Source organism: Nuphar pumila, chromosome 3 (genome assembly GCF_984573655.1).
Source record: "Nuphar pumila chromosome 3, dmNupPumi1.hap1.1, whole genome shotgun sequence".
NCBI classification, from domain to species: domain Eukaryota; kingdom Viridiplantae; phylum Streptophyta; class Magnoliopsida; order Nymphaeales; family Nymphaeaceae; genus Nuphar; species Nuphar pumila.
This window is the reverse complement of record NC_143251.1, coordinates 29,398,938-29,516,925: the sequence shown is the minus strand read 5'-3', so window position 1 is coordinate 29,516,925 and position 117,988 is coordinate 29,398,938. Positions and strand designations below refer to the sequence as shown.

At 36.2% G+C, this 117,988-nt stretch overlaps 1 protein-coding gene across 2 annotated transcripts; it reads left to right on the top strand.

The window, feature by feature from the left end:
* Nucleotides 1–46,978: 46,978 nt before the first annotated feature.
* On the top strand, nt 46,979–109,264 carry LOC149842451 (protein CHROMATIN REMODELING 19-like). 2 transcript variants are annotated; one of them, XM_089999179.1, is made up of 13 exons: nt 46,979–47,120; nt 48,346–49,096; nt 49,759–49,876; nt 50,801–50,841; nt 50,930–51,180; nt 51,272–51,452; nt 72,934–73,119; nt 73,246–73,419; nt 73,537–73,695; nt 107,674–107,751; nt 108,130–108,266; nt 108,398–108,616; nt 108,755–109,264. In XM_089999179.1, the coding sequence occupies exons 2-13, from the start codon at nt 48,470–48,472 to the stop codon at nt 108,915–108,917; spliced, it is 2,334 nt and encodes a 777-aa protein (XP_089855305.1). In that variant the 5' UTR covers nt 46,979–47,120; nt 48,346–48,469; the 3' UTR covers nt 108,918–109,264. The 2 variants fall into 2 exon arrangements, with proteins under 2 accessions (XP_089855305.1, XP_089855306.1); XM_089999180.1 differs by lacking the exon at nt 46,979–47,120 and adding an exon at nt 47,287–47,393.
* Nucleotides 109,265–117,988: the final 8,724 nt, after the last annotated feature.

Here is a 117,988-nt window from a genome sequence, read left to right as displayed (position 1 = left end):
TTAGTGGTAAATGGTAAGTAGAGTTTCACAGATATATTTTGTAATTTTTGAATGTATATGCAAAAACATAGAATATTTGCAAAATTAGTGGTAAATGGTAAGTGGAGTTTTGTAGATAAATTTATGTGATTTCGGGAAGTATATGTGAAATAGTAGGATATTTGTGAATTTAGTGTAAGTGGAGTTTCACACATAAATTTATGTGATTTCATGAAAGATATGCGAAAGCATATAATATTTGTGATTTTGGTGGTTTCAGTTTCACCAAAAATTCATAAATAAAATTATGCGATTTTGTGAGTTTCACAAAAAAAAAACCTGTGATTCTAGATCTAAATGTGAGTTGGACCTAGCTGACATGCGGTACAATTTTATCACAATAAGGCCTCAATTTGCAATTGTGAAGGGTAAAAGAATCCTAACGATGTCTAACATTTGTGATTTTGGTCATCAAGAGAATATCAGAAATTGCAGGGTTTTTAGGGAATCGAGTTAAGTTATCTATACAGTATGATCATTTTTTGTATATTTAATATGGTCTTGTAGTATTTGTGTTTGGTTGTTGTTGTATAAGATATGTGTATGTTTATGTGTGTTTTATTAAATATTTGGCACTGAATTTTCTACTTAGGGTTTACTATTTTTATGAGTTTTTTCATATATATATATATTTGTTGGTGTTATAGATGATTCATGTTTGTTTTCTTGCCTATTATTTAATATTTGATGGTTTTGTCTTGGTATAATGAAGTTAGAGTTGATTGTGAACAAGCATTCAATTAGTGCCATGGGGTTGGGGTTGATTGTGCACAAGCATTCAATATAGGTTAGGGTTTTCGTAGATAGTTGGTTTTTATAGTGGTTGTTGTAAGTAGTTTTGTTAATTGAATGGATGAAGGATGTACATATAACTTTTTTGTCACATACAATTTTCATTAGATGAATTATATGTTGTATGGTTGGTATAGGTAGTTATCTTTGAAAGGTTTAAAATACGCTACTGTAGCACTAATCACACTAATTAGAAATTTATAGAGGTCTTAAAAAGTATTAGCTTTAAGAAATCTATGACTTTAATGTCTCATAAAATCGGATATGTAGAAGAGTTATTGAGTCTCCATTATAGTTATTCTCCAAACGTATATAGCCAATAAATATGGATAGATGTTTTGGATAATGATGATATAGAATCAATGTTATTTAGCAGTGATGTTTACTTGAAGGCTTGCAAAGTTAAACAAGGAGCAACTACTTTTGTATCTAAACAAGAAGTACTTGGAAGTGATATACAATAAGTAGTTGTTGGGAATAATTGAAATCTTGTGAAGAATGCACATTTATCTTAGACACCATCTATTGAGCTTAGTCCTTCGGCGAGCATCCAATTGTCTCAAACATTTAATGATATTGATGTTCTTAATATGCACACGGAGGGCATGCGATTTCCTAAACCAATTAGGGATATAGATATTCAACGTTCAAACTCAAATACTTCTTCACATGTGGTGTGAGTTTTATGAAAATGATTTTTTGAAACAATATTTTTAATGAAAACAAGTATGAAAGTCAGACACCAAATAATAAAAATCGACTCGCACGAGTGGTGGAGTTTAGGTCAAACTCAGGGAATGGAAAATACTTTGTATTCAAACATACAATCTAAACTATGATTTATTGTCTTGCAAAATAAAAGATTAATTAACTAATAAAACAAGTGAGTGTTGCCCCTGCAGAGGGCTTAAACAAATAAATAAATGGTTTTATTACAGACCCAAATAAATTAAATTGAATAAAATAAAGTCTATTCTAAAAATAAAATAAAAGAGGTCTTCAGTGCTTGAGGCTTTTGTAGTCTTAAGACTTGATTTGCTTCCCTTTATCCTTCCATGTTTGCACACTTTTGTATGGTTTGATAAATCAGAGGGAGAGTGTTGCCTTGAGGAGCTCCCTAAGGGCACTTCTGAAGGCTTGAGGGGCTCATCGCACGTTCAAATGCTTTCCTGCAAAAAAAAAAAGCATGAAACACAACAGTATGAATAGAACTAAACAAGAATTGATTAGCTAATGACTAAAAAATTCAGCAAGAACAAGAATTAAACTAACTAAAATAAACTAATAACAAGAACTAAACTATGAACAAACTATTGACAACCTAACACTAAAAGACAAAATAGCAAAACAACCTAACTAAACAAAAACTAATTTGCTAACAAACTAATAACAACAAATCAAGAAATCAAGAAACTAACTAAAACAAAAAATTACAAACACAATCAGCTGAACATAACAAACTAATTAATTAATTACTCTAATATCAACAAGGTAATAAAATAGAACAAGAACTAAAGCACGATAATTAACTACTAAAACTATGTTGATCAGCTAACCCGAATCAACTAAAACTATTTATTTAACTATATGCAAGATAAAAAAAATAACTAACAGATGACAAAATAAATAACAAACTGCTGAAACTCAATAAAATGCATTACCTAGCTATGCTCTCTAATGAACTAAGTAAATGACTTAAGCAAAAGCAAGAATCGGCTAATGATTAAACAATTAATTAAAACACTATTGACAATGCAACACTGTTTTCTAATTAACTACCAGAGTACATGTTGGAATAAAATAATAAAAAAACAAAGCGTCAATGACTGATAACAAAAACAACAAATACACGCTATATGAAATCGGCTAAAGAAATTTCTAAAAAAAATGACAATTAATAAATAACAATCTAATATCTAACTAAGCATTAAAAGTAACGATTTCGGAATTGGAATTTACACTAACTGATCAATAAGAAAAACAACTAATGTTAGTCTATTGTCTGAATTAAAAGAATTTAAAAACTTATTAAATATTCTATATAATGATTTCTAATTGAATCTAAAAATTAACTAAAACTATGAAAGCAATAAAAAAACTTCAAGACCATGGATTGAACACTAAATAAACTATCCTAATGCTATCCTTAAACAAAAAAAAAATGGATCTACTTAACAACAAAGTAAAATTTTAGAAAATGATGCAAGAACTAATCGGCTAATAAAAAAATCCTATTTATATGATCTAAAAGTAAAAACTGAATAAAAGAAAACTTGATACGGACTATTCTAGATTGAATCTAATCCTAAACTAATCTAAAACTAATCAAGAAAACAAAATATAAAACCTATATTAAAACTACGATCTACCCAAATCAAGATTTTTCAATGCATAAATCAAGAAAATGGCTAAACTACTTAAAATGAAATATATTTTTATCTTTTTATTTTTATTTTTGTTTTTCAGATGCAAGATATGAACTAAACTAGGTTAGATCATATGAATATGCAGATGATGTCATGATCAAATAAAACTACATGTGATGCTATGCTTTATGCGATGCAAAACTAAAACTACGGTAAAACGGGGGAGAAAGAAGCAAACCTGACGATCCACTTTCGACGGATTGGATGAGAATAGAAGATGATTAATCCCAGCTGAATGCACGCCTCCTCGATGAAAAGAAAGGTCGCCAACGATGGATTGGATGAGAGAAGAAAAAGAAGAGAGGGGGAGAAATCGGCAAGGATCAAAAACAAGGGAGAGAAGAGAGAGGGAGCAAGGGGGGGGATTTTCTTTAGAGGGAAAAATGTTCTCTCTTGTTGGAAAATTCTATTTATAATGAATTAATTAGGTTAAAATGAGCTTTTCAAAAAGAGTTCAAAGATTTCTAATAATTTCTAAAAAAGGTCTCTTATGAAAAACGTGTTTCTTTAAAAATCAAAACTTTCTAAACTAATTGAAATTAGATAATTGCAACCTAATCTAACTAAACTATAATTAAGAACATTCTAAAACTAATAAAAATACTAAAAATGCAGGGCAAGCTTTAAAATACATGATTTTATGATAATTTTAATTCTAATGTGGTTTCTCGAAAGAAATGATAAAAATGGGTTTTTATAGTGATTTTATCATAGATCATGCATAACTAAAGATAAATAAAATGCAAAATATATGCATGATCAACATGTCATAATGCCCCCCCCCTCCCCGAGGAGTGCATTGCCGAAGTGTTTGCACGTCTAGAGGGCGGCAGCCTTCGTTGGTACAAGTGACTTGATATCATACATGAGAAGCCCTCGTGGACTGACTTTATGGTTCAGATTATAGAAAGGTTTGGGCCCACGATGTTGGTCAATCACTACATGGAGCTCAAATACCTTAAATAATGGGGCAACTTGGAAATGTACCAAGTTGAATTTGAGAACCTATACACGCTTTTACCCCTTGTCGACGAGAAGACCTTGCTTGGGTCTTATGTTGGTGGGTTGAAAGAAGACCTGTGTATTGAGGTCATAGTTGTAGCCGTGAGGAGTTTGGAGGAAGCTATAGGGTGGTCAACCTCTATGATGAAAAGTAAAGATGACTCCAAGCATTGCGGAGGCCAAATGTAGCGGTCCGACATATTTTAACCCAAAATAGAGATTTTTTCTAATATATAATAATGCAACGATTTTACTAACAGATATGGTTCAACCATACAAAGCACTAGACGACCTGCTTGAGTTCAAGTGTGAGCGTATCTTAGCCTCCTAGTACTAGATCCTATGCAGAACCACTATTAACACTCTGATTGAACATATTACATAAAAAAAACATTAATTTAAATAATTCATCATTGGCATTCACTTAACCAAATTAAACTCTAAAGAGTTAGCCTGCATATGCACTAGCGTTTAATAGCTCTTTAGAACAAAGTTCGAGAAAAAAATATCTAAATGACAAAAACCAATTTTTTCTTTATTTATGTTGAAAAAACACAAAAAAAAATATTGATTTGAAATTAGTCAAACATTCAGGACTTTTGGTTAAACCTGTCGAACGCATTATATTCTAAAGCACACACATTCTACCATTCATAAAAGAAATTAATTGAAATATTGAATAATATATTTAATTAGCAAACCATTTGTGCATCTATCTAAATATCAATAATTAAAATAATTAAATAATATTTAATTAAAGTTTAATAGATAGCCCTCAAGATCTCAAAATTATCAGTCTCACACTACACCCCTGCAGCATCCTACATTCGCTCCATCAGATCACATGTTTTCTGTAAAGCATTTTATTTTGAAAACATGAGACTTTGAAGAGTCTCGAAAAGATTCATACAGATAACGCAAATATATAATACACTGAGCTTGCATAACATGTATCAATCACATTATACAAAATTCAATGTTAAATATGCAAATAAATTACTAAATGGTAAAGTTCAAGAATTCATATTTCCAAGATATGCGCAATCATAAAATTACATTTCAGGCATGCATAACAACAATATATTTCAAATTTCATGATATTTAATCACATGCATGCATTCACATAATCATATGAATATATAATAAAATTGCAGAAAAATAAAATGAGTAGTTATTTTAAGTTTCCACATGGTTAGCAAAAAGCCTATTGGGTATGCATAGGCCCACTACAAAACAAACTAGACTACTATGGTGTTTATTATTCTATGTATTTTAATTTCTTGAGTAACTAGTCCTTCCCCCAAGAGCGGTGTTACACTGAGAGACATTGTATGGGGCATGGCTTCCAGTCATAACGATGATAGATCACTCACTTCTACAGAAAGCCTAGAGACATGCCCACCTAAGATAAAAATTTGCAGTCTTGCCCCCCTAAATTGTCTGGATCGGGGGCCACTGAGGCATTGCCCCTTGAAGCATAAAAAGAAAAAGACACACAAAGTTTCGTACTGCCTACCCTCTCTAAAGTAGACAAAGGACCATTCTGAATAAGTATACTTCGGTAAAGACATACCCAAAATCTTGCTCAGGGTTGTCTTATTAATTAGACCACGGGTAAATGCAACTACCATTTAGGTTAGTATATTGTCATCACATGGTTCCCATTTCGGAACCTTAATTCATCATTTTATTGAGCACTCATATGCTCATACAACCCTGCGAGATTTTTGTCATTATGCATGCATTTCACAAATACTGCATCGCATAGCACCACATGCATTTTCATAAATAGTGAATCATGTAAATGTGCTATTTAATAGTTATTTATACAGTATCATATAATTTCAATGAATAAAAAATCACATGCATTATCATCATCACAAATATATATCATTCTATGAATCACAGTTTAAATCATTGTTAAGTTGTTTAGGTCCTGCAACTAGAGTAGCTTGAAATGGAAACAATTGAAACATGTCTTGCCATCACATTGCAATCAAACATGCCCAAATTCATATTCACATTCATTGCAGTTAAGATCATAATCATGCTCAATTTATTATGAAAATAAATATAGTCGAGTTGTCATGAGTAGATTTAATCATTTAGATCAATCACAATTTGTGTAGAAGCCTATTTCTTCAAAACATAGGATCCATACTTCAAAATCATAAGTTATCAATCATGATCTAACTCATCTTCATTTCAATCATAAATATTTATATTAGATCTTATATAATTCAAGACAAAATTCATGAAAATTTGAAAGAAAACACCAAAACATAATTAAAGTCACGAAACTCGACTTTCTCAATAAGAGCTCCCATAATACCTTATCGAGCAAATATACATGACTCTAATTAATGCATTGATTTGCAGTACCTCAAATTATATCAGACCTAATTAAAGCATCAATGATAATAGATTGGATCAATGAGTTTATTACAACTAACCCATAACCAAAAACACACAAGTCAATTTTCTGGTCTAGTCCCCCATAAGCCCAAATCAGAGGACTCATATGTTTTTAATTATATTAAGTTATAGCCAAGCTTACCCAAGGTAATTCCACATAAATTAATTCAGTTTATACTACAAATGACTTAAAAAGATCAAATCCCAACAATATATGCATTTATAGAAACCAAAATCCAAGAAAGAGCCCTTAACCCTTAAATCAATTTCTAAAAAAGCAGGGTTTTGATTTACTCAATATAAACCATTTGACTTTCATCCAATTGAGCATGATTTCAGTTATTTAACAAGATATACATGATCAGTACAATCATACATATGAAAATACAATTCTTTGAAATCAACCAAAATTGTTAAGTCACATAACAGTCAAACTTTTGCAGTATTTTCTAAACACACCCTGCACAAATTTGGATTCGGATCTTCTCCAGTGTTTAGGTCTATGTTCATGATTCAGGAAGATGTCTTAATGTTGATAATATACAGAACATGAAAGAAAATAGTGAAACAAGAAAATTCATACATGTTAATACTGAATCACATGTACAAGTCATTAGGAAAATTCAAATCTCTAATAACCCATTTTTACAAAATCCACCAAAAATTATAGATCACATATGTAACTGTCACATAGACAGCCTTTACTTGTTAGGAACACAACCCAACAAACCGATATTTAATATCATAAGTATAAAAATAATAAAAAAATCCTCTACTAAACCTTGTTAATGAGAGAGTTATAAACTAGATTCTGTAAACTACAAAAACTTTCTTAGATTAAAGAATTTTCTGAGATTTATATAAAACATTTTTCGCAAAACCCTTTTTACGCAGTTTTGTATTATGTAGTGGACTTCACTCAAATTTTTCATAATTTATTCAAAGTGGTTTTGCTTAGGTATCTATACTTTTCAAAAAGACAGATTGATTGTAACCAAAGCCTAAAACCGGAGCTCTGTTAGGATGGATGTTTCTTCCTTAAAACTGATCCAAAACAGATAAAACAATATGCTAAAATTAAGCCCTAGATATGTAGATTACCTCAGTATTTTTATTGAAATTTTTTAGACTGATATTCTTAGAGATACAAAATCATTTCTAAAATTGGTCAAAAAAATGTAACAGTCATCTCAAACAAGAGTTTCTCAGAAAATATTTTTGCTAAAAACTATTTTGAGCCCATAAAACCTTTAAAACTTTAGTATTTTGGATTCAACCAGATTTCAAAAGGACTAACTTATGAATATCACCAAAAAGAAAAATGTTATGGCTAAATCTAATCTGATTCAATAATAAAACCATATTTAGATATGCCTTTCAAAAATATTTTTATGAAAAACCCCTTATTCATGTTTTGCAAATCCAAATAAGAAATATCTTCACAAAAGAAAATGTTTATGATTGATCTAATAATGCAAATACACATGAGATGATATATTATACACATATGCATGCTTTGTGTATTTACAAAGTATATACTACAGAAATCTTACCTGAAAGAATTGATAGATCACTAAATCAAAAGGAAATTAGGTGATCCCATAATCTCACTAACACCAACACTTTAAAAAATGCAGGTTTAATGGTTGCTCAAGGCACACACTCCAGACCTCTTAGGCGTGAATAGGAGAGGAGGAAGAAGAGAAAGCAAGAAGAAGAAAGGAGGAAAGAGAAAGAGAGAGAGAGAGAGAAATATATATTTTTTTCAATTGTGAGGGGCATGTGGGAGGGGGTTTATATAACCCTTTCTCACCTGGCACAAAGTTCTAACTTGGTTAGAACTCTCCCCTCCAAAAACGTGTGGAAGGGGAAGAGTCCTAGCCTATATGAAGTTCCAACTTTCTAGAATATCCTTTCCTTATTAGTTTATCAACTTCTTTAAAACTCTAGTTAGTTTGGTCTCTACATATTTGACTTTTTCACATGCTAACTACTAACAAATATTTAGATTATTCAATTGAGCTAAGAGGTATGGGACGCCCAACCCTCTTTGATCTCTTAATTAATAATTTAAATAAATTTTGAAAAAATCTAATTTTCCAAATAAAGTTCTAATTAATTTTTCCAATTTAAACCAAATGAGAATCAAACTACATGGAGTCTTGGGTCCACATAAGTCATCTTATATGAGGGTCCAATCCATTGGTATTGGATCCAATTAACATTTTAAATTAGATCAAATCCAAATTATTACCTCAAATCCATATTAGATCCAAATGCTAGGATTTAGATCCATATTCAATATCCATAATCTAAAATCATTTACTTTCTTGTTTAGTCAACATATTTTCAATTTTATAATTTTTCTTATAATGTTCTTTATAATTAGTCAAAATCAAGAAAATCAAGAATTTTTGAAAAATCAAGATTTTGCACTCAATTCATAGATACACACAAATTTATCATTTATTCAAATTAATTGCCAAAGAAAAATATTAGATTTTACGCTAAATCAATCAATTGATTCCTATGAATGCTTTTGGGATGGGTCATCCAAGCTGGATTCGCCTAAGAGGGTCACATCAACCCCTAAGGTGGAGTTGACATGTGTGCATAATGTAAGGAGCATATAAAGAAAAGTATTTGCTTTAACTTCAATAAAAAGTGGTTCAAGGACCATATGTGCAAGCGCTACCACATCTTTCAAGTGGTAGAGACTGATTCAGAGGAAGGTGAGCAGCCAGATGATGAACCATCGAATGAGAAAGCAAACGAGGAGCCTTGCCACAACAACCCCTATCATGCACTCTTAGGCATTCCTATGCCCAACTCCATGTAGATGTGTGACTTCCTATAAACCCAAGAGGTGGGGAGCAGCCACAACCTCATTCGCGAGGGTGTAGTTTGAAAATTTTAGTGCAAATACAAAGAGCATCCCATTTTTAGGTGATGGTTGAAAACGAGTCACACCTCAAGTGTGTGGAGGTCTGCCCAAAGGTATGTTTGAAGCTCTAAGAAACTAAATTTTTTGTGGATCTATACGTCTTACCTATCTATGATATGGATGTAGCCCTTGGTGTGCCTTTGCTATGGATGTTGAGAGAAATAGCATAGGATTTCTCTACGATAGACATGTCATTCATAAAGGATGAAAGGAATGTTGTTCTTGCTGCCATAAGACCCCCTACAATAGAGAAAGTATGGTCAAGAGAAGCTTTGAAGTCGTTGCATGGCACCCAAAGTGGCCACTTGCTTATTGCTCAAGCGATGAAGCCGAAAACCGTCTCAATTCTCATGGATGTCCCTACCGACTGAGTTGTCTTGGACTGAATTTTTTGATATATTTGGTGAGCCACATGAGCTTCCTCCTATATGGTCCCAAGTCCATAAGATACCCTTGAAGGTGGGCATGGGTCCTGGTACATTTTTTGGACAAGAATTTTGAGTCAATTCAGACAAGATTGGTATGATGCGAGGTGGCCCAAGTTGCAAATCATGTGGGCCGACCACCTGAGCCTCAAGTACTTGTTGGGGCAGAGGATCACCATCGTCAGCCAGCAAAGGTGAGCCACAAAGTTCATAGAATATCCAATACAAGAAGGGCATGGAGAACAAAGCCGCCAATGCACTTTCCCGGCAAATTGAAGATGTATTGAATTTGCACACACTGTAAACACCCCAAATTTTGCTCATCCATTCTCAAATAACCCTCCTCGTATAGTGCCAACCCTGTTAGGTCAGTGTAGGAGTCAAACCCTGAGACAGTTTCAGAAAATCACCATTTTACCCATTTTCATTAGGAAAATTACCATTTTACCCCTAGGTCATCCCGGACCCCAGTCAGTCGGAGTCAACCAAGCTCATTGGTCAGTTCAAGACAGTTAGAATATCAGTCATCTCAAGCTCATCTGAGCTCACAATGAACAGACCATTTTCATTTCTGACCATTCCTGCCAAAATGGGATCATTTCTTCAAAAATGAGCTCATTTCTCACTCGAATCCAAGCCAATTGTCTCCAAGTCAGTCATTCCCAGTCAGTCATGTTCCCCAGAGTCTAACTTGAGCTCACCAGGAGTTCAAGTGCTCCAGTTTCAGTTCAAAACCATTTTCAAATGTCTAGGAGCCCATTTTAGTCCATTTTAGCTCTTTCAGCTGAAATTGAGCTGAGTTCAGTCAATTGAGCTAGTGTTCAAGCTTTGATTTTAGTTCATATCAGTATTACTGACCTTTGTTCTAGCTCAAACCCAGTTCAGGTTCGTAATTCACTTCACTCTAGTGATCATTCCGTACCATTTCTCTAAAAATGGCAGCTTTTCTTGAAAAAATTCAGTCGGAAAGGTCAGTTGAGTCAGTGCCTGGTCTGTTCATTTGAGTTCTAAAACTCTAAAACCCAACTCAATCCAGTTCATTTCAGTTTATTCCAGCTCAAACCCTAATTTTCAGTGTTACTCTAGCTTGGCAGAGCTCGAAAATCATTTCTTCAACCATTTTTGCAAATTTTGTCAATTTTAACACTTTTTGAACTGGTACAAGTGTCAATCGGGGTCTAACATCCAAAATTCTTCATTCAGGGTTAGCATTTCGCACAGCATTTCATGTCATTTCTCATCATTTCATATCATTTCTCATCATTTCATAACATTTCATCACATTTCATTTCATTTTCGAAGTCCAGAACTTCAGCTTTATAAATTTCAATCCAGATTGAGTTTTAAAAGTTTTCAGAAATCAATTTCAAACCTCGGGTTTCCAAAATTGACATTTTCACCCCGGGAGTCTAAATTTGGAAATATTTTCTCAAGAAAAATAATCTGGATTTCTTTCAAAATCAAATTTTCAAGTTTTACACTGGATTTGCTTCGCAATGAGCTATTGAACTTCAAAATCTGAGCTCGTTTCAAAAACTTTCAAAAATAGCTCATTTCGTTTGGAAATATTTTCTCGAGAAAAACAATCTGGATTTCTTTCAAAATTAAATTTTTAAATTCTACATTGGATTTGCTTCGCAACGAGGTATTGAACTTCAAAATCCGAGCTTGTTTCAAAAACTGTCAAAAATAGCTCGTTTCATCTGGAAATTTTCTGAAAAGACTATTTTACCCCTTTAATCGTCAAAATGAATTTCAAAAGTGGAATTTGAACCCGCTCTGAGATGGCCCATCCATTTGCATTTTCTGTTTTAATTTATAAAAAAAGAAAAAAAATTACCTTTTTCTTTATTTTTTTGTTTGTTTTATTTTATTTTATTTTTTTATTATTTTATTTTCCTAAGGTGGGACCCACAAGGGGGTCGACTACCCTAGCCCTCAATCCAGCCCATTTCCTTTCTTTCTTCCTCCATTCTCTTTTTTATTTTTATTTTTATTTTTATTTTTATTTTTTTTACTTTCCTTTTTTCTTTCTTTTCTTTCTTTTCTTTCTTTCTTCTTTCTTTTTCTTTCTTTCTTTCTTTCCTCCTTTCTTTCCTCTCCCAGCCACTCACGTATACCCTATCCAGCCCCTTCTCTTCCTCTTTCCCTCTCCTTTTCCTCCCTTTCTTTCCTTTTCTTTCTCCCCTCTTCTTTCCTTTTCCTTTTCCTTCTTCCCCTCCTTACTCCTTTCTTCCTCCAAAGCCATACGGCTGTAGCCTTGGGCATTACACAGCCTTCTTCATTAATCAATGGTAACTTAGGGAAATATATCATCTTTCCTAAGTTACCAATCAAAAACAAAAGGAAAAAAAGAACGGCTGGCCTCCCAAGCTCAATTCACGTCTCTCTCTTTCTCTCTCTCTCTCTCTCTCCCTTGAGCTCTCTCCTTCTCTCTTGGCTGTTGCATCCACAACAGCCATCCTCCTTGTAGCAGCTCCTCACCATTGCTGCAACATCCACAGCAGCTTCTCCACCTCTCCTTCCTTGACAGCACCACCTACACTTGATGCAGCCCATCTTTCACCACAGCACAGCAGCTTCATCTTCAAGTTCCAGCAAGCTCCTCCCTAATCAAGGCAACAGCAACATACTATCATCATTAGCTCCAACTTTCATCGTTGCAGCACCTTCAAACTTCAAGCTCTCCACAGCAGCAACCTTCTCCAGCCACCTGTGTCAACCACACTTTGACAGCAACACAACCACCTTCACCAGCCGGACCTCCTTCCTCTAGCCATTCCTCCTAGCTGGTTCAGCCACCTTAAAGCCCAACTCCCCCTTTGCTTCAGCCACATCAAGAGGCTCCTTGCTCACCCTTTGCTACCATCCTCTCCTCCATAGCAGCATCAACTACTCTAGCCGGCAGCCACCAAGTGGCAGCTCCACCTCCTTTGCAGCAAGGCGCCACCACCAGCCGGACCTCCATCCAGCTACAATCCTCATTCACCACAGCCCAGCAACAGCCCCTGGGAGATCAGAATCTTCTCCCACTCCAGGTCTCCATTGCTCTAGCTTGCTACCTTCAGCCCCTCGTTTCAAGCCCCAACGCTCTTCCAAACTCCCATGCAGCCTCTTCAAGTCCAACTACCAATCCAAGCGAGCACAAGGTAAGGCTATGTTCCCCATTTGTGTTGAACGATCTCCTCTAAAATATTTACCCCTTTAAGATGTTGAATCTCATATGAAAACACAGATTTTAGGACAGGTTTTGCGTGGTTGAAAGTTCTTATTTTCTATGATAAGGCTACATAGGTGAGATGATCCATCCCTTTGATGGACCGGATCTCTCACTAATAGCCAATATCAAGTCAACTTCGTACATCCCCGTTTTTTTTTTTTTTCTTCATTTTAAACATTATATTCATGTTAAATATGCATTTTAGGCATCTCATTAATTTAGTTTTATTATTTTATTAGTAGTTTATTTAATGTCCTTAAGATTCGTATTAAAACTTGTAGATGTTAATTTCAGCATAAGTTGCAGTCATTATTTTACATAGATTTTCGTTTCAATAAATCCAAAAAAAAATATTTGTAGTTAGGTTTATTTGTCCAAGATCTTATGTTAGAAATTTAGATTCGTTTGAGTTATGGAACCTTATCAAAAAAATCGAATCCCAAGCTGGGATTTTGGACTTCTCTGAATTTTCAATTTCTGCTTTAGCAGACAAAAACCTCCGGCACCACCCTTGTGGAAGATCCGGATTGTCCTTCAAAAATCACATTGGATTCATAATTAAATATACTTATGATCTGGAAATTTTTAGGATTTTCTTGGCAGTTTTGATCTCTGTCAAAAAATCAAATTTCCCAGACCCCTGGGAAAATCTTCATTTTCTTTCATCAGGGTATAGACAGACCCTAATGCATCAGGTCCGACCAATCCGTAGCTCGTCTGCAAAAACTTTCAACATGAAAGTTGTTCCTCACATAGTGTTCTGTCATTTATCAAAATTTGGGAATTTTTTTGAACTGTTTCAGTATTTTTCCAGAAATTTGCATTTCTGTCTGACATATTTCAATATCCCGAAATTCCAGAGATTCGGGTCTCTGATAACAGCATGCCCTTGTCCAAACCGTAACCCGAATCCAAATTCTGTAAAAATAGGAAATCTTTCTATGTTTGTCAGGGACATTTTCCCACAATTTCAGCCTTTTTTTCATCTGTCTACCATTTTTCCCATGTTTTCTACCGAAACCTGTCTGTTTCCCCTAAATCCTATAGTCGCCGGATTCCGATCCGACTTGTCGGAGTGGTACAGCTCCGACCGTAGGTCAAAACCAAAAAGTGTTAAAGGCAAAAATCTTTTCCTTACTGTCCTCTGTCACCCCATGAAATTTGGGAAATTTTTATGGAAATTTGATATCCTAAATCCCATTTAGAAATCAACATTTTAGGCAAAAATCACAAAATTTAGGGTTTTTATTTGAATTTTCATATTTAAAAATACAAAAAAAATAGATTTTAGAGATCCATTATGTTTTTAGGGTTATTTTAGGTGTCCATGCCAAATTTGGTTTAATTCCAAGTTCATTTGCTCCATGTGTTAGTTTATCTTTAAATTTAGAAGCGAAAATTAGGTTAAATTCGATGTTTTATGATACTTTTGCCATTTTAGGGTTTTTATCATGTACATAAGCATGTAGAATCATATTAGGGTTAATTTCAATGTCATTTTCATTTCATATTTTTCAATTTTACAAAATTTATTTCAGAAAACCCTGGTTTCAAGGCCATAGTCTTATTATTGGGGGTATTTTGGTCATTTGGACCTAAATTTCGAAATTTCAATTTCTAATTCTCCAAAATTTCATGCATATCATCATATCTTATCATATTATGTTTGATTTATTTCATTTGATTTTCAAAATTCCAAAATTTACAAAAAAAAATCTTTCGTAAAACCCTGATTTCAAGGTCATCAGGGGCATTTTGGTCATTTTGACCCCAATTTCGAATTTCCAAGTTTATTTTCAAAATTTATTCATTATTTCTCATGTTTATATCAAAGGGGGTATGATTATGGGTTTATATCTGAATAATATCCGATAATTTCCCATATTTTCGGATAAATTCAGAAAAACCTACATTTTTGTGCTAACATTGTTTTCTAGTTTTGCAGGAATATTCAAGAAGAAGATTTTATTTTCTTATTTTATTTCAATTCAATGTAACATCAAATGTAATAATTTGGAATAAGAGTTATATTTCTGCTTAGAATAGGGCTGCATTGCATATAGTTTAATTTATGCAAATTTCGATATTTGATGTATGATTCATGTGCATTTATTTCAAATCCACTATGGTTTACACGAATGGCACGTGCACAAGCTCTTATGGAGTTTATAAACTCGGTGGGATTCGTATTTATGGCCATAGTCAGAATACGAAGAAAACCAAGATTTATGATCTTCATATTAGCCACATTCAGCCTACACTCTTAGGCTAACTTCAAAAATGCACTACATTTCTCAAAGTTTCAAAAAGATTTCCCAATTCCTCAATGAAATTATTTTTTCAAATTCATATTCATTCATTCATACCATTCAAATTGCATTATTTTCAAACTCATTTTCCAATTTCAATTTCAGAAAATTCAGTTTTCTCAAGAATTTCCAAGTCTTTCTCAGGATCTGGTTTTCTCAAAATTCAAAGTTTTCAAATGACATTTAAAAGCATTTACCAAGTTCAAATCAAGATTTTTTTATGTTTTAACATTCTCAAATTTCAAAATCCCAAGTTTTCAGGAATCCATTTTCTCAAATTTCCTATTTTCTTGAGAATCCAGTTTCCTGAGGATCCATTTTCCATTTCAAAATCCTTTTCCAATGAATTTCTTAGATTTTCTTAGAATTCTCAAATCCATTTTCTCAGAAAAGCAATTCCAAATTTCAAAATTGATTTTCCAAAGTTCAAATTTTCCTGAGAAATCACTTTCCAATACAAATTTCTGATTTCCAATAAAATTCAATGATTTTCCCAGGAATTCCATTTTCAAGCATTTTCCAGTCCTTTTCTAAATGCATTTCAATTTTCCAAAGCAAACATCATATTTTCTCAAACTTGCATTTTTCAAAATTCCATAGCACAAGCCTGATTCTTTGTGCATTCTAGGAAAAATATAGCATAATTTAGATATTTGAGTCAAGTTAAAGCACATAATTGGTCCTTGGTTCAATTACCCCTGGTAAAGGCGCCAGGAACGGTTGAACCTTGTACCGACAGGCAGATCCCATTCTACGGAATTTTCCCGCAAATTTTCAAAACGGAGGCGAGTAAATTTTCAAAAATCATTTTCAAAACTTTGGTCGAGTTTGACTCGCGAAATTCATTTCTCTCTCGCAAGGGAGGGGAAAAATTTTGCGATGATAACACACACTCACCACTATGTAATGTAATGAATGGAGCAAGGCATGTAATGCCCAAACAGGTCCTAGTAGAATCCACAAAGGTGTGAGTGAGTTGGGTAAGAACCCAAAAAGTTGCCCTAACCACACGACTAGACGTGGGGTCCTATTCTACAATGGACACATCTGCTAAACACCGAAGGGCAAAATGAAAAATCCGGATAAAAAAAAAAATCAGATCCGAGTTGGATCCGGATTCAACCCAAATCCATACCCACCCACATGCTTTTTCTATTTAAGCACAAGGGGGTGCTCTCCTTTTATGAAAAGGAGCCCCCCGTTTATTTCTCTCTCCCTGATCCCCCGTTACTCTCCCTCTCTCCCCAGTTGTTCCCCCTCTCACTGCACCTCCCCTCTCTTCCCGATGACGGCCTCCTCGCCGCAGGTGTGTACCCTCTTCTTCTTGCTCTTTCTTTGTTCTTTGCCCCCTCTTTGTTCTCTCTATGAAGGCACCTGCAGGAGGTTGTTGACCTCCTACCTCGCCCTCCATCTTCTCTCGGTTTGTTCTCTCTGTGGGGGCACTATCAAGAGGTTGCCGACCTCCTGCCTCACCCTCCCTCTTCTCTCGGTTATTAGGGAAGGGGCACCCCCCCCCCTCTGCTCACTCACTCTCTGTTTCATTTATTTAGCTAGGGTACAATTTTGTACCTCCTACACTGCTTACGCATTTATTTAGTTAGGGTACGGTTTTGTACCTCATGCACTGTTAATGTATTTATTTAGTCGGGATATGGTTTTATACCTTGTACACTACTTATGCATTTATTTAGCTTGAATTACTTTGTCGTTGCGTTGAAATGTGCACAAGCATGATACATGGTAGGATAGAATACATGCTTGCGTGTTTTACGCGGTTGCATCTCTCTCTCTCTCTCTCTCTCTCTCTCTCTCTCTCTCTCTCTCTCTCTCTCTCTATATATATATATATATATATATATATATATATATATATATATATATATATATATATATATATATATATATATAAGACACGGATTTGCTCATGGGTGCTAGAATTTTAAAAAAGGGATTCCTTGCGAGAATCTAGCATTCCAAAAATGCATAGTTTTGAAAAGCAAGATTTGAACACTTGAGGGTTGCCTATTTCCAACCAAGTTTTTCCCAAATCGGCACGATAGGAGGAAAGGTTTTTAACTTTGGTTTAATATCTGATGTGTACTGGATATCTCCAGATGGGAGCATGAGAATGTGTTCAGTTGGGGTTTCTTCTAAGAAACTCATACCCCTTTTATCGAAAGTGGTATCGTAAAACATGCACTGCATGTTTGATACTACGATAATTGAATAAGAGATTCATGAAAATTTTGCATCGTGCAAGGAGCACAATGATATAAAAGTGTTTAGAAAAACTAAATTCCTGTCAAACTAAACTAAAATTGTTTCATTGTTTCTTTCGTGAAACAATTGAGTTGTGGTTTCTTTTGAGAAACTGATACCCCTCTCATCATAACAGTACTATCAAACATGCACGATATGTTAGTACTATGATGATTGGATGAGAGGTTTATAGAAACCTTGTCACATGCAAATTGCATATTGTTGAAATCACATAAATGGTGATAATCGCCTTCACAAGTAAGATGCTCAAACAAGTTTGAAAGACCAAAGTATGAAGAATGGGTTGTCAGTTAAAATAGAACTTGATGCACCCATTCGTCTCTTTGTTTCCATCAAGAGAGAGAATGGGATGATACAAAAACTCTGATGGACAGGTTGTTAACAATCACCCCTTGGGCAAATGACTCGGTATCTCCAGTCATTGAAGTTAGGGGACTGGACTACCAAAAATTATCCTAGGTGGTAGATCTCATGGACTTCTGCAGAAGTTGGATGCATCTGTTGCCACGAATGCCTTTGGAGAATCTTCTTTCGGTCAACGATCGTCCCCTTAGGAATGAACTCAGCTAGTTGTTCAGGGTATCAAAAATACATAGCATAATAAACCCTCAGACAGTCTCAGTTATTTCTACGTTTTGATCTTTTACATACCCTAAGAACAGCTAATATCGAAACAAAGTTAGCATGTACATTTTACTTGCACACCGCGAAAGGAACAACATATATGTTAGTTTGGCTCTGAATATTGTTAGCATGCTCATTTTACTTATGTTGAATTGAATGTCATGTATGAAATAAATGCATATGTTAGATTTGTTCTAAATTGTTATAATTGTGTACCTGCCAATTTTTCATGAAACTGACCCATCTTATGGGTACAGGTGACGATTAGGTCTAAGCGTCAGGCGATGGCGCGATTGCAAGATGGCATTAAGATCTCACTATTTCTTCTAGTATTCTGCATTTTGGATATATCTTTTTGGTTTCAGATTTTGTATAAGGGTTTTCTCAAGAAATCTCATTTTGTATAAACTTGAAATTATCGTTTAATGCATATGGTTTTAAATATTGTTACGAAAATGTAAATCTATTGTGAAATGGAAGTTTCAGGGTAATGAACCCAAGGTTGTCAACTTGTTATTTTGAAAATCATTTTCGTTGATTTGCTAAAACAAAAACTCTGAAAAATAAAGGATTTTCTAGTCTCTTTTAAGATCTTCTAAAAGTTTGCAAGTTTGAAATTTTGGGGCGTTACATAAAATGATCTAGGATCTTGTGCATGAGAGGCATGACATCCTTAGAAATGTACATGCAGATGCACAAATGAAAATGTTTGATCTAAGTAGAGTGGCTAATCAGTTGGGTTGTGGTCTTTTCTAGTCTGGAAACAAAGTGGTGCAAAGCATGGTGGTTTGTTACTGTCCAGAATCTGTCTCAATTTACTTTGGTGCTCTTTTTATTCTAGTTGGATTTGATGCTTTGGTTTCTTGCTCTAGTGGAGTGAGTGTAGCGGGTCTTTAGGATTGAATGCTAGTATTTGGTCCATTTAAAGAAGTGGGTCGGGTCTATACGTATCATGATTCAGTAGTCATTCTTTATTCAAGTCCAGTTAGAGATCCACACCCAAGAAGAGATCTAGAGTGAGCCAACGATTCAGATATAGATGTGTGATCATCGCAAAATTTTTCCTCTTGTATCCTTCTCTCTTTTCTTCCTCTTTTTTTTCTCTAACCTCTGTTTTCCCTTTTAAAAGAAGAAATAAAAGGCAGAAAAGAAGAGAGAAAAGAAAAGAAAAGGAAGAAGAGAAAGGAACTCTTTTGCAAAGGTCTCATTTGACCAAAATTTTGAAAAGATTTTGAAAATTACTCGCCTCAGTTTTAAAATATTTGCGAAAAAAAATAAAGAGACGGGATTCGCTCGTCGGTACAAGGTTCGACCATTTCTGGCGCTTTTACCAGGGGTAATCGAACCAAGGATCAAATTCATGCCTTTGCTTTGCTAAAATATTGTCTAAGAAATTAGTCTAAGTCTAAATGCACAAAGAATCATGCTTGTATTAAATGCGGAGATGTTTGCTCTTTTAAGAAAGTAGTTTGGAAATTTTGGTATTTTTTCAAGTGATTCTGAAATGATTTTGAAAAGATTTAAAGAAATATTTCAAAAGGTTTAAACTTGATTTGAAAAACCTTGAAATCTGAATGCAAACTTGGAAATTTACACTGAATTTGAGATTTTTGAAAAGATAACTTAAAGTTCTGAATTTGAACTCATTTCTGAGATCGGAGATTTGAAATGACCTTGAATTTGATTTGAAGAAGGAAGATTCAATAAAATATAAAGATTGAAATAGAATTTGAAAAATAAGAATGAAACTTGAAATTGAGATCAGATCAAAAATTTGAAGATGAATTTAGCCTTTTGAAATAGAATTTAAAATGAAATTTGAGATTGAGATTGAACTTGGTATTGAAACTTGAAATCTAGAATTCAAAATAGAATTGGATTTGAGAAATCCAGATTGAATCTTAAAATCGATTTGAATTTCAAGACTTGAAAGTCAATTTTGAAAATAAAGATGAAAAATAAGGAATTTGAATGAAAAGAATGAGAATTTAAGATAGAATTTGAAAAATATGAATTTGAATTGAGAAATAGAGAGCAAAAAATGATTTGAAAAGATATTTTGAAAATTTATCTCAAAATCACTTGGATTTTGGAAATAATTTGAAAATATGATATAATTATATCCTAGATGATCAATGAATTAAGGAATTTCGAAAATTGAATATTGAAAAGTATATTTCATTCTTTAAATGAATTGAAATAAGATTGAAGATATAATACATTCCTGACTATGGTCATAAAATGTATTATATAATAATCATATTTAAATTCAAGTGAAGAATAAAGCATATTTTGGTGTCTTTATAGGGTTTAAGATGAAATTAACTCTCAATATATATTCTGACTATGGCCATTGATATATATATATATATATTGAGTTAATTTTAAATTAAACCCTAATAAAGGAAAAAAATATTTAGACAAACATGATGATTTTTGAAAAGGATCGAGTGTGGATCGAATGTTATTCCATAAAAGATGAAAATCCTAAGTTTTGTTCACATCCTGACTATGGCCATTGATGCAAATCATCAACTTAGGATTTAATCACCTCCTATTAGAATGGTGCACGTGTCATTCGTGTTCCCATTCGTGAATTTTTGAAATAAAAGATAAAATGATATGAAACAAGCAATTCTAGAAGATATGTATACTCATACATTCTAATCTAAGACTGAAAATGAAAATTTCTCATTGTAATCTAGCTATTACAATTCTGAAATTGAAGTTACAATTTCTAAGCTAAGAAAGAATTCCATGATTTCTACATATTCCCTGAAAACGAGACTAATACAAGACAGGTTTGCAAACATGAAGCAGAATCTAGATGTCAGACTCATAAAAGAAATGCATTCATGAAGGGATTGATCTAAATGTATATGGGAATGTATTTATCTAAATATATGTAGGAATGAATGTATCTTATGAGGATGCATTTATCTAGATGCACATGAGAGTATATTTACTTAAATGCACATAGAAATTGGAGCCTAATATTCGTATGGTGATGCAGTAGGGGAGATGTTAATGCAACAGTGTAAATGAAGATGTACAAATGACAAGTGTTACGTACAGACTCAATGCAATGATGTTGTATGCTTGTAGTGAAAGACACTGAAAGAAAAGACAATGATTACGAAGGAAGGAGATTTTTCCTTATGAAAGCTACAAGTGCCAGCAATACTGCTCTTAATGGGTTAACAAGATCGGTCTCAGGATGAAGAGATCGATTTTCAATTATACTAGTGCTACTATGATCATCATTCAATTTCAGCATAAGCTCTCCTTTTCAAAATTCTGTACATTTCTTCATGTATAATCCCCCTCTGGGAGAGAGAAAAAAAAGGTAGGATCTGTTGATCCATAATGACCCCTCGGGTCTGGGGACTTCATATCACTTCCAGATGTTACATGCCATGAGGCCGACCCAAGTGAATGTTCTAAATGTTCTTTTAGAAGTCCAAATCTTCAATAACATTCCCCCAAACGACCCCAGATTTCCCAAAGAAGAGTCAGCCGACCCTCTTGTCTGTAAAGACTGGCAATGCTATCAACAAGAATCTTAGTCTTACTAAAATTTCTTAGAGCAGGATGTTCTCTAGCCATTAGATGGCTGGAGGTATAGTGCATGTAGAAGATATACAAAGTGTGAGGGTCTACTGTAGCAAGGGCAATTATTGAAGGAGATGGAAGGGTGGTATTGAGTAGGTAGTGACAGCAGGTAAGCATAGTTGGGGATTGTGCAAAGGTTGAGGGGATGTCGGCCACATAGGGTGGGCATAGTGTTGCTAAAATGGGCAACACCTGGGTTACTGAAAATGTGAAATACGGCAGCTGTATTACTGTGAAGATTCATAACAGGATGAGGACTGAAGTGTGAGAGGTGTTAGCTGAAGATGGGGTGTATAGTGAAGTGGTGCAGGTGAAGTGAAGGAGGTTGGAAATGCAGAAGAGACAGGAAAAAATTAACAGCAAGCACACTGTGCAATAGTGGTGTGCAGAGTGTAATGAAAGTGGTGAACAGTGTCGTTTGTAGAAAAATGCAAGGGGATGACATATGGCTAAGTGATATAGGAATGGTGTTGTGCAGGGTGTCTCTTCCCCTTGCTTCCCGTGAAAACCAACACATTCTTCCATAGACCTGATGTCCTATTCACTGTTAAGAAGTGCATAGCTTTTGATGAAAGGATATGTTACACATTAAAACATTTATAATCGTGAAATTTTTACCACATTTGATGGACTTCAACATGTCATCAGAAACTCTAGTCATCTGGAAGTAAAATGACCCATATGGAATCACAAGGTAGGTGCTTACCTCAATTTCTCAGTGTCTGTTCTTCGACTCTTGGATCTACTGAAGATTGATCATTTTCTAACCCAATGTTTTCAGAATAACAGCTAAGTGTCGCCTTGATTCCATCAAAGATAAGTCCAAGTCCTGTTGACAGGTCCTTATGAATGAGCCCTGGAAGATAAGTACGAGAGGTTATGAAACAAAATTAAGTGTAAGCCAACTCAGGAAATAGAACGAGAACTCTAGATTTAGCCATTTTTGTAGCATTTGCTCATAATTTCACTCTTGAGCTTCATGATTTTGTTGTTGACATCATAACTTCACCTTTGAACCTCTACCAGATCTGTACTCTGTGCATATTAGCACTTGGCTTATTCTCTTTCTGCAATCGAACTGTTTTTGTTAGCCTGGGGAGATTCCAAAACTCTAGCAGTGCCTTCCTTCTCATCGGTTGCCCTTTGCAACATGCACAGCAGGCTACACCATCCTACTCTTGTGCGAGTCTTCTTGGATGAGGATCTCTTGGCCATTGGAAAGGCAAAATAGCCTGGCTCTATCAATGGATTAGTGGTTAAAGCTTCTGCTCCCATCCCTTCATGAGCAGCCCTTGTAAACGTATTAGCTCTAGCGTCTTTGGGAGTGGATACCTTGGATTCCAAAGGGGAATCTACTGACACACAAATGACCCAACTATAGGAGCACGACTGTACATCTTACAAAAAAAATGGAGATGGATGCTAATAGATACAATCATGGTGGGGATGCTATGAAGTAGTGCAAGCATATCATGAAAATGGACGCAAATACAGGTAAATGAAATCACAATTGCAAGACTAAAGGTGATACTGCGATTAGGAAAGAAAAAAAAAAAAAGAACAAACATCTATAAGGGGATATCAATGTAACGCAGCACACCGGTTACTTGCTTCATGTTGTAATCACGATGTGATTGATGATGGTACTCAGATCTGATAATACATCCAAGGTCAAGATACACAGATGAATTGATCTGCCATGCAAACCGAATTGAAGCAGGAAATGAAATTGTCCTAATGACTGGAAATATTGAGGATAACAGTATTTTACAATAGTAATGCAAATGACGAATCGTGAGGGAACAGAGTATAAAATAACATAAACAGATATTTGAACTCATATAAACTGGAGGAATTCAATAAAATAAGTTTGTAAAATGGAAAATAAATGTAGGAATTTGATGATTTTGTCGATGTTGCACTACTATGGATCGATTTGCTATAAGCTAATCGATATCACAAGGGGGTGTTTGAATTAAGGAGCAAATAAAATAAATAAAGAAAGAAAGAAAATATTCAAGGAAAATCAAGAAAATCGGAGAGGGAAACGGGATCTAATGTGAGAACAGAGAATTACAGCTATCTAGATGAAAACAGAAATTTAAAATTGCAGTGGATGATCAAAACAACCAGGGATTCGAATCATCGATAGATGATCACTATCGAGATTAAAAATGGAACTGAAAATCACGGAGATTTGCAATGGGAGAAAGGAATCAACACGAAAACATGATATAAAAGGGAATTGTAATGTGCAGAACCATTGAGATTCGATACAGAAGGAAGGGAAAATAAAACTAAATAGTAAAATGACAAAGAAAAGGAAATGTCGGAATCAATCTATTCTGTTGTTATTGCACAGAGATGAGTCAAGATTGCATAAGCAATTTGACACCACCGATGGTGCGATAAAATGGGGGCCAAAAGAAGAAGAGAAAAAGGCAATTAAAGGAAAATACAAGCGATGAATACTTACCGGGCCTGTTGATCGAAGCAGGGAGGAGAATCCTCTTTGGTAGCTCAGAAGAGAGTGGAGGGAAAGGGGAGAAGAATCAAGAAAAGGGGTGAAACGCGATCCTCGGATGGCAGGGTGAAAACGGGTGGTGATGACTTCTCCTGTGTGCCCCTTTTAAAGAAGACGAGGAAGGCTCTGGAAGGGAAGACAGTTGTTGAGGATCGATGGTGGAGATGAAGAAGGCGATGAAGAGGTCGATCCAAGGGTTGAAAGGGGCAGGAACGACGGATGCTTTTAGTGTGTGCGCGCGCGTGCGAGAGAAAGAGAGAGAGAGAGAGAGAGAGAGAGAGAGAGAGACCGTTGTAGTTTTTTTTTTTTCAAAAAGCGGGTTCTCTTTTAAAAAAAAAGTTAAAAAGGGTTTTAAAACTCATTTTTTGTAATTTTCTTTATGTTTTAAAGTTTTTTGTTATTTTCTTCGTATTTTCTACATTTTTTTGTTATTTTGGAATAAGACTCTAAAATCTACGCAAGATTAGGGACTTAAAAGCTATTTTTGTATTTTTGAGAAATATTTACAAAAGAGGAGTTTTTCTGAGAAAAACTTTTGAAATTTTCTCAGACAACGAGTTTGGATCCAGAATTTGAGGAGATATTCCAGTTTTGGATCTCGAATCGAGAAATATGAGACAGTGGATCCAAATGGATACCGAATGGATCGATCTGAGCTTGTCAAAATTTATTTTTGATATCTTTGTAAATTTGGTTCAAAATTAGATAACGAGGCTCAGATTTGGATTTTGATACTGGATCCGGATCCAAAATTGAGTCAGATATAGAAAATGGATTTGATTCCAGTAAATCCGAGAAATAAACTGGAATTTTAAGCGATAAATGACTCAATTTACTCAGAAAATGGGGCCAAGAGCAAAAAGAGAATATTTACAAAATTTTGAAAAATTTGGGGTGTTCACAAGATGGTGCCCCAAATTCAGTGTTGAAGTGGTCAACCAAGTCAATGTGGGAGCCACATGTGATGATATGACAACTTAGGTGGTGGATCAAGAGTGAGCCCTACTCAAGACAAGTTATAGCTTCCTACGGAGTTTTCGTAATTGAGATGGCATCTCCAATATGTGACATGTGTCAACACCATAATAAAGGAGAAAAAGTCAGTGGAGCCCACAAGGGGGGTATCTCCCTCTGTCTAGAAGCATCTCCCTCCTTTCAGAAAGGAGACGTTGCATACAATCCATTCATGTCTTCTTTAATTTATTTTAATTTTTAGGATTTTAGGTTTCTAAATAGTTTAATTCAATATGAAATTCTAGTCTCCTATTTTAGTTTAGTTATAGTTGTTAAGTAAGATACATTTTTGGGCAACTATAGGGTGTTTTTGGTTTATGGGTGAGTTTAATTTTATTCAATAAATGTGGACTCTACTCCAAACCTTTCAGCTATATAAAGAGGTTTGGAAACTCCCCTTGAAGAAGAATATTGAATTTTGGAACCTATTTGCTTTCTCTCTGATTCACGTTAAGGCCAAGGTCTTCCTAGGTTGATCGACATCTTTTCTGAAGAGCATGAGCTCTTTCTGCGCCCGAACAATGCGGATTGCTTTTCCAGCACCCCAGTCGAAGGTATCTTGCTACGAATCATGTGCTTATTCTCTTGAACGTGTGGGGTACTTCTCAAACTTGCTATAGACCGTCAAACACATCCTAGGTACTAATCTCAACCTTAGTTAAGTCTCTATATGCTTTTTAGAGTCGAAAGATCAAAACTGCACCCTTTTGCATCAAGAAATGCATAGTTTAGCTTGTTTGACCTCACCAGCCCCTTCTGCGACCCAACCTATTATCTCTGACCCCTAGATATATATCATACCCTTGCACACATATCTAGGTTACTTTAGAACCCTTGGACCATGTTATATATCGAACCCAAATTACACGCACTCAATTAGTCATTTGACCATGTTTTTCACTATTTTGCCTGAATCACAATCACAATAAACCTCAGACCTCTTCCTCATCGTGTCAATCAGAGTTCAACACCCCAAACACGTGACCCACTGGTCTCACGACCCATAAACTGCAAGTTTGATCATCTCTTGTCTATCAGGCTCAAACTACAACATTCGTCCATTGCAAATTTGGACCTACCTTTCGATCATTCTTCTGAACCTCTACATTGAAAAATCTGGAGGGTGTAACAATGGACCCTACACAAGCTGGAATTGACCCATATAAGGCATGAGGTAGCATCTTGGATTTGAAGCACAAATCTTAGGGCATCTTTCACATTATGGGTAGTAACAACACTATATCTCATGAATTTCATGTTATATATGTGAATATAGTATGATATTTGCAACATTTTGAGGTTTCAATTTAACAAGAGGTTCACAATTTGGTTATGCAAAATTTGTGAGGTCTGCAAAAAATCATTGAAATCTATCTTTAAGTGAAAGGATGTAATACTTGAGGAGTGTACCGATATATCGCATGAAACTCATGGGGTCTATTATGCGAAGGTGAAAATGGTCATCTTAACAACAAACATTTGCAGTTTTGGACATCAGGCAGATTTTTGAAAATTGAACGGTTTTGGGAAACACATCATTTTATTGTACAATACAGTCATTTTCTATTTATGAATGTCAACAGACATTTATGAACCTCTTTGAAGAGTATTTACTTGAGCAAGATTCATAGGTTTTATTTGCAAAGGTCATATTATATCTATGGAGGTCTAATAGGAGCGTGAACATCGAGGACGTCTGCAATATGTTACTGCAAATGTCAGCACACATTTGTCGAGCTACTTGGGAAATATTTACTTAAGTGAGGTTCACAAGTTATATGCGTGGAGGTCGTACTGTATTTGCAGATGCTCACATAATCTTCTTTTTATTTAAAGGCTGCAAACTTCCTACAACATATCAATATATTATGCAAACCTCAGAATGTTCACATGTGCCAGAGACAAAAATGTCCTAAAAAGACTAGAGTCATCGATATTATAAATTGGTAAGCATTTTGAAAAGTGCATCATTTTACAATGACAATAGAGTAATTTTTGGTAAAATATATGTACTATTACCGAGGATGCTTAAATGAGCATAGAGAAGCAAAGCATTTATTGTTCATGTTTGACTTGTCAAACTGGTTTTAAGAGTTCAAATGAGCTTTTTATCAGCAACTCAACTGTTTACTAGCCCCACAAGCTAGAGTTTGTCCCAATGAGATTCGAACTTGAGATCTCGCAGTTAGGATATAGTGTCTATTGTCTATAATCAATCTAATGTTCATGTTCAAGTGTTCAGACTTAATATTGCAGAGGTGCAACATTACTTGACACAAAAGTTGATGGAAGTGGACCACATGTGTGGGTAGACCTTGCAATTTAAGCAAACACCAAACATTTGAACCATCATATTAATTAGCTATTAATTTAGAAAATAGTTTAAAATCTAAATTCCAAACAAGTTTTACCCGGTTGGATGATGGCGTTGGAATTACTAAGCATTTTTTACACACACACACAAAGACAAAGAGAGAGAATCAATGAGCAGTCGTCATCAACCCACTTCTTGGGTTCTTCTCTACCCCAAAATCCTAATAATAGTGGCAGCTGATTTATGTTTTTTGCATTTAATGAGAGACTACTATTACTTTGTAAATTGCAAATTTGACATATATAAAACACTTAGGATCTACTTGGGAGCCAGTTGTGAAAGGGAGTGGAGACAAGGCTGGAGTTATAAACATCTTTATAAGGATGTAGTTGAAAGTGATCGATCCCCACTCCCATCACCAACCTTATCTCCCAAAACGGGTTTCTAAACACTTGTGGGGTAGGTGGGTATTAACTACATAAAATGATTGTACTGTATAACAAATATGACACATTTTCCTAAATGCCCTATAATTTTTGCTTTTCTCCTTATGTCCAAAATCATAAATATCTAGTTTAGACTTTTTACCCTTCGCACATGAGATTTTCTAAATATATTGAATTTCCTCTCAAATGTGATTGTTTTTTGCAGAACAACCTTGGTTCTCAAATTGGTATCTCTTTGATCCGATGTCGAAATCTTGTGTTTTTATAATCGTTGGAAAGTAGAGACATAGGCATTTAACTTTTATGTTTTGAGTAAGAATAAAAAACCCTTCTAATGTTCTCATTTATGCATTCCAAAACTGAAATAAAATCATGCCCTGCATATTGGAACATGCACGGTTGCACCTTTTTTGTTGTTCTATGCTATTTTTCATTCACATGCATTGAAAATAATAAATAAATAAAAATAAAGATAGAGATATATCAGGACGTTAGCTTTCCAATGCCACCAAGATCACTTTGATCTAATAAACAGTTGGCAAGAAACATCATCTGAAAGATAGACTGTTCGATTATTCTAGTCTGCAGAGCATGCTTCTATTCCTGTTTTGGAGCTACAAAATGGAAACCCTAAATGGGTTTTTGGCTCTGACTCAAAACAAAAAAGTTATAAGTCTATGTCACAGTTTTTCAATGACTATAAAAATGCAGGTTTTTGAGATTGGATCCAAAAAATATAAACCTGAAAATAGAAATTGTTCTATGAAAAATATATATGCGATTTTCACATATATTTTTTGTGATTTTCTCTTAAATATACAAGGAGTTTCTACTATATATGCAATTGTCCTACTAAACATAAGATTTTTTCATTTATTTTTTGCAAATTTCTCTTAAATATATGCAGAGTTTCTCCTATATATGTGATTTTCTCTTAAATATATGCAATTTCCTCCTAAATATATGTGAAGTTTCTACTATATGTGTGATTTTTTGTTCATGAAAATCATATATTTGAAAAAAAAGCTTATAAAAGAGAAAAATCTCATATATTTAGGAGGAAAATCACATATATTTAAGAAAATATTGCATGTTTAAGAAAAAATTTGCATATATAGAAGGAAATCGCATATATAGGAGGAACTTCACATATATTTAAGAAAAAAAACATAAAATGTATGTGAAAATTGCATATATATTTTCTGCAGAATAATTTTTGTTCTCAGGTTTATGTCTCTCTGCTCTAACGTCGAAAACCTGCATTTTTATAGTCGTTGGAAAGCTGAGACATATGCCTATAACTTTTTTATTTTGTGTTAGAGATAAAAACCCATCTAGGCTCGCATTTTTTAGCTCCAAAACCAGAATAGAAGTTGCATACTAGAACAACCGAACAGTCTATCTTCAAGATGATGTTTCTTGTCAACTGCTCATTGAACCAAAGTGATCTTTGTGGCATTGGAAAGTTGTCCTGATCTATCTTCGCCTTTTTTTATTTTTTATTTATTTATAGTGCATATGGATAAAAAAGGCATAGTTGTGCTTGTTACAATCTTCAAAACACACTTCTATTCTAGTTTTGGAATGCAAAAACAGAAACCCTAAAGGGGTTTTCGGTTCTGACTCAAAATAGAAAAGTTATATGCATATGTCTCAACTTAACAACAATTATAAAAATGTAAGTTTTCAACGTCGGATCAAAGAGATATAGATATGAGAATAGATACTATTTTGCAAAAAACAATCACATTTGAGAGGAAATTCACATATATTTAGGAAATCACATGTGCGAAGGGTAAAAAGGTTTTTTTAAAACCAGATATTTATGATTTTGAACATGAAGAGAATAGCGAAAATTGTGAGGCATTTTGAAAAAATGTATCATATTTGTTATATAGTACAGTCAGTCTCTCTCTCTCTCTCTCTCTCTCTCTATATATATATATATATATAAGAAAGTAACCACCAAAACAGAAGCAGCAGATGATGCCTTCCAATAACCAGATGTGTACAAAGGCAATCAGCCAAATATTCGAAGGCATTCTGTATCTCTTTTCCTAAAACGACTTCTTAGTGAGTTTTTCACATGGAACAAGTTGGGTGATTTGATCTACCACCCTGAAGATGTGTACATCCATCATAGAATCCATCCCTTCAGCTGACTCAAAAACACGGACATCCCCTTCTTCCAGATTATGAGCAAGCGAGAAAGGTCCCCACCCTTTAAAAATTTTCCCGCGGCCATCAAGGTTCTGAGAAAATCTAGCTTGCCAAGACGTGCCATTTGGACCTCGAAGAGTTATCGTGGAAGAAGGCTTCAAGGGATATTAACGTAGGAATTTCTTTGGTATGTTCTGCACAGCAACTAACATTTAATTTGTTGGCAAAGCAATCAAATAATCTCATTTAATTAAAAAGAAAAACAAACATGAAGCTTAATGTAACTGTATACCATAAAATAATCAAAGAATAAATTCTGTAAGCAACTGATTTACATTATATAGTTAAAGTGATGAACTGCCTTATATAACAAAATTTGAAGTAGCATACGTAGAAAGGTATCTTAGAACATACGAGAGGCTAATGTGACAAGACAAAAAAATAGAAGGCCAAAATGAAAAAAAAAGCCAGAATGAAAGAATTAGACCGTTAAGATTTAATTTAGAGGACATAAGCGTTTCTGCGCAGGAGTGCTTCTCATGCTTGAAATGCATTAAAGAAACTGCTGTTCAATTCGAGCTTTCTGAATGGAAATATCACATAGTAATAGACAACTGAATTTTCAAAAGGATATGGATAAAATTTAATCATCAGACTATGGCAAAATTAATCTCACATTGATAAAAAAAAATACAAGAAAGAATTAAATATTTAGTAGGCATCAAAAGCTCTGTGTGAGCATGTGTTTGTGCACACACGGCTGCATGTGTGCTTGTGTGTATGTGAAATAGCAAAGAGATTGAAAACAAGGAGATAGGTATATCAGATATAATTAAACTAAACCTGAATGATTTACATTTCAATTTTTTCTTTACAGACACCTTGTGTTTATGAGCAGGGCCTGTTCTAAGTGACATTGCCTTGTCAACAAGTTTAGATCACATTTCAAAGAGTGAATATACAGCTAATTCTCTTTGACAGAACATTTACAAATACAGCTTCTTAAAAATAATATATACAACTGATATCAGTTAACAATACAATTTTCATTCACAGATTTTTTCCAAGTACCTTGCATTTTACAGGAAGCAATTGTTGATCACTATTAACTAAGCTGGTAAACATTGACCATACAAAAAAGCTGATTTTATTTCAAAAGAAGAGGGAAACAAACTGCAAAAAAGAATGTTTCATTTTGTGTACAAATACACATTGCATGCAAACTTGAGGGAAAGCCTTACCAATGCAAATCTCCTATAGACATTTGATTCAGTCATGGTAGCTATAAAATGAGGCGGACTTAGTTTAGATGCAGAAGCTTCTTCTAATGCTCTTTCTCTTTCTTCTCTAGTCACAGGCCGGCATGTTGAAGCAGAGCAATAGACAAATCGGCAGGGCCATCAGAAGGACAGAGTACCTGTTGAAGTAACGAATTTGGATCATAAGACAGATCATATTAACTTAAATTGCTTCAATACCAAATTTATGGATAGACCCAACTTCCTAAAAAAGCAAACAGAAATTAAGAGTAATAATTACTGATGTAGTTAAGCCGTCAATATTGTCCAAGTATCAATCATGTTACTAAATTTGATGCTCAAAACAATTCATAGCCAAGTAATAGGGTGACAGAAAAAAATGCATTGTCCACCTTTTGATTACCCGAACTCCTCTTAGAGTGAGCGAGCCATTCAAAGGATCTTTTGATGGACAATAGAGTTCTTTAGTTTCTTCTTTCATCTTGTGTGGTACCCTGCCACTCTTAGCTGGATGTGCAGCCACTCTTTCACACCCACTTCTACCAAATATTTTGACATGGAAATCCAAATTACCATTATACTTAAACACCAAAAAGTTTCCATATTGCAAAGAGTGATCCGACAATTTCTCGCCAACCGTTTTTTAGAAACAAGACATTGTTCTTTCTATGCAGTTTCACATTCCAAGGGCTACTTGTGGAGAGGGTGATGTGTGTTCCCCCGGAACACAAATTCGGGTGTTCCGATGTGTACTGAAGAATATCTTGGGACCAGTGATAATTCATATGCCAATGTTGCCCACGATGACTTTATAATAAAATAACATATAAAAAAATTAAGTAGATATGCTTTTGACGGAAATGTCCTCCCATAAGATAGATATGCGTTGGACAAAAATGTCCTCTCGCTCCCCATATATAGATTTGCATGTTCCACCTTTGTCTTTAGCTTGTGTTACGACACATGGCCGCCTTCTCATTCTTGCCTTGTGTTAGATAGAAAACATTCCCGGGTTCGTTCCTGCCTCGTCGAGATAACTATAAATCGAACGACTGGTTCGATCATTGGTGGGCATCATAGAGGGATTTGTCGGTTATATCTTTTTACAGTCATCTCATCTTCTTCATTTTTGTTAGGCAGTATGGAAAAAAACAATGATGCACAAACATTCCAACAAGTGCCATTAAAGCATAGTGAGTACATTTCCATGTCATCATGCTATTGTTGAAGAATGTATGTCGTCGTGAGTGTCATTAAGGCATTGTTTTGTTATTGCAGGTAGAATTTTTCGTTTCGACGGTTGGAAACTTGAAGATATTTATAAAATGCTGGGATCTGTTGACAATAATGTTTGGTTACAGATTCAAGCAAGGGCCTCTACCCCATCCTGTATCGTTCATTCACTCAGTATATGCAATGTAATGCAAATCGCAGTTGCAGTAACACGTATATCAATTTTTGAGATATTATTTTGTTTATTAATATTGATTTGTAATATATTATGCTGAATTGTGGTATATCGATATGTAAGATATTATGTATTTTCTAGTGTTGATTTGTGAGATATTGTTTTGTTTGTTAATTTCTATTTGTAATATATTATGTTGAATTGTCGTATATCAATTTGTAAGATATTATGTGTTTTTTAGTGTCAATTTGTGAGATATTTTTTATTGTTAATATCGATTTATAATATATTATGTTGAATTGCCGTATATCAATTTGGAAGATATTATATGTTTTCTAGTATTGATTTGTGACATATTGTTTTGTTTGTTAATATCGATTTGTAATATATTATGTTGAATTGTCGTACATCGATTTGTAAGAAATTATATATTTTCTAGTGTCAATTTATGAGATATTGTTTCAGTTGTTAATCTTGATTTATAATATATTATGTTGAATTTCCGTATATCGATTTGTAAGATGTTATGTGTTTTCTAATATCGGTTTATGAGATATTTTTTGTTTGTTAATATCGATTTATAATATATTATGTTGAATTGTCATATATCAATCTGTAAAATATTATGTGTTTTCTAGTGTCAATTTGTGAGATATTATTTTGTTTGTTAATATCAATTTGTAATATATTATGTTGAATTGCCGTATATCGATTTGTAAGATATTATGTGTTTTCTAGTGTCGATTTGTGATATATTGTTTTGTTGTTAATATCAATTTGTAATATATTATGTTGAATTATTGTATATCGATTTATACAATATTATGTGTTTTCTAGTGTCAATTTATGAGATATTGTTTTGTTTGTTAATATTGATTTATAATATATTATGTTGAATTGTTGTATATCGATTTGTAAGATATTATGTATTTTCTAGTGTCAATTTATGAGATATTGTTTTGGTTGTTAATCTCGATTTGTAATATATTATGTTGAATTTCCGTATATTGATTTATGACATATTGTTTTGTTTGTTAATATCGATTTGTAATATATTATGCTGAATTGTTGTAAACGTATGCGCTAGCTAACGCAAATTGATATTTTGTTCATGACAGTGTTTAACATATCAACTAGTTGCAGTGAAGATGATGTGTCTCAATCATTGGAAAGTCATGGAGCAACGAACATTCGTACTATCGACGCACATAAAGAAGTAAATATATGCACTAATGATGCACATGATAAGAAGGGTGCAGGCATTGGATTCACTTTAGACTTGAATATTCCAGCAGACGAAATGCAATTCGATAATGATATTCCATCAGAAGAAATGCAATTCGATAATGAGGTAGACGATCATGACAATGCACTTGACAAAGGTGCAGGCACCTCAAATCTACATGATAGTATACTTGACTTTGTTCCCATAGAGGGAATGCAATTTAATAATGAGAAAGCTGCATACAAAATTTACAATGATTATGCCTTAAAACTTGGCTTCAGTGTTAGAAGGTATTTTTGGGCAAAAAATACACAGAGTGTCGTGGTGAGAAAGGCATATGTTTGTTCTAAGCAAGGTTGGAAGAAGTCAAGTAGAAATCCAACAAGGAGCAAGCCAGATTCAAGATGTGGTTGTCCAACGAGAATGGTGTTAAGAAGACTTTCGAATAAAAAATATGTAGTTTATATTTTAATCAATGATCATAACCATGAATTAGCCCCTTCATTTATGACTCCTATGTTAAGGTCACATCGTAAAGTGTATAACATACAACGGTGAATTCTGGTACTCGTTCATAGTATATTGCTTCAATATACTTCATTATAAAGATGCCACAATCGATGTCATTATTTTGTAAAGGAGCATCCTCAACGACGTGAAGCCTCTACGGGCCAATGTCGACACCCAACATGTCTCTGAAAAATCCAACTTGTGATTTATGCAAAAGCAAGTAAATTTCGGGCCACGGTAGACGATACGGTAATCTTATAGATAGAAAATTACCAAATGCATAATGTCACGGTCTACACCAATGTTATAGTCCAAGGAGTTGTATAACTATATTTTTTGTTTTCGTACATCCAACACATATAACACCCGATGTTTTTTCGATTGCCACAATGTAGGAATCAATATCTAAAAATCGATGTTAAGAATTAGCATATAAATCGATATTAAGAATCAAAACAATAACTTAAATCGATATTAGGATTCAATATATAAATCAATATTAAGAATAAAAAAAATGTCTTCAATTGATATGTAAATTCCTATTGATAGCTTCAAATAGATATTAAGAATCAACATAGAAATCAATATTAAGAATCAATATAGAAATCAATATTAAGAATCAAAATAATATCTTAAATCGATATTAGGAATCAACATATAAATCGATATTAAGAATCAAAACAATATCTTAAATCGATATTAGGAATCAACATATAAATCGATATTAAGAATAAGAACAATATCTTAAATTGATATGTAAATTCCTATTGATAGCTTAAAATCGATATTGAGAATCAACATAGAAATCGATATTAACAATCAAAACAATATCTTAAATCGATATTAAGAATCAATATATAAATCGATATTAAGAATCAGAACAATATCTTAAATCGATATGTAAATTCCTATTGATAGCTTAAAATAGATATTAAGAATCAACATAGAAATTGATATTAAGAATCAAAACAATATCTTAAATCGATTTAACATTTTTCAAATCGATATGGTCATAAACCTTTTCACTTGATGAAAAGTCTGCCATTTGGTTATCGTCACCCCAATATTGTAGTTCATTTAGAAATCTAGCCACGTATGGCATTCGGCGGACAATACTATGTTAAACAAAACAGTAATAATAGTAATTTTAAAATACACAGGTACATTAGTAAATCAAAAAAGAAAATAAACATATAAGATAACTGATATACCATAAAATAAGGGGTGATGACGCGGATCGGCATGGCTAATCCCTTGCTCTGAATATACATGACGAAATCATGTATAGTCTGTTTACAACAAATATGCATTTGTTAATATACATGACCACGACATACGTAAATGTATAACTGATAGTGGTTTTATACATACAAAATTATTGATAGTGTATCCTAAAAATTCATCTCGCATCTGGTCGATGTTCTCTTCGAGCACTTTATTGAGTTTTCTGACACCTTGTTTTATGGATGTTGCATTGAAATTAGCTAAATATTCAGTAAAGGAACTATTGCATTATATTTAGTAAGCGAATTGTAAATGACATAAAAAGGATAAAGCAGGTTAAAGGAATCGAAGGTACCCTTTTTGTGGACGGTCGACTGAATCGCATCGTCCTTATTCAGCATCGATACAGCTTTTTGCGACGACGGTGGTTAACTGAAACGTTGGTTTTTCTGTTTGTTGCTCACAAAGCAAGAAAATGAAACGTCGCATGTTCCTTGCTCTTAAAGAAAACATCTTGTGTTCCTTGCAGAACACACTATCGAAGTTAAGTGATGTTTCATTTCACGTCATTTCACATCCCGCCTATTTTCAAAAATCATGCCCAAAGATTATAATAAATAAATAAATTACATTTCACATTAATTAAAAGACGTCATTTCATTTGCTAGTGTCATCGAAACGACGTTAGTACGTGTAAATGAATGGCACGTTGCATAACATCAGCAGTGTGTCAAATGACGTTTACTTAAACTCTAGACCCTAAACCCTAAACTAATCTTATGTGACGTTCCTTGCACTTAAAGGAAACACTATAAATAATAAACCCTAAACCAGAAATCGCTTAACTGTTGAGCAAACCTACGTACAAATCATGGTAACTTCATAACTACTATACCTGATAATTACAAGAATTGTTATACATAATAAACTCAAAACTAGTAGATGTTATATGATTTAGCAAACGTAAGTACAATTCGTGGTAACTTCATAATCGCTATACTAAGTAATCGCTATCACAGAAAGCACTATAAATAATAAACCGTAAACCAGTAATCGCTATATGATTTAACAAACGTAAGTACAAATCATGGTAACTGCATAATCGCTATATTGAGTAATTGCTATCATAGGAAACACTATAAATAATAAACCCTAAACTAGTAATCGTTATACGATTTAGCAAACATAAGTACAAATCATGCTAACTTCATAATTGCTATACTCAACAATCGTTATTACAAGAATTGCTATAAATAATAAACTCAAAACTAGTAATCGTTATACGATTTAGCAAATGTAAGTACAAATCATGGTAACTTCATAATCGCTATACCTAGTAATCGCTATACAGAGTAATCGATACCACAAGAATCACGATACATAATAAACCCTAAGCTAGTGATTGCTATACGATTTAGCAAACGTAAGTACAAATCATGAAAGAATTATATAATTACAAACCTAAGTTTATGTATTCTTGTCGATTTTTCAGTGGCACTTCTGTGTTACACTTATTAAAAAAAGAATTATATAATTATAATAAAGAATGATAGAATTACAACATAGAATTGTCGGGATACACAAATCACATATGTTTATTCAGTGGCACTTGACGACTCAGATGGACATACAAATCCTCTCTTTATTTGCCTTGGTGGAGTCTCTTTATTCGGTGGCCTCTTCGTTCCCTTGATCTTATTAAACCCACTGGTAATCATCTCAACTAGTGACTCGATTTGTCTCTCCAAATTTTGCACGTCCTTCTGTAACTCCTTATTCTCTCTCTCCAGCATTGCTAACCTTTTGTCGGATGATACATTCTCTTTTAGAAGCAGTGTTTGCTCTTTATCGTGTATTGCAACAGAGGGAATCACAGGAAGTGCCAAAGGGACACGAGGGACATTACGGCTGTGCTGAAAGACGACATGATTGGGGACAAGAGTGTCCTTACTTTCAGGTTGCTTCTCCTTAATCTGTCGATTTAGACGCATGGGTTGTCAATATTGTTTGAAATAGTTGGGGTCATATTGTTGTTCTTTATAATCATATGGTATAGCACAAACACCTCATTTGTTCCAGCTATCCAATTGTTTGCTGAAACGTTTGTGCCAATTCACGTTCCTGACTCCACCACTATTTATCTTCCTTCTCAATAGCACATACACTTTTGGTACTGACTGTCCCAAGTCAGCTTGTAGGAGTACTCAACTACCATGCTGCAACTCGGCTTCACATTTGCTAAAGAGCCAAATATCGCAGACAGACAGTCTCGCAGCCACAACAACAACCTCTTTGTCCTCGTCCTCCCCATCTCCATACGATTTCCAAACAACCTGTACAATCGAGATTGTGGTTTAGATATAGACATAATTATTCATGCAAAATGCTGAATGTGATAACGATTTGTACTAAGGAAGATAAAATTTGAAAGCGATGATTACTTAAGAATGCTAAACATTATAACGATTTACGCTAATGAAAGTTAGATGCTAAGGAGATAACGATTTATACTAAGGAAGACAAAATCCTAAAGCGATGATTACTTAAGAATGCTAAACATTATAACGATTTACACTAATGAAAGTTAGATGCTAAATAGATAACGATTTGTACTAAGGAAGATAAAATTCGAAAGCAATGATTACTTAAGAATGCTAAATATTATAACGATTTATGCTAATGAAAGTTAGATACTAAGGAAATAAAGATTTGTACTAAAGAAGACAACATCCTAAACCGATGATTACTTAAGAATGCTAAACATTATAATGATTTATGTTAATGAAAGTTAGATGTTAAGGATATAACGATTTGTACGAAGGAAGACAAAATCCTAAAGTGATGATTACTTAAGAATGTTAAACATTACAGTGATTTACGCCAATGAAAGTTAGATGCTAAGGAGATAACAAATTGTATTAAGGAAGACAAAATCCTAAAGCGATGATTACTTAAGAATGCTAAACATTACAACAATTTTAAATCATTTACCTCATTTAATTGCAGTCCATCTAAGATGAACTAAGCATTTTTCTCCTTGACATTTATTGAAGCTCATTGGCCAATCTTGGGAAAATCACAAACTGCTGGACCACACTGTGGATGCAAGACGACAATATGCTCCCACATCTAGGCCTACAAAAATAATATATTAGTAAGACTACAACCTTCAACGAGCTTAGTCTATAAGTACTAAATATTTAATAAACAAATACCTAAACAAATAGCCAAACCCCCTCGACGGTTTTTGTACCATTACTCGCACGGTAAAGTTGATTGTACAAGTGTGCGAGCATAGCAGCACCCCATGCCCAATTGTCAACTTTATCTAAGTTTTTCAGGAACTGCAGCCACAAGTAACTTATTCTCGAACCAAAACAATCGGAAAATAAAGTAAGTCCAAAAAAATAAAGAAGGAAGTCGCGCAACTCTTGGTCAGCTGCTTCAGATGCACATGCAGCGAAACGACCTTTCCATTTATTATGAAAAAATGAACTTTCATCGTTTAAGAATTGCCTCCACCAGAAATACACTCACGTCATTCCTCCATCGACATTGCTAGAAGGATTATGCAATTGTCCCTTGGGTTATAGTTTGAATTCCTTGTTAGGATAGCACTTTCATGACACTTAAGACTCGTAATCCGTGCCACATTTTTTAGGGTTATGGTCATCTCAAAAACCCCAAACTGGAATGTGTTCACCTTATGGTTCCACTTATTGACCAGGTGAGTCATGGTGTTCCAGTAATTTTCAAAATAATGTTGGTCTAGAAAGCCACCGAAGTGCATCTTTTGTAATCGGTCTTTCTGATATTCACTTAGCTTTTTGTACCATGACAGAACTACATGCCACTAACACCACCCTTTCAATTTTTCACTTGCTGCTCTACTTCTCTTCTGACCTGTTGTAACACAAAATATCAAATCACAATTAATCGATCGCTATACATAGTAATCGCTATCGCAGTAATTGTTATACATAGTAATTGCTATACATAGTAATCACTATAACAGTAATTGGTATACAAAGTAATCGCTATTCATAGTAATTGCTATACAAAGTAATCGTTATACATAATAATACTTATACCAGTACATCATGACATATAGTAGCGATTAATGTACCTTGGTCACACTTTTCTCCTCTTCATCTCCTCTCTTCCTCTACTTTTCGACTGTCCCAAGTCAGCTTGCAGGAGTACTCGACTACTATGCTGCAACTCGGCTTCACATTTGCTAAAGAGTCATTCCTTCCTTCGCTCTTTCGCATCCATCCTCTGCTTTTTCCTTTCCCTTTCCTTCTTTTTCTTCTCCTGCTTCTTCCTTTCTCTTCCTCGTCCTCCTTCTCTTTCCTTCTCTTCCTCGTCCTCCTTCTTATTCATTTCTCTTTTCTTCTCTTTATTGTCCTCATTCTCCTTCATTCGTCTTTCCTTCTCTTCCTCGTCCTCCTTCTCCTTCATTTGCCTTTCCTTATCTTTTTTGTCCTCTTTCTACTTCCTTTGTCTTTCCCTCTCTTCCTCGTCCTCCTTCTCCTTCATTTGCCTTTCCTTCTCTTCCTCATCTTAAATCTGCTTTTTTTCTTTTTCCCTTTCCTCCTCCTCCTTCTTTTGCCTTCGCTTCTCTTCCTCCTTCTCTTTATTCTTCCTTTGTCTTTCCCTCTCCTCTTTTTGCCTTCGCTTCTCTTCCTCCTCCTCCTTATTCTTCCTTTGATTTTCCCTATCGTCCACCTCCTTCTTCTTTTGCCTCGATTTCCTTTTGCTTTTTTTCATTATCCTCCTCCTTCCTTCCCTTTTGCTTCTCTTCGTCATCATTCTTCTTCTTTTTCATCTATACTTCTTCCTTATCATTCTTTGTTGGATCATCATCAATACCTGATGGATTATGATCTACTCTATACTTTACCTACAATTGCTCCCTTTCTTTATCATTCTCAATCATCGTTATTTTGTAGTATGCTTCTAATTGCTCATACAAAGCATACTGTTCGACGATTTCGTCAAGAATTTTTCCCTCTAACGACAAAGTATTTCTTCTCTTACGAATGTAAGCCATTGGTAACCTGCACAACACAAAAACTCACCAAGACGGCAAAGGGTGCTCCAGCGAAAGAAGACGAAGCATTAGATTTTTGTGGAACATTTATGGGATATTATTGCAAGGATCTCCTTTTACAACAGAGGAGTTTAATGCTTATGGGACCCGCCAAAGATTTTATAATAAAATAACATATACCTTTAAGTGGTTCATGTTTTAGGCGGTTTACGCAATGACGACTTTGTCAGCCACAAATCGATATGGAAATTTTTGTTGATAGCTTATAAATCGACATACAAAATCAGGATATAAATCGATATTAAGAATCAAAACAATATCTTAAATCGATATCAAGAATCAACATAGAAATCGATATTAAGATTCAGAATAATATCTTAAATCGATTTGAAGATTCGTATTGATATCTTAAAAATCGATGTTTAGAAACAAAACAATATCTTAAATCGATATAAAGAATCAAAACAATATCGTAAATCGATATTAAGAATCAACATAAAAATCGATACTAAGATTTAGAACAATATCTTAAATTGATTTGGAAATTCGTATTGATATCTTAAACATCGATATTTAGAATCAAAACAATATCTTAAATCGATATTAAGAATCAAAATATTATCTTAAATCGATATGACAATTCCTATTGATATCTTAAAAATTGTTGTAATGTTTAGTTGATTTGCCTTTGTTACGAAATGTTGTCATAATATCACACAAATTGATGATTAAATATCATACAAATCAATATGGAAGTTCTTGTTGATAGCTTATAAATTGATATACAAAATCAACATATAAATCGAGGGTTTAGGTTTAGGGTTTAGGTTCTAAGGTTTAAGGTTTAAGGTTTAGTAATATATTAAGGGTTTAAGGTTTAGCGTTACGGTTTAGTAAGATATTAAGGGTTTAGGGTTTAGGTTTAGGGTTTAGGGTTTAGGTTTTAGGTTTTAGGGTTTAGGGTTTAAGGTTTATGGTTTAGTAATATATTAAGGGTTTAGGTTTTAGGGTTTAAGGTTTAGAGTTTAAAGTTTAGGGTTTAGGCATTAGGGTTTACAGTTTAATGTTTAGTAATATATTATGGGTTTAGGATTAGGGTTTAATAAGATATTAAGGGTTTAAGGTTAGGTATAGTAACATATTATAGGATATATGCACCGATTTGTAAAATATTAAGTGCTTTCTAGTGTCTATTTGTTACATATTGTAGTATGTAATTAAAAACTGTGCGTGAGGAATTAACATTGTAGCGACATGAGGTGGCCATTTGTGTGTTCCAATCGTTGTTCATTTAGCGATTTCTATAGAAATTACTTCAAAACTTCGTACTTGTAATTAAATAGTTGTTACATGAATCACTATCGTCAACAAGTATAAATCGCTATTTTATCAAATGTATAAATTGTTCCTGCTTTAAATATGCAAATCGTTGCTTCAAACATACAAATCACTACTTTAAATCGATGTAGAAATCACACCCTTCATAAGTACTTGTCGTTGTAACGTTTGGGCTTCAACAGTAAACGTCGTTTCACATCCCGCTCATTGTCAAAAATCAATATACCTTGTGAGACATGGATTCTGATTGACGATTTATGCGATTTACGCAATGACGTATATGTCAACCACAACAATTTGCCTTTGTATAGAAAATATTGGAATAATATAACGCAGATCGCAGTTGTAGTAACATACTATCGATTTGAGATATATTGTTTTGTTTGTTAATATCAGTTTTTAAGCTATTATGTTGAGTTTTTGTATCAGTTTATAATATATTAGACGATATGTATATCGATTTGTAACATATTATGTGTTTGCTAGTGTCGATTTGTAAGATATTTATATTATGATATTGAAATGTGTGTGTGTGGCATTTACATTGTTGCGCGATTGTGGTGGCGATTTGCGTATTCAAATCGTTGTCACGTAAATCACTATCATAAATAACGATAAGTCATTTCTTTTGCAAAGTAAATAACAACTCGATGCATAGTATAGTGCGATGCAACTGACGATCATGATATATAACATGAAGAATAATGTGCATGTAGATTTAATTTTGCATGGTCGGCAGGAAGAAATCATTTTGCCTCATAAGTGCGCGTAGTTTTCATTCTCCTCCTTCTTTCTTTGCTTTTTCTTCTCTTCGTCATCCTTCTTCTTCTTCTTCATCCTTAGTTATTCCTCAACTTTCTTCGTTTGCTTTTCATCTTCAATATCTGATGGATCAAGCTCCACATAATAAATATCTAACAATTTGTTGTTGTCTTTTTCATTCTCAATATCCATTATATTTTGATACTTTACATAACCCTCATATATATCAGATTGGCGGATGATTTCTCCAAGAGTCATCCCCTCCAACGGCGAAGGCTTTCTTGTCTTGTGAATTGTAGTCATTGCTAACTTGCACAACACATAAATTTAACCCAAAATTGTTGTAGAAATCAAACCCTTCATAAGTATATATCATTGTAAATCATAAATCGCTACTGCATTAAATGTATAAATCGTGGCTGCTTTAAATGTATAAATCATGAATCATAAATCGCCTAAATCACTATTGCTTAAACATATAAATTGTTGCTACATCGAACAAATCGCTACTGCATTAAATGTATAAATCATTGTTAAATTCAAGCTTACAAATCGTTATAGAAATTTAGTCCTAATAATTACATATCGTTGTAATGTTTGACGTTCATAAAAACAAATCGTGATAACTATTTTTTGATGCCCAGAAGGTGGATAGGTATAAATCGATTTATTTCAGTATGAAAATAGATGTTATTTAGCATAAATAGTATAACCAGTTGTAAGATTTAGCATTCAGATTTACATAACGAAAATCAATTTGTTTACATAATGAAACTTTACACAAAACTCACCCAAAGGACACAAGTTTTGCTAATCCGATAGTGGAGGAGAAACACTTAGAAGGTAGATGTAGTCGATGGTGGCAATGGTGCTCCGACAACAGTAGACGACGAAAAGGGGTGCTCCAGCAGCAGCAAACGACGTCAGAGGTTGCATCATCAAAGAGAGCTCCTATTACAACAGATGGTGCATCGTCAAAGGGTGAGCCAGAACGTTTAGGGCGACATATTGCGAGGAGCTCCTGTTAAAGCAGAATCGTTTACTTCTTAGGGTGAAAACAATGATGATTTTAACCCTTTTTCTCTTCTGGCAGAAGGATATTTTTGTCCTTTACTCGAAACATCGTTTCATGGTGCTAATGATGGGAAAGGGTAATTAAGTCTTTGCAAACAAATCAAACTCTGATGCTAAGTGATGCCGACACTTAAGAGGAAATGTGCCCACGTACTTACATGCATGGCGCTCATTCAGACCCGAGAACACGCCCCTGCGTGTTCTAGGGGGAAACATATAACTTGCTTCGCTACTTGTGTGGCTGTGTAAGGTGGCATTGGTACGTGTGTACCATGATATACTTTGCAGAGTCTGGAAGAATGCACTGTAAAAACAATAAATGGCAAGTCATGAACATAGCATAAGCCATGAGGAAATTAACAAATATAACACAATGATGACCGAGAAAGATGTCCCAACTAAAATTACAATGTCAAGGATAGCATACATGGACCAAGAGGGATTATAAACTAAAACAGAGAATAAGTGCAGCAGTATATCAAATTCAAATTCATGATCAACTAAACCCTATGTCACATGGACTCCACAAAAGGACCCTTGCACCCGAATAATCTATGCTCCAGATGATATTTTTTTTCAATAATTCATTAGATCAAGATGATTTTGGTGGTGTTGGAAAGCTAACATCTTAATCTATTTTTTTTTTAGTGTATGTGATTGAAAAATAGCATAAAATATACTGAAAAGACGCAGCCATGCCTGTTTTATTATGCAGAGCATGCTTATATTCGTCTTTTGGAATTTAAAAAAGGAACCCTAGAGAGGTTTTCAGTTTTGACTCAATATAAGAAAGTTACATGCTTATGTCTCACCTTTTCAACGACCATAAAAAAGGTAAGTTTTTGACATTGGACCAGAGACATATAGATATGAGAATATAGACGGCTTTTGCAAAAAAAAAAAATACATATTTGAGAAAAAATTCACATATATTTAGGAAATCACAAGTGCAAAAGGTAAAAAGGTCCTTTTATGACCAAATATTGATGATTTTGGAAATGAAGAGAATAGCAAAAATTGTGAAACATTTTGAAAAATGTGTCATATTTGACATACAATAGAATCATTTTTCTTATTAATTACACAATTATTAAATACAATCTCCCCTCCCATCTCATGCTTCCAAATAGAGCCTTATTAGAAGCCATAGTGGCAAATATCAGGAAATTTTTCAAAAACCCAAAAAGATACAATGTGTTCAAAATGTTATTTATATTAAAAGTGTTGTGCTTTTATTCTAATATTAACACGTTATTAGCATAATATTTATTCTTTAACCTTTTATGTATTTTTTTAAAAAATTAAATATATCCATTGTTTTCTCAAGATTTCCTCCAAAACAAGTTTTTTAATTTATCAGTAGAATTTCCTTTGCTAAAAAAATCAAAATAACAAGATTTGTGATTATGAGTAGAAACCACTTTTATATTTAGTAGAAGCAGGTTTCTTCTTCTTTTCTTCCTTGAAATTGTTCATCGCAATTTCTACTATTGGTTTCACATCAACACAGGCACTGGCATACAGGTATACGTCGCATAAAAAAAGCTGGTCAACATAATATTTTCATGAGAGTGTGGTTCAGGTGAAGGGTACGCCTCATGGATTATCGTTAGGGATCCTTTTGATGATGTTGATCCAGGTGATGAACGACATCTCAGACAAAGATCATACTCGCTGCATTGTATACAGCTGCCCAACTTTAATCCTTTAAATGCCTGCTAGAGCATTAATCACTGTGAAAAAAATTGTGAGACCATTTAGAAGACGAGCAACCCAACCATGGTGATTCTCATAACCTGCTGGGCACCCCCATCACACAACTATGGCATGAAAAAGGGGATACGGCTCGGCTTGTATAAGCTCCCTAGGCCACGCATTTTGATTCTCTGCTGTGTCCTAAGTAGGAATGACAGTGGATAAGGGGAAAACATGAAACGGGGATGGAGGTTAAAATCAAAACCCCTGCAGGGATGGACTTATGCTTTCCCCCCACCCCGCCCCGTCCCGTCCCGTCCCCGATCCCTGTTAGTAAAATGCTAAAATACACTTTATAGATGACAGTGGACAGAGGGAAAATGGGATCCCGCCCCACCTCATCCTGTTTGGACCTGGGATGGAGGGCATGAAACAGGGATGAAAGTTAAAATTAAAAACTGGCGTGGAAATGAAGGTGAGGATGGAGGAAAAAAATTCTAGACAAGGTGAGGGTGAAGACCTTGTCCCTCGTCCCTGCCCCGATCCACTGCCATCCCTAAATTTAAGTCCGAAGCACTCACATGATTGGTTGGTCTTAAGTTCAAGCTTCACCCAGCTCGTCACAACTTCAAGCCGGAGCTCCAAGCCGGGTATGGCCTAAGAGAGCCGAGTTTGAACGGGCCAAACTCGGCTCCTTCGGCTCGTTGACCAAGTCCACAACAAAAGCAGAAAAAGAAAAAAAAAATGCAACCAATGGGAACGAGGAAACATTGGACAAAAATAAAAATAAAATTCTCGCTGTTGTTAAAAGTGTCCCGCCATCCCTTCCCGCTAAATAAGAACCCAAAACACGTTCTTTAATATCAATTGGGCCATCAGTCTCTTTCCCTTGTTTATCGCATTTCGTCTGTGACGCGAGGATTCCGCGTCTCACCGTCCGATTCTTCCATCTTTCTAGGGTTTCTACTTCTCCTTGTTTGATTCCCTTCGGTTTCTTCACGGATCACTTCAAAACCGTGTGAACAGGTGCATAATTTCCTTCTCTTTGTGGGATTTTTGGTGTCTGCTTAGGTTCACAATCTTGCTATTTCGTGGATTAGTGGAAAAATATTCGTTACCGCTTCTGTATGTATGGGATTTGTTAGGGTTTCCTTTTGTGCTCCTAGTTTGCAGTGGTGGTTTTTGAATCGTCGTTTCTAGTGAATTTCTTAGTGTATTTATGTTGCCGTTCTTGGAGATAAAGTGACTTCGTTGGGATTTCTGCTGCTTTTGGTGTGTTAGGTTGTCGCTTATTCAGTTGTGAGTTTGCTTTCCCTTTCTTTTTATTTATTTTCGCCTTGTCGCGGTTTTCTCCGTGCGGATTTGGGAAATTCTGTTTTGTGTTTTCTGTGCTTGTCAATTTTCTAGATTTTCTGCAATGTTTCTGCTCAATAACTCTTCAGTTGTATGTTATTCCTTTCGCGTCTTCTGTGGTTTTCTTTGTGGCGTTCTTGTTTGCTGAAATTCAGTCCTGCTACTGTTTTTTATTTTGACTTTCGTTTAAATTTTGTATAACTTGATTGTAGATTTTTTTTTCTTTGTTCGTCGTGATTATAGTTGATCACGTGTCTCTAATGAGATGCTTTTGTTTTTGATTTTTTTTTTCGTTCTTGTTAGTTGAATTGCCATGGCGTACTTGTGGAAAGATTGTTTTTTCATGATTGTCTTAATGAGAACTGCAGATGCTAGCAATTCTACATTTTTCCTTTGAGGTTATTAGTTAGTCAATTTTTTTTACCAAGCTTGAATTTTTGCTTCTTGATGGGCTCCCGTTATGCTCAAGTAATTAGTACTAGAAGAGTAGCTGCTACTTTACCTTTCTCTCTCTCCATTGAACTTGAACTTCGTATTGGTTACCTTTTCAATTCTTGTATCTTGTGTAAGCAAGCTTTATAGAATTTCTAATTGAAATTTTGGTTTTTATTGCTCAAAACAATGAAACATTGTATTCATGTTTAATCTTTTTTTTTCTTTGTAATTTGACTATTTTGATGAAGTTTTGGTAAACTTCTGTTCTCATAGCTAAAAAGTGTAAACTTTTCACGGTAGCTACTCATCCTGTCATTGGAATTTCAGATGCTAGTTTTCTTTCGAGCATTTGTAACCGTTATTTACAGTGAGCCTGATGTTTGAATGTAGAGTGTAGACTGTTCAGATTTATGATCTAAATAAGGTCTTATTGCTTAACTTATTGTATTTTTTCTTTGGCCAGAGGGCAATGCATCAGTAACAACTTGTAGATGGGCAAATGTTGGTTTCCACACTCAAAACATTGTGGAGAAAGTGAATGATAGAAAATTCCAAAAGTGAGGGGGTTTGGATTGTAAAGTGAGAGGATGAAGCGGGTTTTTGAAGAATTGTCAGATGACGAGTGCGAGAACCACTCATTTAAGCTGTCTAGAGTTTTGAAAAGTCAGCCCCAAATCAAGGATAATCCACATGAGCATGGCATGAATGGAAAAACTCTTCCCCCAATTGAATCTTTTGCATTTCAGCAAAATATTAGTGAACCTGTACCTATATCTTTGGTTGAGATCCAGAGCTCAGAGGATGATGATTTTAAAATGGGCAGGAGTAGAATTAACAGGCATAGGCATAAACCTGTGCCCACGTCTCCTCACAAGCCCCAAAGTTCAGAAGATGATGATTTTGAGCTTGGTAAAAGCAGAGTAAATGTAAATAGATCCAGAAGACTAGTTGTTGTAGATGATAGTGATGATGATTTTAGTGGTAGAGGTGAAGATGATAACAATGTTCCACGGTTAGAAGTGGTTGAAATTGGTGCAGTTTCAGATGATGGTGAAGGTGCCAATGCAGATGACGTGGTTGGCAATGCTCTGCAGAAGTGTGGCAAAATATCAGCTACCCTGCGTAGGGAACTTTATGGGAGTGGTTCGGTTCCTTCAACATCTTGTGAGGGTTATTCTGAAGTTGAAGACTGTGCCACAAAGATTGTAACTCAAGTATGTGATCATCTATCTAATGAAATATATAGAATTCATCATGTAGAGTGTAGAGTTTAGCCTGGTGCTAGCTACATATGTAAAATACATACCTACACATGTGAGTGTTTTTGATGGGTGGGAAATACATGCTACGGACAAAATGACACCTTTTCTTTGTCAATGTCTGGCTGTGTCAAAGCTGGAAATGAGATGGAAATCAAGTTCTTAAGGTTCTCTTTGTTTTCCTTGTCTCTTTCTCGAGGGTTTATTTTTTCTTGTTTTCCAACTGTTTTTTGTAACTGGAAAATTGGCCATCTGTTTTGTGTATTTTCTGACACTGTGTCCATTGAATGATGGGAAAAGGGTCACGCTACCCAAATTGAATTATGAGCCAGAAAATCAACCCTTGAATTACCACTTTTCAAATGGTCAGCGATTTCAGTTGATTAGTGATTTCTTGTTAGTTTTCCAACCATTTAATTGCTGGAGAATGAGTCAAGTGATTCTGTGTTGGTTGGAAAAAAACCACCATGACATTTTCTGGCATTGTTGTGGCTGTTGGTGAAAAGTCAAAGATATTGAATAATCCTCATGCATATGTACATAAATAGATATGCATGGACATGCTTATTTTGTAAATATATCATAAAATGCAATGGGTGATTCTGTTTGTTATTCAGGCAGATATCAACGCTGCTTGTGCTGATGAAGACTCAAATTTTCAACCAATTCTAAAACCGTATCAGCTTGTTGGGGTGAATTTTCTCCTTTTGTTGTACAGAAAGAATATTGGAGGAGGTAAACTCTAGTTTCTTTCCCATCATATAATATCATTTTTCAAATAATTGCAATCTAAAAGACAAAGCAAATTTAGGATTTCTTTCCTGAAACCACAGCACTATGTTGCCTTTGAAAGAAAAGAGAAACAAAGAAAAAAACTTCATGAAGATCAGCTAAAGTTTTGACCACCAGTTTTATGTTGAAATTATGTTGCCTTGTCATGCAATTGCCAATAGCGTGAAGCTGAACTTTCTCAAATACTAATTACTGTGTATCTGTTCTTATTAGTATATTGACGGTTTGTTGTGCATTGCACTATTTGTTTCAACTGTCAACTAATGTGGTTCAACTGTAAAATTGTTTTTTTCCTTTTGTTTTGGTGGGGATACAACTTTCCCCAAGATTTGATATTTCAATCTTTGTCTATTTGCTTGGCTAATAAATATATTGTTTGAAAAAATCTCTTTCTCTGTATTAAGCCATAAGGATTCACTATTTCTTCATTTTAAACTTGGTTTTTGAATGAAAGTTAAGTTTTTTTTTGTATATAAACAAACAGAAGTGATGAAGAGTCACCATATAAAACAAGCTAAAACAAAAAAAGGATGCTTATAAATACAGTCCCTGAAAAATCAAATAATGATAAAATGACCTCACACACATTGAGAGCCCTCTAAAACCTTGACCAGAAGAAAGGCACGAAAAGTCACAAAAAACCGGTGCTTGCGTTGTGGTTGGGTGAAGCTAGGTTTGCAACCCAACTTGATCTCAAGGATCAAACAGTAGTTGGCTGGCCAGATTAGGATTGACTCCACTGTTGGCAGCTCCATTTGACTTTCAAATGGTGTAGCTAATTGGATAAGATTCATATTAGTTACTAGACCTTCTCTTTGTTCTTGTTTCTGGTTTTGAATTGGTTCTGATATAAAAGTTCTCTTGTAGCTATATTGGCTGATGAGATGGGGCTTGGAAAAACAATTCAGGTATACTCACTTTCTGTCCCTGCATGGAATTGATTGTAGCTATCGGTGTTAGATATTTTTCTGTTAAAACACCACTTGTCTTTGACAGGCGATCACATATTTGACTTTGTTGAAACACTTGGACAATGATCCTGGTCCCCATTTGGTTGTTTGTCCAGCATCAGTCTTAGAGAACTGGGAAAGAGAGCTCCAAAGATGGTGTCCATCATTTTCAGTCATCCAATTCCATGGGGCTGCTAGAGCAGTATATTCCAAGGAATTGCATTCTCTTTCCAAGGCTGGTCGGCCACCACCATTTAATGTGCTCTTAGTGTGCTATTCACTTTTTGAACGACATAGGTTTGTAAAATTTGTTCTGATTCAATTTGCATGGCTACTTTCCTTTTAAGTCAATTGACCATGGGGTCTGTGTTGTGAAATCATCTTGCAGTGTGCAGCAGAAGGACGACCGCAAGATACTAAAACGTTGGAAATGGAGTTGTGTGCTAATGGATGAAGCTCATGTCTTGAAGGATAGAAATAGTTACCGTAGGAAGAACCTCTTTTCTGTTGCAAAGAATGCAAATCAGCGCCTAATGTTGACAGGAACCCCACTTCAAAATGATCTTCATGTATGTTTGTGCATTTATGTTACCTAAGACCATGCTGATATTTTGCTCCTATTATATGTTTCTTGGCTAAACAATACCTGTATTTTTGACTGCTATAGTTCATTTAATCCACAAAAAACAAAATATTATATTGAAAGCAATATTTCACAAACACTTAGCATGTGTCCTGTGTTGAGTGCTGATACTACATAACAACGTGCACAATACAGGACGCTTCATTGACACAGCCAAACATGTGCCAGATATGGTGAACACCACTTCCATAGATGTCCTTTTCTTTTTCTTTTTTTAATGATCTGGACTGGATGTTTATTTTACGTATACTTCTATGCTTTTCTTTTAAAATTTGTTATAAGATGATTTAGAATTGTCGTTAAAGAATTCACACTTAAAGATGATATTCATGTTTTATTGCTTTAGAATTATATATATATATATATATATATATATATATATATATATATATATATATATATATATATATATATATATATATATATGTGTGTGTGTGTGTGTGTGTGTGTGTGTGTGTGTACATATGTATGTGCATGTATATATGTATGTATGCATGGTCGTGTCACTGTGTCCTAGTCTTACAGAACTCCCATGTTATTCCTGTTTCAAGGTTGCAAAAAGTGTATCATAACTCGTGTTGGTTGGCCCCAAAATAAGATACATATCATATCATAAAAATCAATAGTTTTTTGATAAAAATTCCAGAAAAACGAAAAAATCAGGAAAATCCTAAAAAAACCATAACACATGAAACAATGATGCATTGCACAAGATGCAACCATATAATCACATATCAAACATTTATGATAAGACTTCATCAAATATCAAATAATAAAGATAATAATGCATGCATACCTCATAAAAATAATGCAAAATATGAAATATCATGCAATTAACAACATGCCACAAGTCTCAGTTTCATAATACATAAACAAAAACAAAATAACCAAGCTTGTGAGTGCTTAAGTTTTACTTACCCCCCAATGTACATAGGTTCTTTCATCATCTACCTCTTGTGCCTCTTCTATGTTGATCCACTCAATGTTCTCTTTAGTTAAAATACTTGGTTCTTCTTAAACCTATTCATCCAACACATCAAAACGTTGTAGATTGATGAGATCAAATTGTTCTTTATGCCTCCATGATGATAACTTCTCAATTTGCCTAAAAAGATGACATGAAAAAATTAAAATTAGTTGGGTGTTGTATGATATTAAAAAAAACTTTAAATAAATGCATGAAAATGACAAATAAACTTTAGAATTTTACATACTTTTGCCTTAGCCATAAGTTGTAGCACATGAAGACAAGGTCATTGAGCCTTTTGTGCTTCAATTTATTCCTTCTTTTGGTATGAATTTTCTAAAAAATGCTACAGTTTCTTTTGCATCCACTTATGTTACATGTTTGACTAAGAATGCAAATGGTAAAGATTCTTAAATTTGAAACATCACTCTTAAATCAAGTCCACCACATGTCTAACAACAACAACAACTACGCCTTCATCTTAAAACAATTGGGGTCAGCGATATGAACCAAAAAAGAAATTCATTTTGGGTCTTCCACATGAATCCTTTTCCTCCAATCATTTCTATCCAATGCCATGTCCTCGGTGAGGTTTAAAGCATTCATATCCTTTCCTATCATCTCTATCCAAGTCTTCCTAGGCCTACCCCGACCTCTTTTAACTAATATATTTTCCCATTTCTCCAACCTTCTAACTGGAGCATCATTAGGCCTTCGCCGAATATGTCCAAACCACCGTAAACGATTCTCTCGCATCTTATTTTCAATGGGTGCAACACCTACCTTCTTACGTATCTCCTTGTTCCGAATGTTATCTTTTATTGTATTTCTACACATCCATCTAAGCATCCGCATCTCAGCTACACTCATTTTTTGAATATGATGTCTCTTGGCAGCCCAACATTCCGTACCATATAGTAAAGCGGGTCTAATAGTCGTCCTATAAAACTTTCCCTTCAACCGCAATGGCATTCTACGATCGCACAGCACTCCAGTTGCACTTTTCCATTTCATCCACCCAACCTTTATCCTATGATTTACATCTCCATCAATTTCTCCATACTTATGAATGATGGATCCCAAATATTTGAAATAATCATTCACCGGTATTTCTTGCTCACCAAGCTTCACTACACTCCCATCACTACTTCGTTGCTTACTAAACCGACATTCCATATATTCAGTCTTACTCTTACTCAACTTAAAACCTCTAGCTTCCAATGTCTGTTTCCATAATTCTAACTTAGCATTAACCCCAGCTCTAGACTCATCAATCAAAACAATATCATCAACAAACAACATACACCACGGTACATTTTCTTGAATTGATCTCGTAAGCTCATCCATCACTATCGCAAATAGGAAAGGGCTTAAAGCAGATCCTTGATGTAACCCAACCATTATCGGAAAATTGGTTGTCACTCCTCCACAAGTGCGGACATTGGTTACTACTCCTTCATACATATCTTTAATTATACTAATGTACTTGAGAGAAACACCTTTCTTCATCATTGTCCACCAGAGAACGTCCCTAGGTACTCTATCGTATGCCTTCTCTAAATCAATAAAAACCATATGCAAATCTTTGTTCCTCTCTCTATATCTTTCAATAAGTTGTCTAAGAAGATGCATAGCTTCCATAGTTGATCTTCCAGGCATAAAACCAAATTGATTCTCTGATATCATGACAACCTTCCTCAACCTAGACTCAATCACCCTCTCCCAAAGTTTCATAGTATGACTCATGAGTTTTATACCACGATAGTTTGTGCAATCTTGTATATCACCCTTATTCTTATATAAAGGCACCAAAGTACTCTTCCTCCACTCATTAGGCATCTTATTTGTTCACCAAATCAAGTTAAAAAGATTTGTCAACCATTCTAAACCTTTCTCTCCCAAGCATTTCCAAGCCTCGATAGGTATACCATCTGGGCCAACTGCCCTTCTTGATTTCATCTTCTTCAAAGCCTCTATAATTTCTTTCTTTTGAATCTTGCGCATGAAGTCACGATTTATCTCATGAAAAGGAATGGAGAAGTCTCCAAGATCTTGAGTATGACTATCATTAAATAGCTTATCAAAATAATCTTTCCATCTCTCCTTAATCTCCTCATCTTTGACTAAAACCCTTTGCGTTTCATCTTTGATACATCTAACCATACCCAAATCCTTCGATTTCCTATCTCTTATCTTATTGGTTCATTTTCATAGGGTATGACAAAGTTTTTATGCTGGCTGTCACAGGCCTACCGCAACCCTCCTCCTTTATCCGGGCTTGGGACCGGCAGTGTATAACTAAACAGTTATACACAGGCGGAGTTGTCCACCACATGTCTAAAAATACAAAAAAAGAAGTCAAAAAACAATGATAGAACTAAACATCATAAATAAATAACAAAATGAAATTGAAATAGACAAAATAAATTACCTGGACGCATCGTGGAACAGTTCCACACTGCTGCAGGTCTCCCCATATCATACAATGCATTATCATACATCTCAATTTCTTTATGAATTTCATCTTGGATGCGATGATTAGGGATTAACCTATCTATGCAATCGAAAATTCCCTTGTTCACTTCCCTGTTCAGTTTAAATGTAGGGGAGTATCTAAATACAAGATTCAAATAATAAGCTGCAACATGAAGAGGTTGATGAAGCTGCCCAATCCACCTATGATCAATGATGCGCCATATAGGTTGAAACCTCTTATACCTCTCATGCTTGAGGACATCGACAACATGGACAAAATAAAACAAACAGTTGAATGCTGCATGAGGTCTATGCAGTAGGCAGTACATCGAGTCCAAAAGAATTTGCCATAATTTTTTGCCACTTCTTTACTTGTTGCCTTATAATTTGCTTCATTATTAGTGATGAATTGGATTATATTTTCAGGTTTCATATCTTCCAAAATCTCATCAAATACTCTCAACAACACATCTGTTGTCTTAGGCTTATTAGACAGATCAATAGATTTAAAAAACATAGTTCTTTTGAGGCAATACACAAGTAAATTTGTCAAAGTCTTTGTATTTATATCAGTCCACCCATCTGCCATGATGCTACACCTAGTTTCATTCCATGACTGCCTTATCTCATCAAAATATGCTTTCACTTTATTCACATCAATATGTATAAATTTTTTTCTCAAATCATGATATGAAGTTATTTTATATTTGGACTCAATGCTGGTTATGACATCTGTCATGACTTGAAAATGAAATGAATTTGCCACGTTGAAAGGAATACAAGCATCATAAAACCATATCCCAACCACGACATTTGCTTGCTTGACTAAATCTTTTGGGGTCATAGTAGTGCAAATGTCAAACTTTGACTCAAGGGCAGTCTTAGGAGGGAAAAAAACTCCTAATAGAGCCTCCAACTCAACCCCCTCTCAAGAAAATCCTTTCCTGTTCTCAATTTCTCTTTCTACTTGCACTACTAATGTTACTGTTAGCATCAACCACACATTTCCCCTTCGCTATAAAGCTTTTTACTTTTGATGCTATGTTAGGGGTTGTAAGATCATAAGTAGGTGGATCATCATCTATATCATAAACATTATCTCATGGTTGCATATACCCCATTTCTGCTTTATTCATATTCTTCTCTTGCTTTTTCTCTCGCAAAGTATTAAGGAATTGCTAGCATTGCTATTTTACGGCCTTTGGCAAATCCCTTGACGTGCATGGGGCAACACTAATGTGTCTTGACCAAATAATGTTTCATTCTGGAGATGCCACTAGAAAAAGTATTATGGCAAAAGTTTCACTCGATTTTCAATCGATTCCCACTCGTTACCTGAGTGCCTCTTTGCCATGCCACCTAAAAAAAACTCCATAAGAAGTAAAGAACACAAATTTTTTACTTTAGCCCACTTCCTAGAGTGAAAAAGGGTGAAAATTCACACTTATTTGAGCAAACTGCAAAACCCCTCTCTTTGTGCATGAATTGACCCCCAAATCACTCTCATGACCCCTAGGGTGCATGAGTTCCCTTCTAATGACCTCTACACAAATGAGAAAGTCGACCCCCAAGAGATCTTTAAAACTCAAAATGAAAAGCATCAAGTTTCATTATTTTTAAAGTGCACCACACTTGTATTGCATGATACAGTTGATATGGGTGTGATACTTACTCGTATCACAAAATGAATGTCATATCAAAAACCTCAATTGTAACGCCCCAAAATTTCAAACTTGCGAACCATTCAGAAAACAGGAAGAGACTATAAAAAATCTCTTTCCTTCAGAGTTTGTTTATGAAATCAGCGAAAGACTATTCTTTTGTTAAATTCAGAAAGGCAAGCTGACAACTTTGGGCACGTTAGCTAAAAGAACCAAAACTCATACAATTCGGATATCCCAAAAAAAATCTGTTACAAAACCCAAAATGTCCAGGATGCGAGCTAAGAGCAGGAAGAAGAAGTCTTGAAGTCATCTTGTCATCGCGCCATCGCCCGTGATGTACCTAATCATCACCTGTACCCATAGAATGAGTTAGTTTCGCAAAAAACTAGTAGGTGCACAAGAGAGACTACATGAAACCGAATTAAGTACATTTAATTCAATATGCTAAGCAGTTTAAAGCAGATATGCAGTTAAACAGGTAAGCAGTACATGCAAATAAGCAATGCAAGCAGGTAAACAGTGTAACTGTAAAAAACGTAGCATGATGATTCATTTGATCGTAAGCTGTAAACTACCACACAACTATCTTGATTTCGTTCCTAGAATGGGGTCTCTGCATTTAATCAGTATCAGGACATCGTTTGTCGCTCTCACTATTTTTAACAAACTCTTTGTCCTGAACAACCTTAATTTATTCCAATCTCTCAAGGCCTTACGCGGCCAACTAACACATGTTATGACTCACTTAAGGCGTCATACTTTCAGAAAAAGCCCACCCTTCTATAGAAGGTCCAAAACATGATCTTATATCGTGATCAAGAATCAACAAAGATCTGATTCTCACGTCTGAGTCCTGCATGTAATCATGCTAAAACAGAAAGCCAAAACTATAAATTCATAATTGGCTATCTCAAACAATATTAGAAGATCATCACAACTCACCATAACTTTTTATGGTAATAAAAAACACAAGTTCCACGTCGGATCGCTAGGTATGGGGAAAAAGTACGACCTCACAAGGAATTACCGCCCTAGAGGGTTGGACGACACACTTCCTCACAGGAGTTCACCGTCTTTGCGGCTACCCGCTCTTGGACAATGTACCTCCTCATAGAGATTCTACCGCTCTAGTCGGATTGCCAGGTCTTGATCATACATACCCTCACAGAGAATCCTTTGGGAACTCGGTCCTGAACAAATGCCATATCCAATGAAAATCATTGCGATACACGCATCAACACAAATGACCGCTTTCAGGGTCGATAGCCACTATTACAATCAACAAGATCAACGCCGGATCACCTGGTCTGGGAAATGTATAACCTCACAAGGAATTCTGCCCTAGATGGTATATCTGGTGTTGGACCATACACTTCTTCACAGGAGTTCACCGTCTTTGCGGCTACCCGTTCGTGGACAGTGTACATCCTCACAAAGAATCTACCATTCTAGCCGGTTACCTGGTCTCGATCATACACACTCTCGTAGATAGTCCTTTGGGGATCAGGTCCTCAATAGATACCATACTCAGTGATACATGCATCAATACAATCGACTGCTCCAAATAATTGACCGCTCTTGGGGCCAGTATCCACAATATGGGTACAGGCATGTATATCAACAATATGCATCATATCACTTCACATGGTAAAACAAAACACAAGATCACCCATTCCTCTAATAAGGTTCCATGAATCATGAACATATTATCACATACTTCCAACATTTCTTATCACGTGGCATATCAATCACATCACACAGAAGCACATAAAACTACGCATCGTGTTATTGCCACAAGGAACATTGCAATCCTTAAACAGGACCTCAAAGCATGCGTAAACGACACATGAGAACACGCAGATATGGCAATCCAACTGATTCTATAGGCGAAGAGTAACTAACTCTATCCGACAGCCAAACAAAACAACTGAACAAGACAAGCACTTATAATAATGCTCGTAATACATACAATTACTATTAAATGGTTCAGTTCATTGACAAGTAACTACATTAATCGTAATGCACAAGCTATTACATCACAAGCAATTCATAAGCTACACATGATAAGCAAACATACGATCGCAGTTATATCACAATATATAAGCAACTTATAAGACAAACAGCTACATCAGTCCTAGTTGCCACCAGTTCGTAGATTACAAGGTATATGCAATCACATCAATCATAAGAGACACACACCAACAAACAAACATTTAACTAGTATAAAAAGCTAGTTATTACTAAGCAGAGAACTGCATAAGTAGTTTAACCAGCTAGAGTAACGCCTCAACAGACGTGCATAGCTCAACGACTAGTGTACCGAACTACCGAGCTAACAAGCAATCAACCAGTGTGAACAAACTTTATGTTTTGATATTACTGGCCTGCGGGTACACACAAGAAAAACGTAAAAACAACTGAGACTAGTTCAGGCGTCTGTTATTCTATGTATTTTCAATAACCCGAATAACTAGTTGAGTCCGCTCCTAAGGGGATGACTTTAGCCGAGAGAGGATTCCCCAAAGGCAGGTAAGCAGTGCCACAGATGCATCCAACTTCTGCAGAAGTGTTGAGCTAACTATTGTAGCCCCTTTCCCCCTAACATCAATGACTGGGGAGGCCAGATCATTGCCCGTGGGGTGGTTGTTAACAACCTGTCCATTGCAGTTTTATACCGCTCTGTCTTCTCCCTTGACAGACAACAAGAAGCGAATGAGTGCATTAGGGGTTGCTTAACTAACGACCCATTCTATGCTGTGGTCTTTAAACCACTTGAGCATCTTGCCTGTGAAGGCGAATAGTCATCATTTTATGTGATCACAATATTGTGCATTTAGCACTGTTCGAAGTCGCACGACCGTCTCATCCGATCATCGCAGTACTAGCGTGTAGTGCACGACTACAAGTACTCTAGGATGAAAGGGGTATAGCTCCTCAATAGGAGCATCAACAGAAGTGTTTCTCAAACTTTACTTTGCATTCTTTATCTTTTGAAACTGCCAACAACTTGTATCAACATCTGACATGTGATTTTCTCGAATCTCATCCGCTATTGGGGTATCTACATGCCTCGCATGACTCGATACCAGCCTCGATAGACGGGATACAGGTTTCTCAACAGAACCCCCGCTAAGAAGTTCGCTCGAGCCTCAATTCGGGGTTACCCGAGATGTGTCGAATAGACGAACAAAACTGGCCAAAACACATTCTTTCAAATGCTTCGATTTGGGCAGTCTTTGATGCTATTGTGCAACTTCCAAAATCTCAAGTTTACTATGCAGGACTGCGTACTCGAAAAGCCAGGATCCTTGCGAAGTATCCCTCTCCTTAGACGAGGATGTATCGCCAAGTTTCCGACTCAACTCTTGTCGCAAGAGGGAGAGCGATAAGTGCTTCTTGCATTCTCTACGAGGATGCCTCTAAAGCGCATGCAATAAGCGAAAACCTGAGCGTCATCTGCAATGGCAAGGCAGTAACAAAGCATTTGTAAAAGCAAGAGCCTGGGCGCAAAACGTGATGACAAAGTAAAGACTGTAAGCAGGAGTGCAACACAAAGACTGGGCGCAATGCGCGACGACAAAGTAAAGACATGACAGAAAGTAAAAGACAAGGATCGTGAAACCGCATCCTTGAGTTAAATGTGTACTCGTATAAATATATATTTGTATATATAGTTACTTAATTGTCCTTTTTAATTAATTGAACTTAATTCAATTGTCCAAGTCCTCCATGCAATCTTCCCCTACCTTGGCGAGTTGCGAGTTTGCTGGCGTCTGCGAGTGTAAACAATTGACGGCTCGGGTCGGGGAGTGCGAGCGGGATCTGTCGTACGAGCTGCAAAAGCGACAGTCTTAGCACACTAACACCAAAAATAGAAGGTCAGGGACACTGCTATCGTCCTGACGTGAAGGAAGTAGAGGCAGGGGCATCGTGCCCTTGCGCACCTACTATCAGCGCAAGAAGCAAGGGCAGGGGCTGCGAGCCCCTGCTAACCTGCTGTCAGCAAACAACGATGAGGCAGGGGGTTGCACCCTTGCCTGACAAAGCAAAAGAGAGGCAGGGGGCTTCGCCCCTGCCTGTCGAACATGCACGGAGGCAGGGGCTTGGCCTCTGCCTGAAGAAATGCGAACAGGCAGGGGGCGAAGCCCTCGCCTGATGCCATAGAAGAGCGAGGCGAGGGGGCTTTCCCCTGCCTGTCGAAAAACAACGGAGGCAGGGGCGATGCCCTTGCCTAAAGAGAGAAGAGGCACAAGAAGGGGGCTTGACTCCTCCCCTGCCGCAACAAGGAGCAGGGAGGGGCTCGCCCCCCCCTCCCCTGACAAAACAAAGTGTAGGGAGGGGTCTCAGCCCCTCCCCTGCCGTAACAGGGAGCAGGGAGGAGGCTCAACCCCTCCCCTGCCGTAACAGGAAGTAGCGAGGGGGCTCAACCCCTCCCTTGCCGTAAGGAGATGCAGGGAGGGGCTCGACCCCACCCCTGCAACCAGAGAGCACCGGGAGGGGAATCGACCCCCCTTACCAAGCACGACACAGGGGCGGTTCCGCCCATCTCTCGCTAAAAGGAATCGCAGGGAGGGGGCTTTGCCCCTCCCCTGCGATCTAGGGTAGCAGGGAGGTGGCTCGGCCCCCTCCCTGCGTAACGAAGAAGCGAGGGAGAAAGAGAGACGAGGGAGCGAGAAGAGAAAGGAGAAAAAGAGGGGAGGTGGATGCATACCTGGGGTCGCCAGAAGGAGGGTTGTCGACGTGCAAGCATCGCTGGCGCCTTCGCTGCAGAGAGAAGGAAGAAGGTGGTATCTGGCGGCGGATGGGGTCTCCAACGAGCCGACGAGAGAGAGAATCGGGGGGGGGGGGAGCAGAGAGATGGGAGTCGGGGGGAGGCTAAGAGGGAAAGAGAGGGGGAGCTGAGAGTGCATAGAGAACGAGAGGGCAAGAGAGAGACTGTGAGGGGGGGGGGGGGGTTCGTATTTGACCCCCCCCTGCCTCGCTGTCTATAGAAGACCCGTGGGAGGCGGTGAGGCTGTGCCCGACCGCCTCTCCTTTTGGATTTGGGTCGGGTCCAAATCTGGATCCGCCCCGAGTCCAACAAGTTTTTTTGGAGGTTTTACATCAATAGTAATGATACTTATCGTACAATATGACGTGATACTTACAACATTGACTGGTTTGACCATTTCATGTCCCGCACCTGTGTGCATGTCTATGTAACATTGAAAGCTTGTGAGGATGAAACTAAAAGTTAGCTTCTGTCAGAGCTGTAGTTAAAGTGGATCCATTCATATGAGGTCTCGAGTCATGCTTGATATGTCACAATATAAGATGGAATTGTTTATAGATGTGTAATGACAAGATTAATGACCCATAAGGCTCCATTAGATTGTCAGGAAAAGAAAAGTTGGAAAGGGTAAAGTTCTCAAAAAATGCATGGGTTCCACTATGATTTTGTGGTGCATAAGAAACATGGGGAAAGTTTGTAATGAAACGCCAGCCTTCAACAAGACAATGGTGGGATGTTTTTTTTTTCCTAATAGGAATTAGGAAAGCTGAGGGATAATCCCATGGAATTTGAATCCCATTGTAACGACCCCAACTCGTACCCCTTAAAAATGCAGATTTTTTTTTAAATCATTGCAGAAATCTTTCTAGAGACTCGGGGCTTTTACAATTTCACTCACAATTGGATAGCCAACCAAATCACCAGGGATCTTATATTTATCACCCACACTATAACAAACCAACATTTTATTAATTAAGTAAGAAAGGTCTTTAGACAATTGCATAAGGAAAAATCAGAGTGCGTGAACAATTAAATGTAACGGAAAGGAAAGAAAAGCAGAGCCACCCTGTCCATCTGTGAAGCTGTCTAGCAAACATGTAGCACTCGTAGCTGTCCCAGAAGTGAGTCACTTCACTGATCTCCCGTGGTTGCGAACAACACCAAAAGTAGGGTGTCAGAACTTCGAGGAATTCTGTGTACGAATCCTTCTAATAAAACAAATAAGCATAAAAAATACAAATAAGATTCAGATAATATTTTGGAGGGATGCAATTATGATAAATTCATAATTCAATTAATCATTCATGCAATAGAGAACAATTATTAAGCATGAGAGAACATTTAATAAATAACAAAGATCACAAATTAAGCAATACCATCATTTAACATGCATTAGGAAACATCATGCATTCACCAACATATAATAATTAAGGGAATAAATAAATATGCACGATCTAATGCATAGAAGAAATATGCATGATTTCTATGCATATGCATGAATAACTTATTATCTTTTATTAGAGTATTCTTTCATATGCATGTCCCTATTAAATGTACACAATTTAAGTTCTTCTTTTTAATTATCGTTGCCTGCGGATATACCAAACGAGTAAAATTTTTCGAGGTTAAGTAGAGTTCCCAGGGTAACTTAGCACACACGTTGTATTTTATTACTGGGTTTCAAACTTAGCCTTCGACCGAATCATCTTCGGAACATTAGACCTCCACATTTAATGTCGGGATACTAAGAACCTCCACATCTAATAGTACTTCTTTGGTATAACAAAACAACAGTTGTCTCTACACACCACCCAAGTAAAGTGGCGGTCTCTCCCTAAAACCGTGGCCAGGGAAAAGAACCTCAATATCGGGTTTAGGGGTAATCATTAATGCACACAGAGTTTTTGTATCTTCATGGTCTTCCAAAACCGAAACTCTGAGATTCCTATTCTAACGATGGGAGATCTCAGAACATATATTGCACTGTTTTTTTATCTTTATTTGATTATTATTAACCCATTCCTTTAATTTGCAATTCAGCATGCAAACAAAGGCAAAACTCGCATATTCCCTTGCGAGAGCCATCACGGGACCACCACCTGCGGAAAAGCATAGAACAATGCAATACAGTGCAACAACATTAATGTGATTTTTGCGATGCATTTGAAATAAGTAAAAGGAGCAAACCAAGCTTAAGGCTCACCAAGTCTGCGATGATCTACTTTGATCATCGATGCATCATATGCAAAATTCATAACAACATGCTATTTATAATGTTACACACTTTCCAATGCACATACGTATGTGTCAAATGAACCATGTGCATGTGCTGCAACATTCATGTGCGCGTGTTCACCATTCATGTGCATGCGCTTTCATGTAACTATTCACGTATATGCTTCCATTCATGAGAGCCCAATTTAAAAATGTGAACATTCATTCACTTGCAAAACATACATCATTTCAAGTATGCACATCTACACTACTTAAGGATGTCACATCAATTCGAGCACATGAACATTTTCATGCATAACATGTACTGAAATCAACATACATGTGCATACCTAAAATCTGGAAATTTAACATGCATGCTAAAAATTGAATTCCAGATTAACACCAAGGGTTAAAAATACATATCTTTTTTTTTGAAAGACACCAGTCGACTGGGCTCCGCTCCAGCCCAGCCGAGTCTAGCCGGCTGGGCCTGCCAGCCAACACACAGGCCTGTGCATGCAGTCAGTTGAGCACTCGGCTGGCTGCCTGTCAGCCTACACATGTTTAGTTTTTTTTTTTTTGAAGTTGGCTTATCAAGACTAGCCGACCCTGTCTGCTAGGGTTCAACCCCGACCCAGCTGAACCTACTGTTCAAAACCAAGTGTTTATTTTAAAACTTTTTGTTTCAAATATATATATATATATATATTTAAACAGTTGCCCCAACCGACCTTGTCGGCTGAGGTTCAAGTCAAGCCCAGCCTACAACTTTATTCCCACTAAAACCCTAACCAAAAGACTAAGTTTAATCTTGTCCTTATTAGTTTAAGTTCAGATTATTTCAGTCGGATTTGAGGTACCAAGTATATGTCTAAGGTCATACGTGGCTTTGTATGATCAGTCTGACCCACCATGTATTTAGCATGGTTTGTTTAATAGAAATTGTACTTCAGATGAAACACTTTCAAAATATAATAAAACGTGTTTTGTTTTCAATTAAAATTTCAATGCATTTTTTACATTGATCTTTAGATTCTTAAAACCTGCATACACTATGATCTTATGCAAACAAAACAAAAACATGTAGATGATACATATACCGGCCTTGAAACGTATTTTAGTTTCAATTATAAAGAGATTTAGTAAAGTTGCTATCTCGGTCTTTAAACTCTTTAAAACCTGCATACACCATCATTAGACAGTTAACATGATCTTATATAAAAAGAAAAAAAAACATGTAGATGATATATATACAGGCCTTGAAACGAGTGTTGTTGCTCAGACACGTGATTCATATTCTGAACTCATGTGTCCACCAAACTCGGATTCCTGTGCATACCAACCCGAGGTATCATAACTCAGTCCTATATTTTTCTCTTGAAGTGTTATCCAGATCAGACATTGAACTGTCGATCCGTTCATAAACGAGTTTCCAAAGGGCATCAAGGGGTGGCATATTTTATTTATCAAAATCATTCTCCACAACAGGCAAACTCTGGGTATGCATCGTGCTAGATTGTGCATGCATAGACAGAATTATTTTCTCTCATAAAATAACGCACATCAACTACTTTTACATGGGGTTAATCATGGGAATCAATTTAGCATGGAAACAAACACGTATTGGACAACTTTTAACATCATTAAATTTTTTGTTTTATCGTGTAGTTAAGCATATATGTTGGTTTAGTAAGCAACAAAGTAGTGATGGGAGTGTAGTGAAGCTTGGTGAGCAAGAAATACCGGTGGATGATTGTTTCAAATATTTGGGATTTATCATTCAAAAGTATGGAGAAATTGATGGAGATGTAAATCATAGGATAAAGGTTGGGTGGATGAAATGAAAAAGTGCAACTGGAGTGTTGTGCGATCGTAGAATGCCATTGCGGTTGAAGGGAAAGTTTTATAGGACGACTATTAGGCCCACTTTACTATATGGTACGGAATGTTGGGCTGCCAAGAGACATCATATTTAAAAAATGAGTGTAGCTGAGATGCGTATGCTTAGATGGATGTGTGGAAATACAATAAAAGATAAGATTCAGAACGAGGAGATACGTAAGAAGGTAGGCGTTGCACCCATTGAAAATAAGATGAGAGAGAATCGTTTACGGCGGTTTGGACATATTCGGCAAAGGCCTAATGATGCTCCAGTTAGAAGGATGGAGAAATGGGAAAATATATTAGTTAAAAGAGGTCGGGGTAGGCCTAGGAAGACATGGATGAAGGTGATAGGAAATGATATGAATGCTTTGAACCTCACCGAGGACATGGCATTGGATAGAAATGATTGAAGGAGAAGGATTCATGTGGAAGACCCAGAATGTTTTTCTTTTTTGGTTCATATCGCCGACCCCAATTGTTTTGGGATGAAGGCGTAGTTGTTGTTGTTTGTTGTTGTTGTATCGTGTAGTTAAGCATATGCAAAATCTTGCTGGTGAAAGATGAATAAAACCAAAACACATCCATGGAAATCGATGTTAAACTCTATACAAACGCTTCTACCTTAAATAAAAAATTTGTTTTGGCATTGACAAAATTTTGTTTCATTGAAAAGGTAAAAAGAATCAAGAATACACACATGGAGGTATATCCATGGATCATCCTCCACGTATCTTTGAGAAAACATGCATAAAAACACTTTTTTCATGGATTTCCATCAAAATATTGCATGAACATCCAATCTATATCAATTGCTCACTTGATTTAAGAGAGAAAACCCATACAATGAATACAAAAATGAAGAAAAACTATGGTGGAAGTTGAAAATTGTGGGTAGATGGCCCAAACTCCTTCCTTCCTTTTTTTTCCTCTCCTTCTCTCTCATATTTTTTTCCCTCTCTCTCTTTCTCTTTTCTCTCATTTCTTTTATTTTTTTGATCTATTTATAGAGCTTTAGATGGGCTGGAGAAGAGAGTGCAGCCCCAACTGGAACTCTCTTCTCTCTTAGAGTTTTTCGAAAATTTCGAAACTCGTTTGACTTTTTCAAAGGTTTATTTTATTTGAAACTCCATGCTTCTCCAACCTTCTTAGATGTTTCTAGGTGTGTTTAAGGGCTCTATTAAGAGTCCTAAACATCCCTTAAAATAAAATTTTGGAATTAAATTAATTAATTAATTAATTAATGTTAAATATTAAATAAATTTCCGAATGCTTCCAAAAATTACCAAATTAACTTGGGAGGTTTCTTAACATTAATAAACCCCGATTTAAAGGTTTTTGATGGATTTAAAGTTGGAAAAATCGTTGGGCATGGATTTGGATTTGGATATGGATCCAAATCCAATATCCAAATCCATCTCAAAAATCCAAATGGGTCTTGGGCTGGATCAATACCATATTAATATGGGTCTTGGATAGAGTCCAAATCCATATTAATTTGGATCAATCCATCAGATCCAGTCTGATCCAAATCTAGACCCGAACCGACAAACTGCTCAATTTTTGAAAAAATATGTTTTTCGAGCCAACCATAGCCCAAATCAAGGAAAATAAAATATCGTTGCGCTCAGAATTCCGAGACGCATCCAACAAAATATTACACGAATATCAAATTCTGAATTTTGCCCAAAAACAACCAAAATCTTGCTTGAATTTAAAGGTAAAAAATAAAACTCTTTCTTAGACTTCGATTGGCCCGCCTCGACCTTGTCGATGAGACCTGGGCCAACCGCAGTCTCAAAAAGATCGGTTTAAAATCGAGGCTCAAACGTTTTTTCTCCCAGACAGCCAAATTTTCGAAAATCTCATAAAATGACCGAGTACAAAAATACACAATATTACACCCATAACTTGCATTTTGTTTATTATGATCAACATCTGACTAAAAGCTACTATATAACATGGTTTGCTTTAATTTAATGAAGATTCTTTCAAAACATAATTTTGCGAAGATTCTTCACAATAACACAAGATAGAGGGAAACAACTTGAGCATTCAATTTTTCAATCGGTCAAGAGATTGAAATCAAATTTCATTTTACTTAAAGGTCATATTTGTTATTGGCTAAAGTAAGAAGACCAGAATTGGTTCTTCTAACATGTGCAGGGCTATATGTGATATGGAAAGAAGTATTCTCATCTTCAGTAATATATATATATATATATATATATATATATATATATATATATATATATATATATATATATATATATATATAAAGCACAAAACTATTGAGCTTGAAATCATATGTCCAAGCTTTATTGACTCGATCTAACCACATAGTTGTCTTTAGCATGGTTTGTTTGCTAAGGATCAAACCATGGATCATGTTATTTCAATCTGAAAATAAGCATTTTTGAGTCATGAAATTTTAGTGCATTATGGGCCGTTGATTTTTGAAGCCCTTAAAAAACCTATTATATGTCGCAATCACATGATTCAAAACTCATTTTCTACTAAATAAACCTTGAAGATCACATCCATAAGGTCTAATTTCCAAAAATTTCAAAAAATATGAAGAGGTGATTTATACTCAATAGTTCTTTGTCTTCAATAGCACCAAATATTAACCCATCTCTCTCTCTCTCTATATATATATATATAATCAGGCAGCTCAAAAATCTATTTAACACAATCAGTAGCTAACAAACTGTAAGTTTACCTCCATGAAAGAATGCATAGGAGCAGCATAGTTGGCTGTGCTATAATTAGCGAGTTAATTTTGAGCTATAAAGTCTGTTGCTATGAGTTTTTTGGAGTGACCTGGATTAGTGCTACTATTGTTTGACTATGCTGGCAATTTGCCAGGGCTCATCCATGAATCTTTTATATGACACATGGTTAGAGTTTGGAGTGGGCAGTCAAGCAATATTATTATGATTAACCAGTAAGAGTGCTCTGCTTGTCTTTGTGGACCAAATTTGACACATCCAACACCGCTTGAAGGTACATAGTTCTCTTTTTTCCATCAATGAAGATGCAATTGTGCCAGCTTCTGGTTCATAATTAATAAGGTTATGTAGGAGAGATGCTTGGGTGAATCTAGGCATAGCATTGAAAATATTATGAACACTTTTATTTACTGAGGGTTTGAATCTTTGAATCCCTCTCTTTCTGTATCCTCATCTATTTGACAATGTTACCAGCCACACAGTGTATTAAATACCAAATAATACCCTTCTTCTAAGAGTAAGACTTTTCTTTATAAAGATTTATTTTCTAATCCTAATTACTGTGTTATGGAAAAGGAAAAACAATGGACTGCAAATGAAAATATCATTGTTGATCCATTTGCCATATGTGAATGGTATCAAATTCCAATCAAATACATATACTTTTTAAATGAGAAGGGGACAAAATTGTCCACACATTTGCTACTTGAGGTTCAAGCTTGTCGGGAATAATATTCTACTATTTGATTTACTACTGCATTATATGAGTGCAGAGTCAAATATTTTGGCAGTTTCATATTGGAGGCTTCCATTGTGAACCATGTAAACTGCATTTGAAATTCGAAATGCGATATCCAACTTCTGCAATCTGATCTTCAGAAATAAAAAAACTACTAAAGCTTTGTTCCTCTTCATTTGTTTTAAACTTCTCTTAAGGTGTATCCATGAACTCGAGAATGGAAATAAGCTTTATGCAAATTCTAGAGATCCAACAGTGAACAATTTAAGGGGCTTGAATAAGAATACACTATAATAAGGAAGTTGCAATATAATCTGGTAGTTGTTGGTCTTCCCTCTTTTAAGTGACAATTTTTGGTTCCTTTGGAAGACCAATATGCTGACCTCCTCCGCAACTTCTTTTTCCATTTCCATCAAAGTGACCCAAAAAAATGACCTACAATAAAGAAAAAGATTGTTTTAAAAAATGATTGGAATCAAGTTTCTTTGGAATTAATTGGGAATGAAAAATGGAATTAAAGTAGAAAAAGTCTTGGAGAAGGAAATGATGAAGTTCAAATAAAAACAAAAAAAATTTAAGGAACTTTTATATGGAACAATGGGAGGAGCTAGGATTTGAAAGTAGAAAAGATTGAGGAAAGGAGTGAAAAATGTGGGGGCTGAAGAACAACGTAAAAGGTAGAATCAAATTTGATTGAAAGAGAAGAAATGTAAGAAAGAAGCCTGATAAACATAAAGAAAAGGAAGTAATGTTCTTCACGTATTTTTTAAGATCAAGCAATTACATTGCTTGCTTTGATACCATGATAAATTAAGAATATTCAAGTAGAAAGAGAAAGCTTTGAGCAGCAAGGTCGATCCTCTCTAAACACAGATGATTGTTCATCATTAAAAAGTATATGGATTATCTTACGGTATAATTTCATATAACTGTAGCAGTGTTATGCACTACACTAATATGTGGGCACTTGTATGGAAGATAATTGAAATGATGCCATTGGTTTTGCAATAACAGCGTTATAATACTGCGACACTGCCATTTATTTCAAGTTCTAACAATTTTAAGTCCAAAGGCTCAGTTCCCTGACTTGCATACTTGTTTGATTATTGAAGCTGTATAGTCAAAAGCCTAGGTGTCGCCTAGGTGCCAGACCCTTAAAAAGCTTAGTCTAGGTGGGACTAATTGGTCAATTAGAGGTCCCAGAAAAATTGAAAAATTGTATTAAAGTGCTAAATTAATCGAAAACATGTCTTTCAACTTTCCTCATGAAACAAATCGCACAAAGAAAAAAATACATGAAATATATGTGTGTGTGTGCATTATGCAATCAACCATCTATATATGTATGTATCATAGTCACCTATATCGTTTAAGGTGATTTCTTGGCGAGGGTTTTTTCGGGAGATATTTTTAAAATGTGGAAAATGTTAGAAGCTTAAAATTTTTAAAAATATAAATAATAGTAATAAAATAGGTTTTCTATTATTTTTCTTACAAAAATATAAAGAAACAAGTTTTAAAATTTTTTAGAATACAAAAGAAAAAAAAAGAAAAGCTGAACTTAAAATATATGAAAATAAGATTTTGTAATTTTTTTTTGCAAAAACATCATGATAATATCACAATATCTTCATTTTAGTGATTTTTTGAAAATATTGTGACATTCCCCCTATATTATTGACTACCATAAAATATCAAGATTTCTTGTGATATTTTCAAAATATTGTCGATATTGGTGACTATTGTATGCATCTATACAATGTTGTAAATATCATATCAGAATCATAACCCGTATCAAAAAGTTTCAAGATATGAGTGTATCATATCCTATCATAAGATACGGGTAAATCCACCGATTTGCAATATTTCTGTGTTGGATCATTTGAGCCACACAACCTTCACCATGCATCAACTTTTAGGGCATGATTATGATAGATTAATAATACAAAAATAGACTATTTAAGTTGAAAAGGGGAAAAAACTAAGATCAACAACACATTTGGGCTAAAAAAGGGGTTAAATGAAAAAAAATAAAGAAATATATTGAAACAATATTAAAAAAATGAGCTTACCCTCGGTTTTGATGCTTTAAGCCCTTCTCTAACTTTGATAGCACACAAATCAAACCCTTAAAGCTTTATTTTGAGGGTTGGGTAGGATGAAAATGGGTCGTATTTGAACAAATCATGCTTTTAGGGTTCAGATCTAGCAAAACATCTATTTTTTAGGATGGATTTAATCTTAAAAATATATGGGTAGCCTTAGAAATGAGGTTTGGAGAGTGTGAACACAAAAAGAGGGGCCAAACTTACCCTTGGGGGCTTAAAAATAGCCCCCATAAGTGGAAAAGTAAAAAAAAAAAGGTTGATTCGTACAATACAGTATAATACATCCATGTATCGTACAATACATATCGTATCAATATGATAATCGTATCATTTATGATATTAATAGTATATCACAAGGTTACTAGACTAGGAAACAGGAAACCAAACGAGAAGCAGAAGCTAGAACCGAGATATTTTAAATTTTATAAGATGCAGGAAGCAAGGAATCAATTTAAAAGTGAAATAGGAATAAAAGAGGAAGTGATATGGGATCAAATGAGAAGCAAAATATAAATCAAAGGAGAAAGAAACAAAAACTAAAATAAAAATGATTATTCTTTAATTTTGTGATTTCGTAGTGTAAGAATTAAATTCTTTTGAAAATCTAAAAATGATGGTTGCTAATTTAAAGAAAGTACATGAGAAGTAAGTGGGAAGCGTGAAAGGAAGCACATGGAAAACATAAAATGAAGCGTATTGGGATCATGTAGGGAAGCAGGGAAAAACATGTGGAAAGCATAGGTGAAACGTTGGAGAATCAAGATTCGTGCTTCCGAAGCGAGTTACGAGGAAGCACACTTTTGAAAGCAGGGAGTTTCGTGCTTCCGAAGCGAGTTACGGGGAAGCACACTTTTCACCTATCTATGAAGCTTCCGGTAACTCTGGTATATCGTATTAGTATGACCTTCGATACATCAATACTTTGTACCGTATCTTACAATACAATATGATACTGATAACACTGTGCACATATACAAATGAGGGGTGTATGGGGAGAGGGTTGGGAGGCCAGAGAGGGGCAGTCAGTGCTGATGGAATAGAGAGAGAGAGAGAGAGAGAGAGAGAGAGAGAGAGAGAGAGAGAGAGAGAGAGAGAGAGAGAGAGAGAGGCACGTTTAGAAGTGAGAAAGATATAGGAAAAGTGAAGGTAGGAAGGAATATACAGTTTTCCGATCATTCCAAATGAGAGAATTTTTCTAAAAAGTACAATTTTTGATAGAAAACATTCCTCCACCTGGGGGGTGAAGGAATGTTTTCTACTAAGAGAAAATTTTAATTTAACACACACATACACAAACTCCCTTTGGACCTCCCCACTGAGAGCCTTGTCGACTGTAATATCTGTAAATTTTGCATAATTATGAAATAAATAAATAAATGGGAATTTCAGGAATGAAATGGCAATTATTATTTTATATTAAACCAACATTTAAGTGTGGATTATATTTTTAATTGCCATTTTTTGGATAATTATGAATTAATTGGCATTTAATTGGGCTCAAGCAAATATTGAGATGATGAATCAAGAAAAACTTATGGCTTAACAAAGTCTTGGTCTTTAAGGACTTGATGAACTTTCATTATTATTGTTGAATTCTCTTGCAGCATCACAAGTTTTGGACAACACTTTCAAGTCAGAGTTAATGCACAAACACGTTCACATTTTCTGACATCAAAACTTCTATACAATTCTAGAGAGCATATATTTCTAATTAAGCTCCCTAAATACTGATTTTTGTATGGATTTCTATGCACCATAACTATAGATATGCCATCATAGGCTCTCATGCTACTTCTTTGTGACACATTAGTTCATAATTGTTTTGTATTAATGAATTTCTTAATATTTCACTGCAGGAGTTGTGGTCCTTGCTAGAGTTCATGATGCCTGACATTTTTGAGACTGGAGATGCGGATTTGAAAAAGTTGTTGAATGCAGAAGATAAAGATATGATTGCACGCATAAAATCCATTTTGGCACCCTTTGTCTTGAGACGATTGAAATCAGATGTCATGCAGCAACTTGTCTCCAAAATACAGAGGGTATATATGACTACCTTAAACCATATTTTTGCTAAGTGAATGCCATTCGGGGACAATGAATTGTCTAGCTTGGTTTCGTTCATGCTTATTCTTTTTTTTTCTATGATGCTATAAATCTTTTTGTAGGTTGAATATGTAACCATGGAACCAGAACAGGATACTGCTTATAGGGAATCAATTAATGAATATCGTGCAGCTTGTGAAGCTCGTGCTGCAAAGAATTCTGCTACTGCAGAACAAAATGTCATTAGTTTTCTACCACGCCGTCAAATTTCCAACTATTTTACACAGTTCAGGAAGGTGCTGCTAGTGTTTGCAACAATTTATTAAAATCTTATGGAGAACTGCGTTTGTGATCAGAGTATTTTGTAAAAATTCTATGGAGATATGGCTCTAAGCACTTAATTTTTTTCACAGATTGCAAACCACCCATTGTTGGTAAGGCGAATCTTTAGTGACAATGATGTTGTTTGTTTAGCTCGAATGTTGCATCCAAGGGGTGCATTTGGATTTGAATGCACATTAAAGAGAGTAATTTCAGAACTCAAAAATTACAATGATTTGGCCATTCACAAGGTGATTTACTTGTTTGAATTTTGTTTTATCCCTCAATTGTTGTCTGGTGTGTCTGTACACATGCATATAACATTCATGCTTGTTGCACTCTGTTGGGTATATCGACTAGTAGAACATATTACCATTTTCTCTCAAAGCATTGCCTTTTGATTTACTTGTGAAAATATGTCTCCCATGACTGATTGCATGCATGCTTCTAGCAATATCTTATATATCAGATGATGATGCTGTTTGCTTTCAATTCGTGCTCTCTTGTATGCTACTTCTCTTCATGCTTTGGTTATATTTTGTATACTAGACCATGCTGCTGTCTGCTTTGAAACCATCAAATTCATTAAATATTTTTGCTTGATTTACAATATGTGAAAACTAGACCATTGTATTAATTAGTAGGTTGAACTCTGACTAGGCATGCTTAAGCACATGATTGTGCTCAAAGTTAGCTTTTTATTGGACGAGAATGACTTTTTACTGGAGAAAAGAACAATATGGTTCTTTTCTGAGATAAAGAATGTATACCCGAAGCCTTGCATAGGCATTGATTGAAGAAATGCTCATGAAAAGTGATGACTAAAGGATGTAAACCCAACATATGCAATATGTAAGAATCATATGATTTTCTAAGTTCTGTATTTCCTAAGAACACTATTATTCCGCTTTAAATTCATATGAGGTCTCCAGTGTTTATCTGTTAGGATCTGAAATTGTAAAGTAGCTGGGGGTTTTGTAGATTTGGTTTGCAATTAGAAGATATATGGAACATAAGGCAAGATGCCATGTAGTTGCTATTCTCCAAATGACAACCTAGATGGATCCATATGTTATGATTGTTTTAAGTTTGTGTTCACAAAAATGGAGCAGTAAGGAGTTGATCCACCAAGGTTACTTGATTCTCTACTCTGACATTGGCTCTTTGAATTAGTGCCTTGACTCATTGTCTCTCGTGAACTGTTTCTCTATCCAACAACAAATTGGAACTTATTTGTGAATTAAATTTCAATCGGAACAATGTGAAATGAACTGAGGATCTTCCACAAAGTACTTAGATCCGCAAGAGAGAGTGTCTAGAGAGACACTTGAACATAACCCTTAAAAAAGGGTATAATGGGAACAAAAAGAAAATAAAAATAATCTTTATTGAATTGATAAAATGCTTAAGAAGCATTGAGTAAATTACAAGAGGGGCTGCACACCTATATATACAAGTGGGAAGAGGAGAGCTCTTAAGTAGCTCTCCTTGTAGCCGTTGGACTAGTCCAACGGTTAGAAATGTAACCGTTGGACTAGTCCAACGGTTACCTTTCTAGTTAAGTTCCAAATGAAACTTAACTAAATAAGGTATGTCTAGTTCTATTAGAACTAGACACTAAAATAACTAAAAGAAAAAAAATACAAAAAAATAAAAGATAAAAATATATAAATATATATAATAATAATATAAATATTATTATTATATATATTTTATATTTTAACACTCCTTCTCAAACTTACGGTACAATGAGTGAAAGTTTGTCTAAGAGGAAGTGAAATCTGGGAGCAGCGAGAGGCTTTGTAAAGAAGTCTGCTAACTGATATTCTGAAGTAACATATGGCAGATCAATTGTCCCATGTAGATATTCCTCTCTGACGTAGTGACAATCCATTTCGATGTGTTTGGTGCATTCGTGAAATGTTCTGTTGCTTGCAATGTAGATTGCACTCTTGTTATCACAACACATTCATGAATCTTTTGTGGCTTCAACTCCCATGTCGACAAGCAGACGTCAGAGCCAAACTATTTTCATGATCGTGGTTGTCATGGCTCGGTATTCAGTTTCGGTGGATAAGAGAGAGACCTTCTGCTGCCTTTTGCACCTCTGCGAGATTAAAGATTCACCTAAGAAGACACAAAACCAGTGGTTGAGTGTCTGTTATTAGGATCACCTCCCCAATCAGCATCAATATATGCAATTAAATCAAGGGAGGAAGACAAAAAAAATTCTCGTGAAAGAGAGGACTGGATGTATCTGATAATACACATGATTGCTCCCATATGAACAGAGTTGGGAGCATGTTGAAACTGGCTTTCTGTGTGAACAACATGTGCTATGGCTGGTCTGATAATGGATACATAGGAAAGTGCCTCGACAAGCTGTCTGTAAGGAGTAGGGTCTTCAAGAAGTTCTCCATCATCAATCTTCATTTTAACATTGACAATTTCTGGAGTGTCTACTTTCTTATCATCTGTAATTCTAGACATGAAAACAATGTCAAGAGCAAATTTAGTCTGAGATAATAAATATCCTCTAGGAAAATAGGTGACTTCAATGCCTAAAAAATATCTCAATAAACCAAAATCAATCATTTCAAAGTGAGATTTGAAAAGTGTTTTGATGTTTTCAACTCCCTGTTTATCGCTTCCGGTGATGATCATATCATCCACATATAGAAGAAGCACAATAATTCCTGCATCAAAATTTTTAATAAACAAAGCAATGCCAATTAAACAGAATTGAAAACCAATATCAAGCATAACACGACTAAACCTATCATACCAAGCTTTTGGTGCTTGTTTAAGGTCATAAAGAGCTTCTTCTAAGCGAAGGGTTTTACCCTTAGGAATACTAAGACCTTAAGGGGCTTCTATGTACACTTCTTCAACTAGCTTTTCATTTAGAAATGCATTTTTGACATCTACCTAAAATATGAACCATTTCTTGATGGAAGCTAAGGCAATTAAGGTTCTGACTGTTGTCATACGAGCAACAGGGGCAAAGGTTTCTTCATAATCAATGTCATATTCTTGGGCATAACCTTTGGCTACTATTCGTGCTTTATATCTTTCAAGAGTGCCATCACTCTTGGTTTTAACCTTATAAACCCATCGACATCCTATAGGTTTCTTGCCTAGAGGAAGGTCTTGAATAGTCCATGTAGAAGCCTTTTTGAGGGCATTTAACTCAGTTTTCATGGCTTTTATCCATTTGACATCATTTTTTGCTTGAGAGTATGCAGATGATTTTTCATGAGTGAATTAATGCAATAACTACCCTATATGTAGGTGAGAAGGATTCGTATGACACAAATTTTTTCGGAGGCCTCGAGACTCAGGATGACCTTTTGGTTGGAATGTCAGAATATCTTTCAAGTGCACATGGAAGATTAGGTTCTCTTCGTCTGAAATATTGTATACTCGTGTCTCTATGGACTTCTTCATTGTCAATATTATGATCAAGATCAATAATACCTTGATCATTATCAAAGCTATAGTCAAGATCATATTCATCAAATTTAGATGTCAGATCTAACAAAAATGAGTACTCAGTAACTTCCTTTGGTTTTTCAAAATCAAAGAAGCTTTCTTTTTCTAAAAACGAGACATTTCTTGATACATATAATCTATCATTCTTGAAGTCAAAACACCTATAACCTGTTTGATTTTCTGTATATCCTAAAAAGGCACAGAGAATCGCACGAAGAGAAAGTTTATCATTTTGTCCATAAATATAAAACACTTGCATCCAAATACTCTGAGTCTAGAGTAATCTGGAGAAAGGTTCATAAGTTTTTCGATTAGAGTTATATTTTGCAAAGAAGAGGATGTCATTCGATTAATCAGATAGGTGGCAGTTAAGGCAGTTTCTGCCCAAAAATCTTTTGAGACTTGATTTGCTATTAGTAAAGTCTTAGTGGTATATGACTATGTTTACGTTCTGCCAGCTCATTTTGTTGAGGTGTGTTGAAATGAAATATGCGGAAGAATCCAAGAATGCTAAAGCATTCACTATGTCCCACACGGACAAATGCAACAAGCATAAGAGAGGAAATCCACTAAGGGATATACGAAAGGCCTTATAAAAATGCTACACACATGAAAAATAATATCACTATTATTGAAGAGGAGCTGTCAAGAGCAATACTACATACAAGGGGGGTTTCCCCTATTTATAAGAAAAGGAGACCAAAGGGGCTCCCAATAGAGTCGTTGGGAGCCCCCAACGACTCCATTGTGGGGCCCCTTTTCGGTATCCAAAATGCATTTTAAAAAATAAAAAAACAAAAATAAAAAACAGCAAAATAAAAGGAATAAAACAAGTACCCCTATTGGGTACTTGTGAAAAGACCATAATACCCCTATCGGGTATTATGGTGAATATACATCTATATTTATATATATATATAGATGTATTATTACATATTATTACATATGTTTTAACACCCCCCCTCAAACTTTACGGGGGAATGACCGAAAGTTTGCCAAGAAGGAACAAGAAGCGAGGAGCAGGCAGTGCTTTGGTGAAGAAATCTGCAAGTTGATATTCTGAAGTGACATATGGCAGTGTAACTGTCCCACGAAGATATTCATCACGTACATAATGACAGTCCATTTCAATATGTTTAGTCCTCTCATGGAAAGTGTGGTTGTTGGCAATGTAGATGGCACTTTTGTTGTCGCAACAAAGCTTCGAAGCACCGGTAATTTCGACTCCCATATCTTGAAGAAGACTGTGAAGCCACACCAGCTCCATTGTAGTAGTTGCCATAGCCCTGTATTCTGCTTCAGTAGAAGACAATGAGACTTTCTGCTGTTTCTTGCACCTCCAAGCAATTAGCGAATCTCCTAGAAAAACACAAAAGCCAGTAGTTGAGATTCGATCATTTGGGTTTCCTCCTCAGTCAGCATCAGTATAAGCTAGTAAATCTAAGGAAGAGATTGAGGATAGGAATAGCCCTTTAGTCAAAGTATTTTTAATATATCGAATGATCCGGAGCACAACACTCATATGCACAGATGTAGGAGCATGCTTAAATTGGCTTGCAGAGTGCACAACATGAGCAATATCCGGCCTGGTGATAGTCAGATAGGTGAGGGAGCCTATGAGTTGCCTGTAGGGCGTAGGATCATCCAGCAGAACTCCATCCTCCAGTCGTAGTTTAGCATTGATAACCTCGGGAGTCTCCACCTTTTTATCATCTGAAATCCTAGATTTGGAACATATGTCTGCAACAAGCTTCATCTGTGACAATATATACCCTCGAGGAGAGTATGCAACTTCTATACCAAGAAAGTACCTGAGAAAACCCAGATCAGACATATCAAAATTATGTTTTAACATATTTTTGACTTTAAGAATACCACTTTCATCATTGCCAGTGATGATCATATCATCAACATAAAGCAGAAGGATGATGATACTATTACCTGCACGTTTAACAAAAAGAGCAGTGTCAGTATAACATGAGCGAAATCCCAATTGTAACATGATAGCACTAAATCTATCATACCAAGCCTTAGGGGCTTGTTTAAGACCATATAAAGCTTTTAATAACCGAAGGGTTTGACCTTGGTTAACATTGATTCCCGGCGGAGGGTCCATATATACTTCTTCATTCAACTGACCATTAAGAAAGACATTTTTAACATCTAATTGGAATATAGGCCATTTCTTAGATGATGCTACCGCAATTAAAGTTCTAACGCTTGTCATGCGAGCCACGGGAGCAAAAGTCTCCTCATAATCGATGCCATACTCTTGTGAGTATCCCTTAGCAACTAATCTAGCTTTATAACGTTTTAGGGAACCATCACTTTTTGTTTTGACTTTATAGACCCATCGACATCCTATAACTTTCTTATTTGGAGGAAGGTGAACTATTTCCCAAGTTTTAGCTTTATTTAAAGCATCTAGTTCAACTTTCATTGCTTCAACCCAATGATGTATACTTTTTGCTTGATTATAATGGGAAGGTTCATAGTAAGAATACAAGGCTATTAGACAAGCTCTATAGTTAGGTGAGAGAGTTTCGTATGAGACGAACCTATTAGGTGGAATTGATTCTCTAGAAGAACGCCTAAGGGAGGTCTCTTCTAGGGGTTCATTAAGCCGCAAGAATTTTTCTAAAGCACTAATAGGTTGGGCTTCCTCACGCCGAGTGTATACTTGGAGATTGTTACCATTAGTTGGTGATACATCATTACCATGAGAATCATGAGTATTTTCTAAAACTTCCGGATGACTCAAAGAGTCATCATTTGAATCTTCTAAAAGATCATTGATAAACATATAATCAATTTCATTTGGTTTTTCCAATATTTCAAATCCATTTTCATCTTCTAAAAAGGTCACATCTTTGGAGACAAATAATTTATTGTTTTTATGGTCAAAGCATCTATAGCCCTTTTGATTTTCACCATATCCTAAAAATACACATTCTATTGCTTTAGGTGACAATTTGTCTCTTTTATGTAAAAGAACAAAGCATTTACACCCAAAAATTCGAAGACGATTGTAGTCGGGTGTCATATTAAAAAGTTTTTCATAAGGAGAGATATTGTTCAATTTTGAAGATGGCATCCTATTGATTAAATAGGTGGAGGTTAACACGGCTTCGGCAAAAAAATTTTTAGGAATATTTTTAGAAATGAGTAAGGATCTAGTGGTTTCCAAAATATGCCTATGTTTTCTTTCCGCTAGACCATTTTGTTGAGGAGTTCTTGGGCTAGATTTTTTATGACAAATGCCATGTTGTTTTAGATATGATTGAAAATCATTTGATAAGTACTCTCCACCCGAATCGGATCTAAGAATGGATATTTGACTTTGAAATTGATTTTGAACTTTTGCATGGAATTCTTTAAAGAAGTTAAAAACTTCCGATTTAAAGTTAAGAAAATAAATCCATACATATCTAGTATAATCATCAATAAAAGTAACATAATACGAATAACCACCTTTAGATAGAACCGAAGATGGCCCCCAAACATCGGAATGCACCAATTCAAAAGGTCTTGTTGTCACAAAGGTTCTAATAGGAAAAGGAGTAGACTTCATTTTACCAAAAATGCAATCTTTGCAATTGATATCTTTTTCTTTACAAAACTTGTGTCCAAAAGGAAAAAGATACATTTTAGAGTAACTTGGATGTCCAAGCCTTTTATGCCAAGTTTCAATATTTTTGTCTTGGACATAAGTACAAAATGAGGTATTTGGAAGCATTAAGTTATCCATAAAATAAAGGTCTCCCTTCCTATGGCCTTGCCCAATCCGCTTCCCGGACCGGAGATCCTGCACAAAGCACCCTTGGGATGAGAAAGATATTTCACATCCATGGTCGGCTATTTGAGAGACGGAAAAGAAATTAACATTTAATTTTGGAACTATTCTAACTTTTGGAACAAGGAAATTTTGAACATTTTTAGAATCAAGAGTTCCAACACCATTTATTTTGAGAAAAGTTCCATCGGCTGTAGAGACACAAGACATTTTTGAATTGGTGTGCACATTGGTTAATGCATTTTCATGAGGGGTCATGTGAAAAGAAGCTCCGGAATCTAAAATCCAAGAGTACGTACCGGGAGGTGATGATGAGGCAATGGCGGCACCGGAGGTAGAAGAAGTAGCCTTTAGAATTTGTTGGAGAGCCAAGGAAATCTGTCCAAGAGTATCTTTGAGATCCCCGTTCTTGCCGTCATTTTCTTTGGTGGATGATTCTTCAACGGAAGCCACCTTTGACTTGAATGCTCCATTTAGCTTTGGGCAAACGGGTTTAATATGCCCCGGCTCATAACAATGATGCCATATAATCATTTTTCTTCCACCACTCCCTTGCTTACCAAAATGAGGTGGTTTGTATGTTTTGACATGATTGCCGGGTTTAGATACGACAAGAACTTCATAAATGCTTTTACCCATATTATGCCTAGTCTCTTCTTGAGTAATCTTGGCAATAGCCTCTTCTAAGGGAGGAAACGTAGATCTATGGAGAAGTGAGAATCTAACTTGTTCAAATTCGGGACGAAGCCCAAATAAAAATTGAAACAATCTATCTTGTTCCATTTGTTTTTGTCTTAGAACCACATCCTCTATAGACACCCATTTAGGCTCTAAAAGAGCCAATTCATCCCACAAAGGATTTAGAGCACTATAATAGTCTTGTATGCTCATGTCACCTTGTTTTGTGGTTCTCACTTTTTCTTGTAAAAAATAAGCTCTTGCAAGATCCTTTTGGGTAAACATACCCTTCATAAAAAACCAAGCTTCATTTGCCCGGCGGAATTTTGCAATATTTGCACATACCTTAAGTTCAACATTATTCATAAACCATGCTAGGATTTTTGCATGGTTACTCTCCCAATCTTTCATTTGATGATGATAGTCTTCAATAGCCTTGAGACGAGCATCGCCTTCAAGTGCTTTCTCTTGATCTTCTTCCATCTTTGTGAGCTTAAGTTGGGGTTCCGGAATGGTCCCCATTACATAACCCCAAAGCTTCTTGCCTTTGAGATTATTCTCCATTGCGGATGCCCACATCATGTAATTTTTTCCATTGAGCTTGAATGATAGATCGATCTTGACTTCCATTGCTACAAGATGGAGGTGTGAGAAAAAAAGGAAGTAGAGAGATACACGATTTTACCTTACAAGATCGTATGGCTCTGATACCATGAAATGAAATATGCGGAAGAATCCAAGAATGCTAAAGCATTCACTATGTCCCACACGGACAAATGCAAGAAGCATCAGAGAGGAAATCCACTAAGGGATATACGAAAGGCCTTATAAAAAGGCTACACACATGAAAAATAATATCACTATTATTGAAGAGGAGCTCTCAAGAGTAATACTACATACAAGGGGGGTTCCCCCTATTTATAAGAAAAGGAGACCAAAGGGGCTCCCAATAGAGTCGTTGGGAGCCCCCAACGACTCCATTGTGGGGCCCCTTTTCGGTATCCAAAATGCATTTTAAAAAACAAAAAAACAAAAATAAAAAACAGCAAAATAAAAGGAATAAAACAAGTACCCCTATTGGGTGCTTATGAAAAGACCATAATACCCCTATCGGGTATTATGGTGAATATACATCTATATTTATATATATAGATGTATTATTACATATTATTACATATGTTTTAACATGTGTATGGGCAAGACCTTTGATGTGTGATGCCATGTAAGTTAAGGTAATTTTTAAAATCTGTTCACAAAAATTGTCCTCCTGAATTTGTGCGAAAAATGAAAATATCATTTTGAAACTTATTTTTAACCATTTTATGAAATGTCAGACTTACAACAACAACAACAACAACAACTACAACTACACCTTCATCCCAAAACAATTGGGGTCGGCGATATGAACCAACAAAGAAAATCATTATGGGTCTTCCACATGAATCCTTCTCCTCCATTCATTTCTATCCAATGCCATGTCCTCGGTGAGGTTCAAAGCATTCATATCCTTTCTTATCACCTCCATCCATGTCTTCCTAGGCCTACCCCGACCTCTTTTAACTAATATATTTTCCCATTTCTCCATCCTTCTAACTAGAGCATCATTAGGCCTTCGTCGAATATGTCAAAACCATCGTAAACGATTCTCTCTCATCTTATTTTCAATGGGTACAACGCCTACCTTCTTACGTATCTCCTCGTTCCGAATCTTATCTTTTATTGTATTTCCACACATCCATCTCAGCATACGCATCTCAGCTACACTCATTTTTTGAATATGATGTCTCTTGGCAGCCCAACATTCCGTACTATATAGTAAAGCGGGCCTAATAGTCGTCCTATAAAACTTTCCCTTCAACCGCAATGGCATTCTACGATCGCACAACACTCCAGTTGCACTCTTCCATTTCATCCACCCAACCTTTATCCTATGATTTACATCTCCATCAATTTCTCCATACTTTTGAATGATAGATCCCAAATATTTGAAAGAATCATCCACCGATATTTCGTGCTCACCAAGCTTCACTACACTCCCATCACTACTTCGTTGCTTACTCAATCGACATTCCATGTATTCTGTCTTACTCTTACTCAACTTAAAACCTCTTGCTTCCAATGTCTGTCTTCATAATTCTAACTTAGCATTAACCCCAGTTTTAGACTCATCAATCAAAACAATATCATCAGCAAACAACATACACCACGACACATTTTCTTGAATTGATCTCGTAAGCTCATCCATCACTATAGCAAATAGGAAAGGGCTTAAAGCAGACCCTTGATGTAACCCAATTGTTATAGGAAAATTGGTTGTCACCCCTCCACAAGTGCGGACATTGGTTACTACTCCTTCATACATATCTTTAATTATACTAATGTACTTGAGAGAAACACCTTTCTTTATCATTGTCCACCAGAGAACGTCCCTAGGTACTCTATCGTAAGCCTTCTCCAAATCAATAAAAACCATATGCAAATCTTTGTTCCTCTCTCTATTTCTCTCAATAAGTTGTCTAAGAAGATGTATAGCTTCCATAGTTGATCTTCCAGGCATAAAACCAAATTGATTCTCCGATATCATGACAATCTTCTTCAACCTAGACTCAATCACCCTCTCCCAAAGTTTCATAGTATGACTCATGAGTTTTATACCACGATAGTTTGTGCAATCTTGTATATCACCCTTATTCTTATATAGAGGCACCAAAGTACTCTTCGTCCACTCATTAGGCATCTTTTTTGTCCGCCAAATCTTGTTAAAAAGATTTGTCAACCATTCTAAACCTTTCTCTCCCAAGCATTTCCAAGCCTCGATAGGTATACCATCTGGGCCAACTGCCCTTTTTGATTTCATTTTCTTCAAAGCCTCTGCAATTTCTTTCTTTTGAATCTTGCGCATGAAGTCACGATTCATCTCATGAAAAGGAATTGAAAAGTCTCCAAGATCCTGAGCATGACTTTCATTAAATAGCTTATCAAAATAATCTTTCTATTTCTCCTTAATCTCTTCATCTTTGACTAAAACCCTTTGCGTTTCATCTTTGATACATCTAACCATACCCAGATCCCTCGATTTCCTATCTCTCATCTTTGCAAGCCTATAAATATCCTTCTCACCCTCTTTGGTATCCAACTTGTCATAAACCTCCTTATATACTTTATCCCTCGCGTTCCGAACTACTTTTTTAGCTTCCTTATTTGCTATCATATACTTCTCCAAATTCTCATTATCACGATTTTTACTTAGATTTCTATAACACTCTCTTTTAACCTTAATAGCTAATTTGACATCCTCGTTCCACCACGATGTATCCTTACCTAGCGGTGCACCGCCTTTAGACTCACCCAATACCTCCTTAGCCACCTTTCTCATGCCACCCGCTATCTTATTCCACATAGATTCTGAATCCTCCTCGAGACACCAATCAACTTCCTTAACTACCCGCTCTACAAATATTCCTTGTTTAGCTTCTTTCAGTGCCCACCACTTAATTCTAGGATCTATCATATGTCTATCCCTTTTGCGGTATTGTCTAATTCTAAGATCTAAAATTAAGATTCTATGTTGTGTAGCTACACTTTCTCCCGGTATAACCTTACAATCGATGCAACAACCCCTATCTCTCTTTCTAAGTAGGAAAAAATCTATCTGACTCGTATTAACCCCACTTTTAAATGTTACTAGGTGAGACTCCTTCCTAAACCAAGTGTTTGCTAAGATCATATCATAGGACAAACCTAAATCTAAAATCCTTTCTCCACTTTCGTTTCTTTCTCCTATACCATAGCCTCCATGGATACTCTCAAATCCATCCCTATTAATGCCTACATGCTCATTAAGGTCACCGCCGATGAAAAGCCTTTCTTCATAAGATATCCTTTGTACTACTCCATCTAAATCTTCCCAAAATTGACGCTTAATGGAATCATCTAAACCTACTTAGAGGTGCATAAACACTAATAATATTAATAATATTCGTACCTAATACTAATTTAATAAGTAAAATCCTATCACCCTTCCTACGGACCTCAACTACATTATCTATAAACTCACGACTCATAACAATCCCTACTCCATTCCTATTCCTATTTATTCATGTATACCAAATCTTATATCCCCAAGGTTCTATCACTTTTGCTTTCTCACCTACCCATTTGGTCTCTTGTAGACATAAAATATCAATCTTTCTCCTACACATAACATCTGCTAACTCTACCAACTTACCAGTTAAAGATCCTATGTTCCAAGTGGCTAACCTAATTTTATGGTCTTGGACTAACTTCTTTACCCCCACCCGTCCAACAAAGTGAGGGAACCCTTGCCTATTTGACACCACACCCGGGCGTCGGTGTGACGTGTCGCTTCCGGGCGACGACCTAGCAACCCTTGCCCATTTATCACTGCCTCCGGGCCTATAGAGTACAACGCGTCGCTCAGTAGGGAACGCCCCAACGAAATTCTCATATTGGTTCATATTCATAGGGTGTGACTAAGTTTTTATGCTGGCTGTCACAGGCCTACCGCAACCCTCCTTTATCCGGGCTTGGGACCGGCAGTGTATAACTAAACAGTTATACACAGGCGGAGTTGAAATGTCAGACTTACGTTTAAAAAAATTAATCCAAGTATGTCTGAAAAAAATCATTGACAAAGATAACATAATAGGCAAATCCACCTTTAGAAATTATTGGTGCAGGACCCTAAACATCTTAGTGTACTAATTCAAGTGGTCTTGAAGAAACAAAAGTTATGTTCTGAAATGATAATCTTTTCATTTTGCCAAGAATACAATCTTTACAAGTAAAATTTTCAGAATTACAAAATTTCCCTAGATTTGGAAAACGTTGGATTTTGGCCAAGGTTTTAAAACCCGTGACTCAGAACTCGACTCGTTCTTTATTGACTCGTGACTCGGCGGGTCAACTTGGTGACTCGAATCGGGTTTTGTTAACTTTTGATTTTAAAAGAAAAACAATATATAATTTGTCTCAAACCATGTTTTTGAGTAAACATATAGTCTCCAAATGTCTGTAAGAATATAAAAAGTTAAAAACTGCAAAGAGCTATAGAGGTTTGCTTGAATTTGATATTTATACAAGCACTTTGACTAATTCATGACTTGAATTAGAGGACGTGGTCACCATGAGTTCAGTCTGCTACTACCTACGGTTCCTAAAATGGCCAATCATATATGCTAGCTTGTTTTAAAAGTTTCAATTCCCTCTCTAACAAATCGATAAATGTAAAATAGGGATATATGGGCATATTGAAAGTTTACAGAATGCCCAATATCAACATAAACAAGCAATTTTCTCATGCATGAAAACTATGCAAGAAATATATTAATGGCACAACTATAAAAAGACTACTAATATTTGAATCATTATAATGCTTGTTCATATAACAAATGGATGATGAAACCTAAATGTGACTTCCTATAGGCACATTTGACCCTCCATATATAGTGAGAATCATTTCTTTAAAATATTTTGCTAGAATAAGTTGATAGCACAGGGTGAACAGTAGTTCGAACAACATGGCGATTTTATTCTATGGATTTAAATGATTTTTTTTATCTTTAAATGATTTTTATTTTCTTTTTTATACAAAATTTGGGGGTAACTCTTGTTAAAATATATGTACTTATATATTTCGAAACTGTAATTTGAAACTCAAAAATCAAATTTCAAACATCTCAGAACTCGCCCGAGTCCGGCCGAGTCAAGCCGAGTCAAGCCCGAGTTTTGGCAAACCGAGTTTGCCTTGCCGGGTTGACTCGCTGGAGGGCCAAGCCGAGCCGAGCTGAGCCGAGTCAACGAGTTGACTCGGCGAGTTTTAAAACACTGATTTTGGCTATATGTGGATGACTAAGTCTTTTGTGCAATAACCCCAACTCGATTTTTTGAATGTTATAACAAAAGACATTCTTTGGCATTTCCAAAAAATCCATGTAATAGTGTACAACAAAAACAATGCCTTCATCCCAAACAATTGGAGTCGGCGATATGAACAAAAAAGAAAATCATTGTGGGTCCTCCACATGAATCCTTCTCCTCCAATCATTTCTATCCAATGTCATGTCCTCAGTGAGGTTCAAAGCATTCATATCCTTTCTTATCATCTCCATCCAAGTCTTCTTAGACCTACCCCGACCTCTTTTAGCTAATATAATTTTCCATTTCTCTATCCTTCTAACCAGAGCATCATTAGGCCTTCGCCGAATATGCCCAAACCATCGTAAACGATTCTCACTCATCTTATTTTCAATGGATGCAACACCTACCTTCTTACGTATTTCCTCGTTCTGAATCTTATCTTTTAGTGTATTTCCACACATCCATCGAAGCGTACGCATCTCAGTTACACTCATTTTTTTGAAAATGATGTCTCTTGGCAGCCCAACATTCCGTACCATATAGTAAAGCGAGTCTAATTGTCGTCCTATAAAACTTCCCCTTCAACCGCAATGGCATTCTACGATCGCACAACACTCCAGTTGCACTTTTCCATTTAATCCACCCAACCTTAATCCTATGATTTACATCTCCATCAATTTCTCCATTCTTTTGAATTATAGATCCCAAATATTTGAAACAGTCTATGTCACATGGGTGCGGGTGCGAGTGCGGGGATGCGGCACTTTCAAAAACCTTGGGTGCGGGTGCGGCAAAAAAAAAAAATAAAAAAAAAAAAAAATATATATATATATATATATATATATATATATATATATATATATATATATATATATATAAGGGGGGTCCGGGGGTTCTTCTCATTAAATACTTGTGATAAAATAAACATGATTTTTGTGATAAGCAAAAATGGGTCTTTTCATGGTTTTTCCTTCACCAACCATTTCTTTTTTATGCCTAAGAGTGTTAAGTTTGCGAAATTTCATATGGCTCGGCCCGAGTTCCAATAATTAAGTTAGAATTTTTCAATGTAAAAATGATAAAAAATATTATTTTAGCAGGTATGGTTTGGATCTGATTTATCATTTATGTAACCTTATAAGGTTCGAGTATGGTTTCTCTTACGATGAGTTCAATTAGACTCTAGTCCAGGATCCTGGTATGGTTTCTTATGATGGATTCCATTAGACTCAAGTCCATAACCTGGTACCATTATCTCATATAGGGTTTGAGTTTGATTTCACTTAAATCCGAACCAAACCCAACCCAATCCGTTGACACCATGAAATTGAAAGTGGGCTAACCACGAGCGATAATGTGGCGGGGCCAGCGCTTCGCACTCATGAGAGTAGTGATAATAATCTCTCTCTCTCTCTCTCTGACGCGATGATCGAGGTGGAGAGCTGGAGATGTGAATGTGAAGTCTGTATAACTCATTTAATTCATGCCTGACAGAGGGCAACATTGAACCAGTAATCATTTAATTCATGCCTGACAGAGCGCAGTATTGAACCAGTCTCATACCACTCCTTGTTTATCAAGAAAACTAGTTCTGAAATTGTGGTTATGGTGGTATATGTCGATGGCATCATATTAACAGGAAGCAGTGCCCAAGATATTTCCGCAACAAAGGATCATCTTTAGAAACACTTTGTTACTAAAGATCTTGGTTTCCTTCGATATTTTTTGGGTATTGAGGCTGCAAGAAACAAAGAGGGCTTAGTTTTGTCACAAAGAAAGTATGTGATGGACCTATTAAAAGAGACTGGAATGCTAGGAGCGAAGCCAGCTAACATTCCTATGGATCCCAAAACTTATATGTTTGATGAAAAATCTGAATGTGGATAGTACCAGTTTTAGATCCTTGGTGGGTAAGTTGTTATATGTGACCGTTACTAGACCTGGCATTTCATTAGCCGTGAGTAAAATTAGTCAATTCATGGATAAACCTACCAAAGCTCACTGGGCTGCAACTATGATGGTTCTCAGGTACTTAAAGTCATCTCCTGGTAAAGGACTGTTGTTTAAACAAAATCCTTCCTTGAACGTTGTTGCTTACACTGACGCAAATTATGCGGGGTCTATCGAAGATAGAAAATCAACAACTGGATTCTGTGTTTTTGTGAGAGGAAATCTTGTTACCTGGAGGAGTAAGAAACAAACTGTTGTAGCCAGGTCGAGTGCTGAATCAGAATACAGAGCTATGGCTCAGACAACAGTTGAGATCATGTGGGTAAAATCAGTTTTGACCGAACTTCAGGTGAAAGTATCCCTACCTATGGTGATGGTGTGTGACAATAGGGCTGCTACATATATTGCCAACAACCCAGTTTTTCATGAAAGGACTAAACATATTGAAGTTGACTGTCACTATGTACGTGACTTGATTTAGGCTGGTTATATTTGCACAGATCATGTATCTTCCGAAGATCAAGTTGTTGATGTCTTTACCAAGGCCCTTGCGAGGCCTAGTTTCTCCCATTGTTGTGACAAGCTGAGCATGATCGATATCTATGCTCTAGCTTGAGGGGGAGTGTTGAGATTAAGAGGTTTTATGGTGAAGTTTTCCTAAACTAGAGGTTATTTGAATTTTTATTTTATTGAGGGATTTATGTGTAATTTCTCTTTTTGGCCTCTCTCTATTTAACATAGAGATTAGCCCTAATCATCTTGAATTAGTTTGCTTCCTGTGCAGCCGTCTCTCTCTCTCTCTCCTACCTAGGGTTCGGTGCATCTCATTCATCCTTCAACAATAATCAGGTTCAAGCTTATGTAATACCTCAAAAGGAGATATTTTCCCTAATATCTTAGATGGTAAGCGATTTATTAGATAAACAGAAGCAAGAGCTGCTTCAGCCCAAAAGTTTTTAGGAATGTTTTGAGATATAAGAAGGGTCCTAGTGGTCTCAATAATGTGCCTATGTTTTCTTTCGGCCAACCCATTCTGTTGAGGAGTTTTAGGACAAGACCTTTGGTGAACAATTCTGTGATCCTCAAGGTATACCCTAAATTGATTGGAGATATATTCTCCTCCAGAATCACTTCTAAATATCTTTATGTTACTGTTGAATTGATTTTTGATCATTGAATGAAAAGTTTTGAAGCACGGAAAAACTTCATGTTTGAACTTAAGAAAATATATCCACGAATATCTGGAAAAATCATCCACAAAAATTACATAATAAGAAAAGCCTCCTTTTGAAGCAATAGGTGCGGGTCCCCAAACATCTGAATGAACAATTTTGAAAGTTTTAGAAGAGAACATAGTTCTTTGCTCAAAAGGTAAACTTTGCATTTTTCCGAGAATACAGCCATTACAAGAAAATGAGCTTTTACTTAGGTCTTTTGCAAAATGTAAATAAGATAACTTGGTGATATTAGGATGACCAAGTCTTTTGTGCCACACATTTATATCTTTGTGTCAGGCAGCATTACAAAAAAAAATTTGGAACTTGAAGAGATTCCATATAGTATAAGTCTCCCTTTCTAAAGCCTTCCCCAATCAATTTCCCGGACCGACGATCCTGTATTAAACATTTATCACAAGAGAATTTAATATCGCAATCATGGTCCGAGAGTTGAGAAACAGAGAAAATGTTTAAGTTTAGTTTAGGTATAAATCTAATTTTTGGAATAAAAAAATCTTGAGTTTCAAAATTACCTATTCCTTTAATTTCAAGAGAGGTTCCATCCGCAGTGGAAACAAAAGATGGAGAAACATTTTTTGAGTAATCGGAAAGCGAAAAAATGTTTGAGGACATATGAAAGGATGCATCGGAGTCCAAAAGCCAAGAAACTTTACCTGGAGAGGAAGAAGTGGATACGGCAGCACCGGAGGTAGCTCCCTTGAGGAGAGGTTGAAGGGCTTCCACTATTTGATTTATAGAGTGTCACACTTGAAGATGCCTCCTCCTTTTGTGGTACACCGGTGGTAGCCATTGCGAGAAGCTTCTTCCACTTGGGACATATGGGTTTGATATGCCCTGGTTCTTTACAGAAATGACAAATAATCTTGCTATAGTCCATTTTTCCTCTTTGTCCACCATTTTCACCTTGATTTTGTGGTTTAAAGTGAGGAGGACGATAGGTTTTTACATTGTTTCCGGGTCTTGATACGACATTGACCTCATTGTTTTCTTCATAATTACAAGGAACCGCAAGAACATTTGATCTTTGTTTACATAAACTCATACGAGTCTCCTCACCACTTAGTTTGGTGAGTACATCTTTAAGAGAGGGAGGAGTAAACGAGGATAGAAGAGATGACCTTATTTGCTCAAATTCGTGCCTTAGCCCATTCAAAAGTTGAAGAACCGATCTTCTTTAAGTTGCTTGTGACGGAGTTCAATTGCCTCTCCACTCCATTTTGGTTCAAGCATGGCAAACTTGTCTCAAATAGAGGAAAGATCGACAAAATATTCCCTAATAGTCATTTCACCTTGAGTAAGAGAGAGAGTCTTCTTTTAAAGATAATACTTATGAGATAGATCCCTTGATGTATACATTTTCTCAAGATAATGCCAAGCTTCCGATGCCTTTTTGAACTTAATAATGTTGGCATTAATCTTAGTTTCCACGGATGAAAAAAAACCAAGAAAGAATCTTGAAAATTTTCATTTCCCATTCAGAGAGTACTCTTCAAGGGCTTTGATTCTTTCTTCCCCCTTAAGAATCTTGATCTCACTTCCGTTTACCACGGTAATTTTGGGTTCCGATTCCGGAATTGTGCCTTGCACATAACCCCATAGCCCCTTCCCTTTTATATGAGCCTCCATGTTTTCGGCTCAAACATGATAGTTGGACCTATTTAATTTGAAGCCAAAAGCAAAATGAGACTCTTTTTCACCTATTAAGGAGTAGAAAGGAAGAAAGAAAATGCGTACCAACACAATATTTCAAATTCTAACTTGCACAAGATTCTTCTAAAATATTTGAGAAGCAAGATCCACCACTTCAAACTTCAAATATCCGAAGGCATGCTTTTCGAGGCACTCGAAAAAAAGAGAATTCCATGATCCTCTATCACCAACCAAGCTCTGATACCATGTGAATTTGTCTACGAAGAGACAATACACATACAAGCACAAATACTTTATAAAAGATGTGCACGAAGGCACTCACAACACTTGAACAAAATACGCAAAAAGCATAAAGATAGCAAACATGCACTAAGGCATGTATTTTATAGAAAAGAGCAAATGCTTGAGGCTCTCAAGCTCCTTCAATAACAAGGGGGAACACCCCTATTTATACAAAAGCAAAGAGGTGCAAAGGGGGGCTCCCAAAGGAGTCGTTGGGGAGCTCCCAACGGTCACATTTGTGACCGTTGGGGGCTCCCCAACGACTCTATTGGGAGACCCCCAATGCACCTTTATGAAAAAGGAAAAAAATAAAAATAAGAAATACAAAAAATAAAGAAGGAAAATACAACATATTCCAAATGGAATATGCGCAAGATAGGAAATTACAAGAATACCCTTTTCGGGTAAAAAAATAAAATATGTATATAAATATATATACTTATATATATAAAGATACGTATACATATAATATATATATGTATATGTATCTCTATGTATGTAAGTATATATATTTATACTTACAACAATGGTTTTGGAGATACATTTTAACAAAAAAGTCCATCCACATCTTTGAGGGAGGCTACCATAAGTCACAATAATGATAATTGTTAGTTTAGTAATTAGTATCCTGTGTTTGCTTTATTGATGTATATTACTTAATAGTAGGGTATCCTTCTAATTCAACAAAGTGGTTACAAGTATTTGGAAATGAGAGCATAAGCCATTCTGGAATATTTTGTTGTTTAGCCCAATGTTGTTCGTATTGTATCGTATTTTACGATACACTATAATACACATTATTACTTTTAGAAAAATGATACAATACACACTTGTATTGCGATGAGTGTGTATCGTATGATACGGCTTGTATTGTACCTATCATACGATATAGGGTGTATCATACGACACTGCATCAACTCACTTTAAAAAGGGCCAAATTGTAATTTTTTTCTTTTTGGGTTTTAAATACCTCTTGAAGGCCAAATCCCTCATTTGTGTAGAGGCCATTAGAGGGGTATTCACGCACCCTAGGAGTCGTGAGTGCGATTTGGGGGTCGATCCGTGTGCAAAGGGAGGACTTCTGCCATTTGCTTAAGAGTGCATTTCACCCAATTTCCACTAAAGAAAGTGAGATAAGGTAAAAAAATCTTCGTTCTTTGTTTCGTTTGTGTATGATTGAAATGGAAGGAGGGTAAGCTCCTTTCTTTTTTTATATTTTTAGAAGATATTACTTTACTTTTAATTTTTTACCCTTAATCCCATTTTTTGTGTTGTCCTTAGGTGTACTATTAAGCATTGTTTTACATCTTTGTATTAATTAGATTTAGTAATTCTTGCTCTAGGAGGTCTATGGAGGGTGGAGGTGTTGGAGGATGCCTTTCAAAGGATCCTGCATTGAAATATTGTATATCATGACTTGAAAATGTGTTTGAAAGGAATAGTGAAGTGTAACTTTTGTGGTTTTGCACTTCATGGAGGATTATATTGATTTAAATGTCATGTTGTGGGGTATAAAATATAATATTGTGTGTTTTCTTTCGTATTAAATTATGAGATTTTTGAAAATTTGGCTAAGTGTTTTGTAAAGTTGATAAAATCTTCGATTTTAGGTGGCGTCAGTCGAGTCTGGGCGTGGCCCATGACCCGTTGACAAGACCAAAACGAGGCAAATAAGAATTGGTAAAACTTTTTGTTTTTGACCTTTAAAATCGAGCAAAATTTGGTTAAATTAAGGCGTAATTCAAGAAATATATCATTAGATTCGTTTCAAAATTCTGAAAACATTGATATTTTGTTTTTCTGAATTCGGGTTACGGTAGACCTGAAAATCACTTTTTTCCAAAAATGACACACCTCAATGTGACCAGTTCTGGATTGGATTGGATCCAATCCGTTTGATCCAAGTTGATATAGATCTGAACCCAGTCCAAGACTCATATTAATTAGGATCTGGTCCAGGTTGAGATCTGATCATGCATATTTTACTCTATTTTATATACTTTTATGCATGATCTTGCGCATATTCAATGTTTTAATGCCTATGTTTAGTTGATTTTGATGTATTTTCATGCAGGAAAGCTTCGTTTTGAATTTCATCGAAATCAAAGTTAAAATAAGCAATTTGGAGCAGTTTTGAAGGCTTTTGGATCGAATCCCGAAAAATGGACTGGTTAAAATTTTAAAATCCAGATTCGACCCACTTTTAAGAAGTTTAATTGGACCACAATACCCTTAGAGGGGCGCCACCTATGTTTTAGAAATAGTTTAGTTTTAACATGGTTTTTAGAAATAGTGTTGTAGTTGAGGTATTTTGAAAATTATTGATGTTACGAGTCTTTTTAGAAAATACCCAAACTTATCCTTCTAACCCTAGGCTCTCATTATAAATAAGAGTTTAAGAGGAGTGAAAGAGGCTTTTCTCTCCTTGGGATTCACCCCCCCTCCCTTTTCTTCTTCTTCTTCCATCTCTTCCCAACACCCTAACCGGCCAGCTGGTTTGTGTTTTCCCATACTTGAAGATCAACTCTGGAGGTGCGTGACAAGTCATAAAGGCCACTCTTCTTCTCCCCAATCCGTCGGAGGCGAACCACGCGGTGAGTCTCTTCTCCCTTCTTTCTTTAGAGTCGGGTTTACATGCATATAGGATAGTTTGTTTTTATTTTTATGCATTAGTTTTTAATGTGTTTTAATTTCTGATTTTGCACCTTTAGTTTAGCATAATATATGTTGTTAAAATTCTGATTCTTAGGCTGAGTATCAACACCCTAACCGACAACCAAAACCGACGGGTAGAACTAGTCTATTAGCCTAGTTATATCGATTTTCAGTTTTTCTTTTAGTTGGACTCATTTTTCTTAGTGAGTTGATTGTTTTCAGGCGTGTTTAAAGTCACGTTAATTTCTGTTTTTCGTCAAAAAATTTAGAGTTTAACATGAGTTTAAGGTTACTTTCGGTTAGTAGTAGTATAGGTACATCTAGGCTAGTCGTTAGCATCTAGTTAAAATTTTAATGTCCTTTTATTTATAACTAACAAATGTGTAGTGTAGATTTGTTTTGTGCTTTTTCTTTTTGTTTTTTTAGGTGGTGTGTTGTTAGATGGCGTGAGGAACAACATAAAAGGGTGAACTTAGGTGGACGCACAAAACGATATCCCACATAAAAAACAAGAGCTAGCCGAGCAAAATCAATTTGATTTATTTTATTTTTCTAGTGTAGGTCATTAGGCCACATTGTTATTTGGGTTGTATAATCTTTTACTCTTGTTCAAACCATTGGAATAGGTTTTTGCGTGTGTGCTTACATTCTCTTTTATTTGAGGCAATAAAGGTGTGTTTTGTTTGGAGTACGAAAGTTTTAACCCGTTACTTGTGTTCGACCCGGACTCCACCATTAGTGTGAGCCGGTTATTATAATTTGGTGCATGTTTTACACGTGAGATCTTTATTGAAAATATTTTTAAAAATACTTTTAAGAAAAGTTGCATCAAATTTTTGGCATCGTTGATGGGGAACGACGATTTAAGACTAAATATACTCACTTTATTGCCTTTATTTCACATATATTTAGGACTCCTAGTTTTCTTTCGCATTTTTTTTAGGATTGCCTAGTTTATTTTCTGTTGATATCTGGGATTGTTTAGTTTGATTTGGTTTATTAATTAGGATTGTTAGAACCATGTTGAGTGAAAACCATAGAGCCATTTTAATTTTTCTGCCCGACCTACCTACTAGGGTACCATTTTAGGTAACCGAGCATATATTTTATTTTCAAGCTCTATAAATGCATTTGGGTGGTGGTTGTTTATTTCGTTACTTTCTTGCATGCTTCGTGGTGTGGTTTGATTGCGATTGCACGCTAGTGTAGGTAAAAAGCTCTTAGGACGAGTGTTGCACCGGGTCTCAATTCAACGGTGTATTCAAGGGCAATGCTCTTTAGGCCTTAAGCTTGTCGATCTTGTCGATAATCTTGAATTAATCCTCAAGAGATCCCGTAGAGCCAGACTCATGGCGAAAGACCTCGACCAAGTCCATCCATTGAGGGAGTACTTCGATCCTACTGAGCACACTCTTGTCTCCTGCATTGTGAGACCTGTTATAGGAGCCCCACAATATGAAATCAAGGCCAGTGTCATCCAAATGCTACCATCCTTCTATTGGCCTTAGTAACGAAGATACCTATCATCATCTCGATGAGTTTCTAGAGATTTGTTCCACTCAGTGTTGTGAAAAGCGTTGAGGCGAGGCGAGGCGCTCCACCAAAATCTGAGGCGAGGCGTAAGCCTCGAGGCGTAAGCCTCGAGGCGCAAAGCTTAAGCCTCAAATTTTTTTTAAACTTAAAAAAACTATAAAAAATATCTAAAATTATAAATAAATAAGAAATGTTTTATTGATGAAGCACCAACCAACACGAAAAAAAAATCTCAAATAAATACTGAAAAAATATGAGATTAACATGTAAAAGTAACATTAATGCAACAACTTGATCTATGTAAGTATCTAAGAAATAAAATATGAGCATTCATTCAATAAAAAACTAACATTAACAGCAAAATGCATATTAGCACTAACGACATCAAGTCATAATTAGAAAATACATGTTATCATTAACAACCAAATGTTAATGTATTTGTCCAAAACTCTTGAAAATGAGAGTGTTAACATTCACAATTACAACTTAAAGACCCAAAAAACATATAAATGGTCAATAGCTTTATGATATGAATTAGGGCCTAGGCTCTTGTTGTGTCTCGTCATCATCAATATCTAAGTCTTCAATATCATCATCTGAAGAATCCATATAAATAGGTTCTCCATCTTCATTCTCTGACTCTTCATCATCTATAGTTTAAGTTTCTTCATCCACGTCCTCAGTTACTTCTTTTGCTTTTCTTTTCCCTTCAATAAAAAATTATGTATTAAATATTTATGTTATGTAATTAAAAAAATACATTTATATTCATAGCTAGGTAAAAGGAATATAACTTTACCTCGATCTCTTGAAGACATGTCTTGCCTAGAACCACTTTGTGAAACATGAGGTGAAGTGACTTTTTCAATAGGCACATGCTCAATGGCATTTATGTCAAAGTTCGAATCCAACCATGAATCCTCCAACCAATTGGGATCACTTGGCAACACTGGATCTTCCTTCTCCACAATCCACTCATTGTCTGAGTCTATATGATTTAGACATATAGGGTCTTTGGTAGCCTTCCTCTTCATATTTTTCTCTCTTAATTTCATATTGTACATTACAAAAACCAATGCATTCATCTTCTCTTGTTCAAGTCTATTCTTTCATTTTGTATGCACCTATAATTTCAAATCATTGATAATCAAATATAAGATAATTAAACTTATAAAAATGTATTTCAAAAATAAAACACAAAGTCACAAACCAATGAGAAAGTACTCAAATTCCTCTAACAGCCCGATGCACTGCATGTCAAACTTAGAATTCGAATTGCAAAATTCATCAACTCAGGATTTTCGTGCCTAAATGAACACCAATCAGCTGCATTCAAATAAAATAATAAAAAATGATAAAAACATTAAGAATGTCATAATTAATAAAAACATAAAAAAATATTGACAACTAACAACATAATTGCAAACTTATCAGGACTTTTTAATTTTCTTGTTGTAACAACTGTCTCTCTGCCAAACAACCCCTTTGCCTTTTTAAATGCATCGATTTGTGTTGTAATTTTCAACCGAATATTTGCATCAGAAACTAATTTTTCAACACAATCATAAAAGCCACTCATAACTTCTCCATCAGGGTTGAAGTTGTCAGCATAATGAAAATGTAGATTTAAATAATAGGCAATTGTATGCAAAGGCTTATGAAGTTGCAAGTCTCATCGTCTATCAATGATATCCCAAATAGGTTTATATTTTCTTTCGACATTGTCAAGGTTTGAAGCAATTTCCTCTTTCGCTGTATCCATTGCCTCATACAAAAATCCCATAGCAGGTTCGTCCGCATCAACGAGTCACAACATTTTCACGAGAGGTAGTGTAGCTTTAATTGCATATGATATGACAGCCCAAAACTTATGATCATTAAGAACAATATAAAAAATGTTCTTAGCATCAGATTTCTTATAGTAATTAGATGATCTAAAATTTAAAGATAAGAACATCGACTTTAACTCTTTCTTATAACATCCAATACTATAAAGTGTAAGATATGTTGTGGCAAAACGAGTGATGGTTGGACGCAGAAGTTCTTTCTTCTTTGCATGGTTTTAAAACTCGCCGAGTCAACTCGTTGACTCGGCTGACTCAGCTCGGCTCGGCCCTCCAACGAGCCAACTCGGCAAGGCAAACTCGGCTTGCCAAGACTTGGGCTTGACTCGGGCGAGTTCTGGGATATTTGAAATTTGATTTTTTATTTGAGTTGAAACAAACATGGGATAAAGTGCGATTGTTACAGACATAACATATGTTTTGTCTGTTATGTTCTAAGGGTCTTTCCAATCTTGGACAAGCAATCAGACAGACCCTTAGGGTCTCTTGTGAGTGTGTCCTTAGTGGTCCTTGTGTTGGCTGATTTGGTGGACTGATGTGCTCATTGGATTTGTGGTATGTGTGCTCTTGGATCTTCCCTGTGTGTGTTAACTTTGTAACATGTACCAGGTATCACCAGGTATCACTATCATAGCATAATCAACTATAATATTCATCATGTATTATCAGAAGCATAGAATTAAGGAACTAAGTATATGTTGGAAACTGGTAATTGGCCTTGTGGTAGCCAGTAGCTAGAAGTCACTCAAGAGAGGATTCATAACGTTTCCATAAATTTCTACCAATAAGACAAATGTCAACAGAGCTTCACATAAGTTCTTGATTGCTTGACAATGCACAGAACCATCAAAATACAAAAATCCCGCTAATTCATAAGAAACAACATTAGGAGCCAATGTTCATAGGGAAAAGAGTTTTAGCTCTATTTGGGAGTGAACAACCAGGATTTTATATGCTGCATCTCTTTCCAGAATTTTTGTCATGCCACTTAATTTCATATTTTTCAACTTACACCATCGTTATTCTTAAACTTACTCCATAGTCCTTTGTCTAAAAAAGAAATTTGAAGGCTATTTAGCAGGCTATCCTAGAGTTTTTTGCTACAACATTAGTTGCTTTTAATGACCTTTGTTTATTTGTCAAGGATGTACATTTATATATTGTCACATGGACAACAAAAAGGACACATGGCATGCCATTGTTCAATTTTTCATTAAGAATACTGTATAAGGGGGTATTACACAAGGGTAACTGGTAAGTTGGGAATATTCCTGTGAGATAGTCTGGCAGCGATCAGCCTATGCATTTTTCAATGCTACTGCTCTCTATGAATGGTTTAACTAGAAAATGACAAACCCAGGAAGAATACAAGCAAAAACCAAGCTAATTTAGTCGATGCCAATTGTTATCAGTTCAAAAGCAACCTAAGAAAGAGTCACATCTCTCTCCCAGTTTCAGTGATTACATGCCTTAACACAACCCAAGGATCTCTTGTTTACTGAAAAACATGGTTTGAGACAAATTATAAATTGTTTTTCTTTTAAAATCAAAAGTTAACAAAACCCGGTCCGAGTCATCGAGTTGACCCGCCGAGTCACGAGTCAATAAAGAACGAGTCGAGTCCCGAGTCACGGGTTTTAAAACCTTGTTTCTTTGTAAATTTTCTCATTAAATTTAATACCCATGCATGACTATAAATGTATCTTGTAAATTTTTTTGCCTTTTCCACTGTATCTTTAAAAATTGATATCTTTTCAATATCTTCTAACATAAGATCAAAGCAGTCCGCTGCACATGGTGTCCAAAAACATGTTTTTCCTGTTGTTAACATATTCCCAACTGCCACATAATTTGGTGCATTATCTGTAATGAATTGCACCACATTACTTTCACCAACTTCATTAACAACTTCTTTAAACAACTTACACAAATTTGCACCAGCTTTTTTCATGTCGTTGATGTCAACAGACTTCAAAAATATTGTCCCAGATGAGTTCACAAGAAAATTAATTAAGTTTCTTCATTTTTCATCTATCTAACCATCTTCCATAATGCTGCAACCAACCTTTGGCCATTCTTTTTTGAACTCTTTTAAAATTTCATGAGTACAATCTACCTCGTCCTTCAAAATCCACGTTCTGATCTCGTGATAAGAAGGCGGTTTGAACCCTCGCCCATAATTTGCAACAGCTTCTACCATTGCACCAAAATATGGACTGTTGCAAAGATTAAGTGATAAGACATTTGCATAAAAAAATCTATCAATGGCACAACATACATTTTTCTTTCATTCCTTTTGAAAGCAGTGTTTATTGTGGTTTGTCGTGCTTCTTTGTTCACAAAAAGGTCCATAGGACCATCCGTACTTGTTTTTGCATTACTACATGATCCACTAGTTTCTTTATTCACATTATCGCCTGTTGATGATCCAAAATAGACACTTCTCCCGATATCCAACTTGTTTTGTTCTAACTCTTCTTTTTTTGCTTCTGATCCTTTAGATGATTCTGAAAAAATCTTTTCACATCAGGTGAAACCGCTTTGCACATGCTTACACCATGTTTTGTGCCAGCTAAGTGATGTTTTAGCCTATAGATGCCTCCTGTAGTCTCTTTATAACAGTAATTGCAAATTACATGTCCTACGAGTTTGGAATCTGTAGTAGGATTTGGAACTTTAACTCCATGATCCCATCCTACATCCTTTGTCATTGTTCAACTGCAAAAATACATATAACAAAATATATATTAACATCATGCATTCTGCTGACCACATTACATGAAAACAAATGCAAAATAGACAAAGGGAACCACAACCAAAAAGACCAAATAAGCCTATCCATGATTTGACACAATCATTTTATTTAATTATGGTTGCTTCATTACAATCCTGGTGTATAAGCTATATAGGAATCCTAGAAAAAAACATAATTGAGCAACAGGAGCGGAGCTACGCTGCGCATGTGTGCCAAAGTAATAGAAACAAAACAATGACGACATACATAACTCTTCTGTACTAATATACAACATGCTAACTGAAGGCATAGTAGTCAGGAAGTTGCAAATCTATCAAAATATAATGTGAGTTGAAAGATCCTTTAAGTAATTTGTCCATCTTAACCAGGTTTGGTCCGTTGCAGGTTTTGTAAACCAAACCCATGATTGTGATCTCTTTAGTTCTTTTAGTTGAAAACACATACCACATTCAAAACTTGTCATGTTTAGTTAGATTTTTAAAGAAATCTAAAAATCAGCATACTGTATTACACTAAAACTTCAACATAAGTATTAATGTACTGCAATTTTTTTAACTAGTCTCACTAGTATTAATGTATCTAAAAACGATAATTAATAAATTAACAACTAAATTCTAATCTAAATACAAGAAATAAAATTTCTAAGATTGAAAATAAACTTAACAAGAAAATGTAACAAGAAAATGATGGCAAATGCAAGCAAAACAATAAGACACCCTATGCAGAGAACTATTAGTAGTGATGCAAACACATATTAGCAACTAAAAGTAAAGATACAAGTTCAGCAATCCACAGGAATGTATTACAATCCTAATCTATTCAAACATTTGCATGAATTTTTTCACAGAACAAAGCAATGTAAAGTAGAGAAAGATATTACATACGAAAAAGATTAAAAGGGAGAAACAAAACATAATTGTTAATGAACCAACACCATAATCAAGTAAACTACAAAAATCGTCAACACACAAAGCACAATCAACATAACTAAAGTAGAACCAGCTCCACCCCCCCTGTCGACAAGGCAAATGGCAGGGGGGTTGGAGCCCCCTACCTGCAAAGCAAGAAGGATAGGGGGTGCAGAGCCCCCTGTCTGACGACAAGGTGAGCGATAGGGGGCGGAGCCCCCTACCAAAAAAGAAAGAGACAGGGGGCTTCACCCTCTTGTCGGTCGACCACGAGAGAAAAGCAGAGGGGGGGGGGGACCCCCTGCCCACGAAAGGCGACGACAAGGGGCACCGCCCCCCTGTCGGTCGACCCCAAAAGAAAGGCAGGGGGTAACCCCCTGTCGTCGAGAGGCAACGACAGGGGGCTCTGCCCCCTGTTGGTCGACCCCTCAAAAGAAAGGCAGGGGGTAACCCCTTGTCTGACGACAAGGTGAGCGACACTGGGCGGCGCCCCCTACCGAAAAAGAAAGAGATAGGGGGCTTCGCCCTCCTGTCGGTCGACCAAGAGAGAAAAGCAAAGGGGGGGAACCCCCTGCCCACGAAAGGCGACGACAGGGGCTCCGCCCCCCTATCGGTCGACCAACAGAGAAAAGCAGAGGGGGGGGGGGACCCCTGCCGACGATAGGGGGCTCCACCCCCCTGTCGGTTGACCCCAAAAGAAAGGCAGGGGGTAACCCCCTGTCGACGAGAGGCGACGATAGGGGGCTCTGCCCCCTGTCAGTCGACCCCTCACGGAGAAGAAGAAGCAAAGAAGAGGGTTTACCTGTCATCGAAAAACGCAGAGGAAAGGTGGCGTCAGGGATGTCGGTCGAGGTCGCTGGAACGGACGACAGTGGCGATGAGTCGTTGGTGCCCTTGCAACAGAGACAAGAAGACGGTGGTGGCCGGCGGGTCGCCGACGCCTTCTCAGCAGAGAAAAGAAGGTGGAAGAGGCGATGACCAGCGGCGGGTGGTGGCCGGCGACAGCGGTCGCGGGGGACGAGAGGGGACAGAGTGGAGAGAGAAGGGGCAAGGCCTTTTGCCCATCGCTCGAGGGGCCTGTGTCTTTTTTAAAGAAGGTTCACGATCCTTCGAGAATTCGGGCCCGGGTCCGGGCCATCCGATTTTTTAATGCACGCCTCGCCTCAAGGCGCATGAGGCATACACTTTTATGGTTTTGCGCTTTTTAAGTGCACCTCAAGGCAAAAAGGCCCTCGCCTCGAGGCGAGGCGCGCTTTTTGTGCCTTGAGGCACATTTTTAACAACACTGATTATGACCATTCAATTATGTGGTGTAACAGAAACTAATGACGAATGAGCACGATGTGCAGATGCAGAGTTTCAGTCCCTAGCTTGCAACAGATGGAATCTCTTGGTTGATGATATTTGATCTTTCTGCGAGGCAAAATTTTGAAGTTGAAAGACTTGAGGCTTGCGGTGTGGGACTGGAAACTAGGTGATTGGAACACTTGTCAATGATGCTATTAGATGGGGCATAGAGCTAATAAAGTTAAGCAATTATTTCCAGAAACCATTAATGACATAATCTACTTGTAATGTTAGCATAACAACAAATATTGCCTTTTTTTTCCAAGTATTGCCTATCACCCTCCGGGCTTATGAAATTTGGTTTTATTGGAGTGCCCGCCTGTGTATAACTGCTTAGTTATACACTGCCGGTCCCAAGCCCGGATAAAGGAGGAGGGTTGCGGTAGGCCAGTGACAGCCAGCATAAAAAACTTAGTCATACCCTATGAATATGAACCAATATGAGAATTTCGTTGGGGCGTTCCCTACTGAGCGACGCACTGTACTCTATAGGCTCGGAGGCAGTGATAAATGGGCAAGGGTTGCTAGGTCGTCGCCCGGAAGCGACGCGTCACACCGGCGCCCGGGTGTGGTGTCAAATAGGCAAGGGTTCCCTCATTTTGTTGGACGGGTGGGGGTAAAGAAGTTAGTCCAAGACAATAAAATTAGGTTAGCCACTTGGAACATAGGGTCTTTAACTGGTAAGTTGGTAGAGTTAGCAGATGTTATGTGTAGGAGAAAGATTGATATTTTATGTCTACAAGAGACCAAATGGGTAGGTGAGAAAGCAAAAGTGATAGAACCTTGGGGATATAAGATTTGGTATACATGAATAAATAGGAATAGGAATGGAGTAGGGATTGTTATGAGTCGTGAGTTTATAGATAATGTAGTTGAGGTCCGTAGGAAGGGTGATAGGATTTTACTTATTAAATTAGTATTAGGTACGAATATTATTAATATTATTAGTGTTTATGCACCTCAAGTAGGTTTAGATGATTCCATTAAGCGTCAATTTTGGGAAGATTTAGATGGAGTAGTACAAAGGATATCTTATGAAGAAAGGCTTTTCATCGGCGGTGACCTTAATGGGCATGTAGGCATTAGTAGGGATGGATTTGAGAGTATCCATGGAGGCTATGGTATAGGAGAAAGAAACGAAAGTGGAGAAAGGATTTTAGATTTTGGTTTGTCCTATGATATGATTTTAGCAAACACTTGGTTTAGGAAGAGGGAGTCTCACCTAGTAACATTTGAAAGTGGGGTTAATACGAGTCAGATAGATTTTTTCCTACTTAGAAAGAGAGATAGGGGTTGTTGCATAGATTGTAAGGTTATACCGGGAGAAAGTGTAGCTACACAACATAGAGTCTTAATTTTAGATCTTAGAATTAGACAATGCCGCAAAAGGGATATACATAAGATAGATCATAGAATTAAGTAGTGGGCACTGAAAGGAGCTAAACAAGAAATGTTTGTAGAGCGGGTAGTTAAGGAAGCTGATTGGTGTCTCGAGGAGGATTCAGAATCAATGTGGAATAAGATAGCAGGTGGCATGAGAAAGGTGGCTAAGGAGGTATTGGGTGAGTTTAAAGGCGGTGGAACGAGGATGTCAAATTAGCTATTAAGGTTAGAAGAGAGTGTCATAGAAATCTAAGTAAGAGTCGTGATAATGAGAATTTGAAGAAGTATATGATAGCAAAGAAGAAAGCTAAAAAAGTAGTTCGAAACGCGAGGAATAAGGAATATAAGGAGGTTTATGACAAGTTGGATACCAAAGAGGGCGAGAAGGATATTTATAGGCTTGCAAAGATGAGAGATAGGAAATCGAGGGATCTGGGTATGATTAAATGTATCAAAGATGAAATACAAAGGATTTTAGTCAAAGATGAGGAGATTAAGGAGAGATGGAAAGATTATTTTGATAAGCTATTTAATGAAAGTCATGCCCAGGATCTTGGAGACTTGTTCATTCCTTTTCATGAGATGAATCGTGACTTCATGCGCAAGATTCAAAAGAAAGAAATTGCAGAGGCTTTGAAGAAAATGAAATCAAGAAGGGTAGTTGGCCTAGATGGTATACCTATCGAGGCTTGAAAATGCTTGGGAGAGAAAGGTTTAGAATGGTTGACAGATCTTTTTAACAAGATTTGGCGGGCAAATAAGATGCCTAATGAGTGGAGGAAGAGTACTTTGATGCCTCTATATAAGAATAAGGGTGATATACAAGATTGCACAAACTATCGTGGTATAAAACTCATGAGTCATACTATGAAACTTTGGGAGAGGGTGATTGAGTCTAGGTTGAGGAAGGTTGTCATGATATTCGAGAATCAATTTGGTTTTATGCCTGGAAGATTGGAAGATCAACTATGGAAGCTATACATCTTCTTAGACAACTTATTGAGAGAAATAGAAAGAGTAACAAAGATTTGCATACGGATTTTATTGATTTGGAGAAGGCATACGATAGAGTACCTAGAGACGTTCTCTGGTGGACAATGATAAAGAAATGTGTTTCTCTCAAGTATATTAGTATAATTAAGGATATGTATGAAGGAGTAGTAACTAATGTCCGCACTTGTGGAGGGGTGACAACCAATTTTTCTATAACGGTTGGGTTACATCAAGGATCTGCTTTAAGCCCTTTCCTATTTGCTATAGTGATGGATGAGCTTACGAGATCAATTCAAGAAAATGTGCTGTGGTGTATGTTGTTTGCTGATGATATTGTTTTGATTGATGAGTCTAGAGCTAGGGTTAATGCTAAGTTAGAATTATGGAGACAGACATTGGAAGCAAGAGGTCTTAAGTTGAGTAAGAGTAAGACAGAATATATGGAATGTCGGTTTAGTAAGCAACGAAGTAGTGATGGGAGTGTAGTGAAGCTTGGTGAGCAAGAAATACCGGTGGATGATTGTTTCAAATATTTGGGATCTATCGTTCAAAAGTATGGAGAAATTGATGGAGATGTAAATCATAGGATAAAGGTTGGGTGGATGAAATGGAAAAGTGCAACTGGACTGTTGTGCAATCGTAGAATGTCATTGCGGTTGAAGGGAAAGTTTTATAAGACGACTATTAGGCCCTCTTTACTATATGGTACATAATGTTGGGCTGCCAAGAGACATCATATTCAAAAAATGAGTGTAGCTGAGATGTGTATGCTTAGATGGATGTGAAAATACAATAAAAGATAAGATTTGGAACGAGGAGATACGTAAGAAGGTAGGCGTTGCACCCATTGAAAATAAGATGAGAGAGAATCGTTTGCGGTCGTTTGGACATATTCGGCGAAGGCCTAATGATGCTCCAGTTAGAAGGATGGAGAAATGGGAAAATATATTAGTTAAAAGAGGTCGGGGTAGGCCTAGGAAGACTTGGATGAAGATGATAGGAAAGGATATGAATGCTTTGAACCTCACCGAGGACATGGCATTGGATAAATATGATTGGGGGAGAAGGATTCATGTGGATGACCCAGAATGATTTTCTTTGTTGGTTCATATCGCCGACCCCAATTGTTTTGGGATGAAGCCGTAGTTGTTGTTGTTGGTTTTATTGGAGTGCAGAAGGTGCTTGGATTGGATAAAAAAACTTGCAGTCAGCCACAAGGAAATGTTATCTTTATATACTTTTTGTTATTCAGATCAGTGTGTCAAGGGCAAGGATTTTTTTGCACTCTAAACACATAAAAAAGTCAAACAAACATTATTGATTGCTTTGTTGAAAAGGGTTATCTAAAAGAATGCATTCTGTAGCTTGAAAGGCCATTTACTGTGAGCCAGATCAGTGTGTCAAGAGTTAGGTTTTTTTTAGGTTCATGCTTTCAGAGTAGTTGTCAAAAACACATTATGGAACAAAATTAATCCTTCTCATGGTATATTCTCAAAGTTTCATGCAATTTGCATTGTCTTATTTCTAGGCTGATTATATAGAGAAACTGGTGATACAAAATGAGATGATATAGTAAAGTTCTTAGTCAAGTGTTCATGACATAAGCACGATGCTGAAATCCCAGTATATGCCTTCAAATACATGTAAATAATTTTAATATCAATATTTTCTATAATATTGAAAATATCTAATTTTTTGTGCAAACTATCATATGCTTCTGGTGGCTTGTCCTGGCCTTCAATGGACAGCGTCCATTTAAATGATTCTTCCAAGAAGGAATGCTTTTTCTAAATTATTTGTATTATGTTTTTCCCTGCTCATATCCTGGTTGTGTTGATCTTATTGCAGCTTTTAATTTCTTATGGCGGCATTGATGCCAGTGTCACCCTTAAAGAGGGACACTTTTTGGGTTCTGCTAAATGTCAGGTTTGTCTACTTTGCCCATGTAAAGATTTCATCTTGTGGCCAACAATTTCTTAATATTTAATTGAATTGTTTAACGTTAAGTGGGTAAAGTATTTGATTTTAACATGGTTAGATTAATTGAAGTAGTCTACTAAACTTGAAGTCTTGGACTTAAGAGTCCTGAGTCCTTATGATTTCACTGCTATCACTTGTTTGGGTTGCTTGAATTCATACATGCTTGTATTCAGCTAATAATGGTTCTGTTACAATGCTGTATCAACTAAGAGTTTTGAGGCTTTAAAACTCTGGTTTGTAGGTATTCCATTTGATTCTGATGCTATTTGCTTGATCCTTTTGGGATTTGATAAACTTGTTTGCATCCCACCCTTATGATTGCAGGCATTGGCAGAACTTTTACCTTCACTTAAGAAAGCAGGTCATCGCGTCCTAATCTTCAGCCAATGGACTACAATGCTTGATATTTTGGAGTGGGCCTTGGATGTCATAGGAGTGACCTATAGCCGTCTTGATGGCAGGTTGTATGATCATGGTTCATAAACATATTTTTATAATATCATCTCTCTCTCTCTCATGGTTTTACAAGCATTATGTTTGGTGGTCACCTTTGATGCTACTTGTCAGTTCACTCTGGTGCCTTTGATGACAGTACTCAGGTAACAGAAAGGCAGACTATAGTGGACACATTCAACAATGACACTTCAATTTTTGCGTGTTTACTATCAACAAGAGCAGGAGGGCAGGGACTGAACTTGACAGGAGCCGACACTGTAATTATACATGACATGGATTTCAACCCACAAATGGATCGGCAAGCTGAGGATCGCTGCCATCGAATTGGCCAGACAAAGCCTGTGACTGTGTACAGGTACCTAAGAATCTTGAGGAGATGAAAAACAAGTAGATACTGTAAAAAATTCTGGCACAGGAAAAAGTGACTGGAACAACCCAGTTCTTGTAATAATGCAAGGCGGTTGTTTCTGACAAGTTTTGATAAGTTTTGCAGGCTTGTGACCAAAGGCACGGTTGACGAGAACATCTTTGAGATTGCCAAACGCAAATTGATCTTGGATGCAGCAGTGCTTGAATCTGGAATGGAGCTGGATGCTGAAAATGAAATATCTGAGAAAACCATGGGAGAAATTTTGGCCTCAATCTTGCTGGGGTAGGCAGAAGGCAGAAGTTTGGTTCTAGTCAGAACAGTTAAAGGAGCCATTTTGGCAGCACTGGGGGGAGCCAATGAAACCTTTCCATGGTAAAGTCCGGAAAGGTTCAGAGGTGTTCTCCCTTCATTGCTTCCAGTGGCGTTGCCGTGGAGCTGTTTACGCATTGAATACTGAGCCCCAAAGTGGCCCTCAGGAACGAAATTTCAGTCTCCTGCAATGGTCACCTCAGATTTTGGTCCGTCATGGAAGATCAATGTCAATTGTTTTATCTATACGTGAATGATTTTTCGTTACAAAAAGTTTGTATAAACGTGATTTGATTTGTATGGTCCCTGTGCATGTTCATGCCTCCATTGTTTGGTGCCACAACACCTGAACCTGCACTTGTGAGCTGCCGTTGCCTTTTGCCGTGGCAAGGGACCGTACAGGTACAATTTTTTAGCAAAAGCTTACGTAGATATGATGTTGCAGTTTGTACTCTTTTGGGGCATGAGCCCAGTTTTCCAAGGCACAGACATTTGTTACTTGTAGGGATGGCAGTGGACCGGGGGAAAGCGGGGCCCTGCCCCGCCTTGCCCCGTTTGGACCTGGGATGAAGGCTATGAAACGGGGATGGAGGTGGGGACGAAGGTTAAAATCCATCCCCGTTTGGGGATGGACTTACACTTTTCCCCGCCCTGCCCTGTCCCCGCCACGATCCCTGCCTAGCCCTGCCCCATCCCCAGTCCTAAAGGATGGCAATAGATTACGGGGAAACGGGTTCCGCCCCGCCTCATCCCCGTTTGAACCGGAGATGGAGGACAAGAAACGGGGGTGGAGGTTAAAATCCATCCCCGTCGGGGATGGAGGTTCTAATCTTAAGACGGGGCGGGGGTGGAGACCCTGCCCCCGCCCCAGTCCATTGCCATCCCTAGTTGTGCGTATGTGCCATCTGGACGTGATGGCAAGACATGAGAAGATGAAAAGCTTTGTCCATGCACTTCTGTGCAGCATTGCCTCCTGGACAAAAGAAAAAAGGAAAACATAAGAAACTTAATGAACAAAATTCAAGAATTACTTCCGGAAAGATTCCTTCAAATTAATTTTTTACGATGGGTAAATTCTTACGGAAGCCCAGTGATTCTAACCCTAGTTAGCAAATCTCTGTCTAGAACACTTTTTAGTAAAATTTTGGAAGTAGAAAACACAATTTGGAATTGTGTTTTCCAAAAAAAAGGCAAAAAACTTTTCTCAAAAGAAACAATTAGAACATGAAAAAGTTTGTTTAAAAAATAGATTTAAAATAAAAAGTTCAATTATATATTCAGTTGGATCGGAACTTGGTTTGGATTACAATGAATTTTACATTTGGATCTTGTAATTTTTATACCCTCAATTAATATTCAAAGAAAAATCTCATATGAATGTCCGTTTCTCTGAGCATTTTTAATAAAATTAAAATTGAATTACAATTTATATTATTTTGCAATCTGGAGAAGTTGGGCAAAGTAAGGGCGCTTTGCATATGGCTTGTATGAGTTGCCCAAAGGTGAGTTTGACTCTATCGATCCAAACATGGGCATTCTCCTTTTAATTTTGTTTGTAATGAGGCAGTCATAGTTTCTTCGTTCACTGAAACACTCTCACAGCCTTGGTAGTTGCGACCTTAGGCCAAGAGGTCATGGATTAGGTCTTCTTGGATTATGCAATTTTGCTTTGGTGGTCCTTTACATGACTATAGTAGGGTGCCTTAAATTGCAAGGGTTTTATAAGGCCATGAATATATGTTTTTTAGGAGATACAAGGATCTTGAAAGCCTTGGAAAGGTTAGGAGGTGAGTTAGGCTATCTTGTTTCCAAATTCAATGGGAACCTCCTTTCTTTGTTTGGGAACCTTCGACCAATCGGGAGGTTGACTAAGCTTCTTTACTAAGGTTGAATGTGTTAATTCTTTTTCTACTTCAACCTTGGCAAAACATCTTTCTAGGGTTTGAGAATTTTGAGCTATGAGCTCATCTTGTATTCCAACCCTAGACATTTTTTCAAATATGTTTATCGAGGTGGGTTTGGCCCAAACCTCGTGCATGGTACATGAGACTTTGTAAGTCAATGGTCCAAACTCTCTTAGGAGTCTTTTTTGAATACGACCTTAATGGGTGTCCCAAGGAAATGCTCGTCACTGGATACATTTTAAATCCTCGCTATTGAGACATTTAAGGTGCACCATCCTAAATTGATGATTTGCAGCAACAAGGCTGGTTCGCATGTTGAAACACCTCTCGATGATATTCTCAACTGTGGTAGAGGGTCTGAGTTGCTGCCACACAACCTGGACTCCCTCTTGGAGTTACTGTAACAAGCTCATAATGTTATTTACCACACCATTCATGCGCTTTTCAACAACATCGTGTTTGGTGTTTTGGCTAGCAAAGGTAGAGCTCATGTTTAAAAATATAGAGGAATGATAATCATTCTCTCTGATACCAAGTTTGTTACGAGTCTGTGCTCATGAGGTAGGTTTAGGTTCAAGCCTAAGTTTAAGTAGGTTGGCTAGGTTAGAAACTGGGTCAGGTTTTAAGCTGTTTTGATAGGGTTTGTGAAAAAATTAAGAACTCTCAATGTACAAAAGATAAAATGCTAAAATTTTGTGAGGAGGTTCTGGACACCTAGGGCTAACGTAGGATAAAATATCTGGGTTATAGAGTTTGTGTTCTGGGAGAGTTCTGATAGACCTTAGGAGAAATATTATTTCACTCAAAATATTATACATAAAATTATTAAAATTTAAGACAAGTCTTAGGATAAATATGGGAAGGGTCGGATTCAACAGGTTTTGGGAGACAAAAATATGGGAACAGGAAAAACAAGACTAGATCTAGACTGGGTTTGGATTGAGATTTGGCAAAAACAAGTTTGGGTGTCAGATTTATTTTTCCTTACTAGGATGGAGAAAAAATTAATTTTTGCTGGGTTGTTTAAAGACATGTAGGTTGAATTAAAGTTAAGTTTTCAGGCTTAAACAAGGTCAGGTTAGTTAGATATATTTTAGGCAAGTCGGGTTGGATTCTATAATTCACAAAAACAGAATACTGAACCTTAGGCTAAGTTTGACATTTTGGGTAGGCTTTAAAAGTGAGTTGAGTTCAGGGTCTGGGTTTGGTTGACTTACCAGGGTTATAGTTGGGCTTGTGAGAAAGTTTACTATAGGTTTATGACTTAAGAAGGCCTACTAAAGGTTGAGTTGTCGAGGCAAGGTCCTAACTGCTGGTTTGCTTGAGTAAGCAACCTGAACTTGGACTTAGGCTGCAACCAAGTCTCTTGATGGATTGACCTACTAGAGGTTTAGGTCCAATGATTAGAGCCTTAAAACAAAAGAGAGTGAGACGGCCTAGGGGCCAAGAGAGAAGAAAGAGAGATTGAGGAGAGAGGGGCGTCCTATATATATATAGAGAGAAAGACGTCACTTAGAGAGAGAGAGAGAGAGAGAGAGAGAGAGAGAGAGAGAGAGAGAGAGAGAGAGAGAGAGAACTTTAATCTTCAATTTATATATATAGGCTCAAGGGAGGCCATTAACATCACCTCACAATTTATAAGGTTTAATAAATAAAAAGTGAATTCTCAAGAGTCTTTTAGATAGTACTTATTAGAAGCTAGATAATACCCAAGCTTCTTATTTAATCACCTTGGCACATCCATCTAGGACTTTCAAGAGGGGAGGTCGACCTCCCTAGGTGGGCCCTACATGGCTGGCTAGCCTTTGGTTACTCCTTCGGATACGGGTCCATCCAATGCTGATTTGTTTCCTTCTTGCTTCGATGTGTCCAATGCCGAACTAGATCTAGGTTTAACTGGATTCATATTATGCACTTGGACCACTAAACTTGGATTTGGATTGCAACACCTCTAATTTTTGGGCCCTATAATATAGTATTATTTAATAAATACAAGCTTTTGCATGAGAATAGATGTCTAATTTTGATGAGTATTGGTTCATTATGAAAATTAGATCTCAAAATGCTCAAATTTGGGTTTGGATAAGAACTATTGCGATTTAGGAACACAGTAGTCCATTTTGAGAAAGATAAGTGGCATTTTGTGCAAGGGACATGGCCAAAATATTTGGTAAAGGAAAGAGACAATTTTGGTAATAGGATATAAGTGGTATTTGTTAAAAAGGTATTGATTTTGGTGGGAATAGCATATTTGATATTTTGTTTGCAGTAAAGGGTATTTTGGGCATAAAAATAATACACATGAGTTTAGTCTTTGCTAGAAGGGCAGAGTGGTCCTTTTGCATGGATTAGGGACATGTGGGGCAGCCAAGTGGCTCCCACACTCTCTCTTCTTACCACATCTCTCCCTCGTCATTGCTACATTTTTTCTTTTATTTCTCTTTCTCTCTAGCAAAACTCTTCTTTCTCTCCCATACGGACACCCCCATCCTCTCTCTTTCACTCCCTCTCATGCACTACCTCTCTCCCTCATCTTCCTGATTCCTCTCACTTTTGGCCATTCACTTCTAGAGAGTATACTGCTTATGTGAAGACCTGTCAATGGAGGGGCACATTTTCGACATATTAGAGTTTTTTCATTGTATTTGGAGATTTGGGGCAGAGTTTGAGTTGTGCACTTGTGCTCTTTGTTATTTTTGGGCATTAGAAAAGGTATGATCCCTAACCCCATGATTTGCTAGTTAGTATAATGCATGTGAGTAGATTCTTAAGTATGAAATGGTAAAATCATGCCTAGAAAGATTTGTTCCTTGAAAATAACATGTTTTATTAATGATTTCATGCATCACTACTTAAATTCTATCATGTGAAATCTTATTTTTTCATACCTGATTTGGACTGAATATGTTCAATAAACCATGTTTAAAAGAATTTGATTTTTCAAAAAATAGCATGCTTATGATGGTTTCATGCTTTGAAACTTTGTTTTTTCGCAAGCCTCTTGCTTTTGTGAGCTTGCATGTGGTTTTAGAACATACGCTTCTTAAAGAAAATTCATGCTAGAACCAAAAGGGGTTTGAGAGAGAAAACTAATGAGAAAGATATGGTGACGTGAATTGGTCTTTTCATATAAGCTTTTTAATTATGGCCTTAAAGAATAAGAAGTTAAATGACTTCCCAGTCTCCAAAATGTGTGGAAAGGATAAACTTTCTATTTTGAAATTTCTTCTTCAAAGATCCTTAGCAATTAGGACCCACAGATCACGGGCTAACTGGAGACCAATCATTAGAGCTTCCTACTTAGCAACATTGTTGGTCGTAGTCAAACCCAACATGAATGCATGTCTAATAGTGGTGGCTATCAGGTGTCACTAAAACCACGCCTGCTCTTGCATCGGTGCACCTTGATGTCAAAATACAATTTTCACTACAAAGCCAAAGGCTCTATGAAGAGCCAGGGTACAGAAATACGACTCGACATATAGGTATGTCTGCTAAAAAAGCACAAAGGGTAATTGATCAAATTTGTGGTTGCTCAAACACTTATGATATTGGAACTCTGTAAACACCCCAAATTTTCCACACTCATTTCAGACACATCCCTCGTGCAGTGCCAACCCTGTTAGGTCAGTGTAGGAGTCAAACCCTGAGTCAGTTTAAAAAAATCACCACTTTACCCATTTCACTAAAAAAATTACCATTTTGCCCCTAAGTCATCACGGACCCCAGTCATTCGAAGTCAACCAAGCTCATTGGTCAGTTCAGAACATTTAGAATATCAGTCATTTCAAGCTCATCTGAGCTCACAATGAACATACCATTTTCATTTCTGACCATTCCTGCAAAAATGGGATCATTTCTTCAGAAATGAGCTCATTTCTCACTCAAATCCAAGTCAATTGTCTCCGAATCAGTCATTCTCAGTCAATCATACTCCCCAGAGTCTAGCTTGAGCTCATCAGAAGTTAAAGCGCTTAAATTTCAGTTCAAAACCATTTCCAAGTGTCTAAGAGCCCATTTTAGCCCATTTTAGCTCTTTCAGCTCTTTCAGCTCTTTCAGCTGAAATTAAGCTAAATTCAGTCAGTTGAGCTAGTGTTCAAGCTTCAATTTTAGTCCATGTCAGTATTACTGATCTTTGTTCTAGCTCAAACCCAACTCAAATTCGTAATTCACTTTACTCTAGTGACCATTCCGTATCGTTTCTCTAAAAATGACAGATTTTCTTGAAAATTTAGTCGGAAAGGTCAGTTGAGTCAATGTCTGGTCAGTTTACTTGAGTTCTAAAACTCAGCTCAATCCAACTCATTTCAGTTTAATTTAAATCAGACCCTAATTTCCAGTGTCACTCTAGCTCGGTAGCGCCTGAAAACCATTTCTTCAACCATTTTGCAAATTTTACCAATTTTAATGCTTTTTAAACTGGTACAGCTGCCAATCGGGGTCTAACATCCAAAATTCTTCATTCAGGGTCTGCATTTTGCATAGCATTTCATGTCATTTCTCATCATTTCATATCATTTCTCAGCATTTCATAACACTTTATCACATTTCATTTCATTTTCGAAATCCATGGCTCCAGTTTTATAAATTTCAATCCAGATCGAGTTTTAAAAGTTTTCAGAAATCAATTTCAAACCCCGGGTTTCCAAAATTGACATTTTTACCCCCAGAATTCTAAATTTGGAAATATTTTCTCAAGAAAAACAATATGGATTTCTTTCAAAATCAAAATTTCAAATTCTACACTGGATTTGCTTTGCAACGAGGTATTGAACTTCAGAATCTGAGCTCATTTCGTCTGGAAATTTTCTGAAAAGACTATTTTAACCCTCTAATCGTCAAAATGAATTTCAAAAGTGGAATTTGGACCCGCTCTGAGATGGCCCATCCATTTGCATTTTCCATTTTAATTTACATATAAAAAGAAAAAAATGTTTATTATATTTTCTTCTTTATTTTTTTTTATTTTCTTCTTTTTTATCTAAGGTGGGACCCACAAGGGGGTCGACCAACAACCCTCTCCCTCCCTCTTTCTTTCCCTTTTCCTTCTCCCTTCTTTTTCTTTTTCTTCTTCTTTCTTTCCTTTTCTCTTTCTTCTTCTTTCCCTTCTTCTTCCACTCACGTGGATTCCTCCGGCCCTTCTTCCTCCCCTTCCTTCCTCTTCTTTCCTTTTCCTTCTTCCCCTCTTCTTTCCTTTTCCTTCCCATCCTTCTTTCCCTTTTCTTCCTTGCTCCCTTTCTATTTCCACACACTCCTACGGCTGGATCTCTCTCTCATTAATCTCTCTAAAAACCATAGCCCCAATTTTCATAAAAACCAAAGTTTTCACCTTTATTTTTTTGGTTTTTTTTCCAAGGCTCTCACGCTCAACCTCTCACGCACATCTCTCTCCCCCTTTCTCTTCATCTCCTCACACAACAGCCCCTTCAATTTGGGTTCCAGTCATTGAGGCCACCAAGCTTCCACCTTCAGCCTTCTACAGCAACACAGCAGCAGCTCCCACCGGTGGCTACCATCTTCCCCGACCGTGCATCATCCTCTCTCACCACAGCGTCTTCACTTCTCCAAGACAGCCACCTTCAAGGCGATCACACGGTGACTGCCATCTTCTTCAACCGTGCAGCATTCCTCCCACCATCTTCACGTTTTGAAGGATCACCTCCATCCGGAAGCAGCATCACCAACAACTCCCTTTGGCATCCAGCAAGTACAAGCCTTTCTTCCAAGGTGAGGCCTCTTGTTCATTAAAATTTCATATCTTTGTTTCTTTTTTGTCTTTCTTGTCATAATAGGGCTATCGAGTGAAATATTTCATCCGTTCCATGGATGAAGTTTCTCACTTCAATGGCTGACATAAAAGCAAATATAAATCATGCCTCTTCTGCTGGTTTTGTTTTATTTTTTATTCTCAAGTATTGCATTTAGTATTATTTTTTATTTCATAACACTCAATATTGTTTTCATTAGTGTCTAACTTAGGATTTCATTTTTTTTTATTATGTAAAGCCCAGTTAATATTTCATGTTCAATATCTCGTTTATAAATATCAAAATTTTTATGGTAGATGATTGTGTTTTGTATTTGTTTCTCTGCAAAAATCTGGACTAATTTAAGTTCTGAAATTCCATTAAATAAATCCAAAACCGAGTTGGGTTTTGAACTTCCTAGAAATTTCAATTTCTGTCTTAGCAGACAAGAACCTATGAGATTCCCAAAATGGAAGATTCAAATCCTCTCCTAAAAATTACAGTAGATTTACGGTAAAATCAACTAATTGTCTGAAAATTTTAGGATCTTTATAGGTAGATTTGCCCTCTTTTAAAAATCTATTTTTCCAGACCATTGGGAAAACCTCAATTTCTCTTTCTCAGGGTATAGACCGACTCTAATGTGTTGTGTCCGCTCAACCCGTAGTCTGTCTGTCAAAACTTTAACATGAAAGTTGTTCCTAACTCATTACTTTGTGATTTACTAAAATTCAGAATTTTTTGGGATTATCCAAGTATTTTTCCAGAAATTGTTTTTTCTGTCTGACAGATTCCAATATCTAGAAATTCTAGAGATTTGGGTCTCTGATAACAGTGTGCCCATTTCCAATCCGTAACCCTAATCCCAATAATGTGAAAAGAGAAAATTTTTCTCTGTTTGTCAGGGACATTTTCCAACAATCTCAGCCATTTTCCCATCACTATGCTATTTTCCCCACATTTTCTCCCGAAACCTGTTTGTTTCCCTCAAATCCTAGAGTCGTCGGATTCTGATCCGACTTGTCGGAGCTGTACAGCTCCGACCATAGGTCAAAATCAGAATGTGTAAAAGGAAACAATATTTGCCTAACTATCCTATGTCACCCCATAAAATTTGGGAAATTTTTATGGAAGTTTGATATCCTAAATTCAATTTAGAATCAATATTTTAGGCAAAATTTTGATTTTTTAGGATTTTTAGCTATGTTCCATATTAAGAAAATAACAAAAAAATAGATTTTGGAGCTCCATTATGTTTTAGGGTTAGTCTAGGTGTCCGTGCTAAATTTGACTCAAATCCAAGTTCATTTGCTTTATATGTTAGCTTGTCTTTAAATTCAGAAGCGAAAATCTGGCGAAAATCAAGTTAAATTTGATATTTTATGATATTTTTGCC

Bases quoted from the DNA above. Each gene is read 5' to 3' on its own strand.
- LOC149842451 (XM_089999179.1), top strand. From the start codon at position 48,470: ATGAAGCGGGTTTTTGAAGAATTGTCAGATGACGAGTGCGAGAACCAC. The intron at 51,453-72,933 runs GTATGTTTGTGC...ATTTCACTGCAG, and splicing joins CACTTCAAAATGATCTTCAT to GAGTTGTGGTCCTTGCTAGA. The intron at 73,120-73,245 runs GTATATATGACT...ATCTTTTTGTAG, and splicing joins TTGTCTCCAAAATACAGAGG to GTTGAATATGTAACCATGGA.